We start from the raw sequence: 131,553 nt of genomic DNA, 5'->3' as shown, positions 1-131,553 counted from the left end.
CCCTCAGTACTCCACAGACGCACAGTATGATGCCCCCACACGCAGTATGATGCCCCCTCAGTACTCCACAGACGCACAGTATGATGCCCCCACACGCAGTATGATGCCCCCTCAGTACTCCACAGACGCACAGTATGATGCCCCCACACGCAGTATGATGCCCCCTCAGTACTCCACAGACGCACAGTATGATGCCCCCACACGCAGTATGATACCCCCTCAGTACTCCACAGACGCACAGTATGATGCCCCCACACGCAGTATGGTACTCCACAGACGCACAGTATGATGCCCTCACAGAGCTCCCCCCACACAGTATGATGCCCTCACACACAGTATGATACCCCCTCAGTACTCCACAGACGCACAGTATGATGCCCCCACACGCAGTATGATGCCCCCTCAGTACTCCACAGACGCACAGTATGATGCCCCCACACACAGTATGATGCCCCCTCAGTACTCCACAGACGCACAGTATGATGCCCCCACACGCAGTATGGTACTCCACAGACGCACAGTATGATGCCCCCACACGCAGTATGATACCCCCTCAGTACTCCACAGACGCACAGTATGATGCCCCCACACGCAGTATGATGCCCCCTCAGTACTCCACAGACGCACAGTATGATGCCCCCACACACAGTATGATGCCCCCTCAGTACTCCACAGACGCACAGTATGATGCCCCCACACACAGTATGATGCCCCCACACGCAGTATGATACCCCCTCAGTACTCCACAGACGCACAGTATGATGCCCCCACACGCAGTATGATACCCCCTCAGTACTCCACAGACGCACAGTATGATGCCCCCACACGCAGTATGGTACTCCACAGACGCACAGTATGATGCCCTCACAGAGCTCCCCCCACACAGTATGATGCCCTCACACACAGTATGATACCCCCTCAGTACTCCACAGACGCACTGTATGATGCCCCCACACGCAGTATGATACCCCCTCAGTACTCCACTGACGCACAGTATGATGCCCCCACACGCAGTATGATACCCCCTCAGTACTCCACTGACGCACAGTATGATGCCCCCACACACAGTATGATACCCCCTCAGTACTCCACAGACGCACAGTATGATGCCCCCACACACAGTATGATACCCCCTCAGTACTCCACAGACGCACAGTATGATGCCCCCACACGCAGTATGATACCCCCTCAGTACTCCACTGACGCACAGTATGATGCCCTCACACACAGTATGATACCCCCTGAGTACTCCACAGACGCACAGTATGATGCCCCCACACGCAGTATGATACCCCCTCAGTACTCCACTGACGCACAGTATGATGCCCCCACACGCAGTATGATACCCCCTCAGTACTCCACTGACGCACAGTATGATGCCCCCACACGCAGTATGATACCCCCTCAGTACTCCACTGACGCACAGTATGATGCCCCCACAGAGCTCCCCCCACACAGTATGATGCCCCCACACACAGTATGATACTCCCTCAGTCCTCCACTGACGCACAGTATGATGCCCCCACAGAGCTCCCCCCACACAGTATGATGCCCCCACACACAGTATGATACCCCCTCAGTACTCCACTGACGCACAGTATGATGCCCTCACAGAGCTCCCCCCACACAGTATGATGCCCTCACACGCAGTATGATTCCCCCTCCGTACTCCACAGACGCACAGTATGATGCCCCCACAGAGCTCCCCCCACACAGTATGATACCCCCTCAGTACTCCACTGACGCACAGTATGATGCCCCCACACGCAGTATGATACCTCCTCAGTACTCCACTGACGCACAGTATGATGCCCCCACACACAGTATGATACCCCCTCAGTATTCCACTGACGCACAGTATGATGCCCCCACACACAGTATGATACCCCCTCAGTACTCCACAGACGCACAGTATGATGCCCCCACACACAGTATGATACCCCCTCAGTACTCCACTGACGCACAGTATGATGCCCTCACACGCAGTATGATACCCCCTCAGTACTCCACTGACGCACAGTATGATGCCCTCACAGAGCTCCCCCCACACAGTATGATGCCCCCACACACAGTATGATACCCCCTCAGTACTCCACTGACGCACAGTATGATGCCCCCACACGTAGTATGATACCCCCTCAGTACTCCATTGACGCACAGTATGATGCCCCCACACGCAGTATGATACCCCCTCAGTACTCCACTGACGCACAGTATGATGCCCTCACAGAGCTCCCCCCACACAGTATGATGCCCCCTCAGTACTCCACTGACGCACAGTATGATGCCCCCACACGCAGTATGATACCCCCTCAGTACTCCACTGACGCACAGTATGATGCCCCCACAGAGCTCCCCCCACACAGTATGATGCCCTCACACACAGTATGATACCCCCTCAGTACTCCACTGACGCACAGTATGATGCCCCCACACGCAGTATGATACCCCCTCAGTACTCCACTGACGCACAGTATGATGCCCTCACAGAGCTCCCCCCACACAGTATGATGCCCCCTCAGTACTCCACTGACGCACAGTATGATGCCCCCACACGCAGTATGATACCCCCTCAGTACTCCACTGACGCACAGTATGATGCCCCCACAGAGCTCCCCCCACACAGTATGATGCTCCCACACGCAGTATGATACCCCCTCAGTACTCCACTGACGCACAGTATGATGCCCCCACAGAGCTCCCCCCACACAGTATGATGCCCTCACACACAGTATGATACCCCCTCAGTACTCCACTGACGCACAGTATGATGCCCCCACACGCAGTATGATACCCCCTCAGTACTCCACTGACGCACAGTATGATGCCCTCACAGAGCTCCCCCCACACAGTATGATGCCCCCTCAGTACTCCACTGACGCACAGTATGATGCCCCCACACGCAGTATGATACCCCCTCAGTACTCCACTGACGCACAGTATGATGCCCCCACAGAGCTCCCCCCACACAGTATGATGCCCCCTCAGTACTCCACTGACGCACAGTATGATGCCCCCACACGCAGTATGATACCCCCTCAGTACTCCACTGACGCACAGTATGATGCCCCCACAGAGCTCCCCCCACACAGTATGATGCTCCCACACGCAGTATGATACCCCCCTCAGTACTCCACAGACGCACAGTATGATGCCCCCACACGCAGTATGGTACCCCCCTCAGTACTCCACAGACGCACAGTATGATGCCCCCACACGCAGTATACCACCTCAGTACTCCACAGACGCACAGCATGATGCCCCCACAGTGCTCCCCCCACACAGTATGATGCTCCCACACGCAGTATGATACCCCCCTCAGTACTCCACAGACGCACAGTATGATGCACCCACACGCAGTATGATACCCCCTCAGTACTCCACAGACGCACAGTATGATGCCCCCACACGCAGTATGGTACTCCACAGACGCACAGTATGATGCCCCCACAGTGCTCCCCCCAAACACAGTATGATACCCCCTCAGTTATCCACAGATGCACAGCATGATGCCCTCTCAGTGCTCCCCCCCCCCACACACAGTATAATGCCCAAACAGTATCCCACCCCCCAAAAAAAACAGTATGATGCCCCAGCGCTCCCTAGCCAAACAGTATGTTCTCCCTTTCATGGTCTTCACATTATGTCGAGCCCATAATCCTCACCCAAACAACATGACTCCCCAAAGATGTCCCACACACACAGTATGTTGCACCCTCAGTGCCCCCCTACACACAGTATAATTCCCGCTCAGTACTACACAGACACACAGTATGGATGACTCCCTCAGTGCTCCCCCCCACACACAGTATAATGCCCCCTCAGTGCTACACACACTATGATGTCCCCATATTTTATTCCTCAGTACATAGTATGAATCCCCACAATACCCACTATACACATTATGATAACCCCTCTCAGTGCTCCCCCAAACACACACAGTATAATGCCCACTCTGTTCCCCCCCCCACCAAACACAGTATGATGCCCCTCTGCGCTTCCCAGCCACACAGTATGTTCTCCCTTTCTTGGTCTTCACACTATAGAGAGTCTATAATCCTCCTCCAAACAACATGACTCCGCAAAGATGTCCCATACATGTGTGTATGTTGCACCCTCAGTGCCCACCTACACACAGTATGATTCCCGCTCAGTACTACACAGACACACAGTATGATGCCCCCCTCAGTGCTTCCCCCCCACACACAGTATAATGCCCCCTCAGTGATCCCCACACACACATACACAGTATGATGCCCCCTAAGTGCTACACACACACACACACACTATGATGCCCCTTTGGTGCTACACACACTGACTCCCTCGGTGCTACCCGCCCCGGCCCAAACACAGTATGATGCCCCCTTAGTTTCCCCCCTCCCACACACAGTTTGACTCCCCCAGTGCACCCTCCTCCCCCCACACAGTATGAAGCCCCCTCGGTACCCCTCCCCCCACACACACAGTATGATGCCCCCTCAGTGCCCCCCCCCACCCCACACACACAGTATGATGCCCCCTTGGTGCTCTGCGCACACTCACAGTATTATGTCCTCATGTTTTATTCCTCAGTACAAAGTATGAATCGCCACAATACCCACTACACCACGTGCAGAATTATTAGGCAAATGCGTATTTTGATCACATGATACTTCTTATACATGTTGTCCTACTCCAAGCTACACAGGCTTGAAAGCCAACTACCAATTAAGTAAATCTGGTGATGTGCATCTCTGTAATGAGGAGGGGTGTTGACTAATGACATCAACACCCTATATAAGGTGCGCTTAATTATTAGGCAACTTCCTTTCCTTTGGCAAAATGGGTCAGTAGACAGATTTGACGGGCTCTGAAAAGTCCAAAATTGTGAGATGTCTTGTAGAGGGATGCAGCAGTCTTGAAATTTCCAAACTTTTGAAGCGTGGTCACCGAACAATCAAGCGTTTCATGGCAAATAGACAACAGGGTCGCAAGAAGGGTGTTGGCCAAAAAAGGCGCAAAATAACTGCCCATGAATTGAGGTAAATCAAGCGTGAAGCTGCCAAGATGCCATTCGCCACCAGTTTTGCCATATTTCATAGCTGCAACGTTACTGGAGTATCAAAAAGCACAAGGTGTGCGATACTCAGGGACATGGCCAAGGTAAGGAAGGCTGAAAAACGACCACCTTTGAACAAGAAACATAACATAGAACGTCAAGAATGGGCCAAGAAATATCTTAAGACTGATTTTTCAAAGGTTTTATGGACTGATGAAATGAGAGTGACTCTTGATGGGCCAGATGGATGGGCCAGAGGCTGGATCAATAAAGGGCAGAGAGCTCCACTCCGACTCAGACGCCAGCAAGGTGGAGGTGGGGTACTGGTATGGGCTGGTATCATCAAAGATTAACTTGTGGGACCTTTTCAGGTTGAGGATGGAGTGAAGCTCAACTCCCAGACCTACTGCCAGTTTCTGGAAGACAACTTCTTCAAGCAGTGGTAGAGGAAGAAGTCGGTATCGTTCAAGAAAAACATGATTTTCATGCAGGACAATGCTCCATCACATGCATCCAACTACTCCACAGCGTGGCTGGCCAGTAAAGGTCTAAAAGAAGAAAAAATAATGACATGGCCCCCTTGTTCACCTGATCTGAACCCCATAGAGAACCTGTGGTCCATCATAAAATGTGAGATCTACAGGGAGGGAAAACAGTACACCTCTCGGAACAGTGTCTGGGAGGCTGTGGTGGCTGCTGCACGCAATGTTGATTGAAAACAGAACAAGCAACTGACAGAATATATGGATGGAAGGCTGTTGAGTGTCATCATAAAGAAAGGTGGCTATATTGATCACTAATTTTTTTTGGTTTTGGTTTTTGCATGTCAGAAATGTTTATTTCTAAATTTTGTGCACTGATATTGGTTTACCTGGTGAAAATAAACAAGTGAGATGGGATTATATTTGGTTTTTATTAAGTTGCCTAATAATTCTGCACAGTAATAGTTACCTGCACAAACAGATATCCTCCTAAGATAGCCAAATCTAAAAAAAAAAAACCACTCCAACTTCCAAAAATATTAAGCTTGGATATTTATGAGTCTTTTGGGTTGATTGAGAACATAGTTGTTGATCAATAATAATCCTCTAAAATACAACTTGCCTAATAATTCTGCACACAGTGTATACACATTATAATAACCCCTCTCAGTGCTACCCTCCACACACAGTATAATGCCTGCTCTTTTCCCCCCTCCAAACACGGTATGATGCCCCTCTGCGCTTCCCAGCCAAACAGTATGTTCTCCCTTTCATGGTCTTCACACTGACAAGTCCATAATCCTCACCCAAACAACATGACTCCCCAAAGAGTGCCCATACACACAGTATGTTGCACCCTCAGTGACCCACTACACACAGTATAATTCCCGCTCAGTACTACACAGACACACAGTATGATGTACCCTCAGAGCTCCCCCCCACACACATAGTATGATGACCCCCTCAGAGCTACACACACTGACTGCTACCCCCCCCCAACACAGTATGATGGCCCCTCAGTCCTCCATACACACACAGTTCGACTCCCTCAGTGCACTCCCCCACACACACAGTATGATGCCCTCTCAGTGCTCCCCCCACACACACACAATATGATGCCCCCTCAGTGTTCCCCTCACACACACAGTATGATGCCCTCTCAGTGCTCCCCCCACACACACACAATATGATGCCCCCTCAGTGTTCCCCTCACACACACAGTATGATGCCCCTCAGTGCTCCCCACACACAGTATGATGCCCCTCAGTGCTCCCCACACACAGTATGATGCCCCTCAGTGCTCCCCACACACAGTATGATGCCCCTCAGTGCTCCCCACGCACACAGTATGATGCCCCCTTGGTGCTACAAACACACACGCACATTATGATGCCCCCTTGGTGCTCTGCGCACACTCACAGCATGATGTCCCCTTGTTTTATGACTCAGTACATAGTATGAATCCCCACAATGCCCCCTATACACATTATGATAACCCAAATGCGCTCGCCTACAAAATGCTTCCCCAAGTTTACCTTTCCTGCACACCCACAGTGCCTCCCAAAAGTATGATGCCCCAAGGCGACCCACACCCCACTTAGACTAGTGCACTGGTTTATGGAGAAAAAATATCTAGCCCCATTGCCACAAGTGGGGAACAGATGTGCAGGTGTGCAGCGGTCTGTGCTGTGCGTGGCTTGGCGCAGCAGGCACGATCTAGTGGTGTCATCACTGCTGCGGAGCCTCAGAGGTTACAGGAGGGAAGGTGGAGCAGGGAGATGACGGCGTCTACTCCACCATTGTGTTCTACTGTGTCCGCATCCTGAGGATGCAGAAACAGTCCGGACCCAGGTGCCCAAGTCCGGGACTATCCCTCTGGATCTGAGACCATTGGGAGGTCTGAAGATACCACGCTGTCTTATAACATTGGGGTCCAACTGAGTTGTTTTAATGGCATACACTGGATATAATTGTAGCAAACTCTCTGCTGTGAGAAGTATTCGCTCTGGACATAAAACAAGAATCTTTCGATTCACTGGCAAAAAGCATGAAAGGTGTGAGAATGCCCCTATGTATAATCCCCCCGATAATACAGTAATCTCCTTTTTCTGGGTTTTGTAGGATTATCCTGATCAGGTTTGTGTGCAGAGACTTTAGGGCCACGAATGAGGAGGAGCGGCCGAGTCCGGGCATCACTGCATCACTAAGAAGCTTTTATACTAAAACCCTGCACTTAGGGGTCACTTTTTTTTTCTTAACCCCTTGGTGTCATGCGGTCACAATAGGGGACTTTATACTATATGGGGGGCTTGATTAGACTATGGGTTCACAATGGGGGACATTATACTATATGAGGGGCTTTATTAGACTATGGGGTCACAATGGGGGATATTATACTATATGGGGGGCGTGATTAGACTATGGGGTCACAAAGGGGGACATTATACTATATGTTTTTATTTTATTAGACTATGGGGTCACAATGGGGGACTTTATACTATATGGGGCACTTTATTAGACCATGGGGTTACAATGGGGGCATTATTGTTGTATGGGCTCACCATGGGTGACATTACTATATGGGGTTTTATTAGACTATGCGGTCACAATGGGGGACATTATTGTATAGGGTCACAATGGGGGACTAAATACTATATGGGGGGCTTTATTAAACTATGGGGTCACAATAGGGGCATTATTGTTGCATGGGCTCACAAAGGGGAACTTTATACTGTATGGGGGGCTTGATTAGACTATGGGTTCACAATGGGGGACATTATACTATATGAGGGGCTTTATTAGACTATGGGGTCACAATGGGGGACATTATATTATATGTTTTTTTTATTACACTATGGGGTCACAATGGGGGACTTTATACTATATGGGGGACTTTATTAGACCATGGGGTCACAATGGGGGCATTATTGTTGTATGGGCTCACAATGGAGGACATTACTATATGGGGGGCTTCATTAGACTATGGGGTCACAATGGGGGACTTTATACTATATGGGGGACTTTATTAGATTATGGGGTCACAATAGGGGCATTACTGTTGTTTGGGCTCACAAAGGGGAACTTTATACTACATGAGGGGCTTGATTAGACTATGGGCTCACAATGGGGGACATTATACTATATGGGGGGCTTTATTAGACTGGGGTCACAATGGGGGACATTATACTATTTTTTTTTATTAGACTATGGGGTCACAATTGGGGACTTTATACTATATGGTGGTTATATTAGACTATGGGGTCACAATGGGGACATTATTGATGTATGGGCTCACAATGGGGGACATTACTATATGGGGGGCTTTATTAGACTATGGGGTCACAATGGGGGACATTATTGTATAGTGTCACAATGGGGGACTTTATACTATATGGAGGACTTTATTAGACTATGGAGTCACAATGGGGGCATTATTGTTATATGGGCTCACAGTAGGAGACTTTATACTATATGGGGGGCTTTATTAGACTATGGGGTCACAATGGGGGACATTATTGTATAGTGTCACAATGGGGGACTTTATACTATATGGGGGGCTTTATTAGACCATGGGGTCACAATGGGAGACATTACTATATGGGGGGCTTTATTAGACTATGGGGTCACAATGGGTGACATTACTATATGGGGGGCTTTATTAGACTATGGGGTCACAATGGGGACATTATTGTTGCATGGGCTTCCAATGGTGGACATTAAAACTGTAACAGGCCATAAAAGGTGGATGCTATTACTGTTTAGTGGCAGATAAGGTGTTTGCTGCTACTGTATAGGGGCCACTGAGGAGGGGGGGATTACGTCAGTATTTTGGAGAAATGTGTTGGATTTTTGTACTGTGAGTGTAACATCCCTGGCGGCGTGCTTGCATAGTGCACCACTTCCCACTATGCAAGACCGCAATCTTACCTGTCAGTCCAGCCTGCAAATCTTGCTCCAGTTCATGCTGTGTGCATGTCTCTTGACTGACTGCTTAGGGCGGCGGCCCGGTTATTTCCTGATTCTTATAGCTGCTGTGGGCGCACCCCTATTGCGTCTCCAGCCTATTGCTGTGAGTCACTGGATATTTAAACCCCCTCCACCCAGTAGGAGGTGCCTGAGCAACACTAACATTCAGTGTGCTCCTTGACTCTGAAGTTGCCAGGTCCAGTTCTGCTTCTTGTCTGTTTCCGCCATCTCTGGGGGCTGCATACCCAGACCTGTTATCTGTGACTTCTTGTCCGTTTCCGCCATCTCTGGGGGCTGTATAACCAGGCCTGTTATCTCTGACTTCTAGTCTGTTCCGCCACTCTGGGGGCTGTATACCCAGGCTCGTTCTTGTATCTCATTGCAGTAGCAGTTCCTGTCTGAACTGTATCCTAGCCTGTTACCTGTTTGTCTCTATGTCCGTAACTTCCCTTTTCCTGCAGTATCTGAACCTGCACCTACTCCAACTCGTTGTCTCTGTACTTCTATTTGTGAGTTTTGTGTCCACTCGCTACTTCATAGTAAGTACCTTGTGTGTATCTGGTTCTGCTTGTCCCTTTTCCCTTCGTCCGTATCTTCCTCCTGTGTTCTAGCCATCTGCCTATATTTTCCAGTCTGTTCCATGTGAACAGAGCCCTGTCCTCTCCGCCTTGTCCACCACACCTGCGGTTTCGCTCCGCTCTGTCTTGCCCACCGCTCTGGCGGTTTCTCTCTGCTCTGACTTGCCCACCGCTCCGACGGCTTCTCTCTGCTCTGCCTTACCCACCGCTTCGGTGGTTTCTCTCTGCTCTGACTTGCCCACCGCTCCGGCGGCTTCCCTCTGCTCTGCCTTACCCACCGCTCCGGTGGCTTCTCTCTGCTCTGCCTTGCCCAGCGCTCCGGCGGTTTCTCTCTGCTCTGCCTTGCCCAGCGCTCCGGCGGCTTCTCTCTGCTCTGCCTTGCCCACCGCTCCGGCGGCTTCTCTCTGCTCTGCCTTGCCCACCGCTCCAGCGGCATCTCTCTGCTCTGCCTTGCCCAGCGCTCCGGCGGCTTCTCTCTGCTCTGCCTTGCCCACCGCTCCGGCGGCTTCTCTCTGCTCTGCCTTGCCCACCGCTCCAGCGGCATCTCTCTGCTCTGCCTTGCCCAGCGCTCCGGCGGCTTCTCTCTGCTCTGCCTTGCCCACCGCTCCGGCGGCTTCTCTCTGCTCTGTCTTGCCCACCGCTCCGGCAACTTCTCTCTGCTCTGCCTTGCCCACTGCTTCGGCGGCTTCTCTCTGCTCTGCCTTGCCCACCGCTTCGGCGGCTTCTCTCTGCTCTGCCTTGCCCACCGCTCCGGCGGCTTCTTTCTGCTCAGCTCTGCCTTGCCCACCGCACCTGCGGTTTCTCTCTGCTCTGCCTTGTCTACCGCATCTGCGGTTTCTCTCTGCTCTGCCTTGTCCACTGCTCTGGCGGTTCCGCTCTGCTCTGCCTTGCCTACCGCACCTGCAGTTTTCGCTCCGCTCTGCTTGCTCACCGCACCATCAGTTCCTCTCTGCTCTGCCTTGTCCTCCGCTCCGGCGGTTTCGCTTTACTCTGCTTGTCTACCGCATCTGCGGCTCTGTACCTGTCTCCCAGTCTGTACTGGACCCTATCCAGCCTGCGCTCCAACCTGCTAGTACCTCCTTGTCTGCACTCCAGCCGTGATTGCCAGTGCCCATCTGTCTGCATACCAGCCGTGCTTGCCAGTGCCCACCTGTCTGCATACCAGCCGTGCTTACCAGTGCCCACCTGTCTGCATACCAGCCGTACTTGCCAGTACCCACCTGTCTGCATACCAGCCGTACTTGCCAATACCCACCTGCCTGTATGCCAGTCTAACCTGCCTGTTCCTGCATTCCCTGGTGTGGGTCAACAACTGTGACCGGGGTCTGACCTGGAGTCAAACCTGGTCCCTCTGCTCGGTTCCTCCTTGGTCCACGGAGTCGACTAAGCCGCCATGCGACCTTGGTCGGATCGGGTTGATACTTAGTTGCGCCCCTCCAGGCACTCCTCGGTTCATGGTACAGTGGGATCACTAATCACGCTCACGCCAGTCAGTCCGGGCACGAGCATAACAGTAAGGAGGTTTCAAAGAAAAGAATATTGATGATGTTGAGGATGTTGTGTCCTGTAGATGGTGATATATTTAAAGTCTTTGTAATTTTACACTGAGGAACATTTTTCTGATTTTTTTCCACAATTTCTAGACCCAGCAGTTCACAGATCGATGACCTCCGACCATCTTTGCTTCTGGGAGACTCTGCCTCTCTAACCTGCTCTTTTCATTCACCGTCCTGTGAATTTGTTGGAAATTGACCCTCCAGCTGTTTTTCATTAGCACCACTTACTTTTCCAGACTTTTCTTAACCTTGGCACAATTTTGTTGAGACGTGTTTCCGGATTCACAGGAGCATATGTCATAGTACAGTCATGGCCAAAAGTTTTGAGAATGACACCAAAATTATATTTTCACATGATCTGCTGGCCTCTGGTTTTTATTAGTGTTTGTCTGATGTTTATATCACATACAGAAATATAATTGCAATCAGATTATGAGTACCAATAGGTTATATTGACAGTTAGAATGAGTTAATGAAGCAAGTCAATATTTGCAGTGCTGCCCCTTCTTCTTCAAGACCTCTGTAATTCTCCCTGGCATGATCTCAATCAACTTTTGGACCAAATCCTGACTGATAGCAGTCCATTCTTGCATAATCAATGCTTGCATTTTGCCAGAATTTGTTGGTTTTTGTTTGTCCACCCGTCTCTTGATGATTGACCACAAGTTCTCAATGGGATTAAGATCTGGGGAGTTTCCAGGCCATGGACCCAAAATCTCTATGTTTTGTTCCATGAGCCATTTAGTTATCACCTTTGCTTTATGGCAAGGTGCTCCATCATGCTGGAAAAGGCATTGTTGGGCGCCAAACTGCTCTTGGACGGTTGGGAGAAGTTGCTCTTGGAGGACATTCTGGTACCATTCTTTATTCATGGCTGTGTTTTTAGGCAAGACTGTGAGTGAGCCGATTCCCTTGGCTGAGAAGCAACCCCACACATGAATGGTTTCAGGATGCTTTACAGTTGGCATGAGACAAGACTGGTGGTAGCGCTCACCTCTTCTTCTCCGAATAAGCTGTTTTCCAGATGTCCCAAACAATCGAAAAGGGGATTCATCAGAGAAAATGACTTTGCCCCAGTCCTCAGCAGTCCACTCCCTGTACCTTTTGCAGAATATCAGTCGGTCCCTGATGTTTTTTCTGGAGAGAAGTGGCTTCTTTGCTGCCCTCCTTGAAACCAGCCCTTGCTCAAAGAGTCTCCGCCTCACAGTGCGTGCAGAAGCACTCACACCAGCCTGCTGCCATTCCTGAGCAAGCTCGGCACTGCTGGTAGTCCGATCCTGCAGCTGAAACAGTTTTAAGATACGGTCCTGGCACTTGCTGGTCTGTCTTGGGCGCCCTGGAGCCTTTGTGACAACTATGGAAGCTCTCTCCTTGAAGTTCTTGATGATGCGATAGATTGTTGACTGAGGTGCAATCTTTGTAGCTGCGATACTCTTCCCTGTTAGGCCATTTTTGTGCAGTGCAATGATGGCTGCACGTGTTTCTTTAGAGATAACCATGGTTAACTGAAGAGAAACAATGATACCAAGAACCAGCCTCCTTTTAAAGTGTCCAGTGATGTCATTCTTACTTAATCATGACTGATTGATCGCCAGCCCTGTCCTCATCAACACCCACACCTGTGTTAATGGATCAATCACTAAAACGATGTTAGCTGCTCCTTTTAAGGCAGGACTGCAATGATGTTGAAATGTGTTTTGGGGGTTAAAGTTCATTTTCTGGGCAAATATTGACTTTGCAAGTACAGTAATTGCTGTTAAGCTGATCACTCTTTGACATTCAGGAGTATATGCAAATTGCCATTACAAAAAATGAAGCAGTAAACTTTGGAAAAATTACTATTTGTCTCATTCTCAATACTTTTGGCCATGACTGTATATGTACTGCGATGCCTGGAGAAGACCCCCCGCCGGACCGGGCATTGTGCTCTGTATACGGACTGTGATATTCACTTGTGTGGCTCTGGCTTTATGGTCACTTCACTTCCCAATTTTTTTTTTTTTTCAAAAATTGCCCGTTATTGGTCACGTTAGATACAAAAAAGTCACTTAAGACTAGAGCCGTAAAGTAAATCGTGCCAATGCAATCTGCTTGTGACTTGTCTGCGATTTACTTGATCCTTTTTCCATTGTGCAGCAGTAGCCAAACCCTCAATATTATATAGTGGATTCATGGAAGAAGCAGGATAACAGGTGAGAAGTCCTCCTCATAGAGCAAGGGTGAAAGAGCAGTCACATAATTCACTTAAAGCTTCAGTACTGACCTCCACCTAACCATAACAGGACGAATTAACATAAATAGTGTACTGGCCCTTTAACATAGCGCCACTCCTTCCTCGGAGATGATTGGCTAGTATAGCTTGGAACGCAAAAAACGACATCCTGGATTTGTTATTGTCTCCGATGGAACGCATGACGTAAGAGAGTGGGCGTGTCCTGTAAGGTAACGTGGTTCCTGGTGCCGCGGACAGCATGGCCGAACTGAAAATAAATCGCAAGTTTGCTGAGCGCTATGACCGCTACCGGGAGAAGGAGGAGCTGCAGCGGCGTAAGTTACCCGCTCCCCGCGGTCCGTGTTATAGGTCGTACCGGAAATGGTTTTCCTGTGCTTTAAAGGGAAACAGTACAGCCCTCTGCCTGTAATAGAGAGGCCGGACTACAACTCCCTGCGTGTAATAGAGAGGCTGGGACTTGTAGTTCTCACTTTCCAATGTAAAATACTATAGATCACTCAGAGCTATGCTGGGACTTCTAGTTCTCCATCACTGGGCTGTGGCGTGAGAGTCTCTCCAGCCTGCGCCAATCACAGATATCCAGACCGGCGAGTGGTGGAGACAAGTAGCCACATGCTACAGCCGGTGCCAGACCCATGTGCATTGGTCCCAGGTGCCCCCTCCCCCCACAACAGTGTGCATTGGTCCCAGGTGCCCCCTCTCCACAACAGTGAGCATTGGTCCCAGGTGCCCCCTCTCCACAACAGCGTGCATTGGTCCCAGGTGCCCCCTCTCCACAACAGTGTGCATTGGTCCCAGGTGCCCCCTCTCCACAACAGTGTGCATTGGTCCCAGGTGCCCCCTCCCCCACAACAGTGTGCATTGGTCCCAGGTGCCCCCTCTCCACAACAGTGTGCATTGGTCCCAGGTGCCCCCTCCCCCACAACAGTGTGCATTGGTCCCAGGTGCCCCCTCTCCACAACAGTGAGCATTGGTCCCAGGTGCCCCCTCTCCACAACAGTGTGCATTGGTCCCAGGTGCCCCCTCCCCCACAACAGTGTGCATTGGTCCCAGGTGCCCCCTCTCCACAACAGTGTGCATTGGTCCCAGGTGCCCCCTCTCCACAACAGTGTGCATTGGTCCCAGGTGCCCCCTCTCCACAACAGCGTGCATTGGTCCCAGGTGCCCCCTCTCCACAACAGTGTGCATTGGTCCCAGGTGCCCCCTCCCCCACAACAGTGTGCATTGGTCTCAGGTGCCCCCTCTCCACAACAGTGTGCATTGGTCCCAGGTGCCCCCTCTCCACAACAGTGAGCATTGGTCCCAGGTGCCCCCTCTCCACAACAGCGTGCATTGGTCCCAGGTGCCCCCTCTCCACAACAGTGAGCATTGGTCCCAGGTGCCCCCTCCCCCCACAACAGCGTGCATTGGTCTCAGGTGCCCCCTCCCCCCACAACAGCGTGCATTGGTCCCAGGTGCCCCCTCTCCACAACAGCGTGCATTGGTCCCAGGTGCCCCCTCTCCACAACAGTGTGCATTGGTCCCAGGTGCCCCCTCTCCACAACAGCGTGCATTGGTCCCAGGTGCCCCCTCTCCACAACAGTGAGCATTGGTCCCAGGTGCCCCCTCCCCCCACAACAGCGTGCATTGGTCTCAGGTGCCCCCTCCCCCCACAACAGCGTGCATTGGTCCCAGGTGCCCCCTCTCCACAACAGCGTGCATTGGTCCCAGGTGCCCCCTCTCCACAACAGTGTGCATTGGTCCCAGGTGCCCCCTCTCCACAACAGTGTGCATTGGTCTCAGGTGCCCCCTCTCCACAACAGTGTGCATTGGTCCCAGGTGCCCCCTCTCCACAACAGTGAGCATTGGTCTCAGGTGCCCCCTCTCCACAACAGTGTGCATTGGTCCCAGGTGCCCCCTCTCCACAACAGTGTGCATTGGTCCCAGGTGCCCCCTCCCCCCACAACAGCGTGCATTGGTCTCAGGTGCCCCCTCCCCCCACAACAGTGTGCATTGGTCCCAGGTGCCCCCTCTCCACAACAGTGTGTATTGGTCCCAGGTGCCCCCTCTCCACAACAGCGTGCATTGGTCCCAGGTGCCCCCTCCCCCCCACAACAGTGAGCATTGGTCCCAGGTGCCCCCTCCCCCCACAACAGTGAGCATTGGTCCCAGGTGCCCCCTCTCCACAACAGCGTGCATTGGTCCCAGGTGCCCCCTCTCCACAACAGTGAGCATTGGTCCCAGGTGCCCCCCCCCCCCCCCACAACAGTGAGCATTGGTCCCAGGTGCCCCCCCCCCCCCACAACAGTGAGCATTGGTCCCAGGTGCCCCCTCTCCACAACAGTGAGCATTGGTCCCAGGTGCCCCCTCTCCACAACAGTGAGCATTGGTCCCAGGTGCCCCCTCTCCACAACAGTGAGCATTGGTCCCAGGTGCCCCCTCTCCACAACAGTGAGCATTGGTCTCAGGTGCCCCCTCCCCCACAACAGTGTGCATTGGTCTCAGGTGCCCCCTCCCCCCACAACAGTGAGCATTGGTCCCAGGTGCCCCCTCTCCACAACAGTGTGCATTGGTCCCAGGTGCCCCCCCCCACAACAGTGAGCATTGGTCCCAGGTGCCCCCTCCCCCCACAACAGCGTGCATTGGTCTCAGGTGCCCCCTCCCCCCACAACAGTGAGCATTGGTCCCAGGTGCCCCCTCTCCACAACAGTGAGCATTGGTCCCAGGTGCCCCCTCTCCACAACAGTGAGCATTGGTCTCAGGTGCCCCCCCCCCCCACAACAGTGAGCATTGGTCCCAGGTGCCCCCTCCCCCCACAACAGTGAGCATTGGTCCCAGGTGCCCCCTCTCCACAACAGCGTGCATTGGTCCCAGGTGCCCCCTCTCCACAACAGTGTGCATTGGTCCCAGGTGCCCCCCCCCCCCACAACAGTGAGCATTGGTCCCAGGTGCCCCCTCCCCCCACAACAGTGAGCATTGGTCCCAGGTGCCCCCTCCCCCCACAACAGTGAGCATTGGTCCCAGGTGCCCCCTCTCCACAACAGCGTGCATTGGTCCCAGGTGCCCCCTCTCCACAACAGTGTGCATTGGTCCCAGGTGCCCCCCCCCCCACAACAGTGAGCATTGGTCCCAGGTGCCCCCTCTCCACAACAGTGAGCATTGGTCCCAGGTGCCCCCTCTCCACAACAGTGAGCATTGGTCCCAGGTGCCCCCTCTCCACAACAGTGAGCATTGGTCCCAGGTGCCCCCTCTCCACAACAGTGAGCATTGGTCTCAGGTGCCCCCTCCCCCCACAACAGTGAGCATTGGTCCCAGGTGCCCCCTCTCCACAACAGTGTGCATTGGTCTCAGGTGCCCCCCCCCCCACAACAGTGAGCATTGGTCCCAGGTGCCCCCTCCCCCCACAACAGCGTGCATTGGTCTCAGGTGCCCCCTCCCCCCACAACAGTGAGCATTGGTCACAGGTGCCCCCTCTCCACAACAGTGAGCATTGGTCCCAGGTGCCCCCTCTCCACAACAGTGAGCATTGGTCCCAGGTGCCCCCTCTCCACAACAGTGAGCATTGGTCCCAGGTGCCCCCCCCCCCACAACAGTGAGCATTGGTCCCAGGTGCCCCCTCTCCACAACAGTGAGCATTGGTCCCAGGTGCCCCCCCCCCCACAACAGTGAGCATTGGTCCCAGGTGCCCCCTCCCCCCACAACAGTGAGCATTGGTCCCAGGTGCCCCCTCCCCCCACAACAGTGAGCATTGGTCCCAGGTGCCCCCTCTCCACAACAGCGTGCATTGGTCCCAGGTGCCCCCTCTCCACAACAGTGTGCATTGGTCCCAGGTGCCCCCCCCCCCACAACAGTGTGCATTGGTCCCAGGTGCCCCCCCCCCCCCCACAACAGTGAGCATTGGTCCCAGGTGCCCCCTCCCCCCACAACAGTGAGCATTGGTCCCAGGTGCCCCCTCCCCCCACAACAGTGAGCATTGGTCCCAGGTGCCCCCTCTCCACAACAGCGTGCATTGGTCCCAGGTGCCCCCTCTCCACAACAGTGTGCATTGGTCCCAGGTGCCCCCCCCCCCCCACAACAGTGAGCATTGGTCCCAGGTGCCCCCTCCCCCCACAACAGTGAGCATTGGTCCCAGGTGCCCCCTCCCCCCACAACAGCGTGCATTGGTCCCAGGTGCCCCCTCTCCACAACAGCGTGCATTGGTCCCAGGTGCCCCCTCCCCCCACAACAGTGAGCATTGGTCCCAGGTGCCCCCTCTCCACAACAGCGTGCATTGGTCCCAGGTGCCCCCTCTCCACAACAGCGTGCATTGGTCCCAGGTGCCCCCTCTCCACAACAGTGTGCATTGGTCCCAGGTGCCCCCCCCCACAACAGTGAGCATTGGTCCCAGGTGCCCCCTCCCCCCACAACAGTGAGCATTGGTCCCAGGTGCCCCCTCTCCACAACAGTGTGCATTGGTCCCAGGTGCCCCCTCTCCACAACAGCGTGCATTGGTCCCTGGTGCCCCCTCTCCACAACAGCGTGCATTGGTCCCAGGTGCCCCCTCCCCCACGACAGTGTGCATTGGTCCCAGGTGCCCCCTCTCCACAACAGTGAGCATTGGTCCCAGGTGCCCCCTCCCCCCACAACAGTGAGCATTGGTCCCAGGTGCCCCCTCTCCACAACAGTGTGCATTGGTCCCAGGTGACCCCTCCCCCACAACAGCGTGCATTGGTCCCAGGTGACCCCTCCCCCACAACAGCGTGCATTGGTCCCAGGTGACCCCTCCCCCACAACAGCGTGCATTGGTCCCAGGTGACCCCTCCCCCACAACAGTGTGCATTGGTCTCAGGTGCCCCCTCCCCCACAACAGTGTGCATTGGTCTCAGGTGCCCCCTCCCCCACAACAGTGTGCATTGGTCTCAGGTGCCCCCTCCCCCACAACAGTGTGCATTGGTCTCAGGTGCCCCCTCCCCCACAACAGTGTGCATTGGTCTCAGGTGCCCCCTCCCCCACAACAGTGTGCATTGGTCTCAGGTGCCCCCTCCCCCACAACAGTGTGCATTGGTCTCAGGTGCCCCCTCCCCCACAACAGTGTGCATTGGTCTCAGGTGCCCCCTCCCCCACAACAGTGTGCATTGGTCTCAGGTGCCCCCTCCCCCACAACAGTGTGCATTGGTCTCAGATGCCCCCTCCTCACAACAGTGTGCATTGGTCTCAGGTGCCCCCTCCCCCACAACAGTGTGCATTGGTCTCAGGTGCCCCCTCCCCCACAACAGTGTGCATTGGTCTCAGGTGCCCCCTCCCCCACAACAGTGTGCATTGGTCTCAGGTGCCCCCTCCCCCACAACAGTGTGCATTGGTCTCAGGTGCCCCCTCCCCCACAACAGTGTGCATTGGTCTCAGGTGCCCCCTCCCCCACAACAGTGTGCATTGGTCCCAGGTGCCCCCCCCCCCACAACAGTGAGCATTGGTCCCAGGTGCCCCCTCCCCCCACAACAGTGAGCATTGGTCCCAGGTGCCCCCTCTCCACAACAGCGTGCATTAGTCCCAGGTGCCCCCTCTCCACAACAGCGTGCATTGGTCCCAGGTGCCCCCTCCCCCCACAACAGCGAGCATTGGTCCCAGGTGCCCCCTCTCCACAACAGCGTGCATTGGTCCCAGGTGCCCCCTCTCCACAACAGTGTGCATTGGTCCCAGGTGCCCCCCCCCACAACAGTGAGCATTGGTCCCAGGTGCCCCCTCCCCCCACAACAGTGAGCATTGGTCCCAGGTGCCCCCTCTCCACAACAGCGTGCATTGGTCCCAGGTGCCCCCTCTCCACAACAGCGTGCATTGGTCCCAGGTGCCCCCTCTCCACAACAGTGTGCATTGGTCCCTGGTGCCCCCTCTCCACAACAGCGTGCATTGGTCCCAGGTGCCCCCTCCCCCACGACAGTGTGCATTGGTCCCAGGTGCCCCCTCTCCACAACAGTGTGCATTGGTCCCAGGTGACCCCTCCCCCACAACAGCGTGCATTGGTCCCAGGTGCCCCCTCCCCCACAACAGCGTGCATTGGTCCCAGGTGCCCCCTCCCCCACAACAGCGTGCATTGGTCCCAGGTGCCCCCTCCCCCACAACAGTGTGCATTGGTCTCAGGTGCCCCCTCCCCCACAACAGTGTGCATTGGTCTCAGGTGCCCCCTCTCCCACAACAGTGTGCATTGGTCTCAGGTGCCCCCTCCCCCACAACAGTGTGCATTGGTCTCAGGTGCCCCCTCCCCCACAACAGTGTGCATTGGTCTCAGATGCCCCCTCCCCACAACAGTGTGCATTGGTGTCAGATGCCCCCTCCTCACAACAGTGTGCATTGGTCTCAGGTGCCCCCTCCCCCACAACAGTGTGCATTGGTCTCAGGTGCCCCCTCCCCCACAACAGTGTGCATTGGTCTCAGGTGCCCCCTCCCCACAACAGTGTGCATTGGTCTCAGGTGCCCCCTCCCCACAACAGTGTGCATTGGTCTCAGATGCCCCCTCCCCACAACAGTGTGCATTGGTGTCAGATGCCCCCTCCTCACAACAGTGTGCATTGGTCTCAGGTGCCCCCTTTACATTACAGCACAAGCTGGTTCTAGACTTCCCCCATTTCCATCACAACAGCGAATGAGCTGCCCCCCAAGGTACAACAACATTCTTTAGACCCGTATGTCACCCCCTCCCTTTTTGCCCCCCATTACAGCACAATTCCCCCCCCCCCTCCACAAAACTATGAGCTTGTTCCTCTTTTTCTCCCACTACCGTGCTTGCTCCTCCCAGGTTCTTCTCCCCCACAACAATGCCGGCTGGTCCCACACATTTCCCCCTCCCCCTCACTTAGTGGCGTAATGTGGAGCCTGTAGGCCCCAATGCAAAATCTCTAACAGCGCCCCCAACTGTCAGGGGTCTTTAATAATAATGGTCCTTTTTCATATGGTGCAAAATGACCTTTGTGCCCCCCCAGTCTCCAGGGCTGGGGTGGGATTGTGACCACTTTTATAGTTACGCCCCTGCCCTCTCCCCCCATTAGAGCACTGAGCAGGGTGAAATCTCTCCTGTCCTGATAAGAGCAGTGTGTAACAATGTAACAAACCCTCAGCTGTGAGCAGCGTTCAGCCTCTGAGGGTATTTGTATTCTTAGAGGAGTCACCGGATTGTTTCTCTCTTCCTCCTCTTGCAGTGAAGGACCGGTATGGGGACAAACAAGCGGACGGCAGCGGCTCCTCGAGCTCCGGGTCGGACAGTGAGGATGACCTGGTGGGTACGGACCCCGGGGTGGCGGTGATGACACTGTTATGTAGTCATATAAAATCCAGCTTATTTTTTTAAATAGACTTTTTTTTATTTTTTTTGCTCGTTTTTGAATGGAAACCATCAGTAAGCAGGTGAGCTGCTGTTGGCTGATCTGTTTTTTATTTTCATTATTAGATCCATAAATGGCAACTTGCCGATGGTTTACTCTATGATGGTAACTGGTGGGTTAATTTGCTTCTGCTTCTATTTTGATCCCTTTATATTATGTGATCACTAATGGGCTCAGGCTGCATCAGTAAATGGACCCCCAAAGTGCTAGTCAGGGGTCCGTAGCAACTAACTCCGCCTTCTTGACTCCCAGACACTTCCTACAGTGTAGAAGTCAAGGCTGGACAAGACGTGGGCCCTTATGGCTGACCTGGTGAGTAATGCGGCCCCCCGACAAATGGCTGTCATCAGGGGCAAAGATCAATCCCCACCGCGGGTCACCAGTAGGGGGTCCTCAGCCGACCCCCAGATGTTGGGAGCAGACGATCATGATGTCGGCGAGCAGACGCACGGCCCAGCGTTATCTATGGGAGACTGATATGTCCTCTCCTCCGTCCTGCAGGCGATCGACCCCCAACTGGACAAAGACTTCTACCGCACCCTGTCCCTTCTCAAGAAGAAAGATCCCATCATCTACAAGGAGGACGTGACCTTCTACACAGAAGCCGGTGAGAACCCTGACTGTATATAAGACATGTATGTACACAGTGAGCGCTGCTCTGGAGTATAATGCAGGAGGTAACTTGGGATCAGTAATGTAATGTATGTACACAGTGACTGCACCAGCAGAATAGTGAGTGCAGCTCTGGAGTATAATACAGGATGTAACTCAGGATCAGTAATGCAATGTATGTACACAGTGACTGCACCAGCAGAATAGTGAGTGCAGCTCTGGAGTATAATACAGGATGTAACTCAGGATCAGTACAGGATCAGTAATGTAATGTATGTACACAGTGACTGCACCAGCAGAATAGTGAGTGCAGCTCTGGAGTATAATACAGGATGTAACTCAGGATCAGTAATGTAATGTATGTACACAGTGACTGCACCAGCAGAATAGTGAGTGCAACTCTGGAGTATAATACAGGATGTAACTCAGGATCAGTACAGGATCAGTAATGTAATGTATGTTCACAGAGACTGCACCAGCAGAATAGTGAGTGCAGCTCTGAAGGATAATACAGGATGTAACTCAGGATCAGTAATGTAATGTATGTACACAGTGACTGCATCAGCAGAATAGTGAGTGCTGCTCTGGATGATAATACAGGATGTAACTCAGGATCAGTACAGGATAAGTAATGTAATGTATGTACACAGTGACTGCACTAGCAGAATAGTGAGTGCAGCTCTGGAGTATAATACAGGATGTAACTCAGGATCAGTACAGGATCAGTAATGTAATGTATGTACACAGTGACTGCACCAGCAGAATAGTGAGTGCAGCTCTGCAGTATAATACAGGATGTAACTCAGGATCAGTACAGGATCAGTAATGTAATGTATGTACACAGTGATTGCACCAGCAGAATAGTGAGTGCAGCTCTGGAGTATAATACAGGATGTAACTCAGGAACAGTACAGGATCAGTAATGTAATGTATGTACACAGTGACTGCACCAACAGAATAGTGAGTGCAGCTCTGGGGTATAATACAGGATGTAACTCAGGATCAGTAATGTAATGTATGTACACAGTGACTGCACCAGCAGAATAGTGAGTGCAGCTCTAGAGTATAATACAGGATGTAACTCAGGATCAGTAATGTAATGAATATACACAGTGACTGCACCAGCAGAATAGTGAGTGCAGCTCTGGAGTATAATACAGGATGTAACTCAGGATCAGTAATGTAATGTATGTACACAGTGACTGCACCAGCAGAATAGTGAGTGCAGCTCTGGGGTATAATACAGGATGTAACTCAGGATCAGTAATGTAATGTATGTACACAGTGACTGCACCAGCAGAATAGTGAGTGCAGCTCTGGGGTATAATACAGGATGTAACTCAGGATCAGTAATGTAATGTATGTACACAGTGACTGCACCAGCAGAATAGTGAGTGCAGCTCTAGAGTATAATACAGGATGTAACTCAGGATCAGTAATGTAATGTATGTACACAGTGACTCCACCAGCAGAATAGTGAGTACAGCTCTGGGGTATAATACAGGATGTAGCTCAGGATCAGTAATGTAATGTATGTACACAGTGACTGCACCAGCAGAATAGTGAGTGCAGCTCCGGAGTATTATACAGGTTGTGCTGGTGTCCTGTAGCTGTTGGCATATTGAAGGTCTTTTCTTTCCCTCGTCTTCCCCATCTGTGACCTCTGGATGATATTTGGCGTTTCAGATACGTCTGCCCCGAGCCCGAGTAAGATTTCCAAGGAGAAGCCGATGTACCTGAAGGACTATGAGAGAAAAGTCATCCTGGAGAAGGAGGGGTGAGGTGGTCGCTCGTCCTCCTGACGTGAGGTTCCAGTAGGCTGCTGCTGTCGTTAATCATCTTCTTTCCTTGCAGTAAATACGAGGATGATGAAAGCTCCGGGGAAGACGACGCCTTCATGCAGGATCAGGTAACGTTGTGCCGGGCGTCGCCGTGTGCTCCGCGGACTCTCCTGGGGGCAGGTGCCTCGTTCTCCTGGGTTCACTCACTGACAGGATTGTATAGAATTAGATCACGCGGCTGCTTTCTGCAGAAGACAGCGCCATCTCTGTCCACAGGTTGTGTGTGGTACTGCAGCTCAGCCACATTGCTGCAGTCTGTGGGTAAGTGGTGATGTTCTTTAGAGGAAACCAGACTTGTTCTCTAATTCTGGAAATCCCATAAATGAAGAACATTTTTAATCCATTTTGTATCTAATCTAATTTTAGAGAGCGCGATCCCCGACATACATGGAGGAACAGAGACAGATCCGAGAGAGGTGAGCAGTATGTGATCCTGGAGGGAGGAGCTGTGACATACCCCTCCCACCACAGGGTAACAGGTGGGAGGAGCTATGTGACATGGAGTCTGCTCCTCCCACCACAGGGTAACAGGTGGGAGGAGCTATGTGACATGGAGTCTGCTCCTCCCACCACAGGGTGACAGGTGGGAGGAGCCATGTGACATGGGATCTGCTCCTTCCACCACAGGGTGACAGTCAGGAGGGAGGAGCTATGTGACATGGGATCTGCTCCTCCCACCACAGGGTGACAATCAGGAGGGAGGAGCTATGTGACATGGGATCTGCTCCTCCCACCACAGGGTGACAGTCAGGAGGGAGGAGCGGTTTGACATGGGGTCTGCTCCTCCCACCACAGGGTGACAGGAGGGAGGAGCTGTGTGACATGGGGTCTCCTCCCACCACAGGGTGACAGGAGGGAGGAGCTGTGTGACATGGGGTCTGCTCCTCCCACCACAGGGTGACAGGAGGGAGGATCTGTGTGAGATGGGGTCTGCTCCTCCCACCACAGGGTGACAGGAGGGAGGAGCTGTGTGACATGGGGTCTGCTCCTCCCACCACAGGGTGACAGGAGGGAGGAGCTGTGTGACATGGGGTCTGCTCCTCCCACCACAGGGTGACAGGAGGGAGGAGCTGTGTGACATGGGGTCTGCTCCTCCCACCACAGGGTGACAGGAGGGAGGAGCTGTGTGACATGGGGTCTGCTCCTCCCACCACAGGGTGACAGGAGGGAGGAGCTGTGTGACATGGGGTCTGCTCCTCCCACCACAGGGTGACAGGAGGGAGGAGCTGTGTGACATGGGGTCTGCTCCTCCCACCACAGGGTGACAGGAGGGAGGAGCTGTGTGACATGGGGTCTGCTCCTCCCACCACAGGGTGACAGGAGGGAGGAGCTGTGTAACATGGACTCTGCTCCTCCCACCAAAGGGTGGCAGGAGGGAGGAGCTGTGTGACATGGCATCTGCTCCTCCCACCACAGGGTGACAGATAGGAGGGAGGAGCCGTGTGACATGGCGTCTGCCCCTCCCACCACAGGGTGACAGGTGGGAGGAGCCGTGTAATATGGAATCTGCTCCTCCCACCACAGGGTAACAGGAGGGAGGAGCTGTGTGACATGGGATCTGCTCCTCCCACCACAGGGTGACAGGAGGGAGGAGCTGTGTGACATGGGATCTGCTCCTCCCACCACAGGGTGACAGGAGGGAGGAGCTGTGTGACATGGGATCTGCTCCTCCCACTGTCGGGGTAAAAGAATATATATATTTGTAACTTTTATACTTTTGTAACTTTTATACGCTTTTTTGCTAATGTACTAACCACCATTTTGTATCATATAACAATAAGCTTTCCTTGCTACGTAATACTCAAATCGAAATTTAAACTAAGACAGTTCCAGTGTTGCCAAGACTTATTTCAGAGAAACGAAACAAGATTATAAGCTGACGGCTGCAATATCTGCCCAGAGACTGAGATAAGGAGATGTGGACCAATCAGGAGTGGCCAGACATTGGACTTTCATGGCTTACCCCGCCCCGGACAACCCCTTTCCCCTCCCATTATGTAGTGTATTTAGATTTGTGCATGTAAAAAATAAATTCAGAACAATGCTGAGGACGTTGACTGTAGTAGTCTTCTGAGCATGCTCTGAGCTTGAACCAGCTTGTTGTCTGACTCATTCTTTGAATGGTTGACCCATGCTCATAGTTTGAATTTGGAGTGACTGGAGGACGAGTGGAATGTCATCACGACCCTCACACCACCACAGGGTGACAGGAGGGAGGAGCTGTGTGACATGGGATCTGCTCCTCCCACCATAGGGTGACAGGAGGGAGGAGCTGTGTGACATGGGATCTGCTCCTCCCACCACAGGGTGACAGGAGGGAGGAGCTGTGTGACATGGGATCTGCTCCTCCCACCACAGGGTGACAGATAGGAGGGAGGAGCTGTGTGACATGGCGTCTGCCCCTCCCACCACAGGGTGACAGGTGGGAGGAGCCGTGTAATATGGAATCTGCTCCTCCCACCACAGGGTGACAGGTGGGTGGGAGCTGTGTGACATGGGATCTGCTCCTCCCACCACGGGGTGACAGGAGGGAGGAGCTATGTGACATGGGATCTGCTCCTCCCACCACAGGGTGACAGGAGGGAGGAGCTGTGTGACATGGAGTCTGCTCCTCCCACCACAGGGTGACAGGAGGGAGGATCTGTGTGACATGGAGTCTGCTCCTCCCACCACAGGGTGACAGGAGGGAGGAGCTATGTGACATGGGATCTGCTCCTCCCACCACAGGGTGACAGGAGGGAGGAGCTGTGTGACATGGGATCTGCTCCTCCCACCACAGGGTGACAGGTGGGAGGAGCTGTGTGACATGGGATCTGCTCCTCCCACCACAGGGTGACAGGAGGGAGGATCTGTGTGACATGGGATCTGCTCCTCCCACCACGGGGTGACAGGAGGGAGGAGCTATGTGACATGGGATCTGCTCCTCCCACCACAGGGTGACAGGAGGGAGGAGCTGTGTGACATGGCGTCTGCTCCTCCCACCACGGTGACAGGTGGGAGGAGCTGTGTGACATGGAGTCTGCTCCTCCCACCACAGGGTGACAGGTGGGTGGGGAGCTGTGTGACATGGGATCTGCTCCTCCAACCACGGGGTGACAGGAGGGAGGAGCTGTGTGACATGGGATCTGCTCCTCCCACCACAGGGTGACAGGAGGGAGGAGCTGTGTGACATGGAGTCTGCTCCTCCCACCACAGGGTGACAGGAGGGAGGAGCTGTGTGACATGGAGTCTGCTCCTCCCACCACAGGGTGACAGATAGGAGGGAGGAGCTGTGTGACATGGAGTCTGCTCCTCCCACCACAGGGTGACAGGAGGGAGGAGCTGTGTGACATGGGATCTGCTCCTCCCACCACAGGGTGACAGGAGGGAGGAGCTGTGTGACATGGAGTCTGCTCCTCCCACCACAGGGTGACAATAATAACTGTCTTTTTCTGACTCTTCAGTTTCCGTCAGTTTGTTGAGGACAGTGACAATGATGAAGAGGATGAGACTGCAGCAAATCTGCTAACAAAACGCAGCAAAACCAAGAAAGAACAGGTGAGTGTGCTCTGTGGCTGCGGCGGAGCTGCGTGAGGAGCCATGAGGCTCAGGCTGCAGGAAGAAACAGCAAGTTTCAGCAGTGTTCCTTTTGTCCACTAGAGGGCAGTAGAACTATCTTTCAATGGATGTAGCTTTCTCCTAGGTGTGGCTCTGACTATGTCGGAGGCATTCTGGGCATTGTAGTTCTGCAGTATTTTTAGTGCCATAGGTTAGGAGTTACCATAGGTGGTATTTTACATAAATCTTTTGTATGATCATCTTGCAGGAGCAGGAGGATGAAGAATACATCGCTTGGCTCAGAGGACAAAAGAACATTGAAAACTTAGATGATGTGAAGGAAATGGTGAGTAATAAATGTGAGATAATGGAACAGTCTGCTTAGTATAACATAAGTAACTGTATCCCTGTTAGTTATACAGATCACTTTATATCTTGACACTCCATAGTCACAGATTGAGGTGTAAGGCCCACCACGGAATACACGGGGCTAGGAAGGGTGGCCGTTGTCACCTGGTTCATAAATGATCGCATGTCACAGACAGATTCTGTTTGATCCATTTTTAATCAGAAACCAGAGACATCACACCATACATGATAAGTACAATTGAAATTTTGCTTGGCAAACTAGAGTTTTGCCTTTTTAAGCTATTGATATCTGTTATCAGCCACTTAAGGAGGACCTGTTACAAGCTTAAAAGCTACCCTTTTTATTTTATTTAATTCCCCTTGCTCCCTTGTGTATTTACATTTTTCGTTTTTCAAGATCTGCCCTACGGTTACAGAGATATGGGCCTTTTTATTTTTTTTCGTGGGATCCTCGGGGGCGTGTCTTTAGATTTGTTTTGCATAATTGTCATCTAGGCCACGCCCTTTAGTAAAAAACGCATTCAAATTACTGCTAAATGAAAAGGCTCATATCTCTGGAATCGTGCGGTGGATTTTGAAAAAACAAAAACAGGAAAACTCAGGGGAGCGGCAGGAACTAAATAAGACCAAAACTTTTCATCTTGAGATGGATATTGTTTAAAGTGTCCTATCGGGTGACTATATAGTTCTCCTATGAGGAATGCAGATGCGCTTGGCTGTATTTGGGGAGCTCTGGCGCATGTGGACATCCCGCTCACTTCTGGTCGGACCCCTGCTTTAAAGAGAGATCAGGGGACTCACGTACTGAAGAAAAATGTGGTCTCTCAGACAGATCCTATGGATATAGGAATAAATATATCTTGTGAGACTTAACCCCTTTAGGGACTCCGGCAAGACTGGGCAAGGACTCTGGTCAGAGCTACTATATTGGCTATGACTTCTTATCATTTTGGTTGGTAGCCACATTACCCATGGTACAGTGCGGGGGGATGGGGCTAGACGCTGATTTTTTATTTTTTTTTATAGGATTATTTAAAGGAATTCTGGAGTAATCCTACTCTGGATGAAGGGGAGAAATTCCTGAGAGATTATATTCTGAACAAGGAGTATAAGAACGAAGAGTCTGAGAAGGAGGAGGAGGAAGATGACGACGATGATGATGAAGAATGGTGAGATTTAGTATAAGGAAATATATAAAATGGAAAATGGTTAAGCATAGCTCTGATTTTTTTTCTTTAACCATGAGTGTGTGTATGTATATATGTATGTGTGTGTGAAAAAAAATTAAATAAATAAAATAAACAGAAAATGTGCAATCTGCATTCAAACAAAATTTGACAGGTGCATAAGTATGGGCACCCTTATCATTTTCTTGTTTTAAATACTCCTACCTACTTTTTACTGACTTACTAAAGCCCCTTTTTTGGTTTTGTAACCTCATTGAGCTTTGAACTTCATAGCCAGGTGTATGCAATCATGAGAAAAGCTACTTAAAGTGGCCACTTGCAAGTTGTTCTCCTGTTTGAATCTCCTCTGAAGAGTGGTATCATGGGCTCCTCAAAACAACTGTCAAATGGTCTGAAAACAAAGATTATTCAACATAGTTGTTCAGGGGAAGGATACAAAAAGCTGTCTCAGAGATTTAACCTGTCAGTTTCCACTGTGAGGAACATAGTAAGGAAATGTAAGAACACAGGGACAGTTCTTGTTAAGGCCAGAAGTGGCAGGCCAAGAAAGACATCAGAAAGGCAGAGAAGAAGAATGGTGAGATCAGTCAAGGACAATCCTCAGACCACCTCCAGAGAGCTGCAGCATCAACTTGCTGCAGATGGTGTCACTGTGCATCGGTCAACTATACAACGCACTTTGCACAAGGAGAAGCTGTATGGGAGAGTGATGCGAAAGAAGCCGTTTCTGCAAGCACGCCACAAACAGAGTTGGCTGAGGTATGCAAAAGCACATTTGGAGAAGCCAATTTCTTTTCGGAAGAAGGTCCTGTGGACTGATGAAACCAAGATTGAGTTGTTTGGTCATACAAAAAGGCGTTATGCATGGCGGCAAAAAAACACAGCATTCCAAGAAAAACACTTGCTAGCCACAGTACAATTTGGTGGAGGTTCCATCATGCTTTGGGGCTGTGTGGCCAATGCCGGCACCGGGAATCTTGTTAAAGTTGAGGGACGCATGGATTCCACTCAGTATCAGCAGATTCTTGACAATAATGTTCAAGAATCAGTGACAAAGTTGAAGTTACGCAGGGGATGGATCTTTCAGCAAGACAATGACCAAAACACCGCTCCAAATCTACTCCATCCCCAGACCTGAATATCATTGAACATCTGTGGGATCATTTGAAGAGGGCTGTCCATGCTCGGCGACCATCAAACTTAACTGAACTGGAATTGTTTTGTAAAGAGGAATGGTCAAAAATACCTTCATCCGGGATCCAGGAAATCATTAAAAGCTACAGGAAGCGACTAGAGGCTGTTATTTTTGCAAAAGGAGGATCTACTAAATATTAATGTCACTTTTCTGGTGAGGTGCCCATACTTATGCACCTGTCAAATTTTGTTTGAATGCAGATTGCACATTTTCTGTTAGTACAATAAACCTCATTTCAAGACAGAAACATTACTGTGTCCAACAGTTATTACATATATCAAACTGAAATAGCTGTTGCAAAAACACAAATTTTTATAAAACATTAAGCTTAAGATTAATAGGGGTGCCCAAACTTTTTCATATAACTGTGTATATATATATATTTATTATATATATAATGTATGTGTGTGTAATCTGATTGATGTGATGATGGAGGACATGCCCCCTTATTATTATTACAGTTTGGATGTGTAATAACAGCTGTAATCTCACATAGGGAAGTGATAGGTGATCATCGTGCTCTCATCTCTCCCTGCAGCGCCCCCGCAGCTTTGGAGAAGGCATTGCACATCTCGGACTCTGAGGACGAGGGTGAACTTTTCCTAAAGAAACAGGAAGATTTTGAGAGAAAATACAATTTTAGATTTGAGGAACCCGATTCTGATTTGGTGAGTTATCGGTGAGCGTTCAGGGATGGGATCGTGGGAGCCGTTTATCCTGAGTATGTAGAGAGATCCAGGACAGGGAGACGCTGATGTCACTGACTGCAAATCCTAAACAGGAAAGCGGTGATCATGTTGCAATCAATATCTGATCTATATAACTGTATGACTGACTGTCTAATGTATTGTGTATTCAGATTAAGACTTTCCCCAGAACTATCGCACAATCAGTAAGACGGAAAGATGATCGGAGGAAGAGAAAACGGGAAGAGATAAAGGAGAGAAAGAAGAAGGTGAGCACCAGCAAACCGAAAGGAGATGGTTTCCGGATATAACTGCTGTATACAAAAATATAACTACTATAATACTGCCCCTATGTACAAGAATATAACTACTATAATACTGCCCCTATGTACAAGAATATAACTGCTATAATACTGCTCCTATGTACAAGAATATAACTACTATATTACTGCTCTTATGTACAAGAATATAACTACTATAATACTGCCCCCTATGTACAAGAATATAACTACTATAATACTGCCCCCTATGTACAAGAATATAACTACTATAATACTGCCCCCTATGTACAAGAATATAACTACTATAATACTTCCCCCTATGTACAAGAATATAACTACTATAATACTGCTCCTATGTACAAGAATATAACTACTATAATACTGCCTCCTATGTACAAGAATATAACTACTATAATACTGCCCCCTATGTACAAGAATATAACTACTATAATACTGCCTCCTATGTACAAGAATATAACTACTATAATACTGCCTCCTATGTACAAGAATATAACTACTATAATACTGCCTCCTATGTACAAGAATATAACTACTATAATACTGCTCCTATGTACAAGAATATAACTACTATAATACTGCCCCCTATGTACAAGAATATAACTACTATAATACTGCTCCTATGTACAAGAATATAACTACTATAATACTGCTCCTATGTACAAGAATATAACTACTATAATACTGCTCCTATATACAAGAATATAACTACTATAATGCTGCCCCCTATGTACAAAAATATAACTACTATAATACTGCCCCTATGTACAAGAATATAACTACTATAATACTCTCCTATGTACAAGAATATACCTACTATAATACTGCTCCCTATGTACAAGAATATACCTACTATAATACTGCCCCCTATGTACAAGAATATAACTACTATAATACTGCCCCCTATGTACAAGAATATAACTACTATAATACTGCCCCCTATGTACAAGAATATAACTACTATAATACTTCCCCCTATGTACAAGAATATAACTACTATAATACTGCCCCCTATGTACAAGAATATAACTACTATAATACTGCTCCTATGTACAAGAATATAACTACTATAACACTGCCCCCTATGTACAAGAATATAACTACTATAATACTGCCCCTATGTACAAGAATATAACTACTATAATACTGCCCCTATGTACAAGAATATAACTACTATAATACTGCCCCCTATGTACAAGAATATAACTACTATAATACTTCCCCCTATGTACAAGAATATACCTACTATAATACTGCTCCTATGTACAAGAATATCACTACTATAATACTTCCCCCTATGTACAAGAATATACCTACTATAATACTGCCCCCTATGTACAAGAATATAACTACTATAATACTTCCCCCTAGAATATAACTACTATAATACTGCTCCTATGTACAAGAATATAACTACTATAATACTGCTCCTATATACAAGAATATAACTACTATAATGCTGCCCCCTATGTACAAAAATATAACTACTATAATACTGCCCCTATGTACAAGAATATAACTACTATAATACTCTCCTATGTACAAGAATATACCTACTATAATACTGCTCCCTATGTACAAGAATATACCTACTATAATACTGCCCCCTATGTACAAGAATATAACTACTATAATACTGCCCCCTATGTACAAGAATATAACTACTATAATACTGCCCCCTATGTACAAGAATATAACTACTATAATACTTCCCCCTATGTACAAGAATATAACTACTATAATACTGCCCCCTATGTACAAGAATATAACTACTATAATACTGCTCCTATGTACAAGAATATAACTACTATAACACTGCCCCCTATGTACAAGAATATAACTACTATAATACTGCCCCTATGTACAAGAATATAACTACTATAATACTGCCCCCTATGTACAAGAATATAACTACTATAATACTGCCCCCTATGTACAAGAATATAACTACTATAATACTGCCCCTATGTACAAGAATATAACTACTATAATACTGCTCCTATGTACAAGAATATCACTACTATAATACTTCCCCCTATGTACAAGAATATACCTACTATAATACTGCCCCCTATGTACAAGAATATAACTACTATAATACTGCCCCTACGTACAAGAATATCACTACTATAATACTGCTCCCTATGTACAAGAATATAACTACTATAATACTCTCCTATGTACAAGAATATAACTACTATAATACTGCCCCCTATGTACAAGAATATAACTACTATAATACTGCCCCTATGTACAAGAATATAACTACTATAATACTCTCCTATGTACAAGAATATAACTACTATAATACTGCCCCTATGTACAAGAATATAACTACTATAATACTGCCCCCTATGTACAAGAATATAACTACTATAATACTGCCCCCTATGTACAAGAATATAACTACTATAATACTGCCCCCTATGTACAAGAATATAACTGCTATAATACTGCCCCCTATGTACAAGAATATAACTGCTATAATACTGCTCCCTATGTACAAGAATATAACTGCTATAATACTGCTCCCTATGTACAAGAATATAACTGCTATAATACTGCTCCCTATGTACAAGAATATAACTGCTATAATACTGCCCCCCTATGTACAAGAATATAACTGCTATAATACTGCCCCCCTATGTACAAGAATATAACTGCTATAATACTGCCCCCCTATGTACAAGAATATAACTGCTATAATACTGCCCCCCTATGTACAAGAATATAACTGCTATAATACTGCTCCTATGTGCAAGAATATAACTACTATAATACTGCCCCTATATACAAGAATATAACTACTATAATACTGCCCCCTCCTCTTGTGAACAGGAATATGATTAATCTTACAGATAAATGAGAATCGGTGGTATTCTCTTCTATAGTTCTATGATTATTCGTTGTAATTTCAGGAAAAAGAGAAAATACAAGAAGAGCTGAAGCAGCTAAAAAATTTGAAGCGTAAAGAATTGCAGGGGAAGGTGCAGAAGTTGCGCGAGTTGTGTGGGGATCAGCGTTTCGGAGTGACGGAGGAGGATTTGATGGATGATTTTGACCCAGCAAAGCATGATGAGATTATGCAGGTGAGTTGTGTGCGGACAGTGGTCAGGCAGCCATCACACCACAGGAGCTTACTATCTATACACCACCTCCATGCTTAGACACTCAGTGGACAGGCTGGGGGCTGGTGTTGGATCCAAGGCTCCTCCATGGTCACCACATTGCTCCTCTTGGCAGAGCTGCTGTTGACTGATCTGTGAACACTTCTTTCTGGCAGAAATGTTTTGGTGATGATTACTATGGTGTAGAGGAATCCCAGAAACCGCAGTTTGAGGATGATGATGAACTGGAAGGTGAATATTTTTTTACTAAACATCTCTGGTCTGAATACTTTTAAGTAGTATATTTAGTTTCATAAGGGATGTAATACAATACATTATTCTACTTATCCTGTATTATACTCCAGAGCTGCACTCACTATTCTGCTGGTGCAGTCACTGTGTACATACATTACATTACTGATCCTGAGTTACATCCTGTATTATACTCCAGAGCTGCACTCACTATTCTGCTGGTGCAGTCACTGTGTATATACATTACTGATCCTGTACTGATCCTGAGTTACATCCTGTATTATACTCCAGAGCTGCACTCACTATTCTGCTGGTGCAATCACTGTGTATATACATTACATTACTGATCCTGCACTGATCCTGAGTTACATCCTGTATTATACCCCAGAGCTGCACTCACTATTCTGCTGGTGCAGTCACTGTGTACATACATTACATTACTGATCCTGAGTTACATCCTGTATTATACTCCAGAGCTGCCCTCACTATTCTGCTGGTGCAGTCACTGTGTACATACATTACATTACTGATCCTGTACTGATCCTGAGTTACATCCTGTATTATACTCCAGAGCTGCACTCACTATTCTGCTGGTGCAGTCACTGTGTACATACATTACATTACTGATCCTGAGTTACATCCTGTATTATACTCCAGAGCTGCACTCACTATTCTGCTGGTGCAGTCACTGTGTACATACATTACATTACTGATCCTGAGTTACATCCAGTATTATACTCCAGAGCTGCACTCACTATTCTGCTGGTGCAGTCACTGTGTACATACATTACATTACTGATCCTGTACTGATCCTGAGTTACATCCTGTATTATACTCCAGAGCTGCACTCACTATTCTGCTGGTGCAGTCACTGTGTACATACATTACATTACTGATCCTGTACTGATCCTGAGTTACATCCTGTATTATACTCCAGAGCTGCACTCACTATTCTGCTGGTGCAGTCACTGTGTACATACATTACATTACTGATCCTGAGTTACATCCTGTATTATACTCCAGAGCTGCACTCACTATTCTGCTGGTGCAGTCACTGTGTACATATATTACATTACTGATCCTGAGTTACATCCTGTATTATACCCCAGAGCTGCACTCACTTTGCAGATGATCTCCTGACTCACCGTTCTGTACACCCTTTGGCCTCTATATTCTCGTCTTCTCTCCCTCACAGAGGACTGGAATTGGGATAAATGGACTGGAGTGGAAGAACAAGAGGCTGATGACAATATGGAGGTCGCAGACTGGGAGGAGGTCTCTGCACCTCATTGTGATGACCCAAACTTTGTGGTAAAACCTCTATTACCAGCCTTTTGTGGGGCAGATGTGGCTGATTGTGGGAAATCCCACATGGTCTCTGCCGTCAAGGTCTCACCCCAGATCTCTGTTGCTTTCAGATGGATGCAGAATATGACCCCCAGGCCGCTCCTGTCCCGTCTCGTAAAGAAAGGAAAAAGATGAGACTGGAGCAGGAGAAGAACGTAAAGAAGAGGAAGAAGTCAAAGTTTGCAGAAGCCGTGAGCAGACAGAAGCCGGTGTTCAACCCAGGTGAGTGCTAACGTTGATGTGTTGTGTTCTCTTTTATCAGCCATCATGTGCCTTTTAACAGCCAGGGTTCAATCTCTGCCAGTGGCATTTAACTCGCCCATGACGTGATCAGGGGGCGCTGATGGGTTGCCATGATAGCCAGGCGTTCGCTGAAGACCACCAAGCTTGTCATGACTTTTATACAAAATCCAGCCTGTAGGGGACTATTAAATGAAGTAAAAAAAAAAAAAGTTTTAAATATGAAAAAAGTTAAAAAAATAAATAAAAAAATAAATAAAAAATATGCGTTTGGTATCGCCGTGTTCCCGATCTATCAAAATATAAAATAAATCCGTAAACTGCGTAGCGTAAAAATCGACACGCCAGATTACATGTTTTATTTTTTTGGGCTGCTGCAACATTGCTGTAAGAGAAGATCAAAAACATCATATCTACCCTAAAATGGTATTAATAAAAATGTCAGCTCCGGGCGCAAAAAATAAGCCCTCACCCGGCCCCAGATCCTGAAAATTGAAAGCGTTATTGGTCTCCAAAAATGGCGACGTGTTTTTTTTTTTTTTTTACACTGCTGATTTTTTTTTAAATAAAAGGAAAAAAAGAACCTATAAATGTTTGGTATCGGAGTACTCGTACTGACCTGGAGAATCATATGGTCAGGTCAGTTTTACTGTATAGAGAACATGGAAAATTAGAAAAAAAAAAAAAAGCCCCCAAAAAATTGTGTAATGCACTTTTTTTTGCAATTTTAACGCAGTTTTTGTTTTTTTCCGCTTTCCAGTGCATCGCATGATAAAATGAATGGTTTAAATCAAAAGTACAAAATAAGCCCTGATACGCCTATGTAGACGGAAAAATAAAAAAATGTTATGTCTCTTGGAAGAAGAAGGGGAGGAAAAAGAGAAAACAAAAACAGGAAATTGTTTGGGGGGTGAAGGAGTTAACCCCCTCCCTCCCTCCCTCCCCACCATGGGGCCAATTCATTATTGCATCTATGCTTTTTTTTTTTTTTTTTGTATAGTTTTTTTTTATTTGCCCTAAATTCTTTCGATTGCCTTTTTTTTCTATTTTCTACTTTTTTGTCTCTATTGGTGGAGTTTTTTGGTTTTCCAGATTTTTTTTTTTTTTTTGGGGGGGGGGGGGCAGATTTATCAATTGCAATGTTTGTAAAGTTTTTCTGCAAATGTATACCAGTGATTTCTAAAGTATATACATTTAGTTTTTCTATTTGTGGGTGTGTATTTTGTGACATTTTAGTGGAACATGACGCTTTTTTTTCCTCTAATATAAAGTCGTGATTTTTTTCGAATTTGCACAAAATTCTTACACCGCACGTGACATTTTCTAGAATTTGTTAAAAAAAACAAAAAAATAAAAAATCATCAATAAATACCTTAGGGGGGAAAAAAAAAAAAGCAAATGATTTGGGGTCATATTCTAATCAGACCCTGCTGGAAACGTCAGGTGCTGCAGCTAATGATTGACTGCAGTGGTCATATTTTGTACGAAACAGAAGAAAGAGATTGGAGGAAGATTCTTTTTAGCTCGGATAGAATGTGACCACTGCAGCCAATCAGTGGCTACTTATTGGCTGACGTTCCCTGCTAGGACACTGGTGGGGGAGACCGGCAGCTGTATAGAGGAGCATTGGGAGTCTGGGGTAGGTGAGCATGTTTTTTTTTTTTTTTTTTAATTATTTTTAAAACCGCCATGTAGTTATTTTATTGTCTAATATGAAGTAGTGGACAATTGCTTTAAGGATCCTCTTTGATTAAAATCCAGCAGACCACCATTAGACTCACCCTCATTTTTGTATACTGCACAGATGATAAAAGCTTCCAGCAATACGTGGAGGAGTATTACAAGTTAGATTACGAGGATATAGTGGACGATCTTCCGTGCAGATTCAAGTACCGGCAGGTGGTGGCCTGTGACTTTGGACTCACGACGGAGGAGGTGAGGTGGTGGTGCCCCTGCTCGTGGTAGAAGTCCCGGTTCCTATGTACATATATGTATGACAGTCCCTGATGGAGGTTTCTTCTTGCAGATTTTGGGAGCAGATGACAGCGATTTGAACAGATGGTGTTCCCTAAGGAAAACCTGCATGTACCGGTGAGTCCCAGGACAGGAGGACACAAGTCTGGCCCCTGGGGAACATTTTGCCGTAAATGTCTACGGTGGGACTGAAAAATTACTTAAAAGGAGTTTATCCCACGAAAATATATAGTAGAGTAAATGTTTTTAACTTTTTATTTAATTCTTCAATCATCCAAGACCTCTGCTTGCTGTTGGTATATCGAAATGTTCAATTGATTGCAACCCCCCCAATCAAGTGTAGGTCCCAGTACTGCAACCCCCCACCCCCCCAATCAAGTGTAGGTCCCAGAACTGCAACCCCCCGCCCCCCCCCCCAATCAAGTGTAGGTCCCAGGACTGCAACCCCCCGCCCCCCCAATCAAGTGTAGGTCCCAGTACTGCAACCCCCCACCTCCCCCAATCAAGTGTAGGTCCCAGTACTGCAACCCCCCGCCCCCCCCCAATCAAGTGTAGGTCCCAGGACTGCAACCCCCCGCCCCCCCAATCAAGTGTAGGTCCCAGTACTGCAACCCCCCGCCCCCCCAATCAAGTGTAGGTCCCAGGACTGCAACCCCCCGCCCCCCCAATCAAGTGTAGGTCCCAGTACTGCAACCCCCCACCTCCCCCAATCAAGTGTAGGTCCCAGGACTGCAACCCCCCACCTCCCCCAATCAAGTGTAGGTCCCAGTACTGCAACCCCCCACCTCCCCCAATCAAGTGTAGGTCCCAGGACTGCAACCCCCCGCCCCCCCAATCAAGTGTAGGTCCCAGAACTGCAACCCCCCGCCCCCCCAATCAAGTGTAGGTCCCAGTACTGCAACCCCCCACCTCCCCCAATCAAGTGTAGGTCCCAGGACTGCAACCCCCCACCTCCCCCAATCAAGTGTAGGTCCCAGTACTGCAACCCCCCACCCCCCCCAATCAAGTGTAGGTCCCAGGACTTCAACCCCCCACCCCCCCAATCAAGTGTAGGTCCCAGTACTGCAACCCCCCACCCCCCCAATCAAGTGTAGGTCCCAGAACTGCAACCCCCCGCCCCCCCCAATCAAGTGTAGGTCCCAGTACTGCAACCCCCCACCTCCCCCAATCAAGTGTAGGTCCCAGGACTGCAACCCCCCGCCCCCCCAATCAAGTGTAGGTCCCAGTACTGCAACCCCCCACCTCCCCCAATCAAGTGTAGGTCCCAGGACTGCAACCCCCCGCCCCCCCAATCAAGTGTAGGTCCCAGTACTGCAACCCCCCACCTCCCCCAATCAAGTGTAGGTCCCAGGACTGCAACCCCCCGCCCCCCCCCAATCAAGTGTAGGTCCCAGGACTGCAACCCCCCGCCCCCCCAATCAAGTGTAGGTCCCAGGACTGCAACCCCCCGTCCCCCCAATCAAGTGTAGGTCCCAGGACTGCAACCCCCCGCCCCCCCCCAATCAAGTGTAGGTCCCAGGACTGCAACCCCCCACCTCCCCCAATCAAGTGTAGGTCCCAGGACTGCAACCCCCCGCCCCCCCAATCAAGTGTAGGTCCCAGTACTGCAACCCCCCACCTCCCCCAATCAAGTGTAGGTCCCAGGACTGCAACCCCCCACCTCCCCCAATCAAGTGTAGGTCCCAGTACTGCAACCCCCCACCTCCCCCAATCAAGTGTAGGTCCCAGTACTGCAACCCCCCACCTCCCCCAATCAAGTGTAGGTCCCAGGACTGCAACCCCCCGCCCCCCCAATCAAGTGTAGGTCCCAGTACTGCAACCCCCCACCTCCCCCAATCAAGTGTAGGTCCCAGGACTGCAACCCCCCGCCCCCCCAATCAAGTGTAGGTCCCAGGACTGCAACCCCCCGCCCCCCCAATCAAGTGTAGGTCCCAGGACTGCAACCCCCCACCTCCCCCAATCAAGTGTAGGTCCCAGGACTGCAACCCCCCACCTCCCCCAATCAAGTGTAGGTCCCAGTACTGCAACCCCCCACCCCCCCCCAATCAAGTGTAGGTCCCAGGACTTCAACCCCCCACCCCCCCAATCAAGTGTAGGTCCCAGTACTGCAACCCCCCACCCCCCCAATCAAGTGTAGGTCCCAGTACTGCAACCCCCCACCCCCCCAATCAAGTGTAGGTCCCAGTACTGCAACCCCCCAATCAAGTGTAGGTCCCAGTTCTAGTCCAGATGGCTTGAGCAGGTGAATGGACAGTGGAGGAATTATTTTATGTCACATCTGGTAATAAAGAGATGAAATCTGTCTTGCAGATCTGACAAGGAGGATATTTCCGATCAAAGTATCTACGGGCTGAAGGGGCAAAACGCCTGGAAGAAGCAGCAAATCCTAAAGTCTCTGTCGCACGGGTGAGCTCATCCTATTCTTGTTAACCGATTTCCTTCTCATTTACTATGCCTAGATCCTCGGCTTAAAGGGGGTTCTCCACTTTGGACAGGTCCCTCTGACAATAAGCCGATCACAAGGGATGAAATGTGCCCAGGATGTAACAGTACCTTTCTCGGGGAAGGGTATGGACCGATCCGGCTCCACACAAGGCAGGTGCCGGCTGCGCTGCACAGCCAGCATCTGCCTCCACCAGTAGCCACTCTGATCACTGCTGCCACATCCGTCCTGGAGTCGGTTGCCCCCTTTAAATGCATTACTGGGGTGTCTATAGGTTATTACGGCAGCCAGGGGGGTCTGTTGAATGCCCCCACTTGGGCCATCTTGGCAGTCCAGGCACAAGCAGCACCTAATAGGCCATCATTGTTTGTCCTGGGTACTTCATGATCGCAGTATATAGAACAAGCCAGAAAACGAGCACGAGTTGAAGTCTCTTAGATATTAGTATATAAAAAAATAGTTCTAAAAAAAAAAAAAAAAAAAAAAAATCACATTCAGCATGGCGGAGTCCCTCAATGTCCGAGCTATCAAACTACAAAATTCATTTATTTGTACTGTTAAGGAAAAAAAAATCGCGCCAGGATTGTGTATTTTCATTCACTGCATCCCTCCCCAAAATACATCGTACACTAAAATGTACAAATAAAAACTCCTCCCTCACGCTCCAGCGGCAGAAAAAAAGAATACATATACAGTACAGACCAAAAGTTTGGACACACCTTCTCATTTAAAGATTTTTCTGTATTTTCTTGACTATGAAAATTGTACATTCACACTGAAGGCATCAAAACTATGAATTAACACATGTGGAATTATATACTTAACAAAAAAGTGTGAAACAACTGAAAATATGTCTTATATTCTAGGTTCTTCAAAGTAGCCACCTTTTGCTTTGATGACTGCTTTGCACACTCTTGGCATTCTCTTGATGAGCTTCAAGAGGTAGTCACCGGAAATGGTCTTCCAACAATCTTGAAGGAGTTCCCAGAGATGCTTAGCACTTGTTGCCCCTTTTGCCTCCACTCTGCGGTCCAGCTCACCCCAAACCATCTCGATTGGGTTCAGGTCTGGTGACTGTGGAGGCCAGGTCATCTGGCGTAGCACCCCATCACTCTCCTTCTTGGTCAAATAGCCCTTACACAGCCTGGAGGTGTGTTTGGGGTTATTGTCCTGTTGAAAAATAAACGATGGTCCAACTAAACGCAAACCGGATGGAATAGCATGCCGCTGCAAGATGCTGTGGTAGCCATGCTGGTTCAGTATGCCTTCAATTTTGAATAAATCCCCAACAGTGTCACCAGCAAAGCACCCCCACACCTCCTCCTCCATGCTTCACGGTGGGAACCAGGCATGTAGAGTCCATCCGTTCACCTTTTCTGCGTCGCACAAAGACACGGTGGTTGAAACCAAAGATCTCAAATTTGGACTCATCAGACCAAAGCACAGATTTCCACTGGTCTAATGTCCATTCCTTGTGTTCTTTAGCCCAAACAAGTCTCTTCTGCTTGTTGCCTGTCCTTAGCAGTGGTTTCCTAGCAGCTATTTTACCATGAAGGCCTGCTGCACAAAGTCTCCTCTTAACAGTTGTTGAAGAGATGTGTCTGCTGCTAGAACTCTGTGTGGCATAGACCTGGTCTCTAATCTGAGCTGCTGTTAACCTGCGATTTCTGAGGCTGGTGACTCGGATAAACTTATCCTCAGAAGCAGAGGTGACTCTTGGTCTTCCTTTCCTGGGGCGGTCCTCATGTGAGCCAGTTTCTTTGTAGCACTTGATGGTTTTTGCAACTGCCCTTGGGGACACTTTCAAAGTTTGCCCAATTTTTCGGACTGACTGACCTTCATTTCTTAAAGTAATGATGGCCACTTGTTTTTCTTTACTTTGCTGCTTTTTTCTTGCCATAATACAAATTCTAACAGTCTATTCAGTAGGACTATCAGCTGTGTATCCACCAGACTTCTGCACAACACAACTGATGGTCCCAACCCCATTTATAAGGCAAGAAATCCCACTTATTAAACCTGACAGGGCACACCTGTGAAGTGAAAACCATTTCCGGTGACTACCTCTTGAAGCTCATCAAGAGAATGCCAAGAGTGTGCAAAGCAGTCATCAAAGCAAAAGGTGGCTCCTTTGAAGAACCTAGAATATAAGACATATTTTCAGTTGTTTCACACTTTTTTGTTAAGTATATAATTCCACATGTGTTAATTCATAGCTTTGGTGCCTTCAGTGTGAATGTACAATTTTCATAGTCATGAAAATACAGAAATTTCTATCAATGAGGTGTGTCCAAACTTTCGGTCTGTACTATATATACAATATATATTTTATAGATACAGTGAAGGAAATAAGTATTTAATCCCTTACTGTTTTTGTAAGTTTGCGCACTGACAAAGACATGAATAGTCTATAATTTTAAGGGTAGGTAATTTTATCATTGAGAGATAGAATATCCCCAAAAAATCAAGAAAATCTCATTGTATAAATTAAATTTATTTGCATTTTGCAGTGAGAAATAAGTATTTGATCCCCTACAAACCATTGAGTTCTGGCTCCTACAGCCCAGTAAGGCTATGTGCCCACGATGCAGAAATGAAGCAGAAAATTTCTGCAGCATTTCTGCATCTCCCTGGCAGAAAAAACGCATGCAGATTGTACATGCAGATTGTGCATGCGTTTTTCCTGCAGAATACATGCGGAATACATGCGGATTCACATGCGTTTCCGCATGCAGATTGACAAGCGCTTTCCAGGCGATAGCATCACTTGGAAAGTGCTTGACAGCTAGGTCACACTGTATAAATCCATGCAGACAGCAAACAGCATGTATTTATACAGTGTGAACCGTAAAAATTAAAACAAATAAAGCTATACTCACCCCCGAGGCCCCGGCGTGGCTGCAGCGCTGCTTCCTGGCTGGTTCCCAGCTGCCGGCATATCGCGAGACAGAGCGGTGAAGGGCCTGCGGTCACATGACTGTGACATCACCGCAGGTCCTCAAGCGATGCCGGCATTCAGAGAGAAGACGCCGGACAGGTGAGTATAAACTTTATTTGTTATTTTATTCTTTTTTTACAGGTACAATGGTACCCAGGTCTGGATGAGAGTCTCCTCTCCTCCAGAACTGGGTACCATCCGCACATAGAGACGCATAGAAGCCGCTTGTAGAAATGTACAGTCGCAGTTTCTATGCGTCTCAATGCAAGTCAATGGCGGGAGTTCCGCTGCACTTCCGCAAAATTAAATGACATGCTGCGGATTTTTGTACGTAGCATAAACACTGCGGAAAAATCCGCAGCATGTGCATAGAACATGCGGAATCCCCTTGGGGACCATGGGGTGCGGATTACCTAGCGTTTTACAAGCGTTTACGCTGCGGAAATTCCGCAGCATAAACGCTTGAAAAACGCTACGTGGGCACCCAGCCTTAGACGCTCCTAATCAACTCATTACCTGCATTTTAGACAGCTGTCTTACATAGTCACCTGTATAAAAGACTCCTGTCCACAGACTCCATTAATCAGTCAGACTCTAACCTCTACAACATGGGCAAGACCAAAGAGCTTTGTAAGGATGTCAGGGACAAGATCATAGACCTGCACAAAGCTGGAATGGGCTACAAAACCATAAGTAAGACTCTGGGTGAGAAGGAGAGAACTGTTGGTGCAATAGTAAGAAAATGGAAGAAATACAAAATGACTGTCAATCGACATCGATCTGGGGCACCATGCAAAATCTCACCTCGTGGGGTATCCTTGATCATGAGGAAGGTGAGAGATCAGCCTAAAACTACACGGGGGGAACTTGTTAATGATCTCAAGGCAGCTGGTACCACAGTCACCAAACCATTGGTAACACATTACGCCTTAAAGGTTTAAAATCCTGCAGTGCCCGCAAGGTCCCCCTGCTCAAGAAGGCACATGTGCAGGCCCGTCTGAAGTTTGCCAATGAACACCTGGATGATTCTGTGAGTTATTGGGAGAAGGTGCTGTGGTCAGATGAGACAAAAATTTAGCTCTTTGGCATTAACTCAACTCACCGTGTTTGGAGGAAGAGAAATGCTGCCTATGACCCAAAGAACACCATCCCCACTGTCAAGCATGCAGGTGGAAACATTATGTTTTGGTGGTGTTTCTCTGCTAAGGGCACAGGACTACTTCACTGCATCAGTGGGAGAATGGATGGAGCCATGTAACGTAAAATCCTGAGTGACAACCTCCTTTCCTCCGCCAGGACATTGTTTTGGGTCATTGTCTTGCTGGAAGACTCAGCCACGACCCATTTTTATACAGACAAGGCAACAAAGGAGTGGCTCAAAAAGAAGCACAGTAAGGACACGGAGTGGCCTAGCCAGTCTCCAGAGCTTAATCTCATAGAAAACTTATGGAGGGAGTTGAAGCTCCGAGTTGCCAAGCGACAGCCTCAAAATCTGAATGATTTAGAGATGATCTGCAAAGAGGAGTGGACCAAAACTCCTCCTGACATGTGCGCAACCCTCATCATCAACTACAAACAACGTCTGACTGCTGTGCTTGCCAACAAAGGTTTTGCCACCAAGTATTAAGTGTTGTTTGCCAGAGGGATCAAATACTTATTTCTCACTGCAAAATGCAAAAAAATATCTAATTTAAACAATGTGATTTTCTTGATTTTTTTGGGGATATTCTATCTCTCAATGTTAAAATTCCCCTACCCTTAAAATTATAGACTGTTCATGTCTTTGTCAATGGGCAAATTTACAAAAACAGCAAGGGATCAAATACTTATTTCCTTCACTGAATATATATATATATATATATATATATATATATATTTTTTTTTAAATTTTAAGCCACTACGATATTAAAATAAAAAACGATACGAGTTTTGTATCGCACCGACCTATGGAATTATCACTTGCACGATGAATGTTGAAAAAATAAAGGCCAAAAAACAATGGAGAAACTGAATTTTTCCCCCCATTTTTCAGTACATTACACGGTAAAATAAGGGAATCTGTCAGTAGGATCAACCTTCCTAAGCCATCTATACGGGTATGTAGGTCATAGGAAGCTGAATAAAATGATACCTTGATATCTGATGTCTTATCCCAGAGAAATCAAGTTTTTCTTAATATGTAAATGAGCTGTTCAGATCTATGGGCCGGACATAGATCTCCCAGAGAATCTGCCTTCTGTGATTAGTTTTAATAAAGGTTTCCTTTAACGTCTAATAAGTTTGGTTAAAGGGAAGCTATCCCTCAGGAAAACCACCTACTGTTTAAAGCAAGTTTTTGTGTTTAAAACTATATTGGCAATATATTTATCACTGTGTATTCAAATTAAAATAAAAAACTTGAAATTCTCACACTGGCCCCAGGGTCTTTTTTTTTAGACTCAACATCCAGTTGTTTTAGGGAATAACACATGTACATTAGCAAATGCGGTTATGTACATTTGTTATTTCCTGAAACAGGATGTTGAATCTAAAATTACTTTTCTATTGAGACATCTAATGAGCGTGTGCAGAGGTCATTGAAGGGAAGGGGAGGTGTGACACCACCTATGATGATTGATGGCTCCTGTGTTTACCTGTCCTCGTAATCCTGCCTCTGCTGATCAGGAAAACTGCTGTAAACACTTTCCGAAAGGACAAACTATGAGTATAAATAGAGTAAAAATTAAGATTTTTTTTTTTCCATTTCAGATCCTTATATGAAATACATATTCTCAAAAAAATCAATAACACAAAAACCTGATTTAAAATAAAGATAATTTTATAAGTGTCCCTTTAACTGGACAATCCCTTTTAATATACTTCTTTTCTCCTCCCCCCAGTAATGATGACGATTCAGAAACGCCGACCACTTCGAAATCTAATGTGGGAAAGAAACGACGAGACAGATTAAAGACTCAGGCCGAGGAAAATAACCAAGAGCTGGAGTCTGCGGCTGTGTCGTCACCAAATGCGGAGACAGGTCCCCACAATATTCACCCAATGGCCAAACCACCGCCGAAGGAGGCGGCAATCGTTGAGGAGAAACTAGCAGCCAACACTTCTCCAATTGTGAAGAGTAAGGACAAGGAGAAACTAGTAGCCAACACTTCTCCAATTGTGAAGAGTAAGGACAAGGAGAAAGTAGCAGCCAACACTCCACAATCAGAGAAGGGTAAGGACAAGCAGACTCTGTCCAAACAGAGGAAAGTCTCCCTGACCACAAAGGCCGGCGCAAGCAGCTCAGCCAAGAGGAAGAAGCAGAAAAGGAAGGGCGGCTGTCTGCTGAGCAATAGGCTGATGCTGGGCGGGCGAGAGTTCAGCGGGCAGCGGCTGCAGGCGTACGGCCTCAACCCCAAGAAGCTGAAGTACAAACAGCTGGACCTGGAGAGGAGAAAACAGAAGAAGAAGCAGCAAAAGAAGAAGAAGAAGAGCGGAAAGCCGGAGTAACCGCACGTTGCACCGACCACAGAAGGAACTTTATTAATAAAAAACAAAAAAGACTTTATTCCCCCCAATAATAAAGCAATTTCCACAATATACAGACCTCATGTTCCAGGTTGAGAACTCGTCTCCAGAGATCTCTTCAGATTAGGGTATTTATAGGGTAAAATCGTCTGCTGATCCCTCCCAGACTGGTGCCTGGTGTCTGTGTGCTCTCACAATTACCGTTCCTCTGTTGTGCCTCCTCCCAGTGTTTGACTTGACCTTTCCCACCATCGATAGGGGATGTTTTTAGACGCCGACACCGTCCAATCGGTGTTGTGATGCACCCTATTTATAAGGCCTGGTTTTTAATGTTGTCAAATGTTAACAGGAGGAATAACAGAGGGATGGCACAACACACAGTGTAGGAGAAGTGGCAGTCCGTATTTAAGGTGCTCTATACATGCCCTAATGTAAAGATGTCTGTCTGGGGAGACTCAGAAATAAAAGTACATGAAGACGGAGTTACAAGTACAGTGCATTAATCTGTGACCCATCCATGGCCGTTCAGTACCACGAGGCAGGACGGGGATCCACTAACTCCACCTGTGGGACACGGCTGATCCCTGCAGTTACCCCTGGAGGTCCGTGGCTCGTATATGGAGTGCAGGGTGCCACAAACCAGTCCAGATCCAGCAGATATCAGCCAATTGCTTGGATGACAGTTCCCTAAACCCACCGCCCCCTAATAACACATCCCACATGAGGTGTCCTTGGGGTCCCCCTTTATATTGGGGGGGGGGGGCGACTTACTAGCTGCCCCTTCACAGTGAACTATTTTTTATATAGCTTGCCAGTTCAGGGGGGGGGGGGGGGGGGAGGGGAAAGAAAAGTTTAAAAACTTCAAATATGGCGGCACAAGTGCTGCTACCTTCCAAGCCCTGACCCTTCTTCTTGGCAGAGGTCTGAGGTCGGACCCCCCAATCCCCGCTAGTGTATGTAAAAAGCTTACTGAACGAGGAGGGTGTAAGGAGATAAACTATTTGCAGAAACAGCGCCACTCTTGTGCAGGGGCAGTGTACGGTATTGCAGTTTAGCTGTATTACCGCCCATGGCCATGCGTGGCGCTATTTCTGGAATTACACAGGTCTCGGCTGAGCTGACAGTGATTCACTACAAGTGTAAAAAGATCCGTAACAGCAATGTTCAGAAAAGCGGGGTCACTCCTGGTGTGAAGTGTAAGCCCCCCGCGTTATAGGAACTCAAACTCATCGGAGCTGGGTCTCTTCGCCATCCGATGAGCCCGGGCGTAAGAGGAGTGCGGCAGCGCCTCCGGCAGGTACAGTTCCTGAGCGTGGCCTTCTGAGACGCTGAACACAGGATACTTCTCCTCTGCGGACGGAGAGCTCAACACCTAGAGGGCGAGAGGCGAAAGTGAGGAACCCCCCAAAACAATGTCCCCCTAAAGTGCAGGGAATAAATGACCACCCCTGATAAGACTGCCGGCTGCAGCACATCAATGCCAGGCAGGCGCCATAAAGCCGTGTCAGCCCCAAAGCACAATGTGCACCGCTAAGCCTGTCCTGTACCTTCGTCAGATGGTCACAAAGGGCCCCGAACTCTGCGCGATTCCGGGCGTAAAACGCGATGGTGCAGCTGGGATCCATCTTAACGATCGACATCTTACGTGGAGAACCACAGTGAAAAGTCTGAAGAACAAAATGTGATCACTGCAAATCCTCCTAACATTTATATAGAGACCTCACAATACTGTACCTTATCTATCTACTGATTGTACTCAAGAGCTGCACTCACAATTCTGCTGGTTGCTATTGGAATCATTCAACAAGCTTGTCATCAGAAGCAACTAACTGTAGAGCTCATGTAATGCAGCAAGACGTCCCTACATCAGATCTCTTGTCAAATAGACTTCAGCCTTATGTATACAGCTCTGGAGTATAATCCAGGATCAGTAATGTATGTACACAGTGACTGCACCAGCAGAATAGTGAGTGCAGCTCGGGAGTATAATCCAGGATCAGTAATGTATGTACACAGTGACTGCACCAGCAGAATAGTGAGTGCAGCTCTGTTGTATAATATAGGATGTAACTCAGGATCAGTAATGTAATGTATGTACACAGTGACTGCACCAGCAGAATAGTGAGTGCAGCTCGGGAGTATAATCCAGGATCAGTAATGTATGTACACAGTGACTGCACCAGCAGAATAGTGAGTGCAGCTCTGGAGTATAATACAGGATGTAACTCAGGATCAGTACAGGATCAGTAATGTAATGTATGTACACAGTGACTGCACCAGCAGAATAGTGAGTGCAGCTCTGGAGTATAATACAGGATGTAACTCAGGATCAGTACAGGATCAGTAATGTAATGTATGTACACAGTGACTGCACCAGCAGAATAGTGAGTGCAGCTCTGGAGTATAATACAGGATGTAACTCAGGATCAGTACAGGATCAGTAATGTAATGTATGTACACAGTGACTGCACCAGCAGAATAGTGAGTGCAGCTCTGGAGTATAATACAAGATGTAACACAGGATCAGTAATGTAATGTGTGTGCACAGTGACTGCACCAGCAGAATAGTGAGTGCAGCTCTGGAGTATAATACAGGATGTAACCCAGGATCAGTAATGTAATGTATGTACACAGTGACAGCACCAGCAGAATAGTGAGTGCAGCTCTGGAGTATAATACAGGATGTAACTCAGGATCAGTACAGGATCAGTAATGTAATGTATGTACACAGTGACTGCACCAGCAGAATAGTGAGTGCATCTCTGGAGTATAATACAGGATGTAACTCAGGATCAGTAATGTAATGTATGTACACAGTGACTGCACCAGCAGAATAGTGAGTGCAGCTCTGGAGTATAATACAGCGTGTAACTCAGGATCAGTAATGTAATGTATGTACACAGTGACTGCACCAGCAGAATAGTGAGTGCAGCTCTGGAGTATAATACAAGATGTAACACAGGATCAGTAATGTAATGTGTGTGCACAGTGACTGCACCAGCAGAATAGTGAGTGCAGCTCTGGAGTATAATACAGGATGTAACCCAGGATCAGTAATGTAATGTATGTACACAGTGACAGCACCAGCAGAATAGTGAGTGCAGCTCTGGAGTATAATACAGGATGTAACTCAGGATCAGTAATGTAATGTATGTACACAGTGACTGGACCAGCAGAATAGTGAATGCAGCTCTGAGGTATAATACAGGATGTAACTCAGGATCAGTACAGGATCTGTAATGTATGTACACAGTGACTGGACCAGCAGAATAGTGAATGCAGCTCTGAGGTATAATACAGGATGTAACTCAGGATCAGTACAGGATCTGTAATGTATGTACACAGTGACTGCACCAGCAGAATAGTGAGTGCAGCTCTGGAGTATAATACAGGATGTAACCCAGGATCAGTAATGTAATGAGTGTACACAGTGACTGCACCAGCAGAATAGTGAGTGCAGCTCTGGAGTATAATACAAGCTGTAACACAGGATTAGTAATGTAATGTGTGTACACAGTGACTGCGCCATCAGAATAGTGAGTGCAGCTCTGGGGTATAATACAGGATGTAGCTCAGGATCAGTACAGGATCAGTAATGTACAGGATCAGTACACAGTGACTGCACCAGCAGAATAGTGAGTGCAGCTCTGGGGTATAATACAGGATGTAGCTCAGGATCAGTACAGGATCAGTAATGTAATGAATATACACAGTGACTGCACCAGCAGCATAGTGAGTGCAGCTCTGAGGTATAATACAGGATGTAACTCAGGATCAGTAATGTAACGTATGTACACAGTGACTGCACCAGCAGAATAGTGAGTGCAGCTCTGAGGTATAATACAGGATGTAACTCGGGATCAGTAGTGTAATGTATGTACACAGTGACTGCACCAGCAGAATAGTGAGTGCAGCTCTGAGGTATAATACAGGATGTAACTCAGGATCAGTACAGGCTCAGTAATGTAATGTATGTACACAGTGACTGCACCAGCAGAATAGTGAGTGCAGCTCTGGGGTATAATACAGGATGTAACTCAGGATCAGTACAGGATCAGTAATGTAATGTATGTACACAGTGACTGCACCAGCAGAATAGTGAGTGCAGCTCTGGAGTATAATACAGGATGTAACTCAGGATCAGTACAGGATCAGTAATGTAATGTATGTACACAGTGACTGCACCAGCAGAATAGTGAGTGCAGCTCTGGGGTATAATACAGGATGTAACTCAGGATCAGTAATGCAATGTATGTACACAGTGACTGCACCAGCAGAATAGTGAGTGCAGCTCTGGAGTATAATACAGGATGTAACTCAGGATCAGTACAGGATCAGTAATGTAATGTATGTACACAGTGACTGCACCAGCAGAATAGAGAGTGCAGCTCTGGAGTATAATACAGGAGGTAACTCAGGATCAGTAATGTAATGTGTGTACACAGTGACTGCACCAGCAGAATAGTGAGTGCAGCTCTGGAGTACAATACAGGATGTAACTCAGGATCAGTAATGTAATGTATGTACACAGTGACTGCACCAGCAGAATAGTGAGTGCAGCTCTGGGGTATAATACAGGATGTAACTCAGGATCAGTAATGTAATGTATGTACACAGTGACTGCACCAGCAGAATAGAGAGTGCAGCTCTGGGGTATAATACAGGATATAACTCAGGATCAGTAATGTATGTACACAGTGACTGCATCAGCAGAATAGTGAGTGCAGCTCTGGGGTATAATACAGAATGTAACTCAGGATCAGTAATGTATGTACACAGTGACTGCATCTGCAGAATAGTGAGTGCAGCTCTGGAGTATAATACAAGATGTAACACAGGATCAGTAATGTAATGTGTGTGCACAGTGACTGCACCAGCAGAATAGTGAGTGCAGCTCTGGAGTATAATACAAGATGTAACACAGGATCAGTAATGTAATGTGTGTGCACAGTGACTGCACCAGCAGAATAGTGAGTGCAGCTCTGGAGTATAATACAGGAGGTTACTCAGGATCAGTAATGTAATGTATGTACACAGTGACTGCACCAGCAGAATAGTGAGTGCAGCTCTGGGGTATAATACAGGATGTAACTCAATGTATGTACACAGTGACTGCACCAGCAGAATAGTGAGTGCAGCTCTGGGGTATAATACAGGATGTAACTCAGGATCAGTAATGTAATGTATATACACAGTGACTGCACCAGCAGAATAGTGAGTGCAGCTCTGGAGTATAATACAGGATGTAACTCAGGATCAGTAATGTAATGTATGTATACAGTGACTGCACCAGCAGAATAGAGAGTGCAGCTCTGGGGTATAATACAGGATATAACTCAGGATCAGTAATGTATGTACACAGTGACTGCATCAGCAGAATAGTGAGTGCAGCTCTGGGGTATAATACAGAATGTAACTCAGGATCAGTAATGTATGTACACAGTGACTGCATCTGCAGAATAGTGAGTGCAGCTCTGGAGTATAATACAGGATGTAACTCAGGATCAGTACAGGATAAGTAATGTAATGTATGTACACAGTGAGTGCACCAGCAGAACAGTGAGTGCAGCTCTGGAGTATAATACAGGATGTAACTCAGAATCAGAAATGTAATGTGGATGTAGACATTGCAGAATACACTTTTACACCCTTGCGTTCGGCAGACAGATCTCCATACTCACATCCAGTGGGAAGTCGGCGGTGCCGGTGTCTACATGCGCCTGGCAGTAATGTGGATCCAGGTATAACAGATGATTATCTGATAAAACAAGACTTCCATTATGTGCAGGAATATGGTGTACAGACCCCAGTACAATAGGACGCACATTGTGACTACACATCACTCATCTGTCGGGGTCCTGGTAAAGCAGCAGGACCTGAGCGGCCCCCTCACAGTTTTCCCTGCGCAGGGGGCGTGGCTGCAGCTGGGAAGTGTCACAGACGAGATCTTTATCTTTTCTTATATAAAGCGGTTTTAGTAGACGTGGATACCCTTTTAATATGAATGTTAAACGGATTTCCAAAAGCAATAAACAGGACAGGTCATAAATATCCGATCAACGGGGGTCCAGCACCCGGGACCCCCACTATCACCTCGTTGCAAATGCTGAGGCAGCTGGAAGTAAACCACTTGTACACCACCTAGTGGCGGTTCACCGATACTGCAGCTCCGCTCCCATTCGCTTTAATGATGAGAGGACTGGATCACCCGCTGGTGATGGGGCAGGATCACTGACCTTGGTAACCAATGAAATAAAGCGAATGTTTCGGTTTTCCTCCTATGATGCCCACACACGCCGGCATCTGCAGGAACTCCTGAAAATAAAGAGGACGATGATTACTGTAATCACTGCTCTATCACATGCTGGACGTGATTTACATGTATTATGTACTCCAGAGCTGCATTCAGAATTCTGCCAGGGTAACCGAGCACGTGCCCCATGGGTGATAACATGGGGCGCGGGAGCTGGAGGGGGCGCTCTACGTCTTACCTTAATGCACTGCTTATACACCGGGTTGAAGCTCTCTCCGCCAAGACGTACGGGGATGAGGATGATGACCGCTCTTCCTGTGCTGCCCGTATCTGTGACCGGATCTTCCGTACCCAGCAGCTGCTCCACGTCTGCCCTGTACACTGAGGGGACACAAAGGGTTAATGATGACACCGGTCGCCCCGCTCAGTCCCATCCCTCATGGCGCCTCGTACCTGTACAGTCCTGAGACACGTACACCGACAGCTCCGGCACCTGAGGGGACGTCTCCAGAGCTTTCCTGGGAACACAAAGTAGGGAAAGGCACGAGTTGTAGCCTGAGGATGTATTCTGGCCAGCAGGGGGAGCTACAGAATATAGCGCCAGTGTGGGACGGGACCCCCAAATATATTCAAAATAAAGGGGATACCTCAGTGATGTTGGGACTATCACCAACACAAGGCTCACGAAAAAGTACTTAAAAAAAAAAAAAAGTGCAGTGCAGGGGGGTATCCTGCTGTGACTACTGTAGAGGGGTCGCCTGCTGTGACTACTGGAGAAGCGGGTCGCCTTCTGTGACTACTGGGGAAGGTGCGGGTCGTCTGCTGTGACTACTGGGGACGGGTCACCTGCTGTGACTACTGAAGAGGGGTCGCCTGCTGTGACTACTGAAGAGGGGTCGCCTGCTGTGACTACTGAAGAGGGGTCGCCTGCTGTGACTACTGAAGAGGGGTCGCCTGCTGTGACTACTGAAGAGGGGTCGCCTGCTGTGACTACTGAAGAGGGGTCGCCTGCTGTGACTACTGAAGAGGGGTCGCCTGCTGTGACTACTGAAGAGGGGTCGCCTGCTGTGACTACTGAAGAGGGGTCGCCTGCTGTGACTACTGAAGAGGGGTCGCCCGCTGTGACTACTGAAGAGGGGTCGCCCGCTGTGACTACTGGGGGAGCAGGGGAGGGGTCGCCCGCTGTGACTACTGGGGGAGCAGGGGAGGGGTCGCCCGCTGTGACTACTGGGGGAGCAGGGGAGGGGTCGCCTGATGTGACTACTGGGGGAGCAGGGGAGGGGTCGCCTGATGTGACTACTGGGGGAGCAGGGGAGGGGTCGCCTGATGTGACTAGTGGGGAGGGGTCGCCTGCTGTGACTACTGGGGGAGCAGGGGAGGGGTCGCCCGCTGTGACTACTGGGGGAGCAGGGGAGGGGTCGCCCGCTGTGACTACTGGGGGAGCAGGGGAGGGGTCGCCCGCTGTGACTACTGGGGGAGCAGGGGAGGGGTCGCCCGCTGTGACTACTGGGGGAGCAGGGGAGGGGTCGCCTGATGTGACTACTGGGGGAGCAGGGGAGGGGTCGCCTGATGTGACTAGTGGGGAGGGGTCGCCTGCTGTGACTACTGGGGGAGCAGGGGGGGGGGGGTCGCCTGCTGTGACTACTGAGGGAGCTGTGATGTACTTTCTAGGAAAAAAACTGAAATTGTGTAAAAAACAAAGACAAAAGCAGTTTTTACCCCTCACATCCATAGCAGGGAAGTGAGAACACAGTGAAATCACAGCCAGGATCAGTCACAGCCGCCTGCTGTCCTCTCACCTCAGGATGTGAGCCACAATGCTGGGGCCGTACCAGTCTCCTGCTTTCTTGCCGAGGCTTCCCCCTAATTTCACCATGTGATGGAGACCAAAGGGAGCATCGGGGCCGTCTGACAGCCACCGCAGGACGTCCCTGTGGATGAGCTCCTGGTGAGGGGTCTGTACAGGGGGTCTGGGGGGAAAGGAGGTCGGGCAACAGTACAGGTGACTAGAAGGGGAAACGGGGGACGATAAAGAAGAGAAAGAATGAAGGGAATGCGGGGAGGAGGAACGGAGGGGCTCCATCTCCACGAAAAGGGTGTTCAGTGCTTCTGGCCAGCACCAATCTGAGCAGAAGAGAGAATCTCATCAGTACAGAACATATCTAAGCTTTATTATACTTATAGGGGGCAGTATTATAGTAGTTATATTCTTGTACATAGGGGGCAGTATTATAGTAGTTATATTCTTGTACATAGGAGCAGTATTATAGTAGTTATATTCTTGTACATAGGGGGCAGTATTATAGTAGTTATATTCTTGTACATAGGGGGCAGTATTATAGTAGTTATATTCTTGTACATAGAAGCAGTATTATAATAGTTATATTCTTGTACATAAGGGCAGTATTATAGTAGTTATATTCTTGTACATAAGGGCAGTATTATAGTAGTTATATTCTTGTACATAGGGGGCAGTATTATAGTAGTTATATTCTTGTACATAGGGGGCAGTATTATAGTAGTTATATTCTTGTACATAGGAGCAGTATTATAGTAGTTATATTCTTGTACATAGGGGACAGTATTATAGTAGTTATATTCTTGTACATAGGGGCAGTATTATAGTAATTATATTCATGTACATAGGGGGCAGTATTATAGTAGTTATATTCTTGTACATAGGGGCAGTATTATAGTAGTTATATTCTTGTACACAGGGGGCAGTATTATAGTAGTTATATTCTTGTACATAGGGATAGTATTATAGTAGTTATATTCTTGTACATAGGGACATTATAGTAGTTATATTCTTGTACATAGGGGGCAGTATTATAGTAGTTATATTCTTGTACATAGGGGGCAGTATTATAGTAGTTATATTCTTGTACATAGGGGGCAGTATTATAGTAGTTATATTCTTGTACATAGGGGCAGTATTATAGTAGTTATATTCTTGTACATAGGGGCAGTATTATAGTAGTTATATTCTTGTACATAGGGGCAGTATTATAGTAGTTATATTCTTGTACATAGCAGCAGTATTATATTAGTTATATTCTTGTACATAGGAGCAGTATTATATTAGTTATATTCTTGTACATAGGGGCAGTATTATAGTAGTTATATTCTTGTACATAAGGGCAGTATTATAGTAGTTATATTCTTGTACATAAGGGCAGTATTATAGTAGTTATATTCTTGTACATAGGAGCAGTATTATATTAGTTATATTCTTGTACATAGGAGCAGTATTATATTAGTTATATTCTTGTACATAGGGGCAGTATTATAGTAGTTATATTCTTGTACATAAGGGCAGTATTATAGTAGTTATATTCTTGTACATAAGGGCAGTATTATAGTAGTTATATTCTTGTACATAGGGGACAGTATTATAGTAGTTATATTCTTGTACATAGGGGGCAGTATTATAGTAGTTATATCCTTGTACATAAGGGCAGTATTATAGTAGTTATATTCTTGTACATAGGGGACAGTATTATAGTAGTTATATTCTTGTACATAGGGGCAGTATTATAGTAATTATATTCATGTACATAGGGGGCAGTATTATAGTAGTTATATTCTTGTACATAGGGGCAGTATTATAGTAGTTATATTCTTGTACACAGGGGGCAGTATTATAGTAGTTATATTCTTGTACATAGGGATAGTATTATAGTAGTTATATTCTTGTACATAGGGACATTATAGTAGTTATATTCTTGTACATAGGGGGCAGTATTATAGAAGTTATATTCTTGTACATAGGGGGCAGTATTATAGTAGTTATATTCTTGTACATAGGGGGCAGTATTATAGTAGTTATATTCTTGTACATAGGGGCAGTATTATAGTAGTTATATTCTTGTACATAGGGGCAGTATTATAGTAGTTATATTCTTGTACATAGGAGCAGTATTATATTAGTTATATTCTTGTACATAGGAGCAGTATTATATTAGTTATATTCTTGTACATAGGGGCAGTATTATAGTAGTTATATTCTTGTACATAAGGGCAGTATTATAGTAGTTATATTCTTGTACATAAGGGCAGTATTATAGTAGTTATATTCTTGTACATAGGAGCAGTATTATATTAGTTATATTCTTGTACATAGGAGCAGTATTATATTAGTTATATTCTTGTACATAGGGGCAGTATTATAGTAGTTATATTCTTGTACATAAGGGCAGTATTATAGTAGTTATATTCTTGTACATAAGGGCAGTATTATAGTAGTTATATTCTTGTACATAGGGGACAGTATTATAGTAGTTATATTCTTGTACATAGGGGGCAGTATTATAGTAGTTATATTCTTGTACATAGGGGACAGTATTATAGTAGTTATATTCTTGTACATAGGGGCAGTATTATAGTAATTATATTCATGTACATAGGGGGCAGTATTATAGTAGTTATATTCTTGTACATAGGGGCAGTATTATAGTAGTTATATTCTTGTACACAGGGGGCAGTATTATAGTAGTTATATTCTTGTACATAGGGATAGTATTATAGTAGTTATATTCTTGTACATAGGGACATTATAGTAGTTATATTCTTGTACATAGGGGGCAGTATTATAGTAGTTATATTCTTGTACATAGGGGGCAGTATTATAGTAGTTATATTCTTGTACATAGGGGGCAGTATTATAGTAGTTATATTCTTGTACATAGGGGCAGTATTATAGTAGTTATATTCTTGTACATAGGGGCAGTATTATAGTAGTTATATTCTTGTACATAGGAGCAGTATTATAGTAGTTATATTCTTGTACATAGAGGCAGTATTATAGTAGTTATATTCTTGTATATAGGAGCAGTATTATAGTGGTTATATTCTTGTATATAGGGGGCAGTATTATAGTAGTTATATTCTTGTACATAGAGGCAGTATTATAGTAGTTATATTCTTGTACATATGGGGCAGTATTATAGTAGTTATATTCTTGTACATAGGGGGCAGTATTATAGTAGTTATATTCATGTACATAGGGGGCAGTATTATAGTAGTTATATTCTTGTACATAGGAGCAGTATTATAGTAGTTATATTCTTGTACATAGCAGCAGTATTATAGTAGTTATATTCTTGTACAGAGGAGCAGTATTATAGTAATTATATTCTTGTACATAGGGGGCAGTATTATAGTAGTTATACTCTTGTACATAGGGGCAGTATTATAGTAGTTATATTCTTGTATATAGGGGGCAGTATTATAGTGGTTATATTCTTGTATATAGGGGGCAGTATTATAGTAGTTATATTCTTGTACATAGGGGCAGTATTATAGTAGTTATATTCTTGTACATAGGGGGCAGTATTATAGTAGTTATATTCTTGTACATAGGGGGACAGTATTATAGTAGTTATATTCTTGTACATAGGGGGACAGTATTATAGTAGTTATATTCTTGTACATAGTGGGCAGTATTATAGTAGTTATATTCTTGTACATAGGGGGCAGTATTATAGTAGTTATATTATTGTACATAGGAGCAGTATTATAGTAGTTATATTCTTGTATATAGGGAGCAGTATTATAGTAGTTATATTCTTGTGCATAGGGGGCAGTATTATAGTAGTTATATTCTTGTACATAGGGGCAGTATTATAGTAGTTATACTTCAGTACATAGGGAGCAGTATTATAGTAGTTATATTCTTGTACATAGGGGCAGTATTATAGTAGTTATACTCCAGTACATAGGGGGCAGTATTATAGTAGTTATATTCTTGTACATAGGGGCAGTATTATAGTAGTTATACTCCAGTACATAGGGAGCAGTATTATAGTAGTTATATTCTTGTACATAGTGGCAGTATTATAGTAGTTATATTCTTGTACATAGGGAGCAGTATTATAGTAGTTATATTCTTGCACATAGTGGACAGTATTATAGTAGTTATATTCTTGTACATAGGGGCAGTATTATAATAGTTATATTCTTGTACATAGGGAGCAGTATTATAGTAGTTATATTCTTGTACATAGGGGCAGTATTATAGTAGTTATACTCCAGTACATAGGGAGCAGTATTATAGTAGTTATATTCTTGTACATAGGGGCAGTATTATAGTAGTTATACTCCAGTACATAGGGGGCAGTATTATAGTAGTTATATTCTTGTACATAGGGGCAGTATTATAGTAGTTATACTCCAGTACATAGGGAGCAGTATTATAGTAGTTATATTCTTGTACATAGGAGCAGTATTATAGTAGTTATATTCTTGTACATAGGGGGCAGTATTATAGTAGTTATATTCTTGTACATAGGGGTCAGTATTATAGTAGTTATATTCATGTACATAGGGAGCAGTATTATAGTAGTTATATTCTTGTACATAGGGGATGTATTATAGTAGTTATATTCTTGTACATAGCAGCAGTATTATAGTAGTTATATTCTTGTACATGGGGGCAGTATTATAGTAGTTATATTCTTGTACATAGGAGCAGTATTATAGTAATTATATTCTTGTACATAGGGGGCAGTATTATAGTAGTTATATTCTTGTACATTGGGAGCAGTATTATAGTAGTTATATTCTTGTACATAGGGGGAAGTATTATAGTAGTTATATTCTTGCACATAGTGGACAGTATTATAGTAGTTATATTCTTGTACATAGGAGCAGTATTATAGTAGTTATATTCTTGTACATAGGAGCAGTATTATAGTAGTTATATTCTTGTACATAGGAGCAGTATTATAGTAGTTATATTCTTGTACATAGGAGCAGTATTATAGTAGTTATATTCTTGTACATAGGGGGCAGTATTATAATAGTTATATTCTTGTACATAGGGGGCAGTATTATAGTAGTTATATTCTTGCACATAGTGGACAGTATTATAGTAGCTATATTCTTGTACATAGGAGCAGTATTATAGTAGTTTTATTCTTGTACATAGGGGGCAGTATTATAATAGTTATATTCTTGTACATAGGAGGCAGTATTATAGTAGTTATATTTTTGTACATAGGAGCAGTATTATAGTAGTTATATTCTTGTACATAGGAGCAGTATTATAGTAGTTATATTCTTGTACATAGGGGGCAGTATTATAATAGTTATATTCTTGTACATAGGGGGCAGTATTATAGTAGTTATATTCTTGCACATAGTGGACAGTATTATAGTAGTTATATTCTTGTACATAGGAGCAGTATTATAGTAGTTATATTCTTGTACATAGGTGGCAGTATTATAGTAGTTATATTTTTGTACATAGGAGCCAGTATTATAGTAGTTATATTCTTGTACATAGGGGCAGTATTATAGTAATTATATTCTTGTACATAAGGGGCAGTATTACAGTAGTTATACTCTTGTACATAGGGGCAGTATTATAGTAGTTATATTCTTGTATATAGGGGGCAGTATTATAGTGGTTATATTCTTGTACATAGGGGCAGTATTATAGTAGTTATATTCTTGTACATAGGGGGCAGTATTATAGTAGTTATATTCTTGTACATAGGGGGACAGTATTATAGTAGTTATATTCTTGTACATAGTGGGCAGTATTATAGTAGTTATATTCTTGTACATAGGGGGCAGTATTATAGTAGTTATATTATTGTACATAGGAGCAGTATTATAGTAGTTATATTCTTGTATATAGGGAGCAGTATTATAGTAGTTATATTCTTGTGCATAGGGGGCAGTATTATAGTAGTTATACTCCAGTACATAGGGGCAGTATTATAGTAGTTATACTCCAGTACATAGGGAGCAGTATTATAGTAGTTATATTCTTGTACATAGGGGCAGTATTATAGTAGTTATACTCCAGTACATAGGGGGCAGTATTATAGTAGTTATATTCTTGTACATAGGGGCAGTATTATAGTAGTTATACTCCAGTACATAGGGAGCAGTATTATAGTAGTTATATTCTTGTACATAGGGGCAGTATTATAGTAGTTATATTCTTGTACATAGGGGGCAGTATTATAGTAGTTATATTCTTGTACATAGGGGGCAGTATTATAGTGGTTATATTCTTGTACATAGGGGGCAGTATTATAGTAGTTATATTCTTGTACATAGGGAGCAGTATTATAGTAGTTATATTCTTGCACATAGTGGACAGTATTATAGCAGTTATATTCTTGTACATAGGAGCAGTATTATAGTAGTTATATTCTTGTACATAAGGGGCAGTATTATAGTAGTTATATTCTTGTACATAGGGGCAGTATTATAGTAGTTATATTCTTGTACATAGGGGCAGTATTATAGTTATACTCCAGTACATAGGGGGCAGTATTATAGTAGTTATATTCTTGTACATAGGGGCAGTATTATAGTAGTTATATTCTTGTACATAGGGGCAGTATTATAATAGATATATTCTTGTACATAGGGAGCAGTATTATAGTAGTTATTTTCTTGTACATAGGGGGCAGTATTATAGTAGTTATACTCCAGTACATAGGGGGCAGTATTATAGCAGTTATATTCTTGTACATAGGGAGCAGTATTATAGTAGTTATATTCTTGTACATAGGGGCAGTATTATAGTAGTTATATTCTTGTACATAGGGGCAGTATTATAGTAGTTATATTCTTGTACATAGAGGACAGTATTATAGTAGTTATATTCTTGTACATAGAGGACAGTATTATAGTAGTTATATTCTTGTACATAGAGGACAGTATTATAGTAGTTATATTCTTGTACATAGGGAGCAGTATTATAGTAGTTATATTCTTGTACTTAGGGGGCAGTATTATAGTAGTTATATTCTTGTACATAGGAGCAGTATTATAGTAGTTATATTCTTGTACATAGGGGGGGCAGTATTATAGTAGTTATATTCTTGTACATAGGGGGGGCAGTATTATAGTAGTTATATTCTTGTACATAGGGACAGTATTATAGTAGTTATATTCTTGTACATAGGGGCAGTATTATAGCAGTTATATTCTTGTACATAGAGGCAGTATTATAGTAGTTATATTCTTGTACATAGGGGGCAGTATTATAGTAGTTATATTCTTGTACATAGGGGGCAGCATTATAGTAGTTATATTCTTGTACATAGGAGCAGTATTATAGTAGTTATATTCTTGTACATAGGAGCAGTGTTATAGTAGTTATATTCTTGTACATAAGAGCAATATTATAGTAGTTATATTCTTGTACATAAGAGCAGTATTACAGTGGTTATATTCTTGTACATAGGGGGCAGTATTATAGTAGTTCTATTCCTGTACATATTGGCAGTATTATAGCAGTTATATTCTTGTACATAGGAGCAGTATTACAGTAGTTATATTCTTGTACATAGGGGCAGTATTATAGCAGTTATATTCTTGTACATAGGAGGCAGTATTATCGTAGTTATATTCTTGTACATAGGGGGCAGTATTATAGTAGTTATATTCTTGTACATAGGGGCAGTATTATAGCAGTTATATTCTTGTACATAGGAGGCAGTATTATCGTAGTTATATTCTTGTACATAGGAGGCAGTATTATCGTAGTTATATTCTTGTACATAGGGGGCAGTATTATAGTAGTTATATTCTTGTACATAGGGGGGCAGTATTATAGAAGTTATATTCTTGTACATAGGGGGGCAGTATTATAGTAGTTATATTCTTGTACATAGGAGGCAGTATTATAGTAGTTATATTCTTGTACATAGGAGCAGTATTATAGTAGTTATATTCTTGTATATAGGGGGCAGTATTATAGTAGTTATATTCCTGTACATAGGAGCAGTATTATAGTAGCTATATTCTTGTACATAGGGGGCAGTATTATAGTAGTTATACTCCAGTACATAGGGAGCAGTATTATAGTAGTTATATTCTTGTACATAGGGGCAGTATTATAGTAGTTATATTCTTGTACATAGGGGGCAGTATTATAGTAGTTATATTCTTGTACATAGGGGGCAGTATTATAGTGGTTATATTCTTGTACATAGGGGGCAGTATTATAGTAGTTATATTCTTGTACATAGGGAGCAGTATTATAGTAGTTATATTCTTGTACATAGGGGGCAGTATTATAGTAGTTATATTCTTGTACATAGGGGGCAGTATTATAGTAGTTATATTCTTGTACATAGGGGGCAGTATTATAGTAGTTATATTCTTGTACATAGGGGCAGTATTATAGTAGTTATATTCTTGTACATAGGGGGCAGTATTATAGTAGTTATATTCTTGTACATAGGGGCATTATTATAGTTATACTCCAGTACATAGGAGTAGTATTATAGTAGTTATATTCTTGTACATAGGGGCAGTATTATAGCAGTTATATTCTTGTACATAGAGGCAGTATTATAGTAGTTATATTCTTGTACATAGGGGGCAGTATTATAGTAGTTATATTCTTGTACATAGGGGGCAGCATTATAGTAGTTATATTCTTGTACATAGGAGCAGTATTATAGTAGTTATATTCTTGTACATAGGAGCAGTGTTATAGTAGTTATATTCTTGTACATAAGAGCAATATTATAGTAGTTATATTCTTGTACATAAGAGCAGTATTACAGTGGTTATATTCTTGTACATAGGGGGCAGTATTATAGTAGTTCTATTCCTGTACATATTGGCAGTATTATAGCAGTTATATTCTTGTACATAGGAGCAGTATTACAGTAGTTATATTCTTGTACATAGGGGCAGTATTATAGCAGTTATATTCTTGTACATAGGAGGCAGTATTATCGTAGTTATATTCTTGTACATAGGGGGCAGTATTATAGTAGTTATATTCTTGTACATAGGGGCAGTATTATAGCAGTTATATTCTTGTACATAGGAGGCAGTATTATCGTAGTTATATTCTTGTACATAGGAGGCAGTATTATCGTAGTTATATTCTTGTACATAGGGGGCAGTATTATAGTAGTTATATTCTTGTACATAGGGGGGCAGTATTATAGAAGTTATATTCTTGTACATAGGGGGGCAGTATTATAGTAGTTATATTCTTGTACATAGGAGGCAGTATTATAGTAGTTATATTCTTGTACATAGGAGCAGTATTATAGTAGTTATATTCTTGTATATAGGGGGCAGTATTATAGTAGTTATATTCCTGTACATAGGAGCAGTATTATAGTAGCTATATTCTTGTACATAGGGGGCAGTATTATAGTAGTTATACTCCAGTACATAGGGAGCAGTATTATAGTAGTTATATTCTTGTACATAGGGGCAGTATTATAGTAGTTATATTCTTGTACATAGGGGGCAGTATTATAGTAGTTATATTCTTGTACATAGGGGGCAGTATTATAGTGGTTATATTCTTGTACATAGGGGGCAGTATTATAGTAGTTATATTCTTGTACATAGGGAGCAGTATTATAGTAGTTATATTCTTGTACATAGGGGGCAGTATTATAGTAGTTATATTCTTGTACATAGGGGGCAGTATTATAGTAGTTATATTCTTGTACATAGGGGGCAGTATTATAGTAGTTATATTCTTGTACATAGGGGCAGTATTATAGTAGTTATATTCTTGTACATAGGGGGCAGTATTATAGTAGTTATATTCTTGTACATAGGGGCATTATTATAGTTATACTCCAGTACATAGGAGTAGTATTATAGTAGTTATATTCTTGTACATAGGGGCAGTATTATAGCAGTTATATTCTTGTACATAGAGGCAGTATTATAGTAGTTATATTCTTGTACATAGGGGGCAGTATTATAGTAGTTATATTCTTGTACATAGGGGGCAGCATTATAGTAGTTATATTCTTGTACATAGGAGCAGTATTATAGTAGTTATATTCTTGTACATAGGAGCAGTGTTATAGTAGTTATATTCTTGTACATAAGAGCAATATTATAGTAGTTATATTCTTGTACATAAGAGCAGTATTACAGTGGTTATATTCTTGTACATAGGGGGCAGTATTATAGTAGTTCTATTCCTGTACATATTGGCAGTATTATAGCAGTTATATTCTTGTACATAGGAGCAGTATTACAGTAGTTATATTCTTGTACATAGGGGCAGTATTATAGCAGTTATATTCTTGTACATAGGAGGCAGTATTATCGTAGTTATATTCTTGTACATAGGGGGCAGTATTATAGTAGTTATATTCTTGTACATAGGGGCAGTATTATAGCAGTTCTATTCTTGTACATAGGAGGCAGTATTATCGTAGTTATATTCTTGTACATAGGAGGCAGTATTATCGTAGTTATATTCTTGTACATAGGGGGCAGTATTATAGTAGTTATATTTTTGTACATAGGGGGGCAGTATTATAGAAGTTATATTCTTGTACATAGGGGGGCAGTATTATAGTAGTTATATTCTTGTACATAGGAGGCAGTATTATAGTAGTTATATTCTTGTACATAGGAGCAGTATTATAGTAGTTATATTCTTGTATATAGGGGGCAGTATTATAGTAGTTATATTCCTGTACATAGGAGCAGTATTATAGTAGCTATATTCTTGTACATAGGGGGCAGTATTATAGTAGTTATACTCCAGTACATAGGGAGCAGTATTATAGTAGTTATATTCTTGTACATAGGGGCAGTATTATAGTAGTTATATTCTTGTACATAGGGGGCAGTATTATAGTAGTTATATTCTTGTACATAGGGGGCAGTATTATAGTGGTTATATTCTTGTACATAGGGGGCAGTATTATAGTAGTTATATTCTTGTACATAGGGAGCAGTATTATAGTAGTTATATTCTTGTACATAGGGGGCAGTATTATAGTAGTTATATTCTTGTACATAGGGGGCAGTATTATAGTAGTTATATTCTTGCACATAGTGGACAGTATTATAGTAGTTATATTCTTGTACATAGGAGCAGTATTATAGTAGTTATATTCTTGTACATAGGGGGCAGTATTATAGTAGTTATATTCTTGTACATAGGGGGCAGTATTATAGTAGTTATATTCTTGTACATAGGGGCAGTATTATAGTAGTTATATTCTTGTACATAGGGGGCAGTATTATAGTAGTTATATTCTTGTACATAGGGGCATTATTATAGTTATACTCCAGTACATAGGAGTAGTATTATAGTAGTTATATTCTTGTACATAGGGGGCAGTATTATAGTAGTTATACTCCAGTACATAGGGAGCAGTATTATAGTAGTTATATTCTTGTACATAGGGGCAGTATTATAGTAGTTATATTCTTGTACATAGGGGGCAGTATTATAGTAGTTATATTCTTGTACATAGGGGGCAGTATTATAGTGGTTATATTCTTGTACATAGGGGGCAGTATTATAGTAGTTATATTCTTGTACATAGGGGGCAGTATTATAGTAGTTATATTCTTGTACATAGGGGGCAGTATTATAGTAGTTATATTCTTGTACATAGGGGGCAGTATTATAGTAGTTATATTCTTGCACATAGTGGACAGTATTATAGTAGTTATATTCTTGTACATAGGAGCAGTATTATAGTAGTTATATTCTTGTACATAGGGGGCAGTATTATAGTAGTTATATTCTTGTACATAGGGACATTATTATAGTTATACTCCAGTACATAGGAGTAGTATTATAGTAGTTATATTCTTGTACATAGGGGGCAGTATTATAGTAGTTATATTCTTGTACATAGGGGGCAGTATTATAGTAGTTATATTCTTGTACATAGGGGGCAGTATTATAGTAGTTATATTCTTGTACATAGGGGCAGTATTATAGTAGTTATATTCTTGTACATAGGGGCAGTATTATAGTTATACTCCAGTACATAGGAGTAGTATTATAGTAGTTATATTCTTGTACATAGGGGGCAGTATTATAGTAGTTATATTCTTGTACATAGGGGGCAGTATTATAGTAGTTATATTCTTGTACATAGGGGGCAGTATTATAGTAGTTATATTCTTGTACATAGGGGCAGTATTATAGTAGTTATATTCTTGTACATAGGGGCAGTATTATAGTTATACTCCAGTACATAGGGGGCAGTATTATAGTAGTTATATTCTTGTACATAGGGGCAGTATTATAGTAGTTATATTCTTGTACATAGGGGCAGTATTATAATAGATATATTCTTGTACATAGGGAGCAGTATTATAGTAGTTATACTCCAGTACATAGGGGGCAGTATTATAGTAGTTATACTCCAGTACATAGGGGGCAGTATTATAGCAGTTATATTCTTGTACATAGGGAGCAGTATTATAGTAGTTATATTCTTGTACATAGGGGCAGTATTATAGCAGTTATATTCTTGTACATAGGGGCAGTATTATAGTAGTTATATTCTTGTACATAGAGGACAGTATTATAGTAGTTATATTCTTGTACATAGGGGGGCAGTATTATAGTAGTTATATTCTTGTACATAGGGACAGTATTATAGTAGTTATATTCTTGTACATAGGGGCAGTATTATAGCAGTTATATTCTTGTACATAGGGGGCAGTATTATAGTAGTTATATTCTTGTACATAGGGTGCAGTATTATAGTAGTTATATTCTTGTACATAGGGTGCAGTATTATAGTAGTTATATTCTTGTACATAGGGGCAGTATTATAGCAGTTATATTCCTGTACATAGGGGGCAGTATTATAGTAGTTATATTCTTGTACATAGGGTGCAGTATTATAGTAGTTATATTCTTGTACATAGGGGGCATTATTATAGTAGTTATATTCTTGTACATAGGGTGCAGTATTATAGTAGTTATATTCTTGTACATAGGAGCAGTATTATAGTAGTTATATTCTTGTACATAGGGGCAGTATTATAGCAGTTATATTCTTGTACATAGGAGGCAGTATTATCGTAGTTATATTCTTGTACATAGGGGGCAGTATTATAGTAGTTATATTCTTGTACATAGGGGGCAGTATTATAGTAGTTATATTTTTGTACATAGGGGGGCAGTATTATAGAAGTTATATTCTTGTACATAGGGGCAGTATTATAGCAGTTATATTCTTGTACATAGGAGGCAGTATTATCGTAGTTATATTCTTGTACATAGGGGGCAGTATTATAGTAGTTATATTCTTGTACATAGGGGGCAGTATTATAGTAGTTATATTTTTGTACATAGGGGGGCAGTATTATAGAAGTTATATTCTTGTACATAGGGGGGCAGTATTATAGTAGTTATATTCTTGTACATAGGAGGCAGTATTATAGTAGTTATATTCTTGTACATAGGAGCAGTATTATAGTAGTTATATTCTTGTATATAGGGGGCAGTATTATAGTAGTTATATTCCTGTACATAGGAGCAGTATTATAGTAGCTATATTCTTGTACATAGGGGGCAGTATTATAGTAGTTATACTCCAGTACATAGGGAGCAGTATTATAGTAGTTATATTCTTGTACATAGGGGCAGTATTATAGTAGTTATATTCTTGTACATAGGGGCAGTATTATAGTAGTTATATTCTTGTACATAGAGGACAGTATTATAGTAGTTATATTCTTGTACATAGGGGGGCAGTATTATAGTAGTTATATTCTTGTACATAGGGACAGTATTATAGTAGTTATATTCTTGTACATAGGGGCAGTATTATAGCAGTTATATTCTTGTACATAGGGGGCAGTATTATAGTAGTTATATTCTTGTACATAGGGTGCAGTATTATAGTAGTTATATTCTTGTACATAGGGTGCAGTATTATAGTAGTTATATTCTTGTACATAGGGGCAGTATTATAGCAGTTATATTCCTGTACATAGGGGGCAGTATTATAGTAGTTATATTCTTGTACATAGGGTGCAGTATTATAGTAGTTATATTCTTGTACATAGGGGGCATTATTATAGTAGTTATATTCTTGTACATAGGGTGCAGTATTATAGTAGTTATATTCTTGTACATAGGAGCAGTATTATAGTAGTTATATTCTTGTACATAGGGGCAGTATTATAGCAGTTATATTCTTGTACATAGGAGGCAGTATTATCGTAGTTATATTCTTGTACATAGGGGGCAGTATTATAGTAGTTATATTCTTGTACATAGGGGGCAGTATTATAGTAGTTATATTTTTGTACATAGGGGGGCAGTATTATAGAAGTTATATTCTTGTACATAGGGGCAGTATTATAGCAGTTATATTCTTGTACATAGGAGGCAGTATTATCGTAGTTATATTCTTGTACATAGGGGGCAGTATTATAGTAGTTATATTCTTGTACATAGGGGGCAGTATTATAGTAGTTATATTTTTGTACATAGGGGGGCAGTATTATAGAAGTTATATTCTTGTACATAGGGGGGCAGTATTATAGTAGTTATATTCTTGTACATAGGAGGCAGTATTATAGTAGTTATATTCTTGTACATAGGAGCAGTATTATAGTAGTTATATTCTTGTATATAGGGGGCAGTATTATAGTAGTTATATTCCTGTACATAGGAGCAGTATTATAGTAGCTATATTCTTGTACATAGGGGGCAGTATTATAGTAGTTATACTCCAGTACATAGGGAGCAGTATTATAGTAGTTATATTCTTGTACATAGGGGCAGTATTATAGTAGTTATATTCTTGTACATAGGGGGCAGTATTATAGTAGTTATATTCTTGTACATAGGGGGCAGTATTATAGTGGTTATATTCTTGTACATAGGGGGCAGTATTATAGTGGTTATATTCTTGTACATAGGGAGCAGTATTATAGTAGTTATATTCTTGTACATAGGGGGCAGTATTATAGTAGTTATATTCTTGTACATAGGGGGCAGTATTATAGTAGTTATATTCTTGCACATAGTGGACAGTATTATAGTAGTTATATTCTTGTACATAGGAGCAGTATTATAGTAGTTATATTCTTGTACATAGGGGGCAGTATTATAGTAGTTATATTCTTGTACATAGGGGCAGTATTATAGTAGTTATATTCTTGTACATAGGGGCAGTATTATAGTTATACTCCAGTACATAGGGGGCAGTATTATAGTAGTTATATTCTTGTACATAGGGGCATTATTATAGTTATACTCCAGTACATAGGAGTAGTATTATAGTAGTTATATTCTTGTACATAGGGGGCAGTATTATAGTAGTTATACTCCAGTACATAGGGAGCAGTATTATAGTAGTTATATTCTTGTACATAGGGGCAGTATTATAGTAGTTATATTCTTGTACATAGGGGGCAGTATTATAGTAGTTATATTCTTGTACGTAGGGGGCAGTATTATAGTGGTTATATTCTTGTACATAGGGGGCAGTATTATAGTAGTTATATTCTTGTACATAGGGGGCAGTATTATAGTAGTTATATTCTTGTACATAGGGGGCAGTATTATAGTAGTTATATTCTTGTACATAGGGGGCAGTATTATAGTAGTTATATTCTTGCACATAGTGGACAGTATTATAGTAGTTATATTCTTGTACATAGGAGCAGTATTATAGTAGTTATATTCTTGTACATAGGGGGCAGTATTATAGTAGTTATATTCTTGTACATAGGGACATTATTATAGTTATACTCCAGTACATAGGAGTAGTATTATAGTAGTTATATTCTTGTACATAGGGGGCAGTATTATAGTAGTTATATTCTTGTACATAGGGGGCAGTATTATAGTAGTTATATTCTTGTACATAGGGGGCAGTATTATAGTAGTTATATTCTTGTACATAGGGGCAGTATTATAATAGATATATTCTTGTACATAGGGAGCAGTATTATAGTAGTTATACTCCAGTACATAGGGGGCAGTATTATAGTAGTTATACTCCAGTACATAGGGGGCAGTATTATAGCAGTTATATTCTTGTACATAGGGAGCAGTATTATAGTAGTTATATTCTTGTACATAGGGGCAGTATTATAGCAGTTATATTCTTGTACATAGGGGCAGTATTATAGTAGTTATATTCTTGTACATAGAGGACAGTATTATAGTAGTTATATTCTTGTACATAGGGGGGCAGTATTATAGTAGTTATATTCTTGTACATAGGGGACAGTATTATAGTAGTTATATTCTTGTACATAGGAGCAGTGTTATAGTAGTTATATTCTTGTACATAAGAGCAGTATTACAGTGGTTATATTCTTGTACATAGGGGGCATTATTATATTAGTTCTATTCCTGTACATATTGACAGTATTATAGCAGTTATATTCTTGTACATAGGAGCAGTATTACAGTAGTTATATTCTTGTACATAGGGGCAGTATTATAGCAGTTATATTCTTGTACATAGGAGGCAGTATTATCGTAGTTATATTCTTGTACATAGGGGGCAGTATTATAGTAGTTATATTCTTGTACATAGGGGCAGTATTATAGCAGTTATATTCTTGTACATAGGAGGCAGTATTATCGTAGTTATATTCTTGTACATAGGGGGCAGTATTATAGTAGTTATATTCTTGTACATAGGGGGCAGTATTATAGTAGTTATATTTTTGTACATAGGGGGGCAGTATTATAGAAGTTATATTCTTGTACATACGGGGGCAGTATTATAGTAGTTATATTCTTGTACATAGGAGGCAGTATTATAGTAGTTATATTCTTGTACATAGGAGCAGTATTATAGTAGTTATATTCTTGTATATAGGGGGCAGTATTATAGTAGTTATATTCCTGTACATAGGAGCAGTATTATAGTAGCTATATTCTTGTACATAGGGGGCAGTATTATAGTAGTTATACTCCAGTACATAGGGAGCAGTATTATAGTAGTTATATTCTTGTACATAGGGGCAGTATTATAGTAGTTATATTCTTGTACATAGGGGGCAGTATTATAGTAGTTATATTCTTGTACATAGGGGGCAGTATTATAGTGGTTATATTCTTGTACATAGGGGGCAGTATTATAGTAGTTATATTCTTGTACATAGGGAGCAGTATTATAGTAGTTATATTCTTGTACATAGGGGGCAGTATTATAGTAGTTATATTCTTGTACATAGGGGGCAGTATTATAGTAGTTATATTCTTGCACATAGTGGACAGTATTATAGTAGTTATATTCTTGTACATAGGAGCAGTATTATAGTAGTTATATTCTTGTACATAGGGGGCAGTATTATAGTAGTTATATTCTTGTACATAGGGGCAGTATTATAGTAGTTATATTCTTGTACATAGGGGCAGTATTATAGTTATACTCCAGTACATAGGGGGCAGTATTATAGTAGTTATATTCTTGTACATAGGGGCATTATTATAGTTATACTCCAGTACATAGGAGTAGTATTATAGTAGTTATATTCTTGTACATAGGGGGCAGTATTATAGTAGTTATACTCCAGTACATAGGGAGCAGTATTATAGTAGTTATATTCTTGTACATAGGGGCAGTATTATAGTAGTTATATTCTTGTACATAGGGGGCAGTATTATAGTAGTTATATTCTTGTACGTAGGGGGCAGTATTATAGTGGTTATATTCTTGTACATAGGGGGCAGTATTATAGTAGTTATATTCTTGTACATAGGGGGCAGTATTATAGTAGTTATATTCTTGTACATAGGGGGCAGTATTATAGTAGTTATATTCTTGTACATAGGGGGCAGTATTATAGTAGTTATATTCTTGCACATAGTGGACAGTATTATAGTAGTTATATTCTTGTACATAGGAGCAGTATTATAGTAGTTATATTCTTGTACATAGGGGGCAGTATTATAGTAGTTATATTCTTGTACATAGGCACATTATTATAGTTATACTCCAGTACATAGGAGTAGTATTATAGTAGTTATATTCTTGTACATAGGGGGCAGTATTATAGTAGTTATATTCTTGTACATAGGGGGCAGTATTATAGTAGTTATATTCTTGTACATAGGGGGCAGTATTATAGTAGTTATATTCTTGTACATAGGGGCAGTATTATAATAGATATATTCTTGTACATAGGGAGCAGTATTATAGTAGTTATACTCCAGTACATAGGGGGCAGCATTATAGTAGTTATACTCCAGTACATAGGGGGCAGTATTATAGCAGTTATATTCTTGTACATAGGGAGCAGTATTATAGTAGTTATATTCTTGTACATAGGGGCAGTATTATAGCAGTTATATTCTTGTACATAGGGGCAGTATTATAGTAGTTATATTCTTGTACATAGAGGACAGTATTATAGTAGTTATATTCTTGTACATAGGGGGGCAGTATTATAGTAGTTATATTCTTGTACATAGGGGACAGTATTATAGTAGTTATATTCTTGTACATAGGAGCAGTGTTATAGTAGTTATATTCTTGTACATAAGAGCAGTATTACAGTGGTTATATTCTTGTACATAGGGGGCAGTATTATAGTAGTTCTATTCCTGTACATATTGACAGTATTATAGCAGTTATATTCTTGTACATAGGAGCAGTATTACAGTAGTTATATTCTTGTACATAGGGGCAGTATTATAGCAGTTATATTCTTGTACATAGGAGGCAGTATTATCGTAGTTATATTCTTGTACATAGGGGGCAGTATTATAGTAGTTATATTCTTGTACATAGGGGGCAGTATTATAGTAGTTATATTTTTGTACATAGGGGACAGTATTATAGTAGTTATATTCTTGTACATAGGGGCAGTATTATAGTAGTTATACTCTTGTACATAGGGGACAGTATTATAGTAGTTATATTCTGGTACATAGGAGCAGTATTATAGTAGTTATATTCTTGTACATAGGTGGCAGTATTATAGTAGTTATAGTCTTGTACATAGGTGGCAGTATTATAGTAGTTATATTCTTGTACATAGGGGCAGTATTATAGTAGTTATATTCTTGTACATAGGGGCAGTATTATAGTAGTTATATTCTTGTACATAGGGGACAGTATTATAGTAGTTATATTCTTGTACATAGGGGACAGTATTATAGTAGTTATATTCTTGTACATAGGGGACAGTATTATAGTAGTTATATTCTTGTACATAGGGGGCAGTATTATAGTAGTTATATTCTTGTACATAGGGGGCAGTATTATAGTAGTTATATTCTTGTACATAGGGGGTAATATTATAGTAGTTATATTCTTGTACATAGGTGGCAGTATTATATTCTCGTACATAGGGGCGGTATTTTAGTTATATTCTTGTACATAGGGGCAGTATTATAGTAGTTATATTCTTGTACATAGGGGCAGTATTATAGTAGTTATACTCTTGTACATAGGGGGCAGTATTATAGTAGTTATATTCTTGTACATAGGAGCAGTATTATAGTAGTTATATTCTTGTACATAGGGGCAGCATTATAGTAGTTATATTCTTGTACATAGGGGCAGTATTATAGTAGTTATATTCTTGTACATAGGGGGCAGTATTATAGTAGGTATATTCTTGTACATAGGAGCAGTATTATAGTAGTTATATTCTTGTACATAGGAGCAGTATTATAGTAGGTATATTCTTGTACATAGGGGCAGTATTATAGTAGTTATATTCTTGTACATACGAGCAGTGTTATAGTAGTTATATTCTTATACATAGGGGGGCAGTATTATAGTAGTTATATTCTTATACATAGGGGGCAGTATTATAGTAGGTATATTCGTGTACATAGGGGGCAGTATTATAGTAGTTATATTCTTGTACATAGGGGCAGTATTATAGTAGGTATATTCGTGTACATAGGGGCAGTATTATATTAGTTATATTCTTCTACATAGGGGGCAGTATTATAGTAGTTATATTCTTGTACATAGGGGCAGTATTATAGTAGTTATATTCTTGTACATAGGAGGCAGTATTATAGTAGTTATATTCTTCTACATAGGGGGCAGTATTATAGTAGTTATATTCTTCTACATAGGGGGCAGTATTATAGTAGTTATATTCTTCTACATAGGGGGCAGTATTATAGTAGTTATATTCTTCTACATAGGAGCAGTATTATAGTAGTTATATTCTTCTACATAGGGACGGTATTACATCTCCTGCCATAGCATGTAAAGTTGGAGGTGATGCTGACCCCTGCAGAGGAGATGCACGAGTAGAGCCTGTGCCAGCATCATCTGCGCGCTCCGGATCATGCAGCCCCATCCGCAGTCTGTAGTCAGCTGCGTCCCCTCCAGAGCAGGGAAGTCCCGTCTGTAAGTCAGCCAAACCCTGGAGACAAAATCCCGCTGGAATCGTTCAATGTCATCTGTGAATAATAGGAATGAGTGAGGATCACATCTCATTTATTGTGTTTGTTGCTTCTTGTAGTTTGCAGTCAGGGGGCCTTGTGGAGCCGGTTCTCCCTGATCGTCCCTTAATGATTGGGCAAATTGCTGATAAATTGTTTCATCAGGTCTCCAAAGGGCAAGATAACCCATCGATGCCCCGCGATGAGCAAACCATCAGACCACTGGATATTAACCCCACTAAGTACCCTAGACCACCAGGGAAAAAAAGCACTAACCTACTGCTGCTCTCAGTGCTGTGAGCGGTGACTATAATCGCTCCGCTCACGACTCTATGACTGAAAGCCGGAGGCTCCAGGGAGAAATAACGTCTATTTTCCAGGTGCCGCTACAGATTAACCCTTCAACTGCAGGCTAATAGCGTTATCGGGCCCTTCGGGTTCCCTTTAAACAATGCAAAACATTTTCCGTTGACACATTCCCTTTAACCGTCTCATAAAAACCATAGACAAACAAAAAATAAAATATCAATTGCATTTCTAACCTAAATCTGAACTCCATCTTTAACCCTAGACCACCAGGGATTAAAATATTAGTCTGTGACTGCTACATATTCTCTTATCCATCATTCACGGAGCATGAGGGAATAAAATATTACCACTCTTCTATCCTAGACCAATACAAATTAACTTCTTCAACCCCTAGACCACCAGGGATTGAAATATCAACCAGTCTACAAACCTAGACACAAGACATTAAATTTCACTTCAAGCCCACCAGGAATCCAACTATTAACCTCAATTCTACTCTAGCCCACCAGGAATGCAACTATTAACCTAAATTCTACTCTAGCCCACCAGGAATCCAACTATTACCTTCAATTATTCTCTAGCCCACCAGGAATCTAACTATTAACATCAATTCCTCTCTAGCCCACCAGGAATCTAACTATTAACCTCAATTCCTCTCTAGCCCACAAGGAATCCAACTATTAACCTCAATTCTACTCTAGCCCACCAGGAATCCAACTATTAACCTCAATTCTTCTCTAGCCCACCAGGAATCTAACTATTAACCTCAATTCTACTCTATCCCACCAGGAATCCAACTATTAACCTCAATTCTTCTCTAGCCCACCAGGAATATAACTATTAACCTCAATTCTTCTCTAGCCCACCAGGATTATAACTATTAACCTCAATTCTTCTCTAGCCCACCAGGAATATAACTATTAACCTCAATTCTACTCTAGCCCACCAGGATCCAACTATTAACCTCAATTCTACTCTAGCCCACCAGGAATCCAACTATTAACCTCAATTCTACTCTAGCCCATCAGGATTCAACTATTAACCTCAATTCTATCCTAGACGACCAGGAAATGAAATATTAACTATTTTCCTACCCTGGTCATTAACCCTCTCTTGCAGCGAATAAAATATTACCACTCTTCTATCCTAGACTAATACAAATTAACTTCTTCAACCCCTAGACCACCAGGGATTGAAATATCAACCAGTCTTCAAACCTAGACACAAGATATTAAATTTCACTTCAACCCTAGCCCACCAGGAATCCAACTATTAACCTCAATTCTACTCTAGCCCACCAGGAATCCAACTATTAACCTAAATTCTACTCTAGCCCATCAGGAAATTAAATATTAACTCTTTTCCTACCCGGGTCATTAACACCCTCTTGTTCTCTACACCACCAGGGATAATGTGACTACAAAAGAAGTTCTGATGTGGCTCCTATCTGATACATCCCGATAGTAGGGGAGGGGAGGCTACTGTGCACTCACCTTCATAGCCAAAGTAGTAGTGTTTGCCCAGCAAATACAGGGGGGACGAGCGGCTGAACTGAGTCTTCATCTTCACTGTCCAGCCTGAAACCGAAAAATTACAGGTCAAAAATGCCAATGTTATTATATCAGTTTCTCGGAAAGTTGGGTGACAACCAATCTGGCCGCCCCAATTGTTCTGCAATGACAGCACAAGGGAAAGTTGGGCACTCTGACGCTGGCACCCAGCTTTCCCAGACACAATGGTGGCACCTCTCGCCGGCTCTTACCGTACTTCACACTGTTCCATGCAGTCTGCAGTTTGCTCTTTATTTTATCCACCTCATCTGTCGCCCGTTCTCGTCCTGCTCCTTGGTACCCCATCTGAGGAGAATCATGGCGGCCACCTAGGTTCCTGCGTCGTCGACCCTCCGGGCTGCCGTACTGAGTGGCCGCTGGCGAAACGGAATTCATTTATCCTGTCTGGAGGGGAAGAGCATGACCGGAGGCGCGCTGGGGAGAAAAGGGATCATTGTTATATCACTGAGGAGGGATCGCAGGGGATGTGACCCCGAGCACCCCAACCCTGAGGAGTAAGGGGCCGCAGCTCTGCTTCACTGTAGATCCTCTGGGCAGCAGACGCAGAGAGCTGACATTCTCCGGATTGATGGAAGTCACACAGATCTCACCCCCGGGCATCGCCAGCACACTCATCGCCCCCGGGCATCGCAGCACTTACTGAGATGGGAAGACCCCTTTAACACTAGATAACATAACTGTATGTCATTGTGGGGGATGACCGTGTGTGGCGGGGCCTCAGGAGCTGCATTCTCTGCACACATGATGTTACATAGCCGACATCTGTGTCTAACACCCACGGAAGGAGCAGAGCTCTGAAAGCCACTGTTAACCATTTAATGCTGCACGGCTGGCGCTCACACTGGCACCAATGGATTACCATGGTAGCCGGGGCCCTGCTGCTCATAGCCTATTTCATTGTATACTGGACATAGTGTAAGTGATCAGACAACTGCAAGTCTGAGTCCCTGAAAGGACCGAAAAATAAATAGATAATAAATAAATATATACATATTGTTTTATAATAAGTTTATATATATATATATATATATATATATATATATATATAAATCTATTATATATCAATATATACATCTAAAATAAAAAATGTTAAAAAATATAACAAATATAAATATATATATATAAAGTTAATGAAAATATATAAATGTTTTAATATATATAAATATACGCATATAAAGTATAAAATGTTATAAAAATAATAAATATATTAACATCTCTATATCTCTTTCTATATCTAAAAAAATGTATATATATATTTTTTTTTAAATCACTGTGATCATTTTGTTTACAGCTCGTTGTCTTGGAGACCGACCACCGCTGCTGCGTAGCTTGTCTGCGCTGAAGCTGGCCGGGATTAGGAGGTAACCACGCTCCAGAGATCCTGGCCTATTTCAAAGCAGCGCTTACAAGCTTAATAGAAAAGAGACTGCCAGCACTGTACTTGTTCTGTTGCCTAGCAGCAGTGGTCGGTCTCCAAGGCAACGACGAGCTGTAAACAAAAAGAAGAGAGTTAATATCTCCAGAACGGCTGCAAATTTTAATAAGCAGTAAATTGCAGATAGACTTGTATTTATAATCTCTATCCGACAATGTCCATCTGTGACGACGGGGTATTAACCCTTTAAAGAAAACGCTGCACACACCACATGCCCCAGACAGCAGGCGTCACCGCGGAGGAGTATATGCTCCTGTGACATCATTAAGCTGTTTCCTTCCCTGTGGATGGAGGAAGTGAAGCTTCATTAATGGATCTACGGTGCTGCCCCCATAACTGCTGGGCACATATCGCGGACCCTCCTCGCACAGGAGGATGCCAGTGAGTCTCGTCCCCCCCTAAACCTGAAGTAGCGGCTGCGTGTGCTAAGTATCCTACAAGGTCATTGCACACTGGACAACCCCTTTAAGGACCACACCATGGTGAAATAATGCACTGTCCTACAGCCACAGTGAGAAATGGGACATTTAAAGGCAAAGTCCTGGATGAACAGATGAAAAAAAAAATTACCAGAAAAAAAGGCCAAGCGACCTTGTATCTGCAGCCTCCCCCTCCCCTGAGAATGGAACAGTCCAGGGGCGCACGAGCCATCCTAGTGAGAAGTACATGGACTCGGAGTCACGTGACCTGCGATCCCAGACACTCGATCTTACCTCATCTCTTTCCCCCAGAGAAAGCTAACCGGAAATCACCTGCCCATATCAGCCGGTATCACTTCCGCTCCCCCATCCGAGCCTGACTGTAACACACCCTAGGAGGACGCTTCTTCCTGGGTTGCTAATGACGTCATCCGAGACCGCACGTCACTGCGTAGTATGGAAGCCGTATTTCCTATTTTCTTTTTACCCGATTAACTTTATTAACAAAGAACACAGAGGGGGCGCACTGGGTTGTACGGAAGCCGTATTTCATAAGTTTTTTTTAGCCGATTAACTTTACTAACAAAAAACACAGAGCGCTGCGTTCTAAGTAAGGTTACCTGCGAGCGTTTTCTTGTTTATTTTTTCTATATCAACTAGCTTTATTGACATGAGAAGAACAAGAGCTTGGAAGTAATAGAAAAGAATAACTCCCGTCATGCATTTCCTCATTTGCATGCGATCTGGAGATGTCATTAGAGCGTGCTCGTCCCGGTGATTGGTTAGTGAGGAGATGGGTAGGGGGAGATGAGAAGGGACGTCGTGGCGGCGTCATTAGCATAGACGTACCCAGAATCCTGTCCGCTTCACATCAGTACGGCGCGGACACGGCTCTCCATGAGCTGTGAGGGGTGTGCTGGGTGTGTGGTCGCAGCTCCGCTGTGTTGTTCGTTAGCTTTGCGCAGTGGCAGTATCATAGCCCATGAGGTTTATCCGAGGCGTAATTATTGCTAGTTGAAAACTTTTCCCAATACCCCGTCATGAGGGCTCGTAATACAGTCAGCATGGCAATTTTTGACAGTCTCCCAGGAGACTGAATAGGTGGTAAAGAGCAGACTAAGGATGGGTGGTGTGCAAATAGCAATCTGTGAGCTTTATGGTTAGAGTTTGTCATGTTAGTGCTTTCAGTTGTGCAATGTGGTGGCCCTGATGCTGCCGTCTTTGTACTCCTTATAATACTGTGCGGCCGCCATCTTTGTACTCCTGATAATACTGTGCGGCTGCCATCTTTGTACTCTTGTGGTGGCTCTGATGCTGCCATCTTTGTACTCTTGTGGTAGCTCTGGTGCCGCCATCTTTGCACTCTTGTGGTAGCTCTGGTGCTGCCATCTTTGTACTCTTGTGGTAGCTCTGGTGCTGCCATCTTTGTACTCTTGTGGTAGCTCTGGTGCCGCCATCTTTGTACTCTTGTGGTGGCTCTGATGCCGCCATCTTTGTACTCCTTATAATACTGTGCGGCCGCCATCTTTGTACTCCTGATAATACTGTGCGGCTGCCATCTTTGTACTCTTGTGGTGGCTCTGATGCTGCCATCTTTGTACTCTTGTGGTAGCTCTGGTGCCGCCATCTTTGCACTCTTGTGGTAGCTCTGGTGCTGCCATCTTTGTACTCTTGTGGTAGCTCTGGTGCTGCCATCTTTGTACTCTTGTGGTAGCTCTGGTGCCGCCATCTTTGTACTCTTGTGGTGGCTCTGATGCCGCCATCTTTGTACTCCTGATAATACTGTGCGGCCGCTATCTTTGTACTCTTGTGGTGTGTCTGGTGCCGCCATCTTTGTACTCCTGATAATACTGTGCGGCCGCCATCTTTGTACTCTTGTGGTGGCTCTGATGCTGCCATCTTTGTACTCCTGATAATACTGTGCGGCCGCCATCTTTGTACTCCTGATAATACTGTGCGGCCGCCATCTTTGTACTCTTGTGGTAGCTCTGGTGCCGTCATCTTTGCACTCTTGTGGTAGCTCTGGTGCCGCCATCTTTGTACTCTTGTGGTAGCTCTGGTGCCGCCATCTTTGCACTCTTGTGGTAGCTCTGGTGCCGCCATCTTTGTACTCCTGATAATACTGTGCGGCCGTCATCTTTGCACTCTTGTGGTAGCTCTGGTGCCGCCATCTTTGTACTCTTGTGGTGGCTCTGATGCCGCCATCTTTGTACTCCTGATAATACTGTGCGGCCGCTATCTTTGTACTCTTGTGGTGTGTCTGGTGCCGCCATCTTTGTACTCCTGATAATACTGTGCGGCCGCTATCTTTGTACTCTTGTGGTGTGTCTGGTGCCGCCATCTTTGTACTCCTGATAATACTGTGCGGCCGCTATCTTTGTACTCTTGTGGTGTGTCTGGTGCCGCCATCTTTGTACTCCTGATAATACTGTGCGGCCGCCATCTTTGCACTCTTGTGGTAGCTCTGGTGCCGCCATCTTTGCACTCTTGTGGTAGCTCTGGTGCCGCCATCTTTGTACTCTTGTGGTAGCTCTGGTGACGTCATCTTTGTACTCTTGTGGTAGCACTGGTGCCGCCATCTTTGCACTCTTGTGGTAGCTCTGGTGCCGTCATCTTTGCACTCTTGTGGTAGCTCTGGTGCCGTCATCTTTGTACTCTTGTGGTAGCTCTGGTGCCGCCATCTTTGTACTCTTGTGGTAGCTCTGGTGCCGCCATCTTTGTACTCCTGATAATACTGTGCGGCTGCTATCTTTGTACTCGTGTGGTGGCTCTGGTGCTGCCGTCTTTGTACTCCTGATAATACTGTGCGGCCGCCATCTTTCTACTCCTGATAATACTGTGCGGCTGCCATCTTTGTACTCTTGTGGTAGCTCTGGTGCCGCCATCTTTGCACTCTTGTGGTAGCTCTGGTGCTGCCATCTTTGTACTCTTGTGGTAGCTCTGGTGCCGCCATCTTTGTACTCTTGTGGTGGCTCTGATGCCGCCATCTTTGTACTCCTGATAATACTGTGCGGCCGCTATCTTTGTACTCTTGTGGTGTGTCTGGTGCCGCCATCTTTGTACTCCTGATAATACTGTGCGGCCGCCATCTTTGTACTCTTGTGGTGGCTCTGATGCTGCCATCTTTGTACTCCTGATAATACTGTGCGGCCGCCATCTTTGTACTCCTGATAATACTGTGCGGCCGCCATCTTTGTACTCTTGTGGTAGCTCTGGTGCCGTCATCTTTGCACTCTTGTGGTAGCTCTGGTGCCGCCATCTTTGTACTCTTGTGGTAGCTCTGGTGCCGCCATCTTTGTACTCTTGTGGTAGCTCTGGTGCCGCCATCTTTGCACTCTTGTGGTAGCTCTGGTGCCGCCATCTTTGTACTCCTGATAATACTGTGCGGCCGTCATCTTTGCACTCTTGTGGTAGCTCTGGTGCCGCCATCTTTGTACTCTTGTGGTGGCTCTGATGCCGCCATCTTTGTACTCCTGATAATACTGTGCGGCCGCTATCTTTGTACTCTTGTGGTGTGTCTGGTGCCGCCATCTTTGTACTCCTGATAATACTGTGCGGCCGCTATCTTTGTACTCTTGTGGTGTGTCTGGTGCCGCCATCTTTGTACTCCTGATAATACTGTGCGGCCGCCATCTTTGCACTCTTGTGGTAGCTCTGGTGCCGCCATCTTTGCACTCTTGTGGTAGCTCTGGTGCCGCCATCTTTGTACTCTTGTGGTAGCTCTGGTGACGTCATCTTTGTACTCTTGTGGTAGCACTGGTGCCGCCATCTTTGCACTCTTGTGGTAGCTCTGGTGCCGTCATCTTTGCACTCTTGTGGTAGCTCTGGTGCCGTCATCTTTGTACTCTTGTGGTAGCTCTGGTGCCGCCATCTTTGTACTCTTGTGGTAGCTCTGGTGCCGCCATCTTTGTACTCCTGATAATACTGTGCGGCTGCTATCTTTGTACTCGTGTGGTGGCTCTGATGCTGCCGTCTTTGTACTCCTTATAATACTGTGCGGCCGCCATCTTTGTACTCCTGATAATACTGTGCGGCTGCCATCTTTGTACTCTTGTGGTGGCTCTGATGCTGCCATCTTTGTACTCCTGATAATACTGTGCGGCCGTCATCTTTGTACTCTTGTGGTAGCTCTGGTGCCGCCATCTTTGCACTCTTGTGGTAGCTCTGGTGCCGCCATCTTTGTACTCTTGTGGTAGCTCTGGTGCCGCCATCTTTGTACTCTTGTGGTGGCTCTGATGCCGCCATCTTTGTACTCCTGATAATACTGTGCGGCCGCTATCTTTGTACTCTTGTGGTGTGTCTGGTGCCGCCATCTTTGTACTCCTGATAATACTGTGCGGCCGCCATCTTTGTACTCTTGTGGTGGCTCTGATGCTGCCATCTTTGTACTCCTGATAATACTGTGCGGCCGCCATCTTTGTACTCCTGATAATACTGTGCGGCCGCCATCTTTGTAATCTTGTGGTAGCTCTGGTGCCGTCATCTTTGCACTCTTGTGGTAGCTCTGGTGCCGCCATCTTTGTACTCTTGTGGTAGCTCTGGTGCCGCCATCTTTGTACTCTTGTGGTAGCTCTGGTGCCGCCATCTTTGCACTCTTGTGGTAGCTGTGGTGCCGCCATCTTTGTACTCCTGATAATACTGTGCGGCCGTCATCTTTGCACTCTTGTGGTAGCTCTGGTGCCGCCATCTTTGTACTCTTGTGGTAGCTCTGGTGCCGCCATCTTTGTACTCTTGTGGTGGCTCTGATGCCGCCATCTTTGTACTCCTGATAATACTGTGCGGCCGCTATCTTTGTACTCTTGTGGTGTGTCTGGTGCCGCCATCTTTGTACTCCTGATAATACTGTGCGGCCGCCATCTTTGCACTCTTGTGGTAGCTCTGGTGCCGCCATCTTTGCACTCTTGTGGTAGCTCTGGTGCCGCCATCTTTGTACTCTTGTGGTAGCTCTGGTGCCGCAATGTTTGTACTCCTGATAATACTGTGCTGCCGCCATCTTTGTACTCTTATGGTGGCTCTGATGCCGCCATCTTTGTACTCCTGATAATACTGTGCGGCCGCTATCTTTGTACTCTTGGGGTGTGTCTGGTGCCGCCATCTTTGTACTCCTGATAATACTGTGCGGCCGCTATCTTTGTACTCTTGTGGTGTGTCTGGTGCCGCCATCTTTGTACTCCTGAAAATACTGTGCGGCCGTCATCTTTGTACTCTTGTGGTAGCTCTGGTGCCGCCATCTTTGTACTCTTGTGGTAGCTCTGGTGCCGTCATCTTTGTACTCTTGTGGTAGCTCTGGTGCCGCCATCTTTGTACTCTTGTGGTAGCTCTGGTGCCGCCATCTTTGTACTCTTGTGGTAGCTCTGGTGCCGCCATCTTTGTACTCCTGATAATACTGTGCGGCCGCCATCTTTGTACTCCTGATAATACTGTGCGGCTGCCATCTTTGTACTCTTGTGGTGGCTCTGATGCTGCCATCTTTGTACTCCTGATAATACTGTGCGGCCGTCATCTTTGTACTCTTGTGGTAGCTCTGGTGCCGCCATCTTTGCACTCTTGTGGTAGCTCTGGTGCCGCCATCTTTGTACTCTTGTGGTAGCTCTGGTGCCGCCATCTTTGTACTCTTGTGGTGGCTCTGATGCCGCCATCTTTGTACTCCTGATAATACTGTGCGGCCGCTATCTTTGTACTCTTGTGGTGTGTCTGGTGCCGCCATCTTTGTACTCCTGATAATACTGTGCGGCCGCCATCTTTGTACTCTTGTGGTGGCTCTGATGCTGCCATCTTTGTACTCCTGATAATACTGTGCGGCCGCCATCTTTGTACTCCTGATAATACTGTGCGGCCGCCATCTTTGTAATCTTGTGGTAGCTCTGGTGCCGTCATCTTTGCACTCTTGTGGTAGCTCTGGTGCCGCCATCTTTGTACTCTTGTGGTAGCTCTGGTGCCGCCATCTTTGTACTCTTGTGGTAGCTCTGGTGCCGCCATCTTTGCACTCTTGTGGTAGCTCTGGTGCCGCCATCTTTGTACTCCTGATAATACTGTGCGGCCGTCATCTTTGCACTCTTGTGGTAGCTCTGGTGCCGCCATCTTTGTACTCTTGTGGTAGCTCTGGTGCCGCCATCTTTGTACTCTTGTGGTGGCTCTGATGCCGCCATCTTTGTACTCCTGATAATACTGTGCGGCCGCTATCTTTGTACTCTTGTGGTGTGTCTGGTGACGCCATCTTTGTACTCCTGATAATACTGTGCGGCCGCCATCTTTGCACTCTTGTGGTAGCTCTGGTGCCGCCATCTTTGCACTCTTGTGGTAGCTCTGGTGCCGCCATCTTTGTACTCTTGTGGTAGCTCTGGTGCCGCAATGTTTGTACTCCTGATAATACTGTGCTGCCGCCATCTTTGTACTCTTATGGTGGCTCTGATGCCGCCATCTTTGTACTCCTGATAATACTGTGCGGCCGCTATCTTTGTACTCTTGGGGTGTGTCTGGTGCCGCCATCTTTGTACTCCTGATAATACTGTGCGGCCGCTATCTTTGTACTCTTGTGGTGTGTCTGGTGCCGCCATCTTTGTACTCCTGAAAATACTGTGCGGCCGTCATCTTTGTACTCTTGTGGTAGCTCTGGTGCCGCCATCTTTGTACTCTTGTGGTAGCTCTGGTGCCGTCATCTTTGTACTCTTGTGGTAGCTCTGGTGCCGCCATCTTTGTACTCTTGTGGTAGCTCTGGTGCCGCCATCTTTGTACTCTTGTGGTAGCTCTGGTGCCGCCATCTTTGTACTCCTGATAATACTGTGCGGCCGCCATCTTTGTACTCTTGTGGTAGTTCTGGTGCCGTCATCTTTGTACTCTTGTGGTAGCTCTGGTGCCGCCATCTTTGTACTCTTGTGGTAGCTCTGGTGCCGCCATCTTTGTACTCTTGTGGTAGCTCTGGTGCCGCCATCTTTGTACTCTTGTGGTAGCTCTGGTGCCGCCATCTTTGTACTCCTGATAATACTGTGCGGCCGCTATCTTTGTACTATTGTGGTGGCTCTGGTGCCGCCATCTTTGCACTCTTGTGGTAGCTCTGGTGCCGCCATCTTTGTACTCTTGTGGTGGCTCTGATGCCGCCATCTTTGTACTCCTGATAATACTGTGCGGCCGTCATCTTTGTACTCTTGTGGTGGCTCTGGTGCCGCCATCTTTGTACTCTTGTGGTGGCTCTGATGCCGCCATCTTTGTACTCCTGATAATACTGTGCAGCCGCCATCTTTGCACTCTTGTGGTAGCTCTGGTGCCGCCATCTTTGTACTCTTGTGGTAGCTCTGGTGCCGCAATCTTTGCACTCTTGTGGTAGCTCTGGTGCCGTCATCTTTGCACTCTTGTGGTAGCTCTGGTGCCGTCATCTTTGTACTCTTGTGGTAGCTCTGGTGCCGCCATCTTTGTACTCTTGTTGTAGCTCTGGTGCCGCCATCTTTGTACTCCTGATAATACTGTGCGGCTGCTATCTTTGTACTCGTGTGGTGGCTCTGATGCTGCCATCTTTGTACTCCTGATAATACTGTGCGGCCGTCATCTTTGTACTCTTGTGGTAGCTCTGGTGCCGCCATCTTTGCACTCTTGTGGTAGCTCTGGTGCCGCCATCTTTGTACTCTTGTGGTGGCTCTGATGCCGCCATCTTTGTACTCCTGATAATACTGTGCGGCCGCTATCTTTGTACTCTTGTGGTGTGTCTGGTGCCGCCATCTTTGTACTCCTGATAATACTGTGCGGCCGCCATCTTTGTACTCTTGTGGTGGCTCTGATGCTGCCGTCTTTGTACTCCTTATAATACTGTGCGGCCGCCATCTTTGTACTCCTGATAATACTGTTCGGCTGCCATCTTTGTACTCTTGTGGTTGCTCTGATGCTGCCATCTTTGTACTCCTGATAATACTGTGCGGCCGTCATCTTTGTACTCTTGTGGTAGCTCTGGTGCCGCCATCTTTGCACTCTTGTGGTAGCTCTGGTGCCGCCATCTTTGTACTCTTGTGGTAGCTCTGGTGCCGCCATCTTTGTACTCTTGTGGTGGCTCTGATGCCGCCATCTTTGTACTCCTGATAATACTGTGCGGCCGCTATCTTTGTACTCTTGTGGTGTGTCTGGTGCCGCCATCTTTGTACTCCTGATAATACTGTGCTGCCGCCATCTTTGTACTCTTGTGGTGGCTCTGATGCTGCCATCTTTGTACTCCAGATAATACTGTGCGGCCGCCATCTTTGTACTCCTGATAATACTGTGCGGCCGCCATCTTTGTACTCTTGTGGTAGCTCTGGTGCCGTCATCTTTGCACTCTTGTGGTAGCTCTGGTGCCGCCATCTTTGTACTCTTGTGGTAGCTCTGGTGCCGCCATCTTTCTACTCTTGTGGTAGCTCTGGTGCCGCCATCTTTGCACTCTTGTGGTAGCTCTGGTGCCGCCATCTTTGTACTCCTGATAATACTGTGCGGCCGTCATCTTTGTACTCTTGTGGTAGCTCTGGTGCCGTCATCTTTGCACTCTTGTGGTAGCTCTGGTGCCGTCATCTTTGTACTCTTGTGGTAGCTCTGGTGCCGCCATCTTTGTACTCTTGTGGTAGCTCTGGTGCCGCCATCTTTGTACTCTTGTGGTAGCTCTGGTGCCGTCATCTTTGTACTCTTGTGGTAGCTCTGGTGCCGCCATCTTTGTACTCTTGTGGTAGCTCTGGTGCCGCCATCTTTGTACTCTTGTGGTAGCTCTGGTGCCGCCATCTTTGTACTCTTGTGGTAGCTCTGGTGCCGCCATCTTTGTACTCCTGATAATACTGTGCGGCCGCCATCTTTGTACTCTTGTGGTAGCTCTGGTGCCGTCATCTTTGTACTCTTGTGGTAGCTCTGGTGCCGCCATCTTTGTACTCTTGTGGTAGCTCTGGTGCCGCCATCTTTGTACTCTTGTGGTAGCTCTGGTGCCGCCATCTTTGTACTCTTGTGGTAGCTCTGGTGCCGCCATCTTTGTACTCCTGATAATACTGTGCGGCCGCTATCTTTGTACTATTGTGGTGGCTCTGGTGCCGCCATCTTTGCACTCTTGTGGTAGCTCTGGTGCCGCCATCTTTGTACTCTTGTGGTGGCTCTGATGCCGCCATCTTTGTACTCCTGATAATACTGTGCGGCCGTCATCTTTGTACTCTTGTGGTGGCTCTGGTGCCGCCATCTTTGTACTCTTGTGGTGGCTCTGATGCCGCCATCTTTGTACTCCTGATAATACTGTGCAGCCGCCATCTTTGCACTCTTGTGGTAGCTCTGGTGCCGCCATCTTTGTACTCTTGTGGTAGCTCTGGTGCCGCAATCTTTGTACTCTTGTGGTAGCTCTGGTGCCGTCATCTTTGCACTCTTGTGGTAGCTCTGGTGCCGTCATCTTTGTACTCTTGTGGTAGCTCTGGTGCCGCCATCTTTGTACTCATGTGGTAGCTCTGGTGCCGCCATCTTTGTACTCTTGTGGTAGCTCTGGTGCCGTCATCTTTGTACTCTTGTGGTAGCTCTGGTGCCGCCATCTTTGTACTCTTGTGGTAGCTCTGGTGCCGCCATCTTTGTACTCTTGTGGTAGCTCTGGTGCCGCCATCTTTGTACTCTTGTGGTAGCTCTGGTGCCGCCATCTTTGTACTCCTGATAATACTGTGCGGCCGCCATCTTTGTACTCTTGTGGTAGCTCTGGTGCCGTCATCTTTGTACTCTTGTGGTAGCTCTGGTGCCGTCATCTTTGTACTCTTGTGGTAGCTCTGGTGCCGCCATCTTTGTACTCTTGTGGTAGCTCTGGTGCCGCCATCTTTGTACTCTTGTGGTAGCTCTGGTGCCGCCATCTTTGTACTCTTATGGTAGCTCTGGTGCCGCCATCTTTGTACTCCTGATAATACTGTGCGGCCGCCATCTTTGTACTCTTGTGGTAGCTCTGGTGCCGTCATCTTTGTACTCTTGTGGTAGCTCTGGTGCCGCCATCTTTGTACTCTTGTGGTAGCTCTGGTGCCGCCATCTTTGTACTCTTGTGGTAGCTCTGGTGCCGCCATCTTTGTACTCCTGATAATACTGTGCGGCCGCTATCTTTGTACTATTGTGGTGGCTCTGGTGCCGCCATCTTTGCCCTCTTGTGGTAGCTCTGGTGCCGCCATCTTTGTACTCTTGTGGTGGCTCTGATGCCGCCATCTTTGTACTCCTGATAATACTGTGCGGCCGTCATCTTTGTACTCTTGTGGTGGCTCTGGTGTCGCCATCTTTGTACTCTTGTGGTGGCTCTGATGCCGCCATCTTTGTACTCCTGATAATACTGTGCGGCCGCCATCTTTGCACTCTTGTGGTAGCTCTGGTGCCGCCATCTTTGTACTCTTGTGGTAGCTCTGGTGCCGCAATCTTTGTACTCCTGATAATACAGTGTGGCCGCCATCTTTGTACTCTTGTGGTGTGTCTGGTGCCGCCATCTTTGTACTCCTGATAATACTGTGCAGCTGCCATCTTTGTACTCTTGTGGTGGCTCTGGTGCCGCCATGTTTGTACTCCTGATAATACTGTGTGGCCTCCATCTTTGTACTCTTGTGTCTGATGCCGCCATATTTGTGCTCATGATTCTGTGTTGTCGCCATATTTGTGCTCCTAGCGATCCCATTCTCAAGTTGTGATTATCACCACACATGTTGTTATTTCTCTGGGAGACCATACAGATTCGATCACTGCCACCAGATGTCAGGGGATGCAACTCAGCTGCCTCTTATGGTCAGGACAATTACACAATAGACTGACGAGTGATGGACGAGGCCCCAGCTGCCTCTACTACAAGGCCGGTTATTGAGCAACTCACAGTGAGTGTACGGTATATGCACCTCCAATTCAAACGCATGGAATATATGTATATGTATATATATATATATATATATATACCCCCCGTATGGTCACTGCCAGCTCCACAATAACAAAAGGGAACCACTGCTCGCTGCCACCACCTCTGATTAGACACCCTTTACAGATAGCGTATGGCTTCAGGGTTGCGGTTTACAGAGCCAGAGGAACAGCGATATTAAATTTTATATAGTTAATAAAATATATAAATCCAGAAAGGTAGGCAGTGTTTATAAAAATATACAAAGATGATACAAAAGGGGAACAAAACAATATGGTATATATTCAATTACATAAAATAAAAGGGATAATAAGAGAAAAGTACTAAACCTAATCATGGAAATGAATCAGAGCTTAGTGGAAGAAAGTATTCCTTAGAGCAATAGACAGAAACACAGAGTACTGTGTCTTCCAGAACTGACAAATACCAAAAACCCAAACTTTGCTTTTTATTAGATCAAGGTTACCCGCACATGCCTCCCCTCAGTGAGCTTATATGGGGGCCTGTCATGGGATGTGCTAGGTCTTTTAGAAGTTTACGAGATTTCCAACTTTCAGCATATCTTTGCCCCTGGAGGTCCCAGGTGGGAGATATTATTGTGTTTTCTATCACGATTTTACCTTTCTATAGAGATGAAACATGGCACAGATAGCATCATCCATCGGAATGATATTAAGTTGGAGGGGTTCGGATGGCCTTACCATGATGTGAGTGAATGCATTATGGTTGTCCTTTCGCTACAGCGCTGAAAATATTTCTCCCATAAATATTGGATTGATGCAACCCCAATATTCATCACTGACCACTGGCTCCTGAGTGTCTGAGATAATTCCATGAACAGAGGAAGCCCCTATACTTCTCTGCCTCTGAGCATAAGAATCCTAAGTTTGTTGGCTGGTTCCCATCAGATCCCTAAGGCCACGATCCCACTATCAGTATTTAGTCAGTATTTTTTCTCAGGAGTAGGAGCCAAAACCAGGTGAGGAACAATCAGAGAAAAGGTATAATAGAAATAAGTGCATAAATTCTGCATTTATCACCCACTCCTGGTTTTGTCTCCCACTCCTGAGAAAAAGTACTGACCGAATACTGACCAAATACTGATAGTGGGGACATGGCCTTAATGTAATTACCTGCTCACAGCAGGAAGTCCCTACTTCAATGTTCAGCTCTTTCTCACTTCCCCAGTTATAATTAATCCCATATGTTCAATGTGAGGGTGATATGTCCCATGTCTGGAGATATCTTTATGGATTTTACAATTTCTCTCTAAGACATCTGTTGCATTATCTCCCTCCACTACCTAGAAATAAAACTACTATTTTTCTGGGCCCATAAACCTTAGATCTATGGAAATACGCAATTATTTTACACCAAATAGTGTAAAATGTAAAGAAACAGTAACAAAAAAATAATAAAATAGAATTTTTGGTTCCTGCATATAAAAAGCGACTGTAACATCATACGTACCCTAAAAAGGTACCGTTAAAAGCTCCTACAGCTCGGCACAAATTATAACGAAATGTGGCCCCACACAGCAACATCGCTGGAAAAATGTTCTCCATCCTCCCTGCTACCAATTCTTCTTAAGGGAGGGGTTTATTAGCATATCCACTCCCAGAATCCTTTGCTCCCACAGCCCCCTAATGACTTTGTCTCTCCTCAGTGTAGACAGAGCCCCAGATCCGGAGGCCGCAGCTCCTCACAGATGGTCTCCAGCTTTGCGCAGTGGCAGTATCATAGCCCATGAGGTTTATCTGAGGCGTGATTATTACTAGTTGAAAACTTTTCCCAATAACCCGCCATGAGGGCTCGTAATACAGTCAGCATGGCAATTTTTGACAGTCTCCCAGGAGACTGAATAGGTGGTTGAGATAGATCTGAATCGTCCATGTGCTGTAGGATCAATATTCTAGAAATTATAACATTTCAGGTATATTTCTATGCCAATGAGAACTTGTTCCATGCAGGAAGAATTATATATATATATCTGTGAGTATAAAGATCAAACACCCACTTTTCCAAAAATAAATAAAAAATTAACACATTTGTTATCGCTGGGTACATATATAAAATACTATTTATTATATACGGCGTACACCAAAACAGAAGAAAGTGTAAATGGCAAATTCTCTGGGATTTTTTTGGTCACCTCCCAAAATATGATGGAATAATAAGAGATAAAAAAGTCATATAGACCCCAAAATAGTACTGATAGTATATGTGTATATATATATACATATCAGAAAATGTAAAACAATACATGAAAAAATTCTATATATACTGTACATATGTGTGTGTGTGTATATATATATATATAACAGTTGGGTGCTAAATACGCCTTACAGGCAAAACCAAACCTCAAGACGTCCAGCAAAGACAAAGGCAGCGCTCCATAGTCCAATATAGGGGGATTTATTGACCCATCACGTCAGGGCAACGTTTCGTTCAAAATGTGAAACTTTTTCCAGCTTGAAAAAGTTCACCCTATATTGAACAATGGAGTGCTGCTGCCTTTGTCTTTTTTGGATATATATGTATATATAAATATATTTTTATTTCTTCTTTAAATATTATAAATATTAGATATGAACATTTTTTGAAAAATCTAAAAAATGTTAAAGATTATATATATATATGTATGCACATAATTTTTATTTTTTCTTTAAATATTATAATATATATTTAAATATATGTATATAAAATGATATATATATAATATGTATTTAAATATAGATATGATATGTATATCTATTTTTTTCTTCTTAAACTGAGAAAATACGATTTATTTAAATATATTTATTCAATATATATATAATTTTAATTTTTTTCTTTAAATGTCTTTGATTTTTTTTCAGTCCCTTCAGGGTTTAACCCTGCGATTGCCTGATATAAGAGACCCGCAGCCGCTCCGTACATCATGGATCGCACCCAGACTGTGGACCGCAGATTTGTGAAACCGGTCTTAGATAAACCTTTCCTCTGGACGGAGCTCCGCCGTTATGGACGGGTCGTGTCTGGAATTACTGCTCAGCTTTATTTTAGTAAATGGAGCTCAGTTGCAATACCACACACAACCTGTGAACCGGAGTGGTGCTGTTTTTGGAAGAAAGCAGCCATGATTTCTAATACAGTACATGTTTGTAAAGCACTTTAGTTTTTTTTGGACAATGAATAGTATTTATTAGGTGAAGTTTTCTGTACTTGTATGTACAAACATAGCAGTGACAGGGGCCTTCACTAGACCCCCGGCTGTCATGGTAACCCATCGGCACCATGCAATCACATTGCAGGAGTGGGTGGGAATTTGGGGGGTCGAGATGGGTGCAGACAAATCACGACCATTTACATGCCGCTGTCAGACATTGTCAGAGGGTTGAACAGCAGCGATCAGAGCTTGCTCCGGTGGTTGTCTTTGTTTCCCATAGCAACCAATCACGGTCCGGATTTCATTTCTTACACAGCTCTGGTAAAATGAAAGCTGCTCTGTGATTGGTTGCTATGGACACCAAAGACTTTCATAGCAACTGTTTCTTTCTGGGGTCACACAGACTTTTCTACAGAAAAAATAAATAAATTAAGAAAAACACTAAAAGTGTGTGATAAAAAAACAAAACCGCAAGTGATGGGGGAAGGGGAATCACAGACCCAACCTAAGTTAGAGGACAGACCCCACAGGGAGAGAGGCGTGGTCTCTTTCGATGTACATGGAGCCTTTCAGCTGACTATGATCCGGTCTAATCACCTTAAAGGGGTTGTCCAGGACAGAAATCTTCAAAGTGTTTCCGAGGATAAACGTCTCTATGTCACCAGACTTCCTAATATCCAGCGCTGCCTTCCTGTCGCTTCCTCTGGTCTTTGTTGACAAGTTGCTGGCGAGACATCACAACTACAGAACGTGACCACTGCAGCCAATCACCAGACTGATGCCGACCTCAGTGATTGGCTGTAGTGGTCACAAGTTGTGGCATCACTGCTGCAGCCTCTTGACAGGACGGGAAGCAATGACAGACAGGCAGCTCGGAAGTATCGGGGGGTGAGGAAAACACAGTTTATTATTATGTTCACTGGGCGAGCCTACGGAGATAAAAAACTTAATAATAGAAAAACCCTTTAAAAAGTTGAAAAAATACTCGCCTCCATACTTCATAAACAGCCAGTCACTGTACATCCTATTAGGCCGTACAGATGTGGGATCACTGCAGCCAGTCTATGATCACATTGGTCACTGCTATGGCTAGTGATTATCTGCAGCGGTTACATTGTAAAATGGTTAAACAAAACTGTCTACACACCTTCTTATAAGAGACAGACTAAATATTATGCATTTTCTTTATGTTGCTGCCATGTTGGCGTTCCATTATGTTGGTCTTGTTGCACATAGTACAGGCTCTTGTTGCACATAGTACAGGCTCTTGTTGCACATAGTACAGGCTCTTGTTGCACATAGTACAGGCTCTTTTTGCACATAGTACAGGCTCTTGTTGCTCTCATGTTATGTGTATGGTCCGAGCGGAAGTGACGGGGAACTGTGCAGAGATGGCGCTCGGCCTTGTGGCTCCAAATGGTATTACTGTGTGACTGCGTAGGTGACCCCTTGAACATCGGATGTTTCCTGCTACTCAGGATCAGTCATAGGGGGCACACAAAGCAGGCGGGAGCTGTGCACATCAGTAGTTATGGTGTGCAGCCTTAGGTCACTTACAGAGGGAACATAACCTCTGTGACTGACCCTGGCAGGTCCAAGGAGGCATTCATCCTATGGGCTTCAGTGAGCGTGCATGTAATATATGGTATCAGTATAGATCCCTTCATACTTCCCAGGTGCAAGAAATAATGTATTCATATAATACAAGGTGTTAGTTGTTGTTAGTTCCACACTGAAATCTTACCACTCCTATGTTTTCCACAGAGCGTGGATAGCTCAGTCAGTAGAGCATCAGACTTTTAATCTGAGGGTCCAGGGTTCAAGTCCCTGTTTGGGCAGAGTTGTTATTTAATAAAATTTCATGACATTTTTTTTCAAACAACTGCATGATATGTATGTAAGGTCACCTGCACAGTTTCCCATATTGTGGCATCCATAGGCCACAGATTACACCGTCCCTTTTTGGATCACCTTGGGGAAGACCCGGCTTTATACAGATTTCGGGTAAGTATAAATAACCCGAGGCTGATTCGTTAATTAGTCAGAAGTCACATTGGTCAGTTTTTGGCAAGGATTAGAAAAAAATGTCTGTTCCACACTAGTCCAGAGTTGTGTCCGGAGCCGCCAGCCTGATTTTTATTTTTTTTCTGAACAACTTTTCGAAAGTCACAAACAGAGAACATGGTTTATGGACACATTGAAAACCCATAAAGAACTGTCTAGAAATTTCTGGATGGTGCAAAAACCCGATTAAGTCTGGTATTACTGCTCAGCTCTATTGAAGAGAATAGGGCCTAGCTGCAATACCACAAACAACCTGTTCACAGGGGTGGCGCTGTTTTTTGTAACTCCGAAAAATTGCTATAAACTAGTAGTTGCATTTTTGAGACTGAATCATGTGGTTATAATAGATGTGCTTTCCTATTTTGTGGAGGTGGGAGATCTGACTTGTCTGCAGGCTGACGATGAAAGAAGTGGCCAATCTATTTTTTTTTCTCTCTGTTTTCTAAAAGCCACAACATTTTTATTTCTCCATCCGCGTTGCTGTATGAGAGCTCATCTCTTGCGGGACGAGATTTAGTGTTGTATGATAGCATTCATTTTGCCATAAAATATACTGAATAGTGGGAAAAATTCCAAGTAATGAAAAAGTTTTGATTCCCCCATTGTTATTTGAGTTTTGATTTTTTGGCGTTCAAGTTGCTGTAAAAATGACCTGATAACTTTCTTCTACTTGTCAGTGCGATCATCGTGATGTCACATTTTATATAGTTGTTTTACTGTAAAAAAAAAAAATCAAACTGCTTTAAATAAAAATATCTTGTTTCAGCCATCATATTCTGAGAGCCATAACTTTTATTTTTTGGGTTGTTAGAGTTGTACGAGGTCTTGTTTTTTTCGGGGCGAGGTGTAGTCTATATTGTACCATTTTGGGGTCCATATGACTTTCGTATCTGTTTTAATTCCACTTTATTTTGGGAGGTGACATGACCCCTCCCCCAACCTCCCCTGCAATTCTGCCATTTAGATTTTTTTTTACTTCGGTTTCGGCTTGTAGCATTTGGGATAAAAATATTTTATTAGTTCAGATATTTAGAAACCCAGCAATACCCAATGTGCTAATTTTTTTACATATTGGTAAAAGGGGAGTGATTTTATTTTTATCAGTCCCCTTTGGGGACTTGGACCTGCGATTGCTTAATACTCACCTCTATACAGGCAGCCTCTGTACATCCTATTCTGGACGCACAGATGGGCATGATCTTATTTTTATCAGTCCCCTTAGGGGACTTAAACCTGCAATTGCTTAATATTCGCCTCCATAAATAGGAAACAGCCCATCTCTGTACATCCTATTTTGGCCGTACAGAAGTGTGATCACTACTGTCAGTCTCCAGTCACATTGGTTACTGCTGTGGCTAGTGATTGGCTGCAGTGGTTACATTGTAAAAGGGCTTAAAAAAACCTGTCTATGCACCTTCTTATAAGAGACCGTGGTTGCATTCACTCTTTGGAAGTGCTCAGAGGCTAATGGAAGCGAGTTATATCCAGCCTGAAATAGTCCTAAATCTTTAGTTCAGGGTTCGAGTACCTTTTCAGGCTGAAACTTTTAATAAAATTGAATAAAAAATGTTGAAATGACTCCATGATATATAGGTGATATAATATAATATACAGCACAACAGGCCTAATATTATGGGAGGAGGCTCAGCATGGAGGACTAGCGGTGATCTCCTCTGATGGCGCCACAACTAGGTCACCTGTACAGTTCCTTACATTGTGGCCTCTATAGGGCCACAGATTACAACATCCCTTTTCGACCACCTGATGGACCTGGTATTACACAGGATGCGGGTGTCTATAAATGATCGGAGAGGCCGAGCCCAGAGATAGTATTCTCTCACTATCTGGCATTATTATGAGATCATGGTAAGTTGGTATTTAGTCACTACTTTGTGTTATTCTGCGCTCATGGTATAACGGTATTATATCAGTGCATAAACCCCCTCCCCTCCCCCAGCCTGGGGAGCTTTTCTTTCTGCCATTACAGACTTAGGGGAGGGGTGTTATTAGCATATCCACTCCCAGAATCCTTTGCTCCCACAGCCCCCTAATGACTTTGTCTCTCCTCAGTGTAGACAGAGCCCCAGATCCGGAGGCCGCAGCTCCTCACAGATGGCCTCCAGCTTTGCGCAGTGGCAGTATCATAGCCCATGAGGTTTATCCGAGGCGTGATTATTGCTAGTTGAAAACTTTTCCCAATACCCCTAGTTGAAAACTTTTCCCAATACCCCGCCATGAGGGCTCGTAGTACAGTCAGCATGACAATTTTTGACAGTCTCCCAGGAGACTGAATAGGTGGTTAATGTTAGAAGAGGTGTTTATTGGAGATAGTTACGTGTATACAGTTGTATTGGAGCCGTATGTTACATGTGGGGCTGAGAATTATAAGTAACATTTCACTTCCCTGAGGACAAGAGAATCAGCAAAGAAACGTGCGGGATCAATTACAGGATTACTATCTAGTCAGCTGCTTCCCCGGAGATTTCTCCATATGGAGTCATGCTTTAGTTGTTTTTATTATTATGTGGTCATGGTATGGCGGTAATAAAGTCATTGTTTGGTGTTTCTATATTTTCATGGTTTGGCGGTATTCAAAAACTTTTTGCTGTTATATTATGTTCATGGTATAGCGATATTCAGTCACTATGTGATACTATTATGTGTCTATGATACAGTGCTATTCATTCACTATTATTAGTTGTTATCATTATAAGTCCCTGATGGTGTCCTGTAATGGGGGCTCCTCAGGGGAGATGAATGTATATAAAGGGAATAGATTATGAAGCATTTGCTCCATGTGCTGCACAGCACTCTTGTCAGCACTCTGTCAGCATTCTGTCAGCACTCTGTCAGCACTCTATCAGCACTCTTGTCAGCACTATTGTCAGCACTCTGTCAGCACTCTTGTCAGCACTCTGTCAGCACTCTGTCAGCACTCTTGTCAGCGCTCTGTCAGCACTCTGTCAGCACTCTTGTTAGCATTCTGTCAGCACTCTGTGAGCACTCTGCTATTGTCAGCACTCTGTCAGCACTCTGCCACATAAAGGGGCTGTGATACTGTTACATAATCTATTGCCTTTATATACATTCTTCTCCCCTGAGGAGTCTCCCGTTACAGGTTGATGAAATGCGTATGGAGGGTTTGTACAAGGACATTATTAGAGGGATAGGTCGCACTCGGGCACTGTCCTTGTCAGGACGGGGAGATATTGCATTGGGCACGACAGGGAACGTAGCTTTACCTGTCTGACTTTATTTCCCTTTTCTCCCTCCTGTGTGATGTTTTTGCTGATTGAAAACTTCTAATGGTAAGATCCAACTATTTTATAATTGAGGACAAGTTCACTTTGTCACTTTAATATCTGTATATGTCATTGTGAGATATTGGTACCCATATTTTAATCTTGAATATTAAAAGTGAGATTTTATTTACGAAATCTGATCCGGCTTACCCCTACTTAAATTCATTGGATTCTTGTACCCCTAGTGGGCTTTGCTAACCTGATAGCATCCTCCCACCACCACCAATTAATTAACCCTCCGTCAGGGGCATCTGATCTGACAGGCGCAGCTCACTCAGTTTCATTTCTCTATTTTCAGTGGTTTGTCTGGGAAACACCCTCCTCCCAGTACCTTCCTAACTTTAAAGGCTGTGTGAAACCTGAGAAGCCTCTTGTGCTGCAGAGCTTCAGGAGATCAGATATCAGCCCCTGAATGCGTCACACCTTTGACGGTTAGTATTTGCTGTTTTTATTCATCCCAATTGTTTTTTTAGCTTGTTTTATGAATAGCTAGTGCTAAATTTGTGGATTTGTCATAGAAGGTTTTGTTAGAAATAAGAGTGTGCTTCTCAGGCACATGGCGCCCTAACACATATTCTCTCTCTTGCTTCAGCTTTTCTTCTGAAATGGCGAGGAGAATATTTGACTTGTCAAATGCCCTTCATGTTGAGCAAGTGCAAAATATACTGCTTGATGATGATGAGACAGACCCCTTACAGCTAGAAGATTTAGGGGAAGAAAGTGACATTGATTCAGAAGATGATGTGGAAGAATGTCCAGATGTGTCTGATACAGATCAAGATGGAGAGAGTGCGGAGGATGCTCAAGACATAGAAACAAATTATTTGGGCAAAGATAAAACAACAAAATGGATAAAAAAGCCACCCCCTAAACGTTCTCACACACGCTCGCATAACATTTTGAGCCACCTTCCAGGTGTCATAGGAACTGCAAGGAATGGAATGCTAAAAATGAAATGGAATGCTGGAACTGTTTATTCACTGATGACATTCTGGTCACAATTGTGACATATACAAATCAGTACATGGACACCATAAGGGACAGTTTCATTAGAAAGCGAGATGTCAACCCTATTGATGTAATTGAACTGAGGGCGTTTATTGGTTTGCTATATCTTGCAGGCGCCTATAGGGCAAACCGACAGAGTTTGGAGGAGCTCTGGGGTAGAGATGGGGACGGCATTGAGAAATTTTCCTTGGTAATGAATAGAAAGAGATTCAAAATTATAATGCGGTGTCCTTGTTTTGACGACAGAAGTACCAGAACTGAGCGAAAAAAATTCGGGAGATATTTGAAAAATTTGTCCAAACCTGTCAAAAAAGCTATTGTCTAGGTCAAAATGTCACTATTGATGAAATGCTCCCGGGATTTCGTGGTAGATGTGGCTTTCGGCAATATATCCCATCTAAACCAAACAAATATGGGCTAAAAAATGTTTCCCTTGCTGACTCCAGGATTACTTCTACCTACAATATGGAAGTTTATGCGGGGAAACAGCCAGCAGGTCCATATTGTGTAAGCAACACACCGAGTGAGGTGGGAAAGCGAATGGCTGAGCCTTTGTATGGTTCGGGGAGGAATATAACTGCAGATAACTGGTTTACTGATGTGGGTTTGATTGATTTTTTGAAATCCAAAAATATATCATATGTGGGTGCTGTGCGAAAAAATAAAACACAATTGCCGCCACAGTTTATCAATGTGAAAGGGAGAGAACAATACCACAGTATGTTTGGATTTAGTGATGGGAAAGTTTTAGTGTCCTATGTCCCACGCAAGAACTAAAATGTTATTCTTGTATCCTCTCTTCATGATGATGATGATGTGATCGATCCTCGGTCTGAAGCACAAAATAAGCCGGAAATGATAACGTTTTACAACGAAACCAAGGGTGGTGTAGACCCTGCAGATCAGATGTGTGCTACTCTCAGCGTGTGTAGAAATGCCAGGCGCTGGCCAATGGTAATTTTTTTCACTATGCTAAATGAGGCAGGAATAAATTCTCTCGTTATTTACATAGGAAACCAGCTGGGATCACAGCGTAGAAGACTCTATCTAAATCATTGGCTCATGAACTGGTCATTGCAGAGCTTCGCAGAAGAAGTGTGAAAACAATTGGAATACCCTCTAGCATGCAAATGCGGCTGAGAAAATTTCGCACAGAACATGAACGCGAAGAATCACCAGCTCCCCCACCACCCAAAAGACAGAGATGCAACACCTGCACAGGACTCAGGAGACTCTCAAATTATGCATGGAAAAATTGCAAAAATGCTATTTGACTGTCTCATGCAGAAATGATCTGCAAATCATGCTCATTGCTCTGCAAGTGTACTTTTACAGGTGAACCGCTAACATCTGATAGTAACTGATTTTGAGTACAGTACTATTTCAGCAACCTTATAATTTATTTTGCTTATCTAAATTTTATGTTTACTAATAGTTTTTGAAGAAAACTGTCGGGTTTGTTTTGCAAGTAGCAAAATGTGTGCACTTTGAAACATATTACTTTTCTGGTTAGTAAACATTTTTTTTTCCACCTGATTATGTGGATTCTCATTTATTACATTCCTATTAAGGTAACTGATCACTTTTAGAGCATTGAAATTAAAAAAAAAAGGAAAATATAGCCAATTTTCTAGCCTGTGCCCCTAAACTCGTTATGAAACATATTGCCCCTGACGGAGGGTTAAAAGTCCCTTATGGCATTCTCCACTCAACCCCTCCAATCAGGGGTGGATTAAGAGTAGCAAGGGCCCCGGGCAGATTAGAAGGCGCGGGCCCCCCCCACCTGATTTATCACGTGACATGTCACATGATCCCCTGTGATCTATCACGTGATAGTTCACGGGAAATTAATTTGGCACAATATTAATTGTGCTGCCTCATCTGAGAGCAGAACAATATAGGGGCAGATACCCTGATTCCAGCGATGTGTCACTTTTTCAGCTGCTTGTTGTCATTTTGAGAAAATCACCGTTTTATCTGCTGCAGATCTAGCAGCTCTCTGAATGCTGCGCTCTGTATAGCCCCGCCCACACCACTGATTGGCAGCTTTCTGCCCATGCTCAGTGTACACAGAAATCTACTGATCAGTGATGGGGGTGGGGTCCTACAGAACTTACTAGTCATCTAGTGATAATTACATTCTGCCAAATCATTGATTTTATCAAAACAACACTAAGCAGCCCAGTAAGTGACACATTACTGGAATCAGTGCCTCTAACCCTACATTATGCTGCTCTCAGATTAGGTGGCAAAAACCTGATGACAGATTCCCTTTAAAGGAGCTGTAAACACAAAAAAAGTTTGTATTAAGAAAATACAAGCCATTTGTGAAATTAACTTTTTTTCATTGTTAATTCACATTAGACTGTATCTTCAACACTTTTGTCAGCAGGTCTTATTACAGACTCTGAATAGGGCAGCTCTCTCCCTCTCCCTCAGCAGAAAGTCACAGCATGGTTAAAAAACGGGATCTTTTATGATTTTCTCATAATAAATAAATAAATAAAAAAGGACATGCAAGTCCTCCAAACTATTTTCCATTTCTCTATAGGGGAGGTCCTAAATCTTTCTTGTTCTTTAGTTGATCACATGTCAAAAAGGCAAAGCATTTACTATGAACTCGCTTAAAAAAATATACACTTGGAGAGTAATATCATCATCTGCATGTAAATATTCCTTGACTCTAAGGGCTCGCTCACACTGTCGTATAACATGGCCGAATGCTATGTGATGTTTTATCGGATAGGACTCGGCCCTATGTTATACTATGGGAAAGTGCAGATCTGCTATTATTGGCATGAGAAAATAATCTCATTCGATATTCGGACCATGTGCACCCATACAAGTCTATGGGCGCACGTAAAACATTGGACTGCACTCGGATGTCATCCAAGTGCAGTCCGATGAACACTCACAGAGACTATGGAGAAGATGGAGAAATTAAGTTATCCATATCTGTGCTGCGAGAGAATCGGATCACACTCAGTTGAAGCTCTGACAGAGTTTGAGCCGAGTGTCATTAGCATAATTGGCCCTATTCTCTTGCATGAGAGAATATATGGCTTAGTGAGTGGACCCTAAAACTGAATAGTAGTGACGGACAGGCACCTCACAAGCGGGATCCATGTAGCTCTCAGATGTCATGTAGGTAGGGCTTCATTCCATGGGGTAGGGCTTAATTTCAAGGTATATAAAAAAATGGACTTCAAATAAAAATTAAATGAACGCAAAAAGCACTAATTGAATTATTTTTTTCGTATTTATGTTTGCAGCCCCTTTAAAAACCCTTTGAGGACCAAGGCACATATATGTCCCATAGTTTTAAACTGGAAAAAAATTTGATTGAATAAAATTTAAGGTCCTCGAAGGTTTAAGTAGGTCATAAATTCATATGAATACTTGCTCATACAATTGCACATGCCAAAAGATGAAGAAGAACAGAATCAAAAATATGACATTAAGTGGAGCACTTACAGGTATTCAAGGTGAAAGAGACCAGCAAAGGCATCGTCTCGAATGACAGTAAATGAGTTAGAATTCAGCAAGCTGAAAATGAAGACAGCAGGTTAGAAGCGAACCAGACTTTATGGTGCTCAGAATTAGTCAAGCAGAATTTATTGACTGCTCTTGCAAAGCACTGAGACTCCCGCTGTGTATAGATGGTGCCGTGCGGCCTCCCGCTGTGTATAGATAGCGCCGTGCGGCCTCCCGCTGTGTATAGATGGCACCGTATAGATGGCTATGTGCGGCCTCCTGCTGAGTATACGTGTATAGATGGCTACGTGCGGCCTCCTGCTGTGTATAGATGGCACCGTATAGATGGCTATGTGCGGCCTCCTGCTGAGTATACGTGTATAGATGGCTACGTGCAGCCTCCTGCTGTGTATGGATGGTGCCGTGCGGCCTCCCGCTGTGTATAGATGGCTACGTGCGGCCTCCCGCTGTGTATAGATGGCGCCGTGCGGCCTCCTGCTGTGTATAGATGGCACCGTGCGGCCTCCCGCTGTGTATAGATGGCGCCGTGTGGCCTCCCGTTGTGTATAGATGGCACCGTATAGATGGCTACGTGCGGCCTCCTGCTGAGTATACGTGTATAGATGGCTACGTGCGGCCTCCTGCTGAGTATAGATGCCGCACGGCGTTCCCCCCAGAGACAGCAGGAGGCCGCACAGCGCCATCTATACTCAGTGGGAAGCCACACGTAGCCATCTATACACAGCAGGAGGCCGCACGGCGACATCTATACTCAGCGGGGGGCCGCACGTAGCCATCTATACACAGCGGGGGGCGCACGTAGCCATCTATAATGAATATCTGAGAAGAGCCCTAGAGAAGCAAGAACATTGGACAACCAAGAGGTGGTGGCCTCAAGTCAGGTGTAGTGTTCAACAGGGCAAGACTTTCTAACCTGCCCACACACACACACACACACACCTGCCCACACACCTGCCCACACACACACCTGCCCACACAGACACACACACACACCTGCCCACACAGACACACACACCTGCCCACACACACACACCTGCCCACACACACACACACATCTGCCTACACACACACCTGCCCCCCCCCACACACACACATCTGCCCACACACACACCTGCCCCCACACAGACACACACACCTGCCCACACACCTACACACCTGCCCACACACACACACCTGCCCACACAGACACACACACACACCTGCCCACACAGACACACACACACACCTACACACCTGTCCACACACACACACCTGCCCACACACACACACACCTGCCTACACACACACACACCTGCCCACACACACACACACACCTGCCCACACACACACCTGCCCACACACACACACACCTGCCCACACACACACACACACACACCTGCCCACACACACACACACCTGCCCACACACACACCTGCCCACACACACACACACCTGCCCACACACACACACACCTTTCCACACACACACACACACACCTGCCCACACACACACACACACCTGCCCACACAGACACACACACACACCTGCCCACACACATGACGCGCCCCTGGGCCTGAGTCGCGCAGCGTTGCGCACGCGGGAGCCTACCCGGAGCCGGATCTAATAGGGGTAGTAGTCTCGTGGCGGTGACCCGGTCCGTGCCCAGGGAGTCAAGCTGAGTGGCAGAGTTTAGCAGAAGATGGTACGGTGTTCGACTACGCCACCCGTTGAATGCGGCTATGAGGCCGCCGCTGCAGGGCAGACCGCTGAGGCCGGTGGTACGATTGTGCAGCGTAGATGGTATAACCCCCAACGGGAGGGGTATGGCCTCAGGGCAGCCGACGTGTTTGAAGGGGGTAGCAGAATAGCATGCAGGTAGCAGGAACCACTCAGAGACGGTGCGGTGTAGTTCAGGGTCTTTACTGATGACAAAGGTAGACCCTCCCGGAGTACTGGCTAGCGATCGGGGCCTGGTCAGTCCTTGAGCAGATGGGATCTCCCCTGGCCAGGCGGAGTTGTAGGCCTCCCCAACTAATTGTACTCTTCTGGCTACCTTGCTAGAGGCGGGTAAAAGTAGCCCACGTCCCTGAGTGTACCGTGTGGTGCTCACCCGTATGGCCGGTGACTCGGGGCCTTCTGGTAGCTTCCGCTCCACGACGGCGGTGCTGGTCCCTTGCGTGTGACCGTGCCTTCGGGTTTCTTGGCCAGAGGACCTGAAATCCCCTGCCGGTCGGTTTCTGCTGCTGGGTAAGGATTAGTCCCCACAGCCTCGGACTCCGGGTCCAGTGAGAACTCTTCAATCAGGGCGAGCTCTACAGCTTCCAGCCCCTGACTCCTTTTAGCACTGCTCCCACTGAGCTCCTGATCTTTCTTTCCTAAAGCTGCTCCTCTCCAGACCAGACTATGTCTCTGTCTGGGACTCTTCTTCTCCTCTTTCTCTCCTCTAACCCTGCCTCAGCCCCAGTTTATATAGGGGAAGTTCTTCCCCTCCCAGGACTGGGCAGGAGGTGTGGCATGCATAGGATTCCTGACCAGGAGACCTCCCACCTGCTCTCAGACATAATATAGCTATTACTGTGGAAACCAGACCCCTGGGGTGCCACACACACACCTGCCCACACAGACACACCTGCCCCCCCACACACACGCACACACACCTGCCCACACACACATTTGCCCACACACACATCTGCCCACACACACACACTCACCATCCCCCGGCTCCATTCCTCCTGCCTGCTCTCTCTCCACTCCGGTGGTAAGTAGCAGTACAGGCCGGGCGCGCACTGCGTGACATCACAGCTAGGAGACACGGCCGCGCACAGAGCCGTGTCTCCTAGCAGTGACGCGGCCGGGCCAGCACAGGAAAGTTAACTGCTTGCAGTGCTGGCCCGGCCGATGAAGAAGTAGCGGCGGTCGCTGCTGGAGGAGCGGTCCGGGGCCCCCCCTCCCGCCACTGCTACCGGTATGTGCCGCGGCGGCCCGCACATTTAATGAGGGCAATCCGGCATTAGACACCCCGCCCAGAGCCGCGGGCCCCCTGCAGGCTCGGTGCCCCGGGCCGTCGCCCGGATTGCCCTCATTATAATCCGCCTATGCCTCCAATTCATCATAAGTCCCTGATAACAGACTCCCTGACGGCAATTCATTGAAAAGTCCCTGTATAGTGTTCTCTTCCACCCCAAGTTCATAATATGTCCTTGATAGCGTCCTCCTCCTGTTAGTGTCTTCCCCCCCAACCCAATTCATAATAAGTCCCTTATAGACTCCTTCCCCACCCTCTGGTTTACTATAAGCCTCTGTATAGCATCCTCCCCAATCACCCAATTAATTATAAATCCTTGATATCATCCTCCCCTACCCCCAGTTCATTACAAGTCCCTGATGACGTCCTCCCTCCAATTCAATCGTTGCCTCTTATGGGATCATCTCTGCATTGCTGGACAGGTCTGGAATACTGAAGAGACGGTTCCCTTCCAGGACGTAGAAACCAATGGACAGAACGTATAGTGGTGAGTGGTGATAGTCTGTAACAAGAAAGGAGGAGCAGACGGCCGATAATACAGGAGAAAGTCATTGTGTCAGAGATCATGTACAGAAGCCCGGATAGCTCAGTCGGTAGAACATCAGACTTTTAATCTGAGGGTCCAGGGTTCAAGTCCCTGTTTGGGTGGAAGCTTTCAATAAAGATGAAACCAATAAACGCTATTTCTAAAGGATATAAGAGACCTAGGGAAGGACAAATGATGGCGACTGTTCAGGAAAATATCACGGTTACTGTTCTTTGATTTCAGTTAGTTTTGGGTGGTGACCTTGTTCTCGTTCGCTGCTCTCTTGGCGCAAACAACAGGCGATCACTGATAATGTAATGTAGTAGAACATAAGTGAGGGCTCCTTACATATTCCACGTAGTAGGAACTTGTGGACAGTCAGTATAGAGGAACTATGTGGCGGTATTCAGTCCCTATTTGGTGTTCTTTTGTGTTCCTGGTATGACGGTAATGAGTCACTATTTAGTATTATAATGTGCTCATGGTATGGCGGTATACAGTCTTTATTTGGTGTTATTATGCGGTCCTGGTATGGCGGTATTTAATCACTATTTGTTATTATATGGTCACAGCATGACAGTATTGCTTCTCAGCTGCTCTAGCGCCATCATCAGGAAGTCCTTGGTAATGCAATCCTCTAACACATAAGTGAAGGTTTCCCCAGGACGCAGGAGCAGACAGTCTGTATAGCAGGAGGTGGTGACACTATGGTCAGATGGAGGATGAACCCCTTCCCCTCCCCCAGTCTGGGGGGCTTTTCTTTCTTCCATTACAGACTTAGGGGAGGGGTGTTATTAGCATATCCACTCCCAGAATCCTTTGCTCCCACAGCCCCCTAATGACTTTGTCTCTCCTCAGTGTAGACAGAGCCCCAGATCCGGAGGCCGCAGCTCCTCACAGATGGCCTCCAGCTTTGCGCAGTGGCAGTATCATAGCCCATGAGGTTTATCCGAGGCGTGATTATTGCTAGTTGAAAACTTTTCCCAATAACCCGCCATGAGGGCTCGTAATACAGTCAGCATGGCAATTTTTTACAGTCTCCCAGAGGACTGAGTAGGTGGTTAATAGTAGAAAAAGAGTTATTGCTGTTTAACTGGAGTAATTCTATATACAGTTGTATTGGAGCTGTTTGTTGTGTTTGTCGGGCTGAGAATTATATATAAAGTTGTACTTCCATAAGGCTAAGGGCGTACATAGAAATCATGGGGCCCCACAGAAGAAGTTATAATTGCCACCCCCAAAAAAAAAGTAATAATTGTCGGGGGTGCAGAAGAGCAGATCTCACAACCTTCCAGCCTTTACTTAGTAATTTTCCTCCTGGTGAAGTCCCAGATTCCTCTTTCATTGTCCCCATAAAGTATGATGCCAACAAAAGTGCCCCCCAAACACAGTATGATACCCCCATGGTGAATTCCTCCACATTAGCCTCCACATGCGCAGTAAAATGACCCTACTGTACCCCACTTCAACTCCCAAGGCAACATATGGTGACCCTAACACAGTATGATCCCCCAAGTGTGACCCCCACACAGCCCTACATACAGTATAATGGCCCCACACCTCTCCCCACTGTATAATGGCCCGCACTAGCCCTCCAAACAGTAAGATGGCCCCCACACAAACCTTCACACTGTATAATTGCTTGCATACAGTATAATGGACCCCCACATAGCCTTCCATATAGTATAATGCGTCCCCCCTAACTTTCCATATAGTATAATGCATTCCCCATGATCCTCCATAAAATATAGTGCACTTCCCATGGTCCTCCATACAATATAATGCACCCCCATGGTCCTACATACAAATTAATGTACCCCCATAGTCCGCCATACAGAATAATTTACCCCCATGGTCCTCCATACAGTATAATGATCCCCAGGGCCGGCTCCAGGTTTTCGTGGGCCCTGCTCGAAAGCGTCTCAGTGGGCCCCTTTAACACATACCACGATTCATGATGCACAGATGAGGTAGAGGAATGTAGATATAATACAATGCAAAGATGTCACTCACTTCTTACATTACATGAGTGATATCTATTGTAAATTCTACAATATCTCAGAAACCGGCGAATGCTTGCAGCGCACAGTGCAGACCGGACAGTATAGTCCTCCATACAGTATTATGGGCCCTATATAGTCCTCCATACAATATTATGGGCCCCACATAGTCCTCCATACAGTATATGAGCCCCATATAGTCCTCCATAGAGTATTATGAGCCCCATATAATGCTCCATGCAGAAAAATGGCCCCATATGATGCTCCATGCAGAATACTGGGCCCCATATAATGTGCCATGCAGAATGGACCCCATATAATGCTCCATGCTGTATTGTCCCCATATAATGCTCCATGCAGGCTGGGCCTCATCTAATGCTCCATGCAGGCTGGGCCCCCCTACAATGCTCCATGCCCCTATTAAATGAAAAAAATAGAATACTCACCTCACCTCATCTCTCCTGCTGCTGCTGCAGCTACTCTACTCCGGACTCCTCAGCGTTGCATTCTTCCCGCTCTCTGCGCTGTGACTGCTCAGGAGAGGGCGCTCTGGAAAGACATCATCTCGCCATCTGACCTGAGACATCACAGTCAGGAGAAGCGGAAGATACAGAATCTGTGGAGGAATGGGGAGAGGTAAGTATTGTGCCGGGGTCCTGAGCAAGCGGGTGGGGGGAGGGCAGTCGCAAGCGCTGGCATCAGACTCCCCCGCCCACAGGCCTCATAGCGCGCCGGGGTGCCTGATGGCGAGTGGCCCCCGCACTTGCCCGAGTGCGCCAGGTGCTGACGCCAGGCCTGATGCACCCCTATGGTCCTCCATACAGTATAATGCACCCCCATGGTCCTCCACACAATATAATGCACCCACCGTGATCCTCCAAACAGTATAATGCACCCCCATGGTCCTTCCCACAATATAATGCGCCCCACATGGTCCTCCATGCAGTAGTATGCACCACCATGGTTCTCCATACAGTAGTATGCACCCCCATGATCCTCCATACAGTAGTATGCACACCAATGGTACTCCATACAGTAGTATGCACTCCCATGGTCCTCCATACAGTAGTATATGCCCCCCATGATCCTCCATACAGTAGTATGCACCCCCATGATCCTCCATACAGTAGTATACACCCCCATGGTTCTCCATACAGTAGTATGCACTCCCATGGTCCTCCATACAGTAGTATGCACAACCATGATCCCCCATACAGTAAAATGCACCCTCATGATCCTCCATACAGTAGTATGTACCCCCTTGATTCTCCATACAGTAGTATGCACGGCCAAGATCCTCCATACAATATAATGCACCCCCATTATCCTCCATACAGCAGTATGCACCCCAATGGTCCTCCATACAGTAGAATGCACCCCATGATCCTCCATACAGTATAATGTGCCCCCATGGTCCTCCATACAGCATAATGTACCCCCATGGTACGCCATATGATATAATGCACCCCTATGATCCTACATACAGTAGTATGCGCCATCATGTTACTCCATATGGTACTATGCACCCGCATGATCCTCCATACAGTATAATGCACCCCCATGGTCCTACATACAGCATAATGCACTCCTCATACTGTATTATGGCCAACGGTCACTGATTTAAAAAAAAAATACAGTACTCACCTCTCCTGGTTCCACCTGATGCTCCGGTCTCCGCAGCGTGCGGTGTGAAGCGCCGGACATCTCGGAGCAGCGGGCACCCTGTAATGACGTCATCGCGCCCGATGCTCTGACACGTCAGACAACGAGCAAGAATGATGGGGGTGGAAATGTCTGCTGACGCTCCCTCCACCATCATCATTGCTTGCACTAGGTCCCACCTCCAGCCATCAGCAAGTCAGTAGATGCTTCCACCCCCATTATTCTGTGTGGGCGGGCAGTACTGGTGCTAACGGGCAGAGACGGGGCACAGTACTGTGAGGGCCTGCTGCAGTGATGGGCCGTTGCGGCCCCACGGCTCAAGGGGCCCCATAGCAGTGGTGTGGCCTGCCGCCATTGGCGGTACGCCAGTGCCTAAGGCCAAAAGATTAAGCAAAGAAATATGGAGAATCAATTACAGAATTAATATCTTGTCAGCTGTTCTCTGGAGATTACTCCAAATAGAGTCATGTTATGGTTTTGGGGTGCTATTATATGGTCATGTTATGGCGGTGTTACAGTCACTATTTGCTTTTGTGTGTTCATAGTATTGTGGTATTATTCAGTCACTATTTGGTATTGTTGTGTGTTTATGGTACAGTCACTATTTTTTAGTTTTTTTTCATTATAAGCTTCTGATAACAGCCTCCCTGACCCCCAATTCATCGAAGTCTCTGGTGCTCTCTTCCACCCCTATTTCATAACATGTCATTGATAGCGTCCTCTCCCACCCCCAGTTCATTATGAGACCCTCTTAGTATCTTTCCCCACATCAGAATTTTCCTAATTTCTGCATAAATTTGACCAAAAACGACATCAGCTTTTCACAAGTGGATGAAGAACCAAATCAAATGAGTCCAAAACATTAAACCTTTACACTTTTTTTTAAAGAAAATAATCCAATCTCACATGTATGTGAGTGACAAAAGTATGTGAACCTTTAAGGTTAGCAGATAATTTGAAGGTAGGATCGATAGGGAGGGTTAATATATGGCGGTATTTAATCATTATTTGTTATTATATGGTCACAGCATGACAGTATTGCTTCTCAGCTGCTCTAGCGCCATCATCAGGAACTTTCTGGTAATGCAATCCTGTAACACATAAGTGAAGGTTTCCCCAGGACGCAGGAGCAGACAGTCTGTATAGCAGGAGGTGGTGACACTATGATCAGATGGAGGATGAACCCTCTCCCCTCCCCCAGCCTGGGGGGCTTTTCTTTCTTCCATTACAGACTTAGGGGAGGGGTGTTATTAGCATATCCACTCCCAGAATCCTTTGCTCCCACAGCCCCCTAATGGCTTTGTCTCTCCTCAGTGTAGACAGAGCCCCAGATCCGGAGGCCGCAGCTCCTCACAGATGGCCTCCAGCTTTGCGCAGTGGCAGTATCATTGCCCATGAGGTTTATTCGAGGCGTGATTATTGCTAGTTGAAAACTTTTCCCAATACCCCGCCATGAGGGCTCGTAATACAGTCAGCATGGCAATTTTTGACAGTCTTCCAGGAGACTGAATAGGTGGTTAATAGTAGAAAAAGAGCTATTACTGTTTAGCTGGAGTAATTCTATATACAGTTGTAATGGACTTGAATGTGTAGGGCTGAGAATTATATGTAAAGTTTTACTTCCATAAGGCTAAGGGTGTACATAGAAATCATGGGGCCCCACAGAAGAAGTTATAATTGCACCCCCCCACCCCCCAAAAAAAGTAATAATTGTCGGGGGTGCAGAAGATCAGATTTCACAACCTTTCAGCCTTTACTTAGTAATTTTCCTCCTGGTGAAGTCCCAGATTCCTCTTCCATTGTCCCCATAAAGTATGATGCCAACAAAAGTGCCCCCCAAACACAGTATGATACCCCCATGGTGAATTCCTCCACATTAGCCTCTACATGCGCAGTAAAATGACCCTACTGTACCCCACTTCAACTCCCAAGGCAACATATGGTGACCCTAACACAGTATGATCCCCCAAGTGTGACCCCCACACAGCCCTACATACAGTATAATGGCCCCACACTTCTCCCCACTGTATAATGGCCCGCACTAGCCCTCCAAACAGTAAGATGGCCCCCACACAAACCTTCACACTGTATAATTGCTTGCATACAGTATAATGGACCCCCACATAGCCTTCCATATAGTATAATGCGTCCCCCATAACTCTCCATATAGTATAATGCATTCCCCATGATCCTCCATAAAATATAGTGCACTCCCCATGGTCCTCCATACAATATAATGCACCCCCATGGTCCTCCATACAGCCATACAGAATAATGTACCCCCATGGTCCTCCATACAGTATAATGATCCCCAGGGCCGGCTCGAAAGCGTCTCAGTGGGCCCCTTTAACACATACCACGATTCATGATGCACAGATAAGGTAGAGGAATGTAGATATAATACAATGCAAAGATTTCACTTACTTCTTACATTACATGACTGATATCTATTGTAAATTCTACAATATCTCAGAAACCGACGAATGCTTGCAGCGCACAGTGCAGACTGGACAGTATAGTCCTCCATACAGTATTATGGGCCCTATATAGTCCTCCATACAATATTATGGGCCCCACATAGTCCTCCATACAGTATATGAGCCCCATATAGTCCTCGATACAGTATTATGAGACCTATATAATGCTCCATACAGTATTATGAGCCCCATATAATGCTCCATGCAGAAAAATGGCCCAATATGATGCTCCATGCAGAATACTGGGCCCCATATAATGCGCCATGCAGAATGGGCCCCATATAATCATCCATGCAGGCTGGGCCCCATCTAATGCTCCATGCAGGCTGGGCCCCACATAATGCTCCATGCCGGCTGGGCCCCCTTACAATGCTCCATGCCCCTATTAAATGAAAAAAATAAAATACTCACCTCACCTCATCTCTCCTGCTGCTGCTGCCGCTACTCTACTCCGGACTCCTCAGCGTTGCATTCTTCCTGCTCTCTGCGCTGTGACTGCTCAGGAGAGGGCGCGCTGGAAAGACGTCATCGCGCCATCTGACCTGAGACATCACAGTCAGGAGAAGCGGAAGATACAGGATCTGTAGAGGAATGGGGAGAAGTAAGTATTGTGCCGGGGCCCTGAGCAAGCTTGTGGGGGGAGGGCAGTTGCAGGCACTGGCATCAGACTCCCCTGCCCACAGGCCTCATAGCGCGCAGGGGTGCCTGATGGCGAGTGGCCCCCGCACTTGCCCGAGTGCGCCACGTGCTGACGCCAGGCCTGATGCACCCCTATGGTCCTCCATACAGTACAATGCACCCCCATGGTCCTTCCCACAATATAATGCGCCCCACATGGTCCTCCATGCAGTAGTATGCACCCCCATGCTTCTCCATACAGTAGTATGCACCCCCATGATCCTCCATACAGTAGTATGCACCCCCATGGTTCTCCATACAGTAGTATATACCCCCATGATCCTCCATACAGTAGTATGCACCCCCATGATGCTCCATACAGTAGTATGCACCCCCATGATCCTCCATACAGTAGTATGCACCCCCATGGTTCTCCATACAATAGTATGCACCCCCATGATCCTCCATACAGTAGTATGCACTCCCATGGTCCTCCATACAGTAGTATGCACCCCCATGATCCTCCATACAGTAAAATGCACCCTCATGATCCTCCATACCGTATTATGTGCCCCATTGATTCTCCATACAGTAGTATGCACCGCCATGATCCTCCATACATTATAATGCACCCCCATTATCCTCCATACAGCAGTATGCACCCCAATGGTCCTCCATACAGTAGAATGAACCCCATGATCCTCCTTACAGTATAATGTGCCCCCATGGTCCTCCATACAGCATAATGTACCCCCATGGTACGCCATACAATATAATGCACCCCCATGATCCTACATACAGTAGTATGCGCCATCATATTACTCCATACGGTACTATGCACCCCCATGATCCTCCATACAGTATAATGCACCCCCATGGTCCTACATACAGCATAATGCACTCCTCATACTGTATTATGGCCACCGGTCACTGATTTAAAAAAAAAATACAGTACTCACATCTCCTGGTTCCACCTGATTCTCTGGTCTCCTCAGCGTGCGGTGTGAAGCGCCGGACATCTCGGAGCAGCGGGCACCCTGTAATGACGTCATCGCGCCCGCTGCTCTGACACGTCAGACACCGAGCAAGAATGATGGGGGTGGGAATGTCTGCTGACGCTCCCTCCACCATCATCATTGCTCGCACTAGGTCCCTCCTCCGGCCATCAGCAAGTCAGTAGATGCTTCCACCCCCATTATTTTGTGTGGGCGGGCAGTACTGGTGCTAACGGGCAGAGATGGGGCACAGTGCGGTGAGGGCCTGCTGCAGTGATGGGCCGTTGCGGCCCCACGGCTCAAGGGGCCCCATAGCAGTGGTGTGGCCTGCCGCCATTGGCGGTACGCCAGTGCCTAAGGCCAAAAGATTAAGCAAAGAAATATGGAGAATCAGTAACAGAATTAATATCTTGTCAGCTGTTCTCTGGAGATTACTCCAAATAGAGTCATGTTATGGTTTTGGGGTGCTATTATATGGTCATGTTATGGCGGTGTTACAGTCACTATTTGCTTTTGTGTGTTCATAGTATTGTGGTATTATTCAGTCACTATTTGGTATTATTGGGTGTTTATGGTACAGTCACTATTTTTTAGGTTTTTTTCATTATAAGCTTCTGGTAACAGCCTCCCCGACCCCCAATTCATCAAAGTCCCTGTTTAGTGTTCTCTTCCACCCCTATTTCATAACATGTCATTGATAGCGTCTTCTCCCACCCCCAGTTCATTATGAGACCCTCTTAGTATCTTTCCCCACATCAGAATTTTCCTAATTTCTGCATAAATTTGACCTAAAACGACATCAGCTTTTCACAAGTGGATGATGAACCAAATCAAATGAGTCCAAAACATTAAACTTTTACACTTTTTTTTAAAGAAAATAATCCAATCTCACATGTCTGTGAGTGACAAAAGTATGTGAACCTTTAAGGTTAGCAGATAATTTGAAGGTAGGATCGATAGGGAGGGTTAATATATGGCGGTATTTAATCACTATTTGTTATTATATGGTCACAGCATGACAGTATTGCTTCTCAGCTGCTCTTCTTGCGCCATCATCAGGAAGTTCCTGGTAATGCAATCCTGTAACACATAAGTGAAGGTTCCCCCAGGACACAGGAGCAGACAGTCTGTATAGCAGGAGGTGGTGACACTATGATCAGATGGAGGATAAACCCTCTCCCCTCCCCCAGCCTGGGGGGCTTTTCTTTCTTCCATTACAGACTTAGGGGAGGGGCGTTATTAGCATATCCACTCCCAGAATCCTTTGCTCCCACAGTCCCCTAATGACTTTGTCTCTCCTCAGTGTAGACAGAGCCCCAGATCCGGAGGCCGCAGCTCCTCACAGTTGTCCTCCAGCTTTGCGCAGTGGCAGTATCATAGCCCATGAGGTTTATCCAAGGCGTGATTATTGCTAGTTGAAAACTTTTCCCAATACCCCGCCATGAGGGCTCGTAATGCAGTCAGCATGGCAATTTTTGACAGTCTCCCAGGAGACTGACGATGTTCTTTGGGTTTTAATTTCACGGCATTTAGATTGCAGTAAGTACAACCTAATATCGTTGTTCTTCTGCTCAGTGCGGTGATAGCGATATCGCATTTATATACGGGGATTTATTTTTTACTAGTTACAAAAAATCTTGTCTTTGTCTCTGTATTCTGAGCCAGAACTTATTATTTTCCGGTTGATGGAGACGTACGAGGACTTGTTTTTTCGGGGCGAGGTCTAGCTTTCATCAGTACTATTTTGGGGTCTATATGACTTTCTTATCTCTTATTATTCCATCGTATTTTGGGAGGTGACCAAAAAAATCCCAGAAAATTTGCCATTTACACTTTCTTCTCATACCAAATGTGTTAATTTTTTATCTGTTTTTGGAAAAGGGGGAGATATTATCTATATATAAATATATGTATATGTGTGTGTGTGTGTATAAAGATCAAATACAATATATATATGTAAAATATACAAGTGCTTCTCACTAAATTAGAATATCATCAAAAAGTTAATTTATTTCAGTTCTTCAATACAAAAAGTGAAACTCCTATATTATATAGAGTCATTACACACAGAGTGATCTATTTCAAGTGTTTATTTCTGTTTTGGCGTTCCATTATGTTGGCCTTTTTGCATATAGTACAGGCTCTTTTTGCACATAGTACAGGCTCTTTTTGCATATAGTACAGGCTCTTTTTGCACATAGTACAGGCTCTTTTTGCACATAATACAGGCACTTGTTGCACATAGTACAGGCTCTTGTTGCTCTCATGTTATGTGTATGGTCCGAGCAGAAGTGACAGGGAACTGTGCAGAGATGGGGCTCGGCCTTGTTGCTCCAGACGGGATTATGGTGTGACTGCGTAGGTGACCCTGTGAACATCGGATGTTTCCCCCCGTTCAGGGTCAGTCGTAGGGGGCACACAAAGCAGGCGGGAGCTGTGCACATCAGTAGTTATGGTGTGCAGCCTTAGGTCACTTACAGAGGGAAGATAACCTCTGTGACTGACCCTGGCAGGTCCAAGGAGGCATTCATCCTGTGGGCTTCAGTGAGCGTGCATGTAATATATGGTATCAGTATAGATCCCTTCATACTTCCCAGGTGCAAGAAATAATGTATTTATATAATACAAGGTGTTGAACAGTGGTTGATTTCAGACTAAAATCTAACCACTCCCTTGTGTGGTGCAGAGGCCAGAAAGCTCAGTCGGTAGCATCAGACTTTTAATCCCTGTTCAAGTCCCTGTTCGGAAGCTTTAAATCAAAAATGTTGAAACGTCTCTTGTTTCTTCCATGACAGACTTAGGGGAGGGGTTTATTAGCATATCGTATGCTCCCAGAATCCTATGCTCCCAGAATCCTATGCTCCCAGAATCCTTTGCTCCCAGAATCCTTTGCTCCCACAGCCCCCTAATGACTTTGTCTCTCCTCAGTGTAGACAGAGCCCCAGATCCGGAGGCCGCAGCTCCTCACAGATGGCCTCCAGCTTTGTATCATAGCCCATGAGGTTTATCCGAGGCGTGATTATTGCTAGTTGAAAACTTTTCCCAATACCTCGCCGTGATGATTTGAAATATAGTCAGCATGGCAATTTTTGACAGTCTCCCAGGAGACTGAATAGGTGGTTAATAGTAGAAAAACTGTTATTCCTGTTTAGCTAGAGTAATTCTATATACAGTTCTATTGGAGCTCTGTGTTATATGTGGGGCTGAGAATTACATGTAAAGTTTAATTTCCCTCAGGCCAGGGGCGTACATAGAAATCATGGGGCCCCCAAGAAAAAAATAATAATAGTCAGATCACAGAAGAGCAGATCTCACAACCTTCCAGCCTTTACATAGCGATTTTCCTCCTGCTGAAGTCATAGATTCCTCTTTCATTGGCCCCATAAAATATCTAAACAAATGTGCCCCCCAAACACAGTATGATACCCCCATGATGAATTCCTCTACACACATTATAATGACCCTACTGTACCCCACTTTAACTCCACAGGCAAAGTATGGTGATCCCCCAAACTGTGACCCCCACACAGCCCTCCATGCACTATAATGGGCCTACATACAGTATAATAGCCCGCACTAGCCCTCCAAACAGTATAATTGCTTGCATACAGTATAATAGACCCCCACATATTATAATGGCCCCACATAGCCTTCCATATAGTATAATGCGTCCCCCATAACTATCCATATAGTATAATGCACTCTCCATGGTCCTCCATAAAATATAGTGCACTCCCCATGGTCCTCCATACAATATAATGCACCCCCTATGGTACTCCATACAGTAGTATGAACCCCCATGGTCCTCCATACAGAATAATGTGCTCCCATGGTCCTCCATACAGAATAATGCACCCCATGGTCCTCCATACAGTATAATGCACCCCCATGATCCTCCATACAGTATAATGCACCCCATGGTCCTCCACACAATATAATGCGCCCACCATGACCCTCCAGACAGTATAATGCACCTGCATGGTCCTTCCCACAATATAATACACCCCACATGGTCCTCCATACAGTATAATGCACCCCCATGGTCCTCCATACAGTAGTATGCATTACCATGGTCCTCCATACAGTAGTATGCACCCCCATGATCCTCCATACAGTATAATGCACCCCCATAATCCTCCATACAATATAATGCACTTTCGTGATCCTCCTTTCAGTAGTATGCACCCCCATCACCCTCCATACAATATAATGCACCCCCATGATCTTCCATACAGTAGTATGCACCCTTAATGGTCCTCCATACAGTAGTATGCACCCCCCTGTTCCTCCATACAGTATAATGCACCCCCATGGTCCTCCATACAGCATAATGTATCCCCATGGTCCTCGATACAGCATAATGTACCCCCATAGTACACCATACAATATAATGCAACCCCATGATCCTCCATACAGTTGTATACACCCTCATGATCCTCCATACAGTTTAATGTGCCCCCATGGTCTTCCATACAATATAATGCACCCCCTTGATCCTTCATACAGTATTATGCACCTCCATGATCCTCCATACAATATAATGCACCCCCATACTGTATTATGGCCACCAGTCACTGATTAAAAAAAAATACAGTACTCATCTGTCCTTTTTGCGCCCAATGCTTCAGTCTCCTCAGCGTGTGGTGTGAAGCGCTGGACACCTCGTCTGATGTGTCAGAGCAGCGGGCACGATGACGTCATTACAGGGCGCCCGCTGCTCTGACACGTCAGACGCCGAGGAAGAATGATGCTGATGCTCCCTCCTCCATCATCATTGCTCACACTGGGTCCCCCTCCGGCCATCAGCGAGAGCAATGAAGATAGAGGAAGGAGCGTCAGTAGACACTTCCACCCCCATCATTCTGTGTGGGCGGCTGGGCAGCGCTGGTGCTAACAGGCAGAGGCGGGGCTCAGTGCGGTGCCTGCTGCGGTGAGGGGCCCCATAGCAGTGGTGTGGCCTGCCGCCATTAGCGTTACGCCAGTGCCTAAGGCCAAAAGAATAAGCAAAGAAATGTGGAGAATCAATTACAGAATTAATATCTTGTCAGCTGCTCTCTGGAGATTACTCCAAATAGAGTCATGTTATGGTTTTGGGGTGCTATTATATGGTCATGTTATGGCGGTGTTACAGTCACTATTTGCTTTTGTGTGTTCATAGTATAGTGGTATTATTCAGTCACTATTTGGTATTATTGGGTGTTTATGGTACAGTCACTATTTTTTTTGTTTTTTTTCATTATAAGCTTCTGGTAACAGCCTCCCCGACCCCCAATTCATCATAAGTCCCTGTTTAGTGTTCTCTTCCACCCCTATTTCATAACATGTCATTGATAGCGTCCTCTCCCACCCCCAGTTCATTATGAGACCCTCTTAGTATTTTTCCCCACATCAGAATTTTCCTAATTTCTGTATAAATTTGACCTAAAACGACATCAGCTTTTCACAAGTGGATGAAGAACCAAATCAAATGAGTCCAAAACATTAAACTTTACACTTTTTTTTAAAGAAAATAATCCAATCTCACATGTCTGTGAGTGACAAAAGTATGTGAACCTTTAAGGTTAGCAGATAATTTGAAGGTAGGATCGATAGGGAGGGTTAACATATGGCGGTATTTAATCACTATTTGTTATTATATGGTCACAGCATGACAGTATTGCTTCTCAGCTGCTCTTCTTGCGCCATCATCAGGAAGTCCCTGGTAATGCAATCCTCTAACACATAAGTGAAGGTTCCCCCAGGACGCAGGAGCAGACAGTCTGTATAGCAGGAGGTGGTGACACTATGGTCAGATGGAGGATGAACCCTCTCCCCTCCCCCAGCCTGGGGGGCATTTGTTTCTTCCATTACAGATTTAGGGGAGGGGCATTATTAGCATATCTGTGGCACCCCAGGGGTCTGGTTTCCACAGTAATAGCAATATTATGTCTGAGAGCAGGTGGGAGGTCTCTTGGTCAGGAATCCTATGCATGCCACACCTCCTGCCCAGTCCTGGGAGGGGAAGAACTTCCCCTATATAAAACTGGGGCTGAGGCAGGGTTAGAGAGAAAAAAGAGTAGAGAGAGAAGAGGAGAAGCAGCTATAGGAAAGAGAGATCAGGAGCTCTGGGGAAGTCGTGCTAAAAGGAATCAGGGGCTGGCAGCTGTAGAGCTCGCCCTGATTGAAGAGTTACCACCGGACCCGGAGTCCGAGGCTGTGGGGACTAATCCTTACCCAGCAGCAGAAACCGACCGGCAGGGGATTTCAGGTCCTCTGGCCAAGAAACCCGAAGGCACGGTCACACGCGTGGGACCAGCACCGCCGTCGTGGAGCGGAAGCCACTAGAAGGCCCCGAGTCACCGGCCATACGGGTGAGCACCACACGGTACACTCAGGGACGTGGGCTACTTTTACCCGCCTCTAGCAAGGTAGCCAGAAGAGTACAATTAGTTGGGGAGGCCTACAACTCCGCCTGGCCAGGGGAAATCCCATCTGCTCAACGACTGACCAGGCCCCGATCGCTAGCCAGTACTCCGGGAGGGTCTATCTTTATCACCAGTAAAGACCCTGAACTACACCGCATCGTCTCTGAGTGGTTCCTGCTACCCCCATCATCCACGTCGGCTGCCCCGAGGCCATACCCCTCCCGTTGGGGGTTATACCATCTACGCTGCACAATCGTACCACCGGCCTCAGCGGTCTGCCCTGCAGCGGCAGCTCCATAGCTGCATTCAACGGGTGGCGTAGTCGTCCAACATCTACTGCTAATACTCAGCCACACAGTTTGACTCCCTGGGCACGGACCGGGTCACCGCCACGAGACTACTACCCCCAACAGGCCCGGCTCCGGGTAGTCCCCGCGTGCGCAACGCTACACCAAGTAGGCCCAGGGGCGCGTCATCTTTTGGCGTAGTCGGCAGGATTTCGTGCCCGCAACCACCGGGTACTGCGTGCCTGAAAAAGACTGTTCAAACTTACCAGTGGTGAAGATTCCCGCCATCCGGCGCCATCTTCTACCTTCTTCCCGCCATCCGCAAAGTTTTCCCGCCATCCAGCGCCATCTTCTGCCTTCTTCCCGCCATCCGTGGAGTTTTCCCGCCGTTGGACGCCATCTTGAAGACGCCGCGCGGGAAGAAGAGGGGCGTGGACTCTGAAAGCGCGCGAGAACTGAAGCCCCGCCTCACGTCAGGACGTTGCGTAAGGTCCTGGAAGGAGCCCAGCAGACGCCGACGTCACAGGAGCGCGACGGAAGGTCCTCAACCCTGACGATCCACTGCGGAGCCGCGGCCTACGGAAGAGGATCATCGCAAGGTAGGCCACGGTCCACTAGGGGGGGAGAAAGATGTCGGATACGGAGGAGAGCTTCACTGCCTCAACCCCCGCCAGCGCCACCGCTGCTGCAGTCATGCCTTTCACCATGCCCTATATCCCGGGAGCAGCCTGGCTACCCCAGTACTCAGGGGAGTCACATACCCTGAATGACTTTAAAGAAAAGCTGGATAGCCTCTTCCAGGTGTACCCCCTCACAGAAGAGCAAAAAGTGAGCATCCTGGTGGCCCAACTAACCGGGGCAGCCCAAAGGGAGGTAAAGTCCTGGCCACCTGGGAGGAGGACTGTCGCAGGGATACTAACCCGGCTGAGGGACACCTTTGATACCCGCACCTCAGCCGAGATTAAGCTTAGATTCTATGGGTGCAAGCAGCGAGCACATGAGAGTATAAGGGACTATGCACTAAACCTACAAGAGGCCCTGAGAGCCATTAAGCAGACCGACCCTGACAGCGTGGGAAACGAGGACAGGCTGTTGACCGAGCAATTTATAGAGGGACTATATTGCAATGTCCACCGAACCCAGTTGCGGGCCATAGCCTTACAGGATCCTCATCTGGACTTTGCACAGTTCAAGGACAGAGCCATCCGGGTGCTCCGAGAACCGACACCGGGTGGCGTTGTGACCCACAGGCGCCCAGCTATCACTTACCACCAGGAGGCGGCGCCCTTGACGGCAGGGCCTGTGGGGGCTGATGCGCAGGCTTTGAACAATGACCCGGCTCCGGACCTGCACCATCAGGTCCAAGAGCTAGCTAAAAGCGTTGCTGCGCTAACCCGAACTGTGCAGTCTTTACAGGTTTCCACTCCAGGGAAGATCCAGCTGGCATCCGGACCGGAGGACATCCCGTGGCGTCGACCAAGGAGGACCCCACCGGCCAGAGGAAGACCCAGCGACCGGTACAACGAGGACGGACAACCTATCTGCCGCCGCTGCAATCAACCCGGACATATGGCAAGGTACTGTCCTTTAAACTGGCACAACCTGGGGTAGAGGGCCAACCCCCAGGAAAAAGATCACCAGGCCCATCGAACTGGCGCGACAAATATGTGGGAGGACGTCCAGTCTTGCCTGTGGTACTGGATGGCATCCCTATGAGTGCCCTACTGGACACCGGGTCACAGGTCACCACCATCCCGTACGTGCTCTTCAAGCAGTACTGGAATGACTCGGATATGACCCGCTATCCAGACGACGACTTGAGTATCATCGCCAGTAATGGTCAGCCCGTGCCACAGATCGGATTTAAAGAAATGACCATTAAAATCGGTAGAGTCGAACTGGCAGCACAGGGACTGATCATTGTAGACATTGACAAGCGCGAGAGTCACCCAAAGATAACTCTAGGAACTAATGTGATTGAAAATTGTCTTGCAGAGGTGATTTTCATTTTACAGCAGGTTGCCAAGAACGCCAGCTCCGGCCAGCAGCGAGTGCTCCAGAAAGAGATCCGGGCACTGATGCGACGGCAACAGGTGGAACTCTCCGGTGGTGAGATTGGTAGCGTAAGAATGTGTGACCCTTTCCCTATTGCCATGCCCCCGAAAAGTGAAATGATGATTTGGTGCCGGGCAGCTATTGGTCTGAGAGGTAGAGATTACCAGGCCATGGTAGAACCAGTCTACTCAGACAGTAGGCCCACCATTTTGACAGCACGGGGGGTAGTTGATGTACGCCATGGGAGGGTGCCCGTTCGTATAATAAATATCGGGAAAAGGGAAGTATACCTGCCCCGGTATGCTACGCTAGCCAAATTATATACTATCAACCAAAATTCTATACAGTCTGTGGAACCCTTGCCTCCATCTCACCCGGAGGAAGGTAACGGCTCTACGAAAATAATGGAGGATTGGTGTCAGCAACTACATTTGGGTACTGACTCCACTCCCTCCCACCAGAAACAGGGAGTCTACCGGGTGGTTCGAGAGTACGAGAGAGTGTTTAGTAAACACCCGTTAGACTTCGGGCGAGTCAAGGGGGTAGAACACCACATCCCCACGGGAGACCATCCTCCCATAAAAGAGAGGTATCGACCCGTACCCCCTGCACACTACCAACACGCCAAGGGGATGCTTAGAGACATGAAGGAGGCTGGGGTAATCAGGGATAGCTGTAGCCCCTGGGCAGCTCCACTAGTCTTGGTCAAAAAGAAAGACAACACCATGAGAATGTGTGTAGATTACCGGAAAATTAACCGTATCACACACAAAGATGCGTACCCCTTACCAAGAATAGAGGAGTCTTTGACTGCTTTAAAATCTGCTAACTTCTTCTCCACCTTGGATCTCACTAGCGGGTACTGGCAGGTTCCTGTAGCAGAGGCGGACCGGGAGAAGACCGCATTCACCACCCCGATGGGACTTAGCGAGTTTACCTGCATGCCGTTCGGACTCTGCAACGCACCAGGAACCTTCCAGCGATTGATGGAATGCTGTCTGGGACACCGAAACTTTGAGACGGTCCTGTTATACCTGGACGATGTCATCGTCTATTCCAAGACCTACGAGGACCACCTGAAACACCTGGCGGAAGTGTTCGAAGCTCTGGCAAGTTACGGCCTAAAGGTGAAAGCCTCCAAGTGTCACCTCCTGAAGCCAAAGGTGCAGTACCTGGGACACGTGGTGAGTGCTGACGGAGTGGCTCCCGACCCTGATAAGATCACCGCAATTAAGGAATGGCCAAGCCCCTCCAGCGTAAAGGAAGTGAGGCAGTTCCTCGGGTTGGTAGGCTACTACCGAAGGTTCATTCCCGGTTTCACCAAAAAGGCAGCTCCTATTCAGGACCTCCTGATAGGCCAGTCCAGGAAGGCCAAGAACCAGAAGCCACCCTTCAGATGGGAGAAGCTGGAAGAAGAGTCCTTCCGCCAGCTGAAGATGGCCCTCACGGGGGATGAAATCCTGGCGTACCCTGATTATAGCCAGCCCTTTATCCTCTACACCGACGCCAGTAACATCGGGCTAGGAGCCGTACTGTCCCAGATCCAGCAGGGGAAGGAACGGGTAATTGCTTACGCCAGCCGAAAACTGCGACCCACCGAAAGAAACCCTGAGAATTACAGCTCATTTAAGCTAGAATTCCTGGCAGTGGTGTGGGCAGTCACCGAACGTTTTAAGCACTACCTCGCTGCTTCCCGGTTCACCGTGTACACGGATAACAACCCGTTGACACACCTGGACACTGCAAGACTCGGTGCCCTAGAGCAGAGATGGATGGCCCGCTTGTCCAACTATGAGTTTACAATCAAATACCGGGCAGGACGCTCCAATACCAACGCGGACGCCCTGTCCAGGATGCCGAACCTACCGGACGTAGGGGAAGATTCAGAGGAACTGGAAGAAGTTGAACTCCCCGCGTTCCACCGTCATGGGACTATCCAGTATTCCCACCGTGTAAGGAGTAAGCAATCCGCTACGTTCAACCCATTACCTCATTACAACTGGGCGGAGACGCAAGACAGTGACCCTGCCGTCCGACTGGTAAAGGAGATGCTGACTCGGCCAGATGCACGCCTTGACCCAGACGCTCCGGAGGAAGCCAAGCAACTGTGGGCTGAGAAGAGTCGACTGTTGCTTTACAAGGGGAAGTTGTGCCGCAGAATGGTTAACTCCCGGACGCATGAACTAATCTGGCAAGTAGTGGTGCCAAGAAGAGACGCAGCTATGGTGATGGAGGCATACCACGACGGAGCTGGGCACTTCGGATGGAAGAAGCTGGAGTTCCTGCTGCGCGGGCGGTTCCATTGGGTAGGCATGAGAGGAACCATCGAGAGGTGGTGCAGAGACTGTGGCCCATGCAACCTAAGAAGGAGGGACCGTGCCAGCCAGAAGACTCCCCTGCAGTCCATCATCACCAGACAGCCGTTGGAACTGGTAGCCTTGGATCATGTAAAACTGACCCCAAGCAGAAGTGGCTACGTCTACGCGTTAACCATTGTGGATCACTACTCCCGGTTCTTGGTTGTCGTCCCCGTCAAGGACTTAACGGCTCAAACAGCAGCTAGAGCCTTCCAGCAGCACTTCTGCCGTCCGCACGGATACCCGGAGCAGGTGCTGACGGACCAGGGGCCTGCCTTTGAAGCGGAAGTCTTCCAGGAGTTCTGCACCCTGTATGGCTGCCGGAAGATAAGAACAACACCCTATCACCCGCAAACTAATGGACTTTGTGAGAAAATGAACCAGGTGGTGATAGATCTTCTGAAAACATTGCCCCTGGAAGAACGTAGTCTGTGGCCTGAAAAGCTGCCCGACCTGGTGGACCTATACAACCACATCCCTGTAGGTTCCACCAACTGTACCCCGGCTTACCTAATGAGGGCAAGACCTGGTAAGCTTCCTGTTGATCTGGAGATGGGAGTCCTGACACCCGAGGACACTTCACCAGAAGCAGACTGGGACACAGAGAGGCAGCAGCAGTACCGGAAAGTACAGGAGAGCGTGGAGCGAAGTCTCTGTCAAGCTAGGGAAAGACAAGAGAAAACTTACAACCAGTATGCTCCCGCTGTTCCCCTGGTGCCCGGAGAGCAGGTCTTGAAGAGGAAAAGACGGCTCCACAAGTTGGACGACCAGTGGGAGAAGGACCCGTACACCGTACTGCCCTCAAGCCACGATAACCCAAAGATCTGTACAATCAGTAAAGACGGAGGGGAAACCACAGCCATTGTATCCCGGGATCACCTGAAGAAGTGTCCTGAACAGCTACGGAACCCTGAAGAGGAACAAGAAGACCCTCGACCCGTAGAGGAAAGGGAAGATATGGTTAGTACTGTGCTCGGAGACTTCCCTCGGTCTTGGACTCAAGTCAATGGTGCTGTTGTGGTACCCGTCCTCACGTTCCTCCAACCAGCATCCCAAGTGCCTACGGAGACACAGGTAGAGCTGGAAGAACAGCCGGTCCAGGAGGCAGAAGACCCCACACAAGCAGACCAGGAGAATCAACCCTCTGCTTATAGTGAGCCTGCCATACCCCTAGTGAGCCAAAGAGTCCGTAGACGGCTGCCCAGTTTACCCTTGACAGCTCCTATACCCTGTAGCTCAGGACCAGTCAGCCAGCTCCGTAGGTCCACTAGGGTCACTAGAGGCCAGTTGCCCATACGGTGGAGGATCTAAATGTTCAAGCTATTCTATTAATGTTTACCTGTTTATTGTTGCTTGTGTATAATTATGTGTTTCTAGTTATTTGTAGGAGTCTTTGGTGGATTTACCGGGAATCCTTTGTGCATATAGTTGGAGCGTAACCCAGGATGGACTAAAAGACCGATAAGGACTCGGGGCAGGACAGACCCCTACCTGGTTACGTCTTCCTGTTTTGGTGAAATGGACACCTTTGTTTTCCTCAAAAGTTACACCCGGTTGCGGACACGCCGTGACCACCTTATGTGTTGTCTCTACCAGAACGTTATTGTTTATACCTTGTTATGTTTACAAAAGTATGTTTAGTTCCGGAGTACTAAATTTCACTAGGGGGGAATGTGGCACCCCAGGGGTCTGGTTTCCACAGTAATAGCAATATTATGTCTGAGAGCAGGTGGGAGGTCTCTTCGTCAGGAATCCTATGCATGCCACACCTCCTGCCCAGTCCTGGGAGGGGAAGAACTTCCCCTATATAAAACTGGGGCTGAGGCAGGGTTAGAGAGAAAAAAGAGTAGAGAGAGAAGAGGAGAAGCAGCTATAGGAAAGAGAGATCAGGAGCTCTGGGGAAGTCGTGCTAAAAGGAATCAGGGGCTGGCAGCTGTAGAGCTCGCCCTGATTGAAGAGTTACCACCGGACCCGGAGTCCGAGGCTGTGGGGACTAATCCTTACCCAGCAGCAGAAACCGACCGGCAGGGGATTTCAGGTCCTCTGGCCAAGAAACCCGAAGGCACGGTCACACGCGTGGGACCAGCACCGCCGTCGTGGAGCGGAAGCCACTAGAAGGCCCCGAGTCACCGGCCATACGGGTGAGCACCACACGGTACACTCAGGGACGTGGGCTACTTTTACCCGCCTCTAGCAAGGTAGCCAGAAGAGTACAATTAGTTGGGGAGGCCTACAACTCCGCCTGGCCAGGGGAAATCCCATCTGCTCAAAGACTGACCAGGCCCCGATCGCTAGCCAGTACTCCGGGAGGGTCTATCTTTATCACCAGTAAAGACCCTGAACTACACCGCATCGTCTCTGAGTGGTTCCTGCTACCCCCATCATCCACGTCGGCTGCCCCGAGGCCATACCCCTCCCGTTGGGGGTTATACCATCTACGCTGCACAATCGTACCACCGGCCTCAGCGGTCTGCCCTGCAGCGGCAGCTCCATAGCTGCATTCAACGGGTGGCGTAGTCGTCCAACATCTACTGCTAATACTCAGCCACACAGTTTGACTCCCTGGGCACGGACCGGGTCACCGCCACGAGACTACTACCCCCAACAGGCCCGACTCCGGGTAGTCCCCGCGTGCGCAACGCTACACCAAGTAGGCCCAGGGGCGCGTCATATCCACTCCCAGAATCCTTTGCTCCCACAGCCCCCTAATGACTTTGTCTCTCCTCAGTGTAGACAGAGCCCCAGATCCGGAGGCCGCAGCTCCTCACAGATGGCCTCCAGCGTTGCGCAGTGGCAGTATCATAGCCCATGAGGTTTATCCGAGGTGTGATTATTGCTAGTTGAAAACTTTTCCCAATACCCCGCCATGAGGGCTCGTAATACAGTCAGCATGGCAATTTTTGACAGTCTCCCAGGAGACTCAGTAGGTGGTTAATAGTAGAAAAACTGTTATTCCTGTTTAGCTAGAGTAATTCTATATACAGTTGTATTGGAACTCTGTGTTATATGTGGGGCTGAGAATTATATGTAAAGTTTAATTTCTCTCAGGCCAGGGGCGTACATAGAAATCATGGGGGCCCCCAAGAAAAAAGTAATAATAGTCAGATCACAGAAGAGCTGATCTCACAACCTTCCAGCCTTTACATAGCGATTTTCCTCCTGCTGAAGTCATAGATTCCTCTTTCATTGCCCCCATAAAATATGTAAACAAATGTGCCCCCCAAACACAGTATGATACCCCCATGATGAATTCCTCTACACACATTATAATGACCCTACTGTACCCCACTTCAACTCCACAGGCAAAGTATGGTGATCCCCCAAACTGTGACCCCCACACAGCCCTCCATGCACTATAATGGGCCTACATATAGTATAATAGCCCGCACTAGCCCTCCAAACAGTATAATTGCTTGCATACAGTATAATAGACCCCCACATATTATAATGGCCCCACATAGCCTTCCATATAGTATAATGCGTCCCCCATAACTCTCCATATAGTATAATGCACTCTCCATGGTCCTCCATACAATATAATGCACCCCCTATGGTACTCCATACAGTAGTATGAACCCCCATGGTCCTCCATACAGAATAATGTGCTCCCATGGTCCTCCATACAGAATAATGCACCCCATGGTCCTCCATACAGTATAATGCACCCCCATGATCCTCCATACAGTATAATGCACCCCATGGTCCTCCACACAATATAATGCGCCCACCATGACCCTCCAGACAGTATAATGCACCTGCATGGTCCTTCCCACAATATAATACACCCCACATGGTGCTCCATACAGTATAATGCACCCCCATGGTCCTCCATACAGTAGTATGCATTACCATGGTCCTCCATACAGTAGTATGCACCCCCATGATCCTCCATACAGTATAATGCACCCCCATAATCCTCCATACAATATAATGCTCTTCCGTGATCCTCCTTTCAGTAGTATGCACCTCCATACAATATAATTCACCCCCATGATCTTCCATACAGTAGTATGCACCATTAATGGTCCTCCATACAGTAGTATGCACCCCCCTGTTCCTCCATACAGTATAATGCGCCCCCATGGTCCTCCATACAGCATAATGTATCCCCATGGTCCTCGATACAGCATAATGTACCCCCATAGTACACCATACAATATAATGCAACCCCATGATCCTCCATACAGTTGTATACACCCTCATGATCCTCCATACAGTTTAATGTGCCCCCATGGTCTTCCATACAATATAATGCACCCCCTTGATCCTTCATACAGTATTATGCACCTCCATGATCCTCCATACAATATAATGCACCCCAATACTGTATTATGGCCACCAGTCACTGATTAAAAAAAAAATACAGTACTCATCTGTCCTTTTTGCGCCCAATGCTTCAGTCTCCTCAGCGTGTGGTGTGAAGCGCTGGACACCTCGTCTGACGTGTCAAAGCAGTGGGCGCGATGACGTCATTACAGGGCGCCCGCTGCTCTGACACGTCAGACGCCGAGGAAGAATGATGCTGATGCTCCCTCCTCCATCATCATTTCTCACACTGGGCCCCCCTCCGGCCATCAGCGAGAGCAATGAAGATAGAGGAAGGAGCGTCAGTAGACACTTCCACCCCCATCATTCTGTGTGGGCGGCTGGGCAGCGCTGGTGCTAACAGGCAGAGGCGGGGCTCAGTGCGGGGAGGGCATGCTGCGGTGAGGGGCCCCATAGCAGTGGTGTGGCCTGCCGCCATTGGCGTTACGCCAGTGCCTAAGGCCAAAAGAATAAGCAAAGAAATGTGGAGAATCAATTACAGAATTAATGTCTAGTCAGCTGCTTCCCTGGAGATTACTCCAAATAGAGTCATGTTATGGTTTTGGGGTGCTATTATATGGTCATGTTATGGCGGTGTTACAGTCACTATTTGCTTTTGTGTGTTCATAGTATAGTGGTATTATTCAGTCACTATTTGGTATTATTGGGTGGTTATGGTACAGTCACTATTTTTTTTGTTTTTTTTCATTATAAGCTTCTGGTAACAGCCTCCCCGACCCCCAATTCATCATAAGTCCCTGTTTAGTGTTCTCTTCCACCCCTATTTCATTGATAGCGTCCCCTCCCACCCCCAGTTCATTATGAGACCCTCTTAGTATTTTTCCCCACATCAGAATTTTCCTAATTTCTGCATAAATTTGACCTAAAACGACATCAGCTTTTCACAAGTGGATGAAGAACCAAATCAAATGAGTCCAAAACATTAAACTTTTACACTTTTTTTTAAAGAAAATAATCCAATCTCACATGTCTGTGAGTGACAAAAGTATGTGAACCTTTAAGGTTAGCAGATAATTTGAAGGTAGGATCGATAGGGAGGGTTAATATATGGCGGTATTTAATCACTATTTGTTATTATATGGTCACAGCATAACAGTATTGCTTCTCAGCTGCTCTTCTTGCGCCATCATCAGGAAGTCCCTGGTAATGCAATCCTCTAACACATAAGTGAAGGTTCCCCCAGGACGCAGGAGCAGACAGTCTGTATAGCAGGAGGTGGTGACACTATGGTCAGATGGAGGATGAACCCTCTCCCCTCCCCCAGCCTGGGGGGCTTTTCTTTCTTCCATTACAGACTTAGGGGAGGGGTGTTATTAGCATATCCACTCCCAGAATCCTTTGCTCCCACAGCCCCCTAATGACTTTGTCTCTCCTCAGTGTAGACAGAGCCCCAGATCCGGAGGCCGCAGCTCCTCACAGATGGCCTCCAGCTTTGCGCAGTGGCAGTATCATAGCCCATGAGGTTTATCTGAGGCGTGATTATTGCTAGTTGAAAACTTTTCCCAATACCCCGCCATGAGGGCTCGTAATACAGTCAGCATGGCAATTTTTCATAGTCTCCCGGGAGACTGAGTACGTGGTTAATAGTAGAAGAAGTTATTGCTGTTTAGCTGGAATAAATCTATATACAGTTGTGTTGGAGCCGTATGTTACATGTGTCGGGCTGAGAATCAGCAAAGAAACGTGCGGGATCAATTACAGAATTACTATCTATTCAGTACCTTCCCTGGAGATTTCTCCATATATAGTCATGTTATGGTTGTTTTTTGTTTTTATGTGGTGATGGTATGGCGGTATTACAGTCATTATTTGGTGTTACTATGTGGTGATGGTATGGCGGTATTCAGCCACTATTTGGTGTTATTTTGTGGTGATGGTATGGCGGTATTCAGTCGCTATCTCGTGTTATTATGTGGTGATGATATGGCGGTATTTAGTCACTATTTGGTGTTAGTATGTGGGGATGGTATGGCGGTATTCAATCACTATTTGCTGTTATTATGTGGTGATGGTATGGCGGTATTCAGTCATTATTTGGTGTTATTACGTGGTGATGGTATGGCGGTATTCAGTCAATATTTGCTGTTATTTTGTATTGATGGTATGGCGCTATTCAGTCACTATTTGGTTATGTGGTGATGGTATGGCGGTATTCAGCCACTATTT

At 45.7% G+C, this 131,553-nt stretch overlaps 2 protein-coding genes, 1 long non-coding RNA gene, 9 other non-coding genes and 2 pseudogenes across 17 annotated transcripts; 13 read left to right on the top strand and 1 right to left on the bottom strand.

The window, feature by feature from the left end:
- The first annotated feature begins 14,017 nt into the window (after positions 1-14,017).
- On the top strand, positions 14,018-46,787 carry KRI1 (KRI1 homolog). The gene is made up of 19 exons (XM_073654178.1): positions 14,018-14,167; positions 21,002-21,078; positions 21,686-21,791; positions 23,483-23,573; positions 23,651-23,705; positions 24,004-24,053; positions 27,081-27,174; positions 27,443-27,520; positions 28,570-28,712; positions 30,464-30,593; positions 30,785-30,880; positions 33,829-33,999; positions 34,194-34,269; positions 35,465-35,580; positions 35,688-35,838; positions 37,661-37,791; positions 37,883-37,947; positions 40,141-40,236; positions 46,091-46,787. Exons 1-19 carry the CDS (start codon positions 14,092-14,094, stop codon positions 46,695-46,697), a joined length of 2,409 nt encoding a protein of 802 aa, XP_073510279.1. The 5' UTR covers positions 14,018-14,091; the 3' UTR covers positions 46,698-46,787.
- Positions 46,710-79,279, bottom strand: ATG4D (autophagy related 4D cysteine peptidase). Of its 5 annotated transcripts, none has more exons than XM_073654182.1 (11): positions 79,105-79,279; positions 77,148-77,340; positions 76,879-76,962; positions 74,921-75,094; positions 54,768-55,092; positions 53,422-53,486; positions 53,207-53,349; positions 52,952-53,030; positions 52,397-52,473; positions 48,263-48,382; positions 46,710-48,087 (listed from the first exon to the last, which is right to left on the bottom strand). In XM_073654182.1, exons 2-11 carry the CDS (start codon positions 77,329-77,331, stop codon positions 47,926-47,928), a joined length of 1,413 nt encoding a protein of 470 aa, XP_073510283.1. In that variant the 5' UTR covers positions 77,332-77,340; positions 79,105-79,279; the 3' UTR covers positions 46,710-47,925. The 5 variants fall into 5 exon arrangements, with proteins under 5 accessions (XP_073510283.1, XP_073510280.1, XP_073510281.1 ...); XM_073654179.1 differs by having other exon boundaries at positions 77,148-77,370; positions 79,105-79,278; XM_073654180.1 differs by having other exon boundaries at positions 77,148-77,370; positions 79,144-79,278.
- Positions 79,143-100,680, top strand: LOC141166951 (uncharacterized). 2 transcript variants are annotated; one of them, XR_012251366.1, is made up of 3 exons: positions 79,143-79,264; positions 98,472-98,604; positions 98,766-100,680. It is a non-coding gene; the product is annotated as an uncharacterized lncRNA (long non-coding RNA). The 2 variants fall into 2 exon arrangements; XR_012251365.1 differs by lacking the exon at positions 79,143-79,264 and adding an exon at positions 79,464-79,591.
- On the top strand, positions 79,764-79,903 carry LOC141168375 (U4 spliceosomal RNA). The gene has a single exon (XR_012252113.1). It is a non-coding gene; the product is annotated as a U4 spliceosomal RNA (small nuclear RNA).
- On the top strand, positions 91,377-91,516 carry LOC141168392 (U4 spliceosomal RNA). The gene has a single exon (XR_012252129.1). It is a non-coding gene; the product is annotated as a U4 spliceosomal RNA (small nuclear RNA).
- Positions 94,573-94,645, top strand: TRNAK-UUU (transfer RNA lysine (anticodon UUU)). Its single transcript has one exon. It is a non-coding gene; the product is annotated as a tRNA-Lys (tRNA).
- LOC141167862 (U4 spliceosomal RNA) lies at positions 96,993-97,158 on the top strand (annotated as a pseudogene).
- A 5,575-nt stretch (positions 100,681-106,255) lies between the features above and the next one.
- Positions 106,256-106,328, top strand: TRNAK-UUU (transfer RNA lysine (anticodon UUU)). The gene has a single exon. It is a non-coding gene; the product is annotated as a tRNA-Lys (tRNA).
- A 787-nt stretch (positions 106,329-107,115) lies between these two features.
- On the top strand, positions 107,116-107,254 carry LOC141168444 (U4 spliceosomal RNA). The gene has a single exon (XR_012252181.1). It is a non-coding gene; the product is annotated as a U4 spliceosomal RNA (small nuclear RNA).
- A 3,979-nt stretch (positions 107,255-111,233) lies between these two features.
- LOC141168327 (U4 spliceosomal RNA) lies at positions 111,234-111,373 on the top strand. Its single transcript, XR_012252068.1, has one exon. It is a non-coding gene; the product is annotated as a U4 spliceosomal RNA (small nuclear RNA).
- Positions 111,374-115,312: 3,939 nt separating this feature from the next.
- On the top strand, positions 115,313-115,452 carry LOC141168202 (U4 spliceosomal RNA). The gene has a single exon (XR_012251948.1). It is a non-coding gene; the product is annotated as a U4 spliceosomal RNA (small nuclear RNA).
- A 1,485-nt stretch (positions 115,453-116,937) lies between these two features.
- Positions 116,938-117,066, top strand: LOC141167900 (U4 spliceosomal RNA; annotated as a pseudogene).
- Positions 117,067-127,840: 10,774 nt separating this feature from the next.
- LOC141168272 (U4 spliceosomal RNA) lies at positions 127,841-127,980 on the top strand. Its single transcript, XR_012252014.1, has one exon. It is a non-coding gene; the product is annotated as a U4 spliceosomal RNA (small nuclear RNA).
- A 2,835-nt stretch (positions 127,981-130,815) lies between these two features.
- Positions 130,816-130,955, top strand: LOC141168434 (U4 spliceosomal RNA). Its single transcript, XR_012252171.1, has one exon. It is a non-coding gene; the product is annotated as a U4 spliceosomal RNA (small nuclear RNA).
- The last annotated feature ends 598 nt before the right edge of the window (positions 130,956-131,553 follow it).

The sequence above is a fragment of the Phyllobates terribilis genome, unplaced genomic scaffold, assembly GCF_046119375.1.
Source record: "Phyllobates terribilis strain yellow unplaced genomic scaffold, ASM4611937v1 Scaffold_11__3_contigs__length_659146591, whole genome shotgun sequence".
In the NCBI taxonomy this organism is placed as follows: Eukaryota; Metazoa; Chordata; class Amphibia; order Anura; family Dendrobatidae; genus Phyllobates; species Phyllobates terribilis.
This window is presented reverse-complemented; position numbering and strand designations above follow the sequence as displayed.

Excerpts from the sequence above, each read along its gene's own strand:
- KRI1 (XM_073654178.1), top strand. The coding sequence starts at position 14,092 with ATGGCCGAACTGAAAATAAATCGCAAGTTTGCTGAGCGCTATGACCGC. Across the intron at positions 21,079-21,685 it reads CGGACAGTGAGGATGACCTG|GCGATCGACCCCCAACTGGA; the intron begins GTGGGTACGGAC and ends TCCGTCCTGCAG. Across the intron at positions 35,581-35,687 it reads GTGATGACCCAAACTTTGTG|ATGGATGCAGAATATGACCC; the intron begins GTAAAACCTCTA and ends TGTTGCTTTCAG.
- ATG4D (XM_073654182.1), bottom strand. The coding sequence starts at position 77,331 with ATGAATTCCGTTTCGCCAGCGGCCACTCAGTACGGCAGCCCGGAGGGT. Across the intron at positions 55,093-74,920 it reads CGTGCATCTCCTCTGCAGGG|ATTGGTGCTGGCCAGAAGCA; the intron begins GTCAGCATCACC and ends TCTTCTGCTCAG. Across the intron at positions 53,031-53,206 it reads TGTATAAGCAGTGCATTAAG|GAGTTCCTGCAGATGCCGGC; the intron begins GTAAGACGTAGA and ends CTTTATTTTCAG.